The 144,179-nt window shown below is 42.0% G+C and overlaps 6 protein-coding genes across 13 annotated transcripts in view; all 6 read right to left on the reverse strand.

The window, feature by feature from the left end:
* Nucleotides 1–8,566: 8,566 nt before the first annotated feature.
* On the reverse strand, nucleotides 8,567–29,801 carry arhgap25 (Rho GTPase activating protein 25). 3 transcript variants are annotated; one of them, XM_061817830.1, is made up of 11 exons: nucleotides 29,188–29,371; nucleotides 27,153–27,361; nucleotides 25,380–25,467; nucleotides 25,074–25,184; nucleotides 22,033–22,237; nucleotides 19,942–20,074; nucleotides 19,750–19,823; nucleotides 19,490–19,611; nucleotides 12,965–13,119; nucleotides 11,747–12,264; nucleotides 8,567–9,291 (listed from the first exon to the last, which is right to left on the reverse strand). In XM_061817830.1, exons 1-11 carry the CDS (start codon nucleotides 29,204–29,206, stop codon nucleotides 9,090–9,092), a joined length of 1,836 nt encoding a protein of 611 aa, XP_061673814.1. In that variant the 5' UTR covers nucleotides 29,207–29,371; the 3' UTR covers nucleotides 8,567–9,089. The 3 variants fall into 3 exon arrangements, with proteins under 3 accessions (XP_061673814.1, XP_061673813.1, XP_061673815.1); XM_061817829.1 differs by lacking the exon at nucleotides 29,188–29,371 and adding an exon at nucleotides 29,616–29,801 and having other exon boundaries at nucleotides 8,580–9,291; XM_061817831.1 differs by lacking the exon at nucleotides 29,188–29,371 and adding an exon at nucleotides 29,462–29,609 and having other exon boundaries at nucleotides 8,581–9,291.
* A 322-nt stretch (nucleotides 29,802–30,123) lies between these two features.
* On the reverse strand, nucleotides 30,124–52,986 carry cds2 (CDP-diacylglycerol synthase (phosphatidate cytidylyltransferase) 2). Of its 2 annotated transcripts, XM_061817428.1 has the most exons (14): nucleotides 52,791–52,920; nucleotides 46,509–46,589; nucleotides 43,757–43,899; nucleotides 43,269–43,365; nucleotides 41,084–41,181; nucleotides 37,931–38,070; nucleotides 37,234–37,292; nucleotides 35,881–35,963; nucleotides 35,593–35,680; nucleotides 35,406–35,474; nucleotides 34,844–34,996; nucleotides 33,650–33,769; nucleotides 33,413–33,516; nucleotides 30,124–33,032 (listed from the first exon to the last, which is right to left on the reverse strand). In XM_061817428.1, exons 2-14 carry the CDS (start codon nucleotides 46,584–46,586, stop codon nucleotides 32,897–32,899), a joined length of 1,368 nt encoding a protein of 455 aa, XP_061673412.1. In that variant the 5' UTR covers nucleotides 46,587–46,589; nucleotides 52,791–52,920; the 3' UTR covers nucleotides 30,124–32,896. The 2 variants fall into 2 exon arrangements, with proteins under 2 accessions (XP_061673412.1, XP_061673413.1); XM_061817429.1 differs by lacking the exon at nucleotides 46,509–46,589 and having other exon boundaries at nucleotides 52,791–52,986.
* A 4,406-nt stretch (nucleotides 52,987–57,392) lies between these two features.
* neff1 (neuronal intermediate filament family member 1) lies at nucleotides 57,393–62,585 on the reverse strand. Its single transcript, XM_061817427.1, has 4 exons — nucleotides 61,690–62,585; nucleotides 60,258–60,575; nucleotides 59,967–60,091; nucleotides 57,393–59,145 (listed from the first exon to the last, which is right to left on the reverse strand). The coding sequence occupies exons 1-4, from the start codon at nucleotides 62,563–62,565 to the stop codon at nucleotides 58,818–58,820; spliced, it is 1,647 nt and encodes a 548-aa protein (XP_061673411.1). The 5' UTR covers nucleotides 62,566–62,585; the 3' UTR covers nucleotides 57,393–58,817.
* Nucleotides 62,586–72,980: 10,395 nt separating this feature from the next.
* Nucleotides 72,981–97,987, reverse strand: mxd1 (MAX dimerization protein 1). 2 transcript variants are annotated; one of them, XR_009794713.1, is made up of 7 exons: nucleotides 97,060–97,987; nucleotides 96,171–96,270; nucleotides 85,721–85,750; nucleotides 80,725–80,839; nucleotides 80,313–80,472; nucleotides 76,688–77,139; nucleotides 72,981–76,558 (listed from the first exon to the last, which is right to left on the reverse strand). XR_009794713.1 is itself a non-coding variant. In XM_061817934.1 (6 exons), the coding sequence occupies exons 1-6, from the start codon at nucleotides 97,124–97,126 to the stop codon at nucleotides 76,943–76,945; spliced, it is 669 nt and encodes a 222-aa protein (XP_061673918.1). In that variant the 5' UTR covers nucleotides 97,127–97,987; the 3' UTR covers nucleotides 72,981–76,942. The 2 variants fall into 2 exon arrangements, 1 of the variants encoding a protein (XP_061673918.1); XM_061817934.1 differs by having other exon boundaries at nucleotides 72,981–77,139.
* A 557-nt stretch (nucleotides 97,988–98,544) lies between these two features.
* On the reverse strand, nucleotides 98,545–116,260 carry snrnp27 (small nuclear ribonucleoprotein 27 (U4/U6.U5)). Its single transcript, XM_061817025.1, has 6 exons — nucleotides 116,072–116,260; nucleotides 107,652–107,778; nucleotides 105,264–105,367; nucleotides 100,889–100,968; nucleotides 99,173–99,237; nucleotides 98,545–98,856 (listed from the first exon to the last, which is right to left on the reverse strand). Exons 1-6 carry the CDS (start codon nucleotides 116,106–116,108, stop codon nucleotides 98,802–98,804), a joined length of 468 nt encoding a protein of 155 aa, XP_061673009.1. The 5' UTR covers nucleotides 116,109–116,260; the 3' UTR covers nucleotides 98,545–98,801.
* A 129-nt stretch (nucleotides 116,261–116,389) lies between these two features.
* Nucleotides 116,390–144,179, reverse strand: part of add2 (adducin 2 (beta)) — a 33,722-nt gene continuing 5,932 nt past the window's right edge. Inside the window, exons 1-15 of one of the 4 annotated variants that reach the window (XM_061817867.1) lie at nucleotides 141,083–141,162; nucleotides 140,185–140,378; nucleotides 137,881–138,022; nucleotides 136,936–137,087; nucleotides 136,743–136,823; nucleotides 130,822–130,971; nucleotides 130,469–130,612; nucleotides 130,174–130,272; nucleotides 129,858–130,034; nucleotides 128,185–128,439; nucleotides 126,125–126,241; nucleotides 125,964–126,050; nucleotides 122,162–122,288; nucleotides 120,137–120,214; nucleotides 116,390–117,522 (exon numbers count right to left, since the gene is read on the reverse strand). In XM_061817867.1, coding sequence (XP_061673851.1) covers nucleotides 117,272–117,522; nucleotides 120,137–120,214; nucleotides 122,162–122,288; nucleotides 125,964–126,050; nucleotides 126,125–126,241; nucleotides 128,185–128,439; nucleotides 129,858–130,034; nucleotides 130,174–130,272; nucleotides 130,469–130,612; nucleotides 130,822–130,971; nucleotides 136,743–136,823; nucleotides 136,936–137,087; nucleotides 137,881–138,022; nucleotides 140,185–140,331 — 2,007 coding nt within the window. In that variant the 5' untranslated portion in view covers nucleotides 140,332–140,378; nucleotides 141,083–141,162 and the 3' untranslated portion in view covers nucleotides 116,390–117,271. Of the gene's footprint in view, nucleotides 117,523–120,136; nucleotides 120,215–122,161; nucleotides 122,289–125,963; nucleotides 126,051–126,124; nucleotides 126,242–128,184; nucleotides 128,440–129,857; nucleotides 130,035–130,173; nucleotides 130,273–130,468; nucleotides 130,613–130,821; nucleotides 130,972–136,742; nucleotides 136,824–136,935; nucleotides 137,088–137,880; nucleotides 138,023–140,184; nucleotides 140,379–141,077; nucleotides 141,163–144,179 lie in introns of those variants that run through there. The other 3 variants (XM_061817868.1, XM_061817866.1, XM_061817869.1) reach the window with 3 other exon arrangements.

The raw sequence follows: 144,179 nt of genomic DNA on the forward strand, positions 1-144,179 counted from the left end.
TTTCTTTGCTAAATGGGCAGTTACTGACAGTAAAAAGCTAAAATAATAGCTGATACAACACACACAAATTTCAATTAAGTTGGGATGTTCAATTGAAGACACATTATTTGTTATTATTTTGGGGTTTTTTTTGCAAATATGTTCTCATTTTGATTTTGATGGGAATACCACACTCATTCTCCAAAAAGCAAGGGCAAGGGCAACAAAAGAAAGGAAAGTTGCGGAATCCTCAAAAACTGTACTTGCCAATAAAACTAACCAGCTCACGCAATTGCTGTGCTCTAAAGGTTTGCCTCCTTGAGAGTCAACATTTGACGTCCTGTAAATTTTTGCTGCTTAACACTGAGTAAAAAAGATTACGGCATTTGGCCCGCTTGCCACAACCACTCATTTGAGGACAGTAACTACTCCGAGTTTTGATGAAAGTGCCATTACTCAAGGTGACTCAGCAAAACCCCTTTCAAAAGCACATTATGAAAATGACCAAAACTGTGTTTTTATCTCTATATTATTGCTAAGATAAAAACACATCCTGTCTGCCAGTGGCACATAGCTCATAGTCCACACATTTTTTAGTTACATCTAGGGTCTATTTTTTAACAGGCTGCTTTCATACAAAATGCTGCAACATGACGTTTGACGAGAACCAGAACATTCGATCATATAACTGCAATCTTGGTCCACTTGAGATGCTGTTTTCAGGTTTTGACACTCATAAAACATTACACATCTTAGCATCTCACTTAGTGGTATGACATGCTGTCTTGAAACCTAAGTTCGCAAGATGCTGGGCTTTTGGTGATTCCGAGACTCAAGATGATGTCTGGCGGGCTCAAGAGCATTTCTATTCATGCTAGTTCTTTGATCTCCTCCACATATAAAGTGGCCTGAAACAACTCCTGATGTAATTTGGTGGTATATAAAAGAAATTGAATTGAAGTGAAATGAAATGAAATGAATTGAGGCGGCACAGTGGTCCAGCTGTAGCACATTGGCCTCACAGTTCTGAGGGCCGGAGTTCAAAACCCGGCCCCACCTGTGTGGAGATTGCATTTTCTCCCCGTGCCTGCGTGGGTTTTCTCCGGGCACTCCGGTTTCCTCCCAGATCCCCAAAACATGCAATATTAATTGGAGACTCTAAATTGCCCCAAGGTGTGATTGTGAGTGCGACTGCTGTCTGTCTCTGTGTGCCATGTGATTAATTGGCAACCAGTTCAAAGTGTAAAGCAAATAAAATGTATTTGTATTGCGCATTTCATACACGAGGTAGCCCAATGTGCTTTACATCATTAAAAGCATTTCAAAACAGAGAGATAAAACATTTAGAATGGGAGAAAAACAAAAGAAATGACAATAAGATACTCATATGTAAAAAGACAATTAAAACCGCGTGCAGTGCAAGTAATGTGAATAAAAAAAAAAGTAGAAATACTATGAAAAGCATGAGGAAAAAAGTTTTCAACCTGGATTTAAAAAGATTCACACTTGGGGCTGACCTCAAATCTGTTGGCAATTTATTCCATTTGTGTACAGCATAATAGCTAAATGGGCGGCACGGTGGATCAGATGTTAAAGCGTTGGCCTCACAGTTCTGAGGTCCTGGGTTCAATCCCAGACCCACCTGTGTGGAGTTTGCATGTTCTCCCCGTGCCTGCACGGGTTTCCTCCCACATTCCAAAAACATGCAACATTAATTGGACACTCTAAATTGCCCATAGGTGTGATTGTGAGTGCGTCTGTTTGTCTCGATGTGCCGTGCGATTGGCTGGCAACCAGTTCAGGGTGTACCCCGCCTCCTGCCCGTTGAAAGCTGGGATAGGCTCCAGCACTCCCCGTGACCCTTGTGAGGATAAGTGGCAAAGAATATGGACGGATGGATGGATAATAGCGAAATGCTGCTTCACCATGTTTGCTTTGGACTATGCGCTCCACTGTTTGACTTGAGTCAGTCAATCTCAGAGCTCAGAGTTCTGGCTCCCTGTAACTTTTTCAAAAATGTTTGAAAATGGAAAAAGATGGGGGAGAGAAACATTTTTTTTTTCATGGTTTCTGTATGAGGACAAACATGACACAAACGTTGTTAATGTTTTCCAATGCTCCATATCTATGTAAGAATGTTTAGAATAATTGTTAAATGTCAACATTTCTGTCAAGGAAGATTTGCATCACCGCCTGCGACACACGTTTCTATCAATAGAAACAAACCGGCAGCTGCGTGATGGACCATGGATCCCAAGGGGAAAAAGAAAATAATAACTGAGGAGAACAGAAGATTCAACATTTCTTGGACCAAATCATTTGCATTGATTGCCAATGCGTAAGGATTGCCTGAATATTTGCTTTGTAGGGAAAAGTTGACAAATAACAAAAAGAGTCATGTGGAAAGACATTTCCAGGGAAGGCCTCCTACATTTGCAACCGAGTACCCAGTTGCGAAAGAGAGAAAAATTGCTGTTGCATTACTTCCCGAGAAATTAGAGGAGCGCAAAAATAAATGTAAGAAGTAGATTGTATCTTCAAACTCCACTACTGCTGCAAGTTTTGTTGCAACCAGGGAGATAATAAAGCGTGGAAAACCGTTCACAGATGGAAGGAGCTGACCAGCGATGTCCAAAAACACAAGTCGCATTAAACGTGTAAGAACACAATCCTGTCGTAGGCATATATTCAGTAACAAAGTAGCTGTTTTCAAACGGGTGCTGTTTTATTGTTAAAAACGCAAGCTGCGTTTTATTGCACTTTGTTTAGTGCCCAGGTAAGGGGCACGTTATGCACGTTGCATTTTATTGTTGTTTTTTCGAATCCTCAAATTAAAAATGGCATCAAAAATGGGATTTCTTTAATTTCATCAAAGCAATGAAACGTAATTCATTAATATCGAAATGAAGTTAAAACTGAGGCGGCATCGTACAACAGAGCAGTCACGTGGTACGTCGTTCTCTACAGAATGCACTGCAGGGAAAATAAACATTTAATCATGAATGCTCATTATGTATTTCTAGCAAACTTAGTCATTGTGAAAGTAGGCTAATATAGTAATAGAGATACATACAGCATGTGTTGGCCTCACTATAAGGCTTGCATAAGGCTTTTAATTTTTTGCGGCTGTTCAAAGAAAACGGTTTACTTGAACGCGAGCAAAAATAAAGTAAATAAAATTGTTTCCGCATCGAATGGGCACAGCATATCTACATCATTGAACACAAATACAAAGAAAATGATGCGGATGATGATGGACGTTAATGATGCTAATAATGGTGATGATGGTCAAAAAACTATTTCGCCCCACTGTCCATATTTCCACTGTCACTCTTTTTTTGTCGAACCTTTGTTCTTCTTCCGGTTCATTACATCATCACAAGTTATGGGAAAGAGTATTTGGGGCTAGACTCAGGACAGAAGTAAGTATCTGCAAGCGACAGTATGTTTTCATGCCTAGAAAGAGTACCACAGATGCATTATTTGCATTATTATTATTGTGTCTTCGTAGACCTAGAGAAAGCCTATGACGGAGTACCAAGAGACGAACTGTGGTACTGTATGCGCAAGTCTGGTGTGGCGGAGAAATATGTTAGAAAAGTACAGGACATGTAAGAGGGCATCAGAACGGCGGTGAGGTGAGCTGTTGGTGTGTCAGAATAATTTAAGGTGGAGGTCGGACTGCACCGGGGATCCGCTCTGAGCCCCTTCCTGTTTGCAGTGGTAATGGATAGACTGACAGATGAGGTTAGACTGGAATCCCCTTGGACTATGATGTTCGCAGATGACATTGTGATCTGCAGTGAAAGCAGGGAGCAGGTAGAGTAACAATTCGAAATGTGGAGACATGCATTGGAAAGGAGAGGAATTAATATTATCTGAAGTAAAACAGAATATATGTGCGTGAATGAGAGGGGCGAAGGAGGAAGAGTGAAGCTCCTGGGAGAAGAGATAGCGAGGATGGATGACTTCAAATACTTGGGGTCAACAACCCAGAGCAATGGAGAGTGTGGTAAAGAAGTGAAGAAATGGGTCCAAGCGGGGTGAACAGTTGGCGGAAGGTGTCTGGTGTGCTATGCGACAAAAGAGTATCCGCTAGGATTAAGGGCAAAGTTTATAAAACAGTGGTGAGGCCGGCCATGATGTACGGATTAGAGACGGTGGCACTGAAGAAACAACAGGAAGCAGAACCAAAAAAGGGGGAAACAAAAGCAATCCATGAACAACGAGCTACCTTCCCGGAGGTAAAACTAATGGAAACAAACAAGTTCACTAGGGGGCGCCGCTGTCCATACGTCACTTCCTGGTTCTCTCAAAAACAAATCCCTGAGAGGATTTTCATGGCAGGAGTTACAAAAAGCTGTATACGTCAAAATCACGTTTTGTGGTGAAAAAACACATGGGACCATATTGGCTGTGGGTTTTTCATTTATAATATACCAAAAATCATCCATTTAATGACAAGCCCACTTTAATGATGCTAATGATGGTCAAAAAACTATTTCGCCCCACTGTCCATATTTCCACTGTCACTCTTTTTTCATCTAACCTTTGTTCTTCCGGTTCATTACATCATCACAACATATCAACTATGTAGCAAAACGCAAATCCTAATTTTAAATATCAGAGAATGCATTCTACTCATCATCCACAGCATACGTCAATCCATCCATTTTCTTCACCGCTTATCCTCACGAGGGTCGCGGGGAGTGCTGGAGCCTATTCCAGCTGTCAACAGGCAGGAGACGGGGTACACACTGAACTGGTTGCCAGCCAATCGCAGGGCATATTGAGACAAACAGACGCACTCACAATCACATCTAGGGGCAATTTAGAGTGTCCAATTAATGTTGCATGTTTTTGGAATGTGGGAAATGCAGCCCTATGGGGGCACAAACCAGTGCAATCTGTAGGCCGGTCCCAAGCCCGGATAAATGCAGAGGGTTGCGTCAGGAAGGGCATCCGGCGTAAAAACTGTGCCAAACAAATATGAGCGTTCATCTAAAGAATCCCATACCGGATCGGTCGTGGCCCGGGTTAACAACGCCCGCCCCCGGCACTGCTAACCTGCAGGGCGTCGGTGGAAATTCAGCTACTGTGGGTCGATGACAAAGAAGAGGAGGAAACCGGATCCAGCGTCAGAAGAAAAAGAGGAATGCACAGAGCCTACAACTGAGTGTAGGGACTTTGAATGTTGGGACTATGACAGGAAAAGCACAGGGGTTGGTTGACATGATGATTAGGAGAAAGGTTGATATTCTGTGCATCCAAGAGAGCAGGTGGAAAGGTAGTAAGGCTAGAAGTTTGGGAGCAGGGTTTAAATTATTCTACCACGGAGTAGATGGGAAGAGAAATGGAGTAGGGGTTATTTTAAAGGAAGAGCTGGCTAAGAATGTCTTGGAGGTGAAAAGAGTATCAGATCGAGTGATGAGACTAAAATTTGAAATTGAGGGTGTTATGTATAATGTGGTTAGCGGCTATGCACCACAGGTAGAATGTGACCTAGAGTTGAAAGAGAAATTCTGGAAGGAACTAGATGAAGTAGTTCTGAGCATCCCAGACAGCGAGAGAGTTGTGATTGGTGCAGATTGTAATGGACATATTGGTAAAGGAAACAGGGGCGATGAAGAAGTGATGGGTAAGTACGGCATCCATGAAAGGAACTTTGAAGGGCAGATGGTGGTGGACTTTGCAAAAAGGATGGAGATGGCTGTAGTGAACACTTATTTCCAGAAGAGGGAGGAACATATAGTGACCTACAAGAGCGGAGCTAGAAGCACGCAGGTGGATTATATTTTGTCCAGACGATGTAATCTGATGGAGGTTACTGACTGTAAAGTAGTGGTAGGGGAGAGTGTAGCTCGACAGCATAGGATGGTAGTATGTAGGATGATTCTGGTGGTGGGTAGGAAGATTAAGAAGACAAAGGTAGAGCAGAGAACCATGTGGTGGAAGCTGAGAAAGGAAGAATGTTGTGCGGCCTTCCGGAAGGAGGTAAGACAGGCTCTCGATGGAAAGCAGAAGCTCCCGGAAGACTGGACAACGACAGCCAAGGTAATCAGAGAGACAGGCAGGAGAGTACTTGGTGTGTGTCTTTCGGTAGGAAAGGGGAGAAGGAGACTTGGTGGTGGAACCCCAAAATACAAGGAGTCATACAAGGAAAGAGATTAGCGAAGAGGAAGTGGGATGCTGAGGGGATTGAGGAGAGACGAAAGGAGTACATCGAGATGCGACGTAGGGCAAAGGTAGAGGTGGCAAAGGCTAAACAAGAGGCATATGAAGACATGTACACCAGGTTGGACACGAAAGAAGGAGAAAAGGATCTCTACAGGCTGGCCAGACAGAGGGATAGAGATGGGAAGGATATGCAACAGGTAAGGGTGATTAAGGATAGAGATGGAAATGTGTTGACTGGTGCCAGTAGTGTGTTAAATAGATGGAAAGAATACTTTGAGAAGTTGATGAATGAAGAAAATGAGAGGGAAGGAAGAGTTGAAGAGGCAAGTGAGAAGGACCCGGAAGTGGCAATGATTAGTAAAGGTGAAGTTAGAAAGGCACTACAAAAGATGAAAAATGGAAAGGCAGTTGGTCCTGATGACATCCCAGTGGAGGTATGGAAGCAATTTGGAGAGATGGCTGTGGAGTTTTTGACCAACTTATTCAACAGAATACTAGCGGGCGAAAAGATGCCTGAAGAATGGAGGAAAAGTGTTCTAGTTCCCATTTTTAAGAACAAAGGGGATGTTCAGAGCTGTGGGAACTATAGAGGAATAAAGTTGATGAGCCACACAATGAAGTTATGGGAAAGAGTAGTGGAGGCTAGACTCAGGACAGAAGTAAGTATCTGCGAGCAACAGTATGGTTTCATGCCTAGAAAGAGTACCACAGATGCATTATTTGCCTTGAGGATGCCCGTGGAAAAGTACAGAGAAAGTCAGAAGGAGCTACATTGTGTCTTTGTGGATCTAGAGAAAGCCCATGACAGAGTACCAAGAGAGGAACTGTGGTACTGCATGCGTAAGTCTGGTGTGGCAGAGAAGTATGTTAAAATAGTACAGGACATGTATGATGCCAGCAGAACAATGGTGAGGTGTGCCTTAGGTGTGACAGAGGAATTTAAGGTGGAGGTGGGACTGCATCAGGGATCAGCTCTGAGCCCCTTCCTGTTTGCAGTGGTAATGGATAGGCTGACAGATGAGGTTAGACTGGAATCCCCTTGGACCATGATGTTCGCAGATGATATTGCGATATGCAGTGAAAGCAGGGAGCATGCAGAGGAACAATTGGAAAGATGGAGTCATGCACTGGAAAGGAGAGGAATGAAGATTAGCCGAAGTAAAACAGAATATATGTGCGTGAATGAGAAAAGTAGAGGGGGAAGAGTGAGGCTACAGGGAGAAGAGATAGCGAGGGTGGACGACTTCAAATACTTGGGGTCAACAATACAGAGCAATGGAGAGTGTGGTCAGGAAGTGAAGAAACGGGTCCAAGCAGGTTGGAACAGCTGGCGAAAGGTGTCTGGTGTGTTATGTGACAGAAGAGTGTCTGCTAGGATGAAGGGCAAAGTTTACAAAACAGTGGTGAGGCCGGCCATGATGTACGGATTAGAGACGGTGGCACTGAAGAAACAACAGGAAGCTGAACTGGAGGTGGCAGAAATGAAGATGTTGAGGTTCTCGCTCGGAGTGAGCAGGTTGGATAGGATTAGAAATGAGCTCATTCGAGGGACGGCCAAAGCTGGATGTTTTGGAGACAAGATTCGAGAGAGCAGACTTCGGTGGTTTGGACATGTTCAGAGGCGAGAGAGTGAGTATATTGGTAGAAGGATGCTGAGGATGGAGCTCCCAGGGAAAAGAGCGAGAGGAAGACCAAAGAGAAGGTTTATGGATGTGGTGAGGGAAGACATGAGGGCAGTTGGGGTTAGAGAGGAAGATGTAGGAGATAGGCTAAGATGGCAAAAGATGACACGCTGTGGCGACCCCTAACGGGACAAGCCGAAAGGAAAAGAAGAAGAAGAAGAAGTTTTTGGAATGTGGGAGAAAACCGGAGTGAGTAAAATTCCACCTTGGCATAGCGTGATCCAGGATGAAAGCACAGACAATACAGCGCACAAAAAGCTAATTCTGTATTTTAAATATAGACAGCAACATAACATTAACTTTAAAACGGTTTGGGAGCATCGTCGGTAGCTCGCAAGATGCTAGCTGCTTGAAAAGTAGGGTAAAAAAGTCTTGGCACCCCTGGTCTACACTTTGATTCCAATGTTACACACCTAACCCTAACACTCAAAACCGATTTTTTACATTTTCAACAATCCCCGATAATCCTGAACCTCATCCCTAAATCGAGATGTCTGTTGTTGTGTAGTCGGTATTTGTGTACCCCACCTAAGACCAAAACCTACCTTAAATCCCGGTGGGAATTCTGAATGTGCTTTTTTTAAGATATCAAGCTACAGTCATTTGTCATTTACTGTGTGATTGTATTGCCCTGTCATCAATTTACACCTGATGATTTCATTTGTGACAGTTTACAGAGCTACAGTAATACACTATTTCACGGGCCAAGGCCTTTATTTACCCAACTGCAGAGTACAAAAATAATGTATAAAATATTTGGAACGACATTATAGCATATAGTTTCCCATGAATAAATATTGATCCTCGGTTGAAATAATATATTATATTATATGCCATGTTATATCCGCAATTGGCCAGTGATCAGTTGAGGATTTGTGGTGTAAGGTCAGGTCTTTCTTCCTTTCTTTAGTTTTCTTTTCTACAATGATTTCCTCTTGAAATGTTAAACACACTTCAATCCACATAATGGGACACAGCAAGCTGTCAATTTCAGCTTTACAAATGCCGCATCTGCTCTTCATGTAATGGTTAAGATGCATATAGCGACATCGTGCAATCAGTCATCGTAAAGGCACCAATCTATTTGATATGATAGTTCTCTTGTAGGATGAAAAAATATATCACAATTTATCATTTGAAAATAACTATTTATTTAACAGCCAGCTCACTAAGGAGCCAAGAAAAACTTCTCATCTGGGCTCAGTAGCTAAGAAGAAACATCAATTCTAAAACAATAGCATTTCCTAAACGTTAAGTGGGACTTTGGGTCTTTCGACTGATGAAGCGTTGAATGTCCCGTTGCAGTTCTTCATTTTGTCTCAGAGCTTCATCCCGGCTCCGCTCTGCATTTTTTAGACATGTTTCCAAGGCTGCCCCCCGGCAACGCTCTTCCTCCAGAGTAGACTGAAGCTCAACTACAGTGGCCCTCAGCTCCTTTATCTCCTGCTGAAGACTGCAAGACAGTGAAAATCAGTGGGTGAGATATGGCGTGTCCTCCCCAAAAAAAAAAACAATTTTAATGTATTTTTAGGGCCTAATGCCTCTAGAACTTTGGCATGCAATCACCTTTGAAGGTTGTCGGTTCATAAATACGTCCACCCATTCATCCATCCATACATCCATCCATTTTCTGAGCCGGTTATCCTCACAAGGGTCCCTGGAGTGCTGGAGCCAATCCCAGCCACCATTGGCCAGGAGCCAGGGTACATTTTGAACTGGTTGCCAGCCAATAGCAGGGTACATGGAGACAGACAACAGCCGCATTCACAATCACACCTAGGGGCAATTTAGAGTGTCCAATTGATGTTGCATGTTTTTGGGATGTGGGAGGAAACCCACGATTGGAGAAAACCCGTGCAGGCATGGGGTGAACATGTAAACTCCACACAGGGAAGGCTGGGATTGAACCCGGGTCCTCAGACCAGTGAGGTTGACGCTTTCCAGCTGCACCGCCGTGCTGCCATAGATACATTTCTATCAGATAAACTAGCTATAGATTCATCTTTTTACTAGAGGATTTATCTTCAACTGGATCACAGGTGAGGCGGTCCGAGGTGACTTTTGACAAGTGGCAGGGAACAGCCTGTATTACTCAGCAGCCAATAACAGGGCACAAACACTATTATTCACAAAGGTTAGAGATATTCGGTTTGCAGGTAAAATTTTGGGATGGACCTAATATGAACTGTAAGCTCTAGAGCAGGGATGATCAAGACCAGCCGCCAACATCTATCGGCAACGCTCGTTGGGAAATTAGTCACAGCTGAGATAGCTGAAAACGGCAATGCTATCTGTTTACGGCATTGCTATCTGTTTGCATTAAACTTGGTGTTTATAATAACGACAACATTCCGATTTCCGGCAGCATTTTGGTGGTATTTCGTCGGTATTTTCACTCTGATGTTAACATTTCATAGAGAAGCATTCTGTTTACTACGGCATAGTTATAACTCATAGACATAGGTACGCATATGTTATCGAGCAGTCTGCACCTTTGCCAGTATGGCGAAAGTCTTGGAGCAAAAAGATGAAGATCGTCCCAGGGAAATTGATAAAAACCACGGGGTAAAAAAACTGTTTCAGATGGGCATGGCTTCAAAAAAGCATAACCGTGCAGATAGGAACAAAAACGGTATCAATACGTCTAACCAAACACATCCAAAAAGTAGACGTTCCCAGCAAAGTGCTGTGCACTCTGTTCCGATAGGAGCAAAAAATATCCAGGACCATATCCAAACTAGGAAACGTAAATTTCTCAAATATTATCTAATTGACAACTGTTCATACGATTAGGCCTATCTGTAGCACTGCTCCTGTAGATCACACAATTTATCGCTCAGTTTTATATTTCATGATATCTCTCTCTCTCTCTCATATATAAACAATTACTCGTGTAATTATTTCTGAAGTATAACTTATAAGTGGAATAGCCTATTTGATATAAATTTCACTCAGTCTACATTTTTATGTCTGAAGTTTGGCAAAATTATTTTGGTTGTTTGGACTCATATTTTAAGTTTTCAAAATATTATGATTGCCCTGTATTTACACTGCTAGAGGTAACCAGAGGTCACCATTTCACATTGTGTTTTATTTAAAAAAAAAAAAAAAAAAAATTGTGCCCAAAGAAGGCCACACGCCCTTTTGAAAACCCCCATGAAAAGAGACATTTTCTGTGTTTTTCCAAATTGGTCATTCTCATCCCTATGTAAAGGAATACAGGTACACGACGCTGTGTGGAAGGACATCTCAGATTGTGAATGTTTCTCACTGCAGTTGGACGAATCCACTGATGTAAGTGACACAGCCCAGTTGTGCATTTTCATTCGTATGGGGTTTAGTGATCAACGTGAACTCTGACAGTTACAAAAAATGTTCACAGTTATGTTGTGCTGTGCAATATTGGCTCATGCGGTGATGCAAGGCACACAAACATTCCTCAATATGTTTTGCATTTTTATAGTAGGTAGATCTTTGTGACTTGTCATTGTATTTCATTATTATAATAATATATAATTATAATTATTATCTCAATCTCGAGAGGCTGGCTGCTTGAAAAGTTGATCTTGAGGTAAAAAAAAGTCTGGGCACCCCTGGTCTAGAGGGTAATGTTCTATATACAGTAAACTGTAGGAAGATAAAACAGAACCTTCACACACACACGCACACACACACACACACACACACACACACACACACACACTAATACCTCCATACAAATTTAAAGTGTGTTTTTGGAATGAGGGTAAGGCAAGAGTACCTCATCGGAGAACACGCCAAGCAGGATGGCCTGAGCTGAGATTTGAACCCAGAACCTCTACACTGAGGTAGACTGACCACTAGCACACTGTGCTTCCCTTTGTTAAATAGCAATGTTGATTAGAATAAAATGCAACGTCAGTCCTCACCTGTCAAGAAACTGCTTGCAGTCTTTCTTCTGTTCAGTCCTGCTTTTGACCTCCTGACCTAAATCACTCCCAATGAAGGGATCAGCATCCTTTTGGTTCTGAGCAGACTGGGAGTAACTGTCAGTTTTTTGGGAGCTGGAAGCAGTGGAAGCCTTGTTAGGCGCTCCTTCTTGCACTCTGAACGTGACCCCTCCCTCCTTGATGTGTTTTGAAAAAGATCCTGAACGGCTGAGATCCAGGATCTTGAAGATGTCCTCTGACAAGGTCCCACTCTTGTCTTCCACTAGCTCCTGGTTGCGACTCCAGCGGTTGATGGCGCCGGCCTTTGCCGCCATCCCTGTGAGTGGGCAACTAAAGGTGGGCAGAGTTTGGGTGCGTTTGCGAGGGCTCCCATACCCGTTGTCAGAAGATGAAACAGAATCTTGCAGAACATCCGGAGCTGCGCCGTGTACTCTCAGGGGACCTGGACTGTCAATTTTATCCATCTTGCTTGACTCGGAAAAAGAAGTATCACCAATCTGCAACGGAGATATGAATCATGCAATGTTTCGAACGTGTGCTTTTAACATGAAAAGGTCCAGAAATACGAGTTTCCCAATGCACCGAGTCAAGTATAGCGATATGCGGCTGAACTTTTTAACCTGTGTGTGTGTGTGGGGAGGGGGGGGGGTGTCCCTTTGCTGGGCCACAACACCTTTTTCCAAGACTGGAAAATTTGAAGGAGAAAGTTTAAATTACATCAGCCAGGATGAGTGATTCCACAGGTTCTGACCGGATCAGATGACATGGCAGCATGAAAGAGGCTGAAATCTGACAGGACAAAATAACTTACACGTACTGTCCAGCCAAGAGAAACTATTTGAAGTAACATTTTTGATGTGTTTTGTAGAAGGTGGCACATCTACTGTACCTTTTATAGTTAGTTCTAAGCACTCAGGTTCAAAATAAGTTGGCATGCTCTCCCTGTACCTGTGTGGGTTTTTGCTGGGTACTCCAATTTAATGGAACAAATTTTAGTGTATAGGTTGTAAATGTTTGTGTTTTTAATTTGATTTGTCACCAGTGAAGGCCTTGCCTGGCCCTTACTTGCCACGGTATAATTAACATCACATAACATAACAAAATTGTAAAAAAAAAAAAAAGTTTGTGACGCAACCTGCACTAACCGGAGCCTGTGTTGAAAAAAAAAAGGGGTTTTACGGTATTACTGTACAGTACCTCAGTAGACCCCCAGCCCACTAGGTTGCGAGGAGAGTTCTTCTGGTTCTCGGTCTTGCTGGAGGGCGAGGAGGGAGGAACGTCGTTGCAAATAGGAAATAAATCTTCGTGTTGTCGGATCATCTCAGTCATCAACTTCTGGATGGAAGGAGTTGCTATCAAGAAAAGTCAATGCAATCATGAATGTTGCCTTTTTCTGATTCATTAAAATCGATTTTATTACACGTTGTCATATTTCTTTGTTCATTTTAAGGTTTGTATTGTCATCGTGTTTGCATAATTCAACTTCTTCAAAGTACCAACAGGAATGAAAAGACTGCAGGTGTTATTGTTTTCCCTAAAAGTTTTATGAGGGCCCTAAACATACAACAGATTAGAAACAGAGCGAGCTTAGCACGTCACGATGCAGTTATATGTTATAACTAGGCGCATTAGGAACTGAAAAGGAGTCTGGTTTCAAGCGGCTTTCCTCATTTTGAGTGACCTGGCTTGAAAGGCCCAGGACTTCAGCATTTTTTCAACATAACATTCTGGGAAACAACAGAATGCAAGAACAGTGAGATCCAAATCAAAGATGAGGAAGCATTCTGCTTTTGCTTCGATGACCATGCTTAATTTTCATTGTCTCTGCGATGTATTAATTTAAAATTACAGAATATTTATTTTCATGGTTTGAAGCGTCCCCTCCTCGAGCCGTCACCTTATCGTGGTGGAGGGGTTTTATGTCCCGATGATCCTAGGAGCTAAGTTGTTTGGGGCTTCACACCCCTGGTAGGGTCACCCATGGCAAAAAGGTCCTCGGTGAGTGGTCAGACAAAATACGACTCTAAAACCCCTATGACGAGTGCAAATGTTGGATCTTGGTTTCCCTTGCCCGGACACTTCAATGCTCACGTGGACAATGACAATGAGACCTGGAAGGGTGTGATTGGGAAGACGGCCTCTCCGATCAGAACCCGAGTGGTGTTCTATTACTGGACTTCTACGTTCAACACGGATTGTCCATAACGAACACCATATTCAGGCATAAGGGTGTCCACATGTGCACCTGGCACCAGAACACCCGAGGCCGCAGTTCGATGATCAACATTGTAGTCGTGTCATCAGACTTGTGACTGCATGTCTTGGACACTGGGGTGAAGAGAGGGGCGGAACTGTCAATTGATCGCCACCTGGGGGTGAGTTGGCTCTGATGGTGGGGGAAGATGCCGGTCCAAGATGGCAGGCCCAAGCATACTGTGAGGGTCTGGTGGGAACGGCTGGCAGATTCCCATCAGAAGGAATTTCAACTCCCACTTCCGAAAGAAATCTGCCCACATTCTGGGGGAGGCGGGGGACATTGAGTCCAAGTGGACGATGTTCCGCGCCTCCATTGCTGAGGCAGTAAAGTGGTCAGCTGATAGGTACCAGCTGGCCAAGCAGAATGCAGCTACAGTGGCAAAAACTCGGGCTTAGGAAGAGTTCGGTGAGGCCATGGAGAACAACTTCAAGACGGTTTAGAGGAAATTCTAGTCTACCGTCCGGCGTCTCATGAGGGGGGAAGCAGGGCACTGTCAACACTGTGTATATTAGGGATAAGGCACTGCTGAACTCAACTCAGGATGTTGTGAGTCGGTGGGGAGAATACATAGAAGACGTCCTCAATTCCACCAACACACCTTCTCAAGAGGAAGCTGAGTCTGGGTGCTCTGAGGCGGGCTCTTCTATCTCTGGGGTTGAGGTCACCGAGGTGGTTGAAAAATTCCTTGGCGGCAGGGCCCCGGGGGTGGATGACATTCGCCCGTGATTGACCCCTCCATACAGGGCACTTAACCACGCCTCCTGAAGTGATGTCACGTCACGCCACGTGCGCTAACGTCAGACAAACAATTAGCAAAAATGGCGGCGCAGCAAGAAAAGAATAGAGCGAAACTGTCCGATTTACCGGCTGATTTCTCACTCGCATTCTTAGCCAACAGTGAAATATCGTTGAAGAGCAGACAGCAGGGCTTCAAGTATTTCAGCGAGGGGTATTTCAATGGTATTTACATGCATATCGACGGAGAAACCATTGATATTAGCGCGAGATCTTTCCAGAGTCAGAGGAAGACTGAGAAGCCACATAATATAATAACCCAAAGACGAATTCGTCATTGACAGTTTCCTATTTTCGTGTTACATATCACACTTGTGTGCAGAATCTGTATGTGTATCTGTATAGCCGTTTGTGAACCACCGTATGAATGAAAAGAAGGCGAGGCTTGATTTACGAATTGTTTCTCTCGTTTTCTTTGTGTAACGTCACGCGCTCCCCTCAATAATTATTCTTGAATTAGTGCCGAACCTACGTAAGTCCCGACCGAGTACGACAATCACTACTTTAGTGTCCTCAAACATCCTTCTTTCAGTCTTGGTGTCTCGGTGCACGTCGAAGGCTTTTAGGACTCGCTAGTCCGGTTTATCTTAGCTCACTAGCCGCGAACAAAGAGACACGTTTGTGCAGTCAGGTCCTCGCAAAATATCGCTCAACACAGATCAAGTGTGTCAATCATTCACACGTAGCTATGTTATGCAAGCGAAGAACTGCTAATTCATTTATATGAGACATGTATTGAATATCAAATATAGGGCATACCTTCGTGCAAACAAACAAAGTCCGGTTTAGCTTCGCTCGGGAGCGTCGAACAGAGACACGTTTGTGCAGTCAGATCATTGCAAAATATCGCTCAACACAGATCAAGTGTGTCAATCATTCACACTTAGCTATGTTATGCAAGAGAAGAACTGCTAATTCATTTATATGAGACATGTATTGAAAATCAAATATAGGGCTTACCTTCGTGCAAACATATCTGTTCCGGTTGAAGGATTCAGTTGATCATGCGGTCTTCCACAAAGTTTTATCCATCGAAGACATTTTTCGTACTCGGTCTTCTGTTCCAGTTGATTATAGATGGATTCAGTTGATGATGCGGTCTTACACAAAGTTTGATCCATCAAAGACATTTTTCTTACTGGGTCTTCGGTTTTGGAAAGGATACAAATTGAACTCCACTAACTAGCCTTTCAGGATACCTGTCGTCACTATTATAAAATCCGTGACTACACCTCTTAACCATATCTATTGTTAATGAACCCAAATACGCGATAAAACGCTAACAAAAGCTATACTGGACCATGCAACGTTGTCTGAGGGAAGGGGCATGGTTTATGCAGATCTCTGGCCTCTGATTGGTCAGTGACACGGATGACGCAATTTCTACGGAAGGGTCAATTCCTCAAGGCTCTGCATGTTGTGGGGCTGTCCCGGTTGACACGCCTCTGCAACCTCGTGTGGATATCGGGGACAATGCCTCTGGATTGGCAGACTGGGGTCCCACTTTTCAAGAAGGGTGACCGGAGGGTGTGTTCCAACTATAGGGGATCACACTCCTCAGCCTCCCTGGTAAGGCCTATTCAGGGGTACTGGAGAGGAGGGTCCGTCGGGAAGTCGGATCTTGGATTCAGGAGGAGCAATAAGGATTTTGTCCCGGCTGTGGAACAGTGTACCAACTCTACACCCTCAGCAGGATCCTATTGGTTGCATGGGAGTTCGCCCAACCAGTCAACATTTTGTGGACTTGGAGAAGGCATTCGACCGTGTCCCTCGGGGAGTCCTGTGGAGGGTTCTTCGGGAGTATAGGGTACCGAACCCCCTGATACGAGCTGTTCAGTCCCTGTATGACTACTCTCAGAGTTCGGTCTGCATTGCCGCCAATAAGTCGGACTTGTTTCAAGTGAGAGTTGGACTCCGCCAAGGCTGCCCTTTGTCACCGATTTTGTTCATAACTTTTATGGACAGAATCTCTAGGTGCAGCCGAGGCGTAGAGGGAGTCCAGTTTGGTGGCCTCAGAATCGCATCTCTGCTCTTTGCAGATGATGTGGTTCTGTTGGCTTCATCAAGCCATGATCCCAAGCTCACTCTGAAGCGATTTGCAGCCGAATGTGAAGCGACTGGGATGAAAATCGGCACCTCCAAATCTGAGACCATGGTCCTCAGTCAGAAAAGGGTGACATGCCCTCTCCGGGTGGGGGATGAGATCCTGCCCCAAGTGGAGGAGTTCAAGTATCTTGGGGTCTTGTTCATGAGTGAGGATAGAATGGAGATTGACAGACAGATCAGTGCAGAGTCAACAGTGATGCAGACTTTATCGGTCCATTGTGGTGAAGAGGGAGCCAAGACGAAAGGCGAAGCTCTCAATTTACCAGTCTATCTAAGTTCCTACCCTCACCTATGGTCACGAGCTCTGGGTCGTGACCAAAAGAACAAGATCCCGGATACAAGCGGCCGAAATGAGTTTCCTCCGCAGGGTGTCCGGGCTGTAGCTTAGCGATATTATAGCAGGGTTCATACTCAGTCGGACCCAAAAAATTTAAGGGCTTTTTAGGGCCATTCTTAGGGGCTGACACGAAAACTTTAGGGCTGACACGGAAAAAATTTAGGGCCGACACGAAAAATTTAGGGCCATCATGGGAAATCAAGAGTAAGGAAAAATGACTCACTCAATGGTGCCATCGGCTGTTCTTGGTTCATCAAATGTTCCAGTACCTCAGTACCTGTGACAGTGATCACCTGTCGCCCCTTGTGGTAGTTCGCATTGATATGACCATTGTCAACGTCTTCACATAACAGTATACAGAAAAACTGATTCTAACTACAATTGCAACTATATACAGAAATGTCTTCAACTGATGTCTGTCTTAGCACCCCTACTCTAGGTCCTTGAGCCTACCCAGTGCCTCCTCTATTTGTTGCTGCAGAGGTGCCAAAGTGGCTCTCTTGTCCTTTGCTCTGCCTCTGAGTGCATTGGCCTCTGTGATAAACCTCAGCTTCCTCTTTTCTTCTGCCTGCTCACACAGCCTGTCAGCCTTCTCAATAAGCGTAGATATGTCAGTCTCCATTCTGGCTTTTTTGACTTTGAGGCAGTAGAGATGAAAAGTGGGCAGCGATGCCAAATGTAGCCAGGTACGAAGTCTTCCTTTCCCCACAGTGGTACTTTTTAGCAATGTCACTGTCTGGGAACATGACTGCAAACACTTTCGAATTATTTTCACAAGATTTGTAACTGTAATGGCTGCAGATCACTTTTTAAGTCCACACGATCTCTGCCTTTAACGAGTCCGCCTTCGTGTATTGAACTACGTACATAGAGCCTGACTTCTGGCTGGTTGAAGTCGATGGCTGGACAACTGTAGGTGCGCATGCACTGCTAGTACCACTGCCTGAAGTTGATGCTTCACTATCTTTATATTTTAGAAACAGATTCATACCAACGGAAGATGAGAGAGTCTTCGTCAAATCAGCGTGTCTCCTTTTTTTCCCGGTGCGACTCCAGCGCTTTGACGCCCATCTTTCCTAGCTGGTAGCTCTGCTTGCACAGATGGCAGTAAAACATGTGCCGATCTTTTGCATCTCAACGAACCCAGCTTCCAAACTCCTTACTTTCAACCCAAGCATCTTGAAAAATGCACTTCCCCATGATACAAGTTGGATCGATGAAAAACGTAACGAAGATGAAGTGAAATGCCGACTCACGGAAACAAACAACAGAATATCGACGACAAGATGGCGACTCATTGTCAACACGGTGACTTCCATTGACAATTTCCGGCTGTTTTAGACGACAGACGGATCGGTATTTTTTTTTAAATAAAAGAATTTTTTTCGGGAGAATTTTGGCGGTAGAGGTCCTCCCTTTGATTTTTTTATAATTTAAGGCCTTTTTAGGGGCTTGACCGGTTTTCGCGGATTTTAAGGACTTTTAGGAGCCCCTAAATGCACCTTTGAAAATTTCGGGGTTTTTAGGGACTTTTAGGGACGCGTGCGAACCCTGTATAGGGTGAGAAGCTCGGTCATCCGAGAGGGGCTCAGTGTTGAGCCGCTGCTCCTCCGCATTCAGAGGAGCCAGATGAGGTGGCTGGGGCATCTGATCCGGATGCCTCCCGGACACCTCCCTGGGTACGTGTTCCGAGCATGTCCCACCGGAAAGAGACCCCAGGGACGACCCAGGACACGTTGGAAAGACTATGGAAAAGCTGGAAGAAGTGACTAGGGAAAGGGAAGTCTGTGTATCTCTGCTAAAGCTACTTTCTCCGCAAACCGACCCAGAGAAGTGGCAGAAAATGAATGGATGGGCGGTTTGAAGCATTTTAGAACTGTACTGCATTGTGTTGCTGCACTCATGCAGCCAGCCAATGTAAATCCAATTGATGGAAACAGTTGTTTTCCTCTCAGTTTGTAGTCGGAATCTCTGTTTTGGCCTTTCACTTTGGAGTTTGCATGCGATCCCCGTCCTGCTTATTTATATATTTATTTATTTTTACAGGTCCTTCAGCCTCTTCCCATGTTCTTAAAACATGCATGTGAAATGCGTGTCTGTAATTGCCTGTAGGGGATAATCTGTCTCTGTGTGTCAGTCCTGTGATTCGATGGCAATCAGTCCAGTTTACCCAGTACCTTGGACAAGGTAAGTTGTACAGAAAGAGGATGAAAGGAAATTTTGGTACCCTTCATCACGGAGATGGGGTCTTCTAACTGGGGTTTGAGCAGGTTGATTCCCATCACGGTGGCAAGGTTCTCTACGTTCATTTTGTTGGTTTTGGAGTTCAGCTGAACCTCAAACAAGAACCTGGTGGAGCAAACGGGTACACAGTCCCAGTTGTTGTTTTCAATAATTTAATTGTGGTTGCTGTTTAAAGTATTGATACAGTGTTTGGGCCGATGTGTGCACAGTTTTTATGTCACATCCTGCAATGGTTCAACTCACCGGCAGACATAACTTAGGAGATTGTAGTTGATTCTAGGGAGGAGGGCGATCTGCTTCTCTAAATTTTCTTTACCCTGAAAGGACAAGTTTTGTCACAGGACACACATGCTTGTCATTTCACACAAAAGTGTACACAGTGTAAGAACATACAGTTTACTGTAGATGCGCAGACATATCAAAACTCAAACATACTGTTTTATGATGAGTGTCCAACATGTTGGTGCAGTCCAAAAAGTCTTGGTACTGAGCCCATGGCACCACAGGCTCCGGCAGCTCCCGCAAGTACAGCTTGAGCAGGGACGCCACTGTGTGGACGTCTGTGTCGCTGTGGAAAATCAACACCCAGAACAACTCCATACCAACAACAATACGTGCGCTTGCACAATCTACTACTTTTTCCACTCTAATAAGATGCAGAGCTGTATGAACTAAAATAATAATGCTTGGCTTGATTTATTCGGTCAAATAAGTATTTATTCAATGATTTCTATTACTGTACAACTGTACTGCACATTATCTAATATTTTGGTTACGTTTCTTCAGAGGACACATATGGAAAATGTACTTTTTCAAGATGAACATTAAAGTGGTAGGTGGCACGGTGGCGCAGCTGTAAAGCGTCTGCCTCCCAGTTATTAGGTCCAGGGTTCAATCCCGGCCCCGCCTGTGTGGAGTTTGCATGTTCTCCCTGTACCTGCGTGGTTTTTTCCGGGCACTCCGGTTTCCTCGCACATCCCAAAAACAAGCATTAATTGTAGACTCTAAAATGCCCATAGGTGTGAGTGCGACTGTTGTCCGTCTCTATGTGCCTGCCATTAGCTGGCAACCTGTCTGTTGATAGCTGGGATAGGCTCCAGCACTCCCGCGACCCTTGTGAGGATAAGCAGCTAAGAAAATGGATGGATGGAACATTAAAATGCCTTGAATCTTCATTCATGGGGTATTTTGATGAAAGCATGTGGCAAACATTGTCATTGAAGTCTGCTTTTGTTCTGGACCAAACGAGCACACAATTCTTGGTGTGAATACACTCAAAACACCTGCGACTGCTTTAAAATGGTGCAGGTGGGGGGGGAAATGCCTCCCATATCTCCATCCATCCATCCATCCATCCATTTTCTTTTACCGCTTATCCTAACGAGGGTCACGGGGAGTGCTGGAGACGATCCCAGCTGTCAATGGGCAGGTTGCCAGCTAATGGCAGGGCTCATGGAGACAGACAACAGTCGAACTCACAATCACACCTATGGGCAATTTAGAGTCTCCAATTAATGGCTGTTTTTGGGATGTGGGAGGAAACCGGAGTGCCCGGAAAAAAGCCACGCAGGCACAGTGAGAACATGCAAACTCCACACAGGCAGGGCCGGGATTGAACTCTGGACCTCAGAACTGTGAGGCCAACGCTTTACCAGCTGAGCCACTGTGGTGCCGGGGTGGGGGGGCATCATGTCTCCTTCAAGTTTTAGCCCATGTGATTTTGTAGAAATGCCTAATGCAGATCAATGACTACTTTTAACAATTCCAGTTGTTAACTGTACGGAAAATTAAAGCTGATCAAATTGTGTAACGGATGCTTGCATCCTCTTGCGTACCCAGCCGGAACAGGATGTGGTATCATATGCCCTCCAAGTTTCTGCAAAGGTCTTCCATGTTACCCCACTCGCTCAAACAACAAAATATGTTTGCTTTTGTCTTGAACTTCATTGTTTCCAAAATAAATGGGAAGAATGACGAGGAAATGAGCTCCCTCTTTAAAATGTGTTTAAGGAGTCCTTTGTGTGATTAACAAATCGCTGTAGAACCAGCTTTATTCTCAAAGCTCAACAAGTAAAAATAATGAATGCTGTACACAACTCATAAAATGTTCAGATCTCATTAATTCTGTGAGTAATTCCAAGGAAGTTTCCTATTCCTGCCACCATCCTCAGCAGTGTAACTTTTTTTTTAATGCATCCATCCATTTTCTGAGCCACTTATCCTCACGAGGGTGGCGGGAGTGCTGGAGCCAAGCCCAGTGGTCATCGGGCAGGAGGAAGGGTGCACCCTGAACTGGTTGCCAGCCAAAGGTATGCCAATGGTACATTCTTTACTGTGAGGATAATACACTTAAACATTGGTTTGGCAAGCAAAATTTTACAGCGTCATCCAGGATGTGACCTACTTTTGAAACAAAGCTAAATTGGCTCCGTCCGGCACAACCCTGACTCGAATGAGGACTACTGTTATTGAAACCCAACGACTGTTTGGAGATATTGTCATGAAACAGAGGAAGTGTGTGTAGACCTGGGGAAAGATGGCCTCTCTCCTGCGTCGAAGGCATCTCTGAACTGTTTGACAGTGTTGTCCTGTCCAGGGAGACGGAATATCCCCTCCTCCTTGAGACCATGTTCCCTGATATATTCCACACATGTTTGGACCAGGATGGGCACCATCTGGGGCCCAAAACGTTGCTCGTACATCACGGTGTCCCTGAGACTTTTTCCAAACACTACAGGGACACGGAAGACATTTCACATCTGAGGCTAATAATCTCTCTCTCTGAAGAAGTATTTCATCATTGATATTTTTAAACTAAAAAAGTATAACATGAACATAATATAATTTATGGCAATATAAAAATATCGTTGACAGCTTTACTTTGTGAAGCTGGGAAAAAAAAATTCTATGAACTACAGATATTAAAAAATGAAGTGAAGTAACTGTCACTTGCTTGATTTATTGCTGAAGCAAAGGGTTATCGTTAGCGCCAACTGTCATTTGGATTTATTTACAGGACTGTTGAAGTAATTTTGAAAAAGAAATTCTGGAAGGAACTAGATGAAGTAGTTCTGAGCATCCCAGACAGCGAGAGAGTTGTGATTGGTGCAGATTGTAATGGACATATTGGTAAAGGAAACAGGGGCGATAAAGAAGTGATGGGTAAGTACGGCATCCAAGAAAGGAACTTTGAGGGACAGATGGTGGGGGACTTTTCAAAAAGGATGGAGATGGCTGTAGTGAACACTTATTTCCAGAAGAGGGAGGAACATATAGTGACCTACAAGAGCGGAGGTAGAAGCACGCAGGTCGATTATATTTTGTGCAGACGATGTAATCTGAAGGAGGTTATTGACTGTAAAGTAGTGGTAGGGGAGAGTGTAACTCGACAGCATAGGATGGTGGTGTGTAGGATGACTGTGGTGGTGGGTAGGAAGATTAAGAAGACAAAGGTAGAGCAGAGAACCATGTGGTGGAAGCTGAGAAAGGAAGAATGTTATGCGGCCTTTCGGAAAGAGGTGAGACAGGCTCTCGATGGACAGCAGAAGCTCCCGGAAGAATGGACAACGACAGCTAAGGTAATCAGAGAGACAGGCAGGAGAGTACTTGGTGTGTCTTTTGGTAGGAAAGGGGAGAAGGAGACTTGGTGGTGGAACCCCAAAATACAGGGAGTCATACAAGGAAAGAGATTAGCGAAGAAGAAGTGGGATGCTGAGAGGACTGAGGAGAGACGAAAGGAGTACATCGAGATGCGACGTAGGGCAAAGGTAGAGGTGGCAAAGGCTAAACAAGAGGCATATGAAGACATGTACACCAGGTTGGACACGAAAGAAGGAGAAAAGGATCTCTACAGGTTGGCCAGACAGAGGGATAGAGATGGGTAGGATGTGCAGCAGGTAAGGGTGATTAAGGATAGAGATGGAAATGTGTTGACTGGTGCCAGTAGTGTGCTAAATAGATGGAAAGAATACTTTGAGAAGTTGATGAATGAAGAAAATGAGAAGGAAGAGTTGAAGAGGCGAGTGTGAAGGACCAGGAAGTGGCAATGATTAGTAAGGGGGACGTCAGAAAGGCACTACAAAGAATGAAAAATGGAAAGGCGGTTGGTCCTGATGACATACCGGTAGAGGTATGGAAGCAATTTGGAGAGATGGCTGTGGAGTTTTTGACCAACTTATTCAACAGAATACTAGCGCGCGAAAAGATGCCTGAAGAAAGGAGGAAAAGTGTTCCAGTTCCCATTTTTAAGAACAAAGGGGATGTTCAGAGCTGTGGAAACTATAGAGGAATAAAGTTGATGAGCCACACAATGACGTTATGGGAAAGAGTAGTGGAGGCTAGACAAAGGACCGAAGTAAGTATCTGCGAGCAACAGTATGGTTTCATGCCTAGAAAGAGTACCACAGATGTATTATTTGCCTTGAGGATGCTAGTGGAAAAGTACAGAGAAGATCAGAAGGAGCTACATTGTGTCTTTGTGGATCTAGAGAAAGCCCATGACATAGTACCAAGAGAGGAACTGTGGCACTGCATGCGTAAGTCTGGTGTGGCAGAGAAGTATGTTAAAATAGTACAGGACATGTATGATGGCAGCAGAACAATGGTGAGGCGTGCCTTAGGTGTGACAGAGGAAATTAAGGTGGAGGTGGGACTGCATCAGGTATCAGCTCTGAGCCCCTTCCTGTTTGCAGTGGTAATGGATAGGCTGACAGATGAGGTTAGACTGGAATCCCCTTGGACCATGATGTTCGCAGATGATATTGTGATATGCAGTGAAAGCAGGGAGCATGCAGAGGAACAATTAGAAAGATGGAGACATGCATTGCAAAGGAGAGGAATGAAGATTAGCCGAAGTAAAACAGAATATATGTGCGTGAATGAGAAAAGTGGAGGGGGAAGAGTGAGGCTACAGGGAGAAGAGATAGCAAGGGTGGAGGACTTCAAATATTTAGGGTCAACAATCCAGAGCAATGGTGAGTGTGGTAAGGAAGTGAAGAAATGGGTCCAAGCAGGTTGGAACAGCTGGCGAAAGGTGTCTGGTGTGTTATGTGACAGAAGAGTGTCTGCTAGGATGAAGGGCAAAGTTTACAAAACAGTGGTGAGGCCGGCCATGATGTACGGATTAGAGACGGTGGCACTGAAGAAACAACAGGAAGCAGAACTGGAGGTAGCAGAAATGAAGATGTTTAGGTTCTCGCTCAGAGTGACCAGTTTGGATAGGATTACAAATGAGCTCATGAGAGGGACAGCCACAGTTGGGTGTTTTGGAGACAACGTTTGAGAGAGCAGACTAAGATGGTTTGGACATGTTCAGAGGCAAGAGAGTGAGTATATTGGTAGAAGGATCCTGAGGATGGAGCTCCCAGGCAAAAGAGCAAGAGGAAGACCAAAGAGAAGGTTTATGGATGTGGTGAGGGAAGACATGAGGGCAGTTGGGGTTAGAGAGGAAGATGCAGGAGATAGGCTAAGATGGCAAAAGATGACACGCTGTGGCGACCCCTAACGGGACAAGCCGAAAGGAAAAGAAGAAAGAAAGAGACTGTTGAAGTAATTTCATGTGACTGAACCTCCACTGGGAACACCGATGACTCTGCGCAGAGTGCGGACCCACTCATTCAAATCAGCTTGGGAGTTGGCCATGAACACATGAGGGCATCGCTCCTTGTCCCCACTGGTACCTGTTAAAAATAAAAGCTCAATGCTCAGACAAGGCCCAGGAAAAATAATACATACCAGTATATCTGTCCATCGCTATGCTTCACCCTCCTTTTCCGCATAGTGTGGATTACATCATATTTAGGAGCAAATTGTATGTCTATTCAATTTGAAGTGAAAGTACTTGTAATTGCCAAGTATTTCTTCAATCTTCTTACCTGGTATGATTTCAAATATGTACTTCCCAGGCTCATCTGAGTTTAAGGGGAGTTCATTGACCTTACTGAACTGAAGCTGGATAAGTCCCTGTTGGGAAAAAAAAAAATTCAAGAAATGAAAATACAGTGAAAACAGGCGCATGGACAAGCACATATTGAATGCACTGAAAGGGTGATGAGGCAGACGACAGGAGGGTCCGAATAAAGAAGACTATTTTAGAAAGGTCAATAACAACAAAGCGTGGTTTATAGCCAGACTCAGACTACTCTGCCAGGCTAACTAACAGGTCTGCGGATGATCCCGTTAATATGGGTCAGCACTTAATCCTTAAACATCTCGACAGTGAGGGAACCTATGCGAGGATCCCGTTTGTGAACTTCAGTTCTGCATTTATCACCATCATCCAGCTATAATCATCAAAATGACCCAAAAAGTGTTGAAATACTGACAGTGCCTAGTGAAAGTATTCGGCCCCCTTGAACTTTTCAACTTTTGCCACATTTCAGGCTTCACACATGAAGATATATATATATATATATATATATATATATATATATATATATATATATATATATGCTTTTTTTTTTTTAAATCAACAACAAGTGGGACACAATCGTGAAGTGGAATGAAATTTATTGGATATTTTAAACTTTTTTAAGAAATAAAAACCTCAAAATTGGGCATGCAATATTATTCGTCCCCCTTGCATTAATACTTCGTAGCGCCACCTTTTGCTGCAATTACAGCTGCAAGTCGCTTGGGGTATGTGTCTATCAGTTTTGCATGTCGAGAGACTGAAATTCTTGCCCATTCTTCCTTGCTAAACAGCTCGAGCTCAGTGATGTAAGATGGAGAGCGTTTGTGAACAGCAGTCTTCAGCTCTTCCCACAGATTCTCGATTGGATTTAGGTCTGGACTTTGACTTGGCCATTCTCACACCTAGATACGTTTATTTGTGAACCATTCTATTGTAGATTTGGCCTTGTATTTTGGATCATTGTCCTGTTGGAAGATAAGGTCAGGTCTTTTGCAGACTCCGACAGGTTTTCTTCCAGAATGGTCCTGTTTTTGGCTCCATTCATCTTCCCATCAATTTTAACCTCTCCACAACATTATCTCGGACGTGCCTGGTGTGTTCCTTGGTTTTCATGATGCTCGGAAACACTCATTTTACTACATATGCACATTAAACAGAACCCTGAGACTATCACAGAGCAGGTGCATTTATACGGAGACTTGATTACACACCGGCGGATTCTATTTATCATCATCATCAGTAAACATCGGATTGTTCAGAGATCCTTATTGAACTACTGGAGTGAGTTCGTAGCTGCACTGAAAGTAAAGGGGCCAAATAATATTGCACGCCCCACTTTTCAGGTTTTTATATGTTAAAAATGTATAAAACATCCAATAAATTTTGTTCCACTTCACGATTGTGTCCCACTTGTTGATTCTTGACAAAAAATATATATATTTATATCTTTATATTTGAAGTCTGAAATGTGGCAAAAGGATTAAAAGTTCAAGGAGGCCGAATACTTTCACAAGAAACTAAATGTGTGGAGCGAATGTAATATGGTGTATGAGTTTCACTTTCCAAATTGAACTGACTGAACAAACTAGAACTAAGTTTTTCTCTGGTGTACTAATTTTATTTTTGGAGACGCTTTCAAAAAGAAATGTAAATTTCTCCTGGTCTAGATACAGAACCGTGAAGCTACAGCGAACGGTAGCTCTAACTTGAGTCAAAATCAAGCATCATTTCTTACCAAGATGGCCGTTTCACGGTCATCTTTGTGGTAGGTTAGAGTGCTTCCCCTCAGAACAAAGTAACGCTGGTGCCAGTTCTTCACGAAAGACCTTTGTTGTTTCTTGAGCCAGCCTGTCTTCAAAGGCCTCTCCATCGACCTGGAGGAGCGTTGTGAGCCCCGAAGCGAACCTGGGCTTCTGTCACCGGATAGTAGGGTCTTTGTGCGCGCTAAAACACAGGAAAAAACAATTGCCAAAAAGAACAATTCCCAGAAGACAGAAAAGTAACAGAAACATCTGCAGTACTTGACTGCTGCAGGACTCTTCCTCTTTTTGCTATGAATATTCATCAGCCGTAAAAGGTGGAGAGACTTATTGCTGCTCTATGTTTCAACTTTTCCTGCTATGTTCCTCTTGGGCCTGCCTACACAAGGCTGTTGTCATTTTCTAGCAATACTATAATGTTGTACTCTTTTATAATATTATATTGCGTGCGGGCAATACACAAGAAGCCTCTGCAATTAAGTGTTGTGTAGCAGCAAAAAGTAAAACCCGCATCGATTGTGATGGTTCCGTCACAGTTCCAAAAATTGTTGCTGTGAAGAAAGAAAAAAATGAGGTTGTGGTGTACGTGTTGCGGTGCAGACACAGACAGGAGGACCATACATGGTGGGATCACATGCAGCCCAATTTACTCAGTTCTTCAATTCACCGTGTGTTGTGACGCAAAGATAGAAAAGAAGAGAAGAAATCGGGCCTCGCTGGGGTAAACAGGAAGTTGCTGTTTCGTCGCCGGAGGACTCCACCTGCAAGCTTCAATATGTTTTCTCGTTTGCAACAGCCTCTGATTAGAGCGCACACGCACAGTCGCACCACAAACTGAGATCCGTGCTTCAAACAACTGCCACAGCCCGTCAAATATGCATTTTAAAATTTGTATTTCATTTTTAATTACAGTGCAGCCTCTGTGGGGCACCGGCCAGTGCAAACTGTAGGCTGGTCCCCAGCCCGGATAAATGCTGAGATTTGCATCAGGAAGGCCATCCAGATGAAAACTTTGGAATCAGCATTCAGCAAAGAATTCCATGTGCTTGTTAAAATAACCATCAAAATAATACTTGCACCATTAATGGCATGTCCGTACGTCCCGTTAAATCATAAGATTATGATTAAGATTATTACTCGCAGATGGAGAGAGGCAACCCACTCGTCCACCGGGTTGAAGCCCAATGTACAGTTGCCGAGGCGGGGGGTACTAAGTTTACCCACACCTGCTACAAAAACAGGAGTTTGGAAACAAAAACGTGGCGTAAACAACACAGTATGGCAGGAACAATGGTGAGAGGACATTCCTTGCAGCTCTGGCTGACCATCCCTCCATCCAGCAATTTACTGATCTGCTTATCCTCACAAGGGTCACGGGAGTGCTGGAACGGATCCCAGCTGTTATCGGGCTGGAGGCAGGGTACACCCTGAACTGGTTGCCAGCCAATCGCAGGCCACACGGAGACAGAGAACAGTCGTACACACAATCACACCAAGAGGCAATTTAGAGTGTCCAATTAATGTTGCATGGAAACCGGAGAGCCCCGAAAAACCCCATGCAGGCACAGGGAGAACATGCAAACTCCACACAGGCTCGGCCGGGATTTGAATCCCAGTCCTCCGAACAGTGAGGCCGATGCTCTAGAGATGGGCCACTGTACTAACCCTAGCTCACTATATTTACATAATACCCGGTCTATTCTTAAATTACAAAATTAATTCCGTAGCATCACAGTGGCATCACACAATTTTGCCTGAGGTATTCAAATAATAATTTTCCCACAGCTGTCTGCAGAATTGAAAGAGTGTGAGTGAAATAGAAAATGCCGCAGGTATTCATTATTTCCCATGCTGTATCTACCATACAAGGAGAGGAGTATAAAACACGTTGTCCTGTTCCGTGAATTGTTTGAAGCATTCCAATTTACCTTAACATAGAGGGGGGGGGGGTGTTTGCATCTTAAAGATTCCCGTATTGAATTATCGAAGAAGCAAAACGCTGACATTTACCACGAGGAACGACAAACATTTGAACAGAATCCCAGCTTGGCGTGATTGTGGCGAATTCGCTATTCCCCTTCGGTCCAAGTGAGCACTGAATTGACCCAGCATGTGTGCAGGCTGCAAACACGCCTGCGGGAACATTGCAGTGATCCCACTGATGCACACACTACTCAGCCCGCTATTAGTACTGCTATACACAAACGAAGGTTATCATTAATACAGTATACACAACATCGTACTTCAACGTGTGAAAAATAAATAACACAGTAAAGGTCATTACCTGCACAATCCAATATTTAGAGTTATGACTACTATTGTACTGCATTTGACCCAAGATCCCAATGAGCAATCGTACACTTTTTACACATGATGTTGGCGAGTAGCTCGAGTTTGAGTTTTTCTGTCCTGCTGTCCGTGAAGGCCGCACGGCTTACCAACGCGAGCTGTCTCAAGTTTGAAAGTGCTGAAATCCCAGTTGCGAGGTGCTTTCAAAGACATACTGGACTGTCGTAGCACCGCTCAGTGTTTTAACTTTAACACACAACACACGCAGAGACACGGGCATGACAGATATCTCCAACCACACTTCCTGCTTCCTGTGTGTTCATCTTTTCTTTTCTCTTTTTTTCACATTACAAATGCATGTTTCCTCATAACCCTTTACTTCCATGTTCAGACTTGTTTTGTAGAACTTTCGAGATGATTCACCAAAATTGCTCAGGATTTTTTTTTTTTTTAATGACAAATGCCCCTTTAACAATATGCAATCTTCAATTCAATTAATGCTGCATAATGAAGTATATGCTTATCTTCTGCTTTTTACTCCATCAGTGATGTTGATGTCAAGCAACATTATGGCACTGATTCTTTAAGCACAAAATAAATGCCACATCACCAAATATTCTGGAAATACGTACACAAGAGAATAAAACACATGGGCAACAACTTTGATCTTTTTATTTTCAGACAAAGGCAAAGTACACTTTAGCATCAAGAGTAAATCTCTTTCTATTGACAAATATACAACACAAAGTACACCACTGCCTAAGTATAGTAGCACATATGCAAGTTTATAGGGGAACCACAAAATGAAATTTCCTTGAAAGCGAGTGACCAATGTGAGCTTAAGAAATGTTGCGCCACTGCAATACATTCTATTAAAAGGCCCTGTTTGGCAGAATTGTCATCATGGGTCACAATGGCTTCCTGGGTCTCGCAAAAAAATTACCTTCTTATTTAATCCAGTTTAACTAGCATTTGTCTTTAGTCACCCTCTATCTGCAATAAACTGTCACTAGTGAAATGTTTCGTCTAACGTCTGTAGTGCTTCCCTCTAGTGGCCTCTACGAAAAAGACGGCATGAGACAAACTACTTGAAGACAAAAGCTGTAAACCATCCATCCACCCATTTTCTTAGCCGCTTATCCTCACAAGGGTCGCCGGAGTGCTGGAGCCTATCCCAGCTGTCAACGGGCAGGAGGCGGGAAACACCCTGAAATATTCCTGATGAAAGGGCACAAGAGCATTCAGTCTACGTGTAGCTTCCATTGGCACTGCGACAAAAAAGAGCACAGAAGAGCCACTAAAAGAGACAACAGCTCATTGCAAGAACGTAAGCACGCTTCTGCTATTGTAATAGCCTTTTCTAAATGACACAATAGTCTGAAATATCCCACAAAAAAGCTCTAAAATATGAAATGTATAATTTTGAAGGGATTTGATTTGCTTCAATAAATACTTTACAAATAAAGTTACACTTATGGCCATGTGGTTGTCAAATGGCAAGTAGGAATGACATTTTGAGTACACGCAATGCTGCCTAGTTTCAGTTTCATTACAGGAAGGAAAAAAAATACTTGTGCACGAAGATTTCAAATGACAATTTGAAATACAGCTTTAAAAAAAGATGTCTAGAGGCGATCAGTCAGAATGGGACTCATTCCCTGTCTGGATCATGTCTGACTGCACATTTATCAGTTGTTCATTGACTGGCATTGAAGAACAAAGCAACCCAAATGTGACCTGCGTGTCTCTGCAACATTTCTAACTAGTTTCTAACTAGCATGAATGAATGTGAAAAAACATAACACAGAGATCGTGACGTCAATGCGAGTTACAGCTTAGGCTCCGTTCACTGTTGTAATGGCCACAGCAACCATTGGATGTGGACCACTGCACCGCCACTGACCCATCACTTTGACTCGGGATGATGACATTGAATCCAACGCACCTCAGCACCAAACCAGTGTACAAATGTCAACTCTAATTGCAGACCTTAAGCCAGACCAAAATACTACAATTTCCAAAATCTCAGCATCATAAACTGGTAAAGACAACCATCTGGAATTTTTTGCCTGACTTCATTTGATAACACAGAGTCCAGCCAAGTTTTGCAACTCTGAAAGATCATTTTAAATGCATGGCTAATAACAGCAATCTTATTTTTGAGTTATTTGCCACAACGCTTTATTACTGGTCAAATCTCAGGAAAAAAGCAGATAAAGTAATCGTGAATGTATAATTAAGTTATAATAAACTACATTCCTGTTGCAGTTTCTCCAATTACAAAATACAAAGAATTGAAGTGGCAGTAGGCGACCCCAACATCTAAAACTGTGGAAGAATACTTAAAAATACAAACTAAAAGTCAAGTTAACTATTCAACAAAACACCTTCATTTCAGCCATCGGTTGTTTAGAAAAACCTTCACCTAACTCAGTGCCACGCACTCAGTACCTGCTCTGGAGTTCTGATCTTAGCACAGGTTCAAGCAGACTATGGCAGTGATGAAAGGATCCAAATGTTCCCTTTAAGCATTGGCAGGAGAATCACAATGGCCACTGGCGGCCAAAATAACAACGTAAAAAGACTTTGACACCTCCTGATAAAAATATCAGCACAACAAAAGTTAAATGTCCAACAAAATCAAAGCCGCTTGCGTTCTTGTGATTAAAGAACGTGTCAGTAACGACATGTGTGGTTCTTGGGCCCTCGGCACTGATTTTGAGAGGTTCTCCTCACACTAAAGATGGGATTCAAATAGCAGCATTTGGTCTTGCCAATTCATTCAGACTTTCGTTTTACATATTTTAAACAGCACATAACGCATGATGTGGTTAAGGTCGTGAAATGATGAATGGCATTGAAAAGACCATTAAATATACTTACAGTGGATGTAACAGTTATGAGCAGGTATTGACTAAATGAAAGAAACTCCCCATATAGGTGAACGTAGCTCATGAAAAAAACTGTATAAATATAAAGAATCATAACCCCAAAAAAATCTCTAAAGACAAGAAGTAAAAATACAGTGAGTGACGCAATTGATAACAGTGCATTACAAAAAAAGATGCACAATAAAATAGCAAACAAACAACTAAGGTACAAAGATAATATTGTAAATATGTAGATAGACACACAAATACTGTTTAAAAAAGTGGGAATAGATTGAAAGGTTTGGCTGGAAAGGTGTACAGTACTTGAACCGAAAACAAACGTTTGGGTAACGTGATTCATAGTATGGATGAATACAACTCATACCCACATTAAAAAAAAAATGATCCAAGGGTGCCTTTTTCTTGAGTTGATCTTCCTTTTTTTTTTTTTTTTTTTTTTTTGGCTCACTGAAAAGCATTGGGAGTCTCCCACAGCAGGAAAGCAGCGAGCCTCCATGTGCCTCCGTCCGCCGCAAAGCCCACCCCGGCCGTGGACAACTCTAGGCTGCTGCCTGGTCCAGCGCGGGCAACAAGCCCTTCTCTGTGAGGTGAGCCTTCAGAGAATTGAAGATGAACAGCTGCTGGTCTGCACGGAGGGCCAGGAGCTGCTGGACAACCTTGCTGGGGTTGGGGCCTCTGAGGGGGAAGAAAAATCATGCACAAAAGGCCGTGCCAAACTCAGCCCAAAGCAATAAAAGTATCACTTTTACGACACATCTTGGTGCTGAGGAACTATGTTTAAGTGCGTGGAGGAGTTTCATTTAGACCACCAGGGGTCTCAAACGAAACCTTGTTCGTGCGGCTCTCAAGCTTTACATGAATGGCACTTTTATAGTGTCACCATCTTGTGGTATTGATAGTCAAATAAAAAGCATTGTTATGGGAAGGGGCGGGGTGAATCAATTACTCACAAACTTCACTATTTGCAGCAGTGCTCAGTCCTGATTCCCTGTAGTTTAGCCTTTGTCAAGGCTTCTCATGATCATACTTTGAAACAAATATTTCATAGTGTTTACCTGATGAAACTTGCAATGTAGACATTTACAAATGTGGCCATGAGGTACTGGCAGTCAAATCGGTCCATTATGCCACCATGGCCAGGAATAGTGTTGGCAAAATCCTGAAAAATAGGACATTTATTGCACCTTACCTTACAATGGCCCTTCACAGAATTTGAATGCTCACTTTCCAGTAAACGCCATGTTGCGAGCCAAGCCCAATCAATCCAAAGCCGTGCTAACATGCTAGGGTACCTTTATCTTAAAGGCCCTCTTGAAGCCACTGGCAAAGAAACCACCAAAGGGTCCAACGATTGAGGCAAATGTGGACAGAGCAATGCTGTGGATCTGGAATGGATAGAGACGAACTGTGGTCTGCAGACACAAAGTGGTACAAGATTAGTCAACAATGCTACGCCTTCAGAGAGTCTCCGGTAAGAAGCGCCATCATTGAATTTGTTTCGTCATTCTGATTTATTAGAACAACAGCCGGAGGACAATCTGCCCAAGACCCTAAAAACGCACCAACAGTTTTCACGTTTTTCGTAAATGAAAATTAGCAATGTACTGTATAGAAGACTCATTTAACCAGCATCATGGCCGTGTTCTGTTTTTCTCTCATCTTGATGCAGTAAAATCAATAAATACTGTACAGGCCGGCTGGCTGGGAACATCTGCTTCTATAGGCTGCTAGTTAGCAGTAGCTGTCTAGCCCAATCATCTGCCACGATGTGTTGAATAAATGTTGGATATCTTTATCCAATCTATCTGCCGGGGTCAAAGGCTCCTACAAACATCCTCAGCCACAGCCAGCGGATGCCTCGTCCCGCAGAAAGAACGGCTCAGTGATCCATGAAATCAGCTACAGTAATGAACTCGATGTGAATGTGTAGTAAGTCAAAATGGTGGTGGACAACAAAAAAAGAAAGTTTCACCCCATTGCAGTTCTTATCAGAATAAAATGTGTACTTTGTAAATATTTAATTGAATAATTAATTAACTAATAAAACATAAGACAATGTAAAAAAACATACCTGTATTTATCAAGTTTCATTACTGTAGGCTTTGTAGTTTTTGTGTGTTGGATGTACTTTCAAGGCTCTTGTTTTATATTTGTGTGCTTCAGTGTCTACCCTGTTCGGTTACCAGCTGAAAGTGACATGCCATCATGACTGGGGCCCTCCTGGCCTGAAGGCATTACAGCACCTTTTAATTGTATCTGTGTACTGTGTATCTCAAGATTGTTCAGAAGTCTAATTTTGGCTCACAACACAAAACAATAAAATTCAAGACCTGTAACTTGAAAAAATAAATACTTATAAGTCTGAACACAATTAAGATTAGGATTGTGGCAAAACGTGCTCCTTAAAGTCTGAGGGTTTGGTGTTTGAGACTTCTTTTTCTTTTTCAGCCGTCTTTATTTTGGTAGTACAAATGTTGTGGACTTACCCATCCAGTGAAAGTCTCCAGGATGCTGGGAAGCGTGTAGTCCTGAAGCTGGAACAGTTCAGGCGGCTCGCAGTCCACCTGGAAACTGTTGGAATCGTTGTTGAACTCTACCGGACACACGAAGTAGCGGTAACCTGCCATCACGTAGGAAAGCTGCGAGGAATATCAAAGGCTTCAAATTACTTCCCAATCGATCAACTGATCTTCTAGCCATTTACAATTATTTTTAATTCAATTACACAAATACGAGTTTTCTGAAAAATTGTCTCTCAACTGATAAACAAGCTGCAGTGTCTTTAAACTCCACCTAAGTTACATTTCCACTCCTGCTGGTGTCACAAATCAAAAATGCCCAAAAATGTATGAAATGCAACAGATATTTTGGTAACTTGAAGCAAAGTAGTCTGATTTCTAAGAAAAACTGTGCTTTCTCAATAGGAATTACTGATGATAATGGATGCTCCATGTCAGGTTTCAAACAGAGATACATTGGGCAATTATTTCCAGTTGTCTACAAAGGCTAAAATGAATAAATAAATAAAATTAAAAAAATATACATCACCATGATGCCAAACAAAATGGTAGCAAAGAATCCACCGATGAATCCCTCCCATGTCTTCTTTGGCGACAGCTGGAGGGGATGTAGTGAAAGTGTGTAGAATAGCTTATGAGTACATTGGTAACACTACTTGTTTAGCATAAAACAAACAAACAAACAAAACTCTGCAAAGTGTGTTCAGTTGACCAACCTTAATGAGAGGGGTGCGCCCGAAGAAGAAACCAAACATGTAGGCCATAATATCATTGCAGATCACACAGGAAATTGGCACAATAAACCTATGGACAAAAGAATGATGAGAATAAAACGTCTGTTGAAATTCAATACAAATCCTGCAATGGTTCCACGTCCACCTTTTCTCTAATACTAGATGTCGGACTGATTCTAAAGCGACAAATCAAAACATCTTCAAGGCGTCCCTTTTTCTGTTCATTCAACTCAACTAGTACAGGGCAGTAGAGGAGGACTGCATACGTACCAAATCATTCCTTCAAACAGGTTGTGAATGATGAGATGAGACTGAGTCACCACAATCAGCAAAGTCACATGAGTCCACCCAAACTGGAGGAAGAAAAACAAAGAGGTTTGCGACATACTCTTTACTTTGCATGAACCCACTCCAACCGGGTCCAAATACTGATACAGACAGAATGTGCACACCGACGTTAGATTTCATATTGTAATTCGATAAGCCCACAATAATCTTGGCCTTTTTTTTTTTTTTTTTTTTTTTTTTTTTTTTTTTTTTTTTTTTTTAGGTACAATTATATTTGAAACAGGACTTTAAAACACCGTACAGTGCAACCTCAATAAAATGGTCCCCGACACAATAGATATCGGCTAAAATTGACCCTCACAGTTTCCATTTGTCACTTAACCTGTCGTGAATATTGTGTGTTAGTTCCATAACTGGCCGCTATTCTTCACTTGCAGGCAAAGAATGGAACCGATGCATTTCTGGGACACAGATACTGTCCAATATGACTGCATCCAATTCCAAAAGTGGTGTATTCCTTGCCTACGTGGCGGCCATGTTGAATGGGGGGCACTGACGTGGCGGCCATGTTGAATGGGGGGCACTGACGTGGCGGCCATGTCATAATGGTTATAGTACATTGTCAATTGAGTGCAGTACAGAAAGAGCGCAGCATTTCTCCAATGTTATCTCAGAGTAATACAAAACACAAATCTCTGGATTTCGCTACATTTTTTGTCAAGCCATTTGTCAATGGCAACGGATCTGGAACTCTGAACCATACTAACATCTGTGATGATGTATGTGTGGCATGGTTCGAGCTGCCAGCATTCAAGGACTACAAAAGAGTTTATAAAGTCAGCGACAGCGACCCCCCCAAACCAAGGACAGACGAGCAACAAATTATCATTCTGAACCCAAAGCAAATTTAAAAAAAAAACCAAAAAACAAAAACTAATAAATTCAAATTCTCTCACACACACACACGCACACCCACTCGCACAATCACACACACACGCACGCACACACACACGCACGCACACACACACACACACACACACACACACACACACACACACACACACCGGAGGAGAACACTTAAATTATATTACCATAGAGGAGAAGCTCAAAGCTCCACATTAAAAAAAACTAAAGAAATGCTGGAAATGACTGAATGGCTGTTGATGAGGACAGGCATGGTGTTCGGTTTGGTTTCAGTGACATGACAGCTTGTCAGTGATTTCTGGGACAGCCACTTCCCCATGCCTCCAAGAACCCATCCCCCCTCTTGCAGGCCTCATTAATAACCCAGCGTGCCTAAAGCCAAAAAGCTAAGAAGAACCGAATGCTACTTACCATGTAGAACTGAAGGCGGTAGTGCTTCTTCACCAAACTCAGCACAAACATGCAGAAACCTAAAGTGTGAACACGGTCATTAATGCAATGCCCATGAGAGGCAGATTAAATGGATCAGAATTCAGGGCATCTTCAAAGAAACTGACCAATTTGAGTTTCACCTGAGCTACTGTAAAACCCAATGGTGATATGCAGCAGTGTGTCTCAAGGTCACTCAATTCTATTAATAGTTCAAGGGCTAAAGAGAAGGTGTCCTTGTAGATTATATTGGAAATACAATTGTCTCTTATCATTTATATTAAAATTGGCCAGCTTCTAAGGGTCCTCACCCCCCTCCCCTCCCTTAGCCTCAAAGCCTCAATGGAAGAAGAGAAAAGAAAGCAAGACTTCCAGTTGATCTAATACAAGGGTGTATTTTGGAACTTCTTTAAAATGGGAATCCATGTGTGTCACCTTCAGAGTACACTCATAACAACTAAAAGACACTTTCTCATATGAGTACAGTATTTTATGAACAAAATTATAATATGGTAAATGTCAGTCCAAAAAAAAGCTATACAAGTGATTGCTAACCTATTCAAAACTGGGCAGCCCCCACAAAATTTCTATATCCTGTCTGTATGCTTCAGAAATGTTGGTGGTTGCACTCCATTAACATGACATTGAAATGAATTTGATGGATTGTCAAGTTTTGTACCTGTGAGGTAGAGGGCAAAGGAGATAAAACGATGGTATTTGCTGAGGATGCGAAGAGGTTCTTCCCTTTGGACCAGGGTGAAGAAGTAATCTGTGACAGTCTCACCATAGAAGAAGTAATTGACGCAGAGCAGGAAGTACCTGTCAGGTAGAGCAGCGATACACCAATCTCAAGATCTTATGAAGGCAGCATGCTTTCAAGTATGGCTAGAGAAAGAAAATGCAAAGCATTGTGCTTAAAGGGAAGATATTGGATTCTGATCTTGGATTCAGGAGAGAAAGTTTTTGTCATTGGAAATACTTCACCAGAAGACTAAGAATTAATTTTGCAAGTAAGGAGTTTCCATTTTTCATGGTACGACAAGCCATGATGGTGTTATATCTACGAGTAGACTATGAACTAACATCACAAGGAGGACAGATCTCAACCTTTCTAGACTGTAGTACATACAGTATGTCACTGCAGCATTTCCCACATTTGCCCTTATTTGTGGTGGGCCACCCCAAATAGATTTAGCCTTTTGCTGTGTGGAATTTGTGCTGAAATGTGCTCCTTTTGTTCGTCTTTCTGATACAACACTGAAAATACAGTCCCTCAAATTACTGAAGTATCAAAGGGCTCAATATTTCATTTTGGGAATTGATTTTCTGGTATCAGTCCCATTGACATTTCAGACAATAGCGATCCTTCATTGTGGCAGTGAAGCTGTTCCAGCCGGCGTAATACTGTCCTGTCACAGCACTCCGTAATGGTTTTGTTTGTATTTGTGTGTATTTGTGTGGGGAAAAGCCACTGCATGTTGGGCAAAGTACACGTAGTCTTCAGAACCTTTTCGGTTTAGATGAAACAGCGAAGATTATAACAAGTAGCAAACCAGAGCAACAGGACACAGCACTGCAAATCCCCATGTACTTCAATTTTGTTTATGCCTTTGTCCACAATTATACTGTTAAAAGTTATGGAAATAACTGTTGTGAAACATACAGTAAGCGTATATTATGTAACTATGAGGGACTATGCTAACCCACTTTATACTGCCATGGGACTCAAACTCTAAACCCACAAGTTCATTTGAAAAAGTTCCAAAAGTAATATTTATAGTGCCTTGTGAAAGTATTCGGCCCCCTTGAACTTTTCAACATTTCGCCACATTTCAGGCTTCAAACATAAAGATATATATATATTTTTTGTCAAGAATCAACAAGTGGGACACAATCATGAAGTGAAACGAAATTTATTGGATATTTTATACTTTTTTAACAAATAAAAAACTGAAAAGTGGGGTGTGCTATATTATTCGGCATCTTTACTTTCAGTGCAGCAAACTCACTCCAGAAGTTCAGTGAGGATCTCTGAATGATTCATTGTTGACTGATGATAATAAATAGAATTCACCTGTGTGTAATCAAGTCTCTGTATAAATGAACCTGCTCTGTGATAGTCTCAGGGTTCCGTTTAATGTGCATATGTAGTCAAATGAGTGTTTCCGAGCATCACGAAAACCAAGGAACACACTAGGCAGGTCCGAGATACTGTTGTGTTGAGTTTTAAGCAGGATTTGGATACAAAAAGATTTCCCCAGCTTTAAACATCTCAAGGAGCACTGTACATGCAATCATATTGAAATGGAAGGAGTATGAGACCACTGAAAATCTACCAAGACCCGGTCGTCCCTCTAAACTTTCATCCCGAAAAAGGAGAAGACTGATCAGAGATGCACACAAGAGGCTCACGATCACACTGGGTGAACTGAAGAGATCTACAGCTGAGGTGGGAGAGTCTGTTATTTGTTTTGAATCTACAATGATTCAAAACATAAAGCCAAACCTACAACGGAATGGTTCACAAATAAACGTATCCAGGTGTTAGAATGGCCAAGTCAAAGTCCAGTCCTAAATCCAATCGAGAATCTGTGGGCAGAGCTTAAGACTGCTGTTCACAAACGCTCTCCATCTTACATCAAAGAGCTCGAGCTGTTTTGCAAGGAAGAATGGGCAAGAATTTCAGTCTCTCGACGAGCAAATCTGATAGAGACATACCCCAAGCGACTTCCAGCTGTAATTGCAGCAAAAGGTGGCGGTACAAAGTATTAATGCAAGGGGGCCAAATAATATTGCACACCCCACTTTTCAGTCTATTTGTTAAAAAGGCTTAAAATATACACCAAATTTTATTCCACTTAACAATTGTGTCCCACTTGTTGTTGATTCTTGACAAAAAAATTTCATTTTATATGTTTATGATTGAAGCCTGAGGACATGAGGACAGTGGGCGTTAGAGAGGAAGATGCATGAGATAGGCTTAGATGAAAAAAAATGACACGCTGTGGCGACCCCGAACGGGACAAGCCTAAAGGAAAAGAAGAAGAAGATCTTTATGTTTGAAGTCTGAAATGTGGCAAAAGGTTGAAAGGTTCAAGGGGGCCGAATACTTTAACAAGGCACTGTACTTGTAATTGTTTTCACGGTACTGCATGTTTTGAAAACAACTAGTGTATACTGTAACCTAAAATCAAGCTCTGCTCGTTTGTTAACACAAGGATGCCATTTGTTATGCTTTATCTGAACATATTTCCATTATTTCTCTTGAAATTAAATAAAAGAAATGACCTGTTTAGTCAGCCACTGTTTGTATCGGACTAGCTTCATAGTCACACTAAAATATTTTGCGGGCATGACTCAAGTTGCTGTCAATCTCAAAGCGACGCTATACCAATTACAGACTACTACGCACACCATGCATGGGTTGATGCTACAAATGGAAAGGCTACAGTTCTGTAGGTGTTTGATTTGAAACTATTAATTTCTTTTCATTTATTCATTTAGCCATTTTTTGCTTTCAATTAAATATTAACAATTATGATAAGATCATCGGTAAGTGTTGGTTTAACTTCAACAGCACAACCCCCCGAATACCCACCATTACAAACAAATTTAAGTTTGGGTAACACTGCCACTGCATCTGTCCTTTACTTGTTAATTAATTTAAAAACTACAACTACTCTTAATATTTAAACAAGTTCAGACAACAAACGTCAGCAAAGCTGTGAAAAAATGGACAAAATATAAAACTATGATAAGATTAAAAAAAAACCTATTTGTATACTGTACATGATACAAAATGTGATTTTGTTCTGTATGTGTAGGTCCTCACCAACTCAATGTCCTGAACCACGGCAGATGATACGAGTGGTAAACGCTGTAACCAATGGTGATGATTTCTTGGAAGCATTTGATCTGAACACACAGGACCTATACAAGGAACCAGCCAAGTACAACGGAGGGACATGGTGACCCATATTAATAGAGCATTATGAATTATTTGATCTGAAAAAGAAGAAAATCATATAAGCATTCAAATGGAATTGGGCAATGAACCCACAGTGCACTGTAAATCTAGCCATAGTCATTCGTATATCAACACCCCGATGCAAGTTAAGTAAATTGCATAAAACACAAATAAAAACAGAATACGATTATTTTTTTTAATCATTTTCAACCTCTACATTCAGTTGACTACACACAAAAGACATTAATTGTTCAGACTGAAACTTTTTTGAAAATAGTCACTCAGTTTGAATTAATATTGGTTGAAAAGGAATACCAAAGTTTATTCTTTTATTATTTACATTTTACACAATGTCAACTGGATTTGGGGTTTGCATGTTAAATCATATGCATGTCAATGGTTTATGTACAGTATCATGCAAAAAAGTATTTGAATGCAGACCTACACCAAGCCTAAACTCCAAAGTTGTAAACCTAATCACAGAGCGAATGATTATTATAGTGGGTCAATTTGTTAGCAGGATACTTTATAGATGTTATAAAGCAGTGCTTCCCAAAAATTTTGAGATGAAATTATTTTCAGTCCCCCGCCCCTCCACTCACACTTTTTCCTATGAATATGCATGTGGTTATTTTGCAATCATCAAAAATCAATCATTTAAACAACATTTCAGTGGGTGGGTGTGGGCTTGTGTGCTCAGTAGTAATATTAGCTTCATCTGCTGAGAGTAATATAATGAAAAGCATTCATGGTAGCCCGCTCAGCCCCACCCCCGGTTTGAAAACCACAACAATAAAGTCATCTGCTAACTCAAAGCAGAGACAGTACCAGATGAAAACGTCTACCTACACTTTTATCCAAATCCTAACCAAAATTGTAAATTTTAAAATGTCTCGTTTTTGTGTAATACTGTTAATTGCCTCTGTGTACCCGTCCATATGTGATGCACAAGAGCTTATTAAAACAACAGAGACAATGATGGCCAGAGACACCATATGGAGGTTTTTGCAGCTACATCGCTAAACCATGTGACTTTTTGTTTACGACGCCATATTGGTCGGCAAGCTTGGGAAGGAGACCCTTGTCTTATCACAGTGAAGAAGTTTTTAAAACCATCTGTTTTCTCCGTGTAATACAGAGTGTAATGTAATAATGGTTACCACTTGCGTGGCAGTGGCCTGTCATAATAGCCAGGATAAAACAACAAAAATGTATTTTCATCGATTTCCTGTGGAACCACAAAGAAAACAGATGTTGATTGCCGCCATAAGACGAGAGGGTTGGCAGCCTTCCAGTACCAACTGTGTTTGCAGTGATCACTTTATAGAAAGTAAGTACATCTCAGCAAGAGCTAGTAGAGTTTGTTCACATTTTATGATGTGATATTTTATAATATTACAGTACATGCTTGCAGCTTTTGAAAATGAAAATTGTAACTATTACATCTGTATCCATCTTCAATCTGGAATCAAGACAGTGTATACATAAGTGTGTAAAAAAATTACAGTATCAGTGTGAACAAAGGATCCAGCTTCTTATATAAAGATGACCATGAAGTTGTTTACAAAACCCGCAGTGAAGTATTTGTATGCATCTAAACTTTTGTAGCCTTTTAATTCCACACCGCTGTATGGGGAAGGATTATCTGTTTTATAGTTGTATATGTCTGGGTAACAGAAGTTTGGATAATTGGCAGCACTCACAACAGGAGAAAACTTCTCTATCGGAAGTCTGTATGGATTGATCACTATTGACTTGATTTTGTCCACATAACAGGTCTTTGACTGCTAATCCAGATGTTTGGGGTTGTCAGACAAAGAAAATTAATCACGGCGTTCACTTGTGCCCCCCACTATGTAGAAAAAAAAAAAAAGAAAAGAAAGCATACTAAAACAAGAAAAACCTACGCTAGCGCATCTGGATTCTTCTGCAGCTTGCCTACCAATATGGCTGCATAAACAAAGTTGCGGGGTCTCGTGACGTCACATGCAAATCCTCCATTGCTTCTATGATGTTGTTACCACAACTACTTGGTGCCGGCCGTACTTACAATCATCATAAGCACCATAGGGCCAAGGTAGATGATGAGGAAGAAGAAGGAAATCATAGCAAGTGTAAGGATCCCTCGAACCCACCAGTTCTTCCACCTGAAAGAAATGGAAACATTTTGCTTCTTGAAATAAGGACAGAAAGGACAAAAAACTTCCCAATGTAGTCAGCTTGCAGCAGAGTTTCAATCAACAAAGGTGCAGGGAAACTGAAGTTGTGTTTTTCTCTAAGAATATCCAGAAGAGCCACAAATCTCTTTATTGCAATGACTAGTCAGTCATTCAACGATGCCAACAGACGGCAGAAAGCAAGTGTCATTTTAGTTTTCTGAAGGATTCCATTTCAAAATAAAATGAGACTTTAAATAATTTATAATTGACCACCTAGGTTACCAGATTAGAGCTACATCAGTGGAAAGAATGGTACTGTTGAAGCAACAGGCACGTATTTATGTCTTCATGGCCAGTTTTGAACACAAAGTACATGCACCTTGATGAGAGTCCAGACAGGGCTTTATTTAACACCTCTGGCGTGTCATCAGGTGGCAGTGGCACGTCAGGAACCCCTGAGTCCATTTTGGGAGTGCTGTCTGACCCGCCATCTTTTTCCGACCTCGGCTCACTATCTGAACCCTAAAATGAAAACACAAAAAGAAGCAATTAAACGGTGACATACATGCTGCTCGACCTCCAAGTTCATGTAACATTTTTACAAAGTTGTGAGTTGAATGGCAAATGAGAGCTAGCTAGCTTGTCATAATACAACTGTCATGTAGGAGAAAAATTACCATTAGATGTAAATGTGAGTGCAAAGAGTTTTGTTTATACTATTGGCAGACGACCGGTTCACAGTTCACCTCACCTCCTCTCGCCCAGACAAATCGAAATTATTGTTACCCTTAGAAGGCTGAGATGACTGTGAAAATCATATGAATGTAAAGTATAATCAACTCATTTGATTACAAATCAGATTGCCATTGTATTGCCCGTTATTCTAAAACAGTGAATTTGAAATCATTCACCTCAATATTTAAATAGAGCATAAAACGTTTTGTTTTTGTTCGAAAGGGATGTGGTGGAAAAAAAATCCATTCATCTATTTTATGAAGTGCTTATCCTCACTGGAGACACAAAAGTTAATATTTGGGGATTTTGTTTTTAAATTCCAAAATGAAAAGAACGAAGTCATTTAACATGAAGCACGAAGTAAATGGATTGCATTTACTTTAGAATAGAATTTTATTGTCCCAGTCGCAGGAACACATACATTTACTTTTAATAGGAACAGTGTTGTAGATCACTTTTTTTCTTGTTGTTAGCCGGTGCATCAAAGTCTGGTGTTATATGGTCTTAGCAATTCTCTGAACAGATCAGAGGCATTCATCACTCAGCTGGGATCTTTGGATGCTTTAATGGTGTTCAACACATTAAATGTCTCTTCACACACATACAGTATGTAGAGCCAAACAAGACCAGCATCCTCTAATCCATCTACTGGACTTTTGGAAATTTGTCAGTGCTTAATGAACCATAAAACTCATCCAGTTTAAGAGCGTTTGGGAGTTAGGGGGAGTTGAACTTATATTATAAGGACAGTGTCAATCAATTCGAACAGCACTTCAGAGAACTGATGGCAGAATTCTCCTTGCAGGTTGTCCAGTGATTTCCTGCATTTTTTCATGTCTTGGGCCTCTTTCAGCGTAGTGTAGGGAAAATAAATGACTGAATATGCCAATGTTTGCCATTTGCTTTGAGAATAATAATTGGTTTAAAAGGCTCTGTTGTTTATATACATTTCAATGCACAAATTGATCTTCTTGTAGCTTCATGTTCAGCTCATTCATGTGCGTCACTATGTCCATAGCAAAAGTGAACTCACATAGCCAATTGAGGAGTCACTTACATCAGAAAAACCCTCAGCTTTCTCAAGTAGTGTCAAAAATGAGATAATCTCCTATTTGATCTCCGACACACTTTCCCCAAATTTAACAAGCGGACATTTGAGCGGTAAAGAAATCCCTGGTGATCAGCATCAGTTTCTTCAAGAAATTTAATGAACTGACAATGCCGAAGTCCTCTCACACAAATAAAGTTAAGTTATACAACTGCCTTTACTACATGGTGATGGTCCAGTACAAATTTACATAGCGCTTCCTAGTGCATGATGCAGAGTAGAAAAATTACTTCCTGCTCAGAGCTGTCCTCTTTCACCCTTGGATTTTTTATTTAGCAGCCAGATATTTTTTCCAGTCAGATTTGGCAATCTATCTGTGGTAATATTGGCGATAGTGCTACAATAATTACAATGTAAATGATTGAAACGCATGAATTTTACAACAATTATTAACGTCATGTTTCGTTATCAGTAAATAATTTTTACAAGTAATTTCCTCTGAACTCTCACCTTGTGTCTGAGCAAACACGCTAAGCCCATGAGCACCCCCTTTGACCACTGCGAGCAACATCAGACGTATGCACTGTGGTCAGATCAGTGTCATCCATTAAAGTAACATGGCTCATTCAAATATTCAGATTACAGATTTTACATTCCCATCAGAACATTTTTAAGAAAAATTTCGTGTTTTTGCAAACCTACATTGAAAATGCCAAACAAAAAAATACATTGCTAAACAAACCAAGCCAACTATGAACTATAAATTTGAAAGGTCGCTTCCAACTTTGTTTGTTTTTTTTTTTTTTTTTACCCACAATGATATCCCCGTCTGTTTGTCTAGGTGTAAAACTGAATTATTGCTTGCAGAATATCTTCAGCAATGCATGGTGAAAGCTGAATGATGCTCCCAAACAGTTAATGTTAAGGTGCCTCCTATACTTAAAATATAGAATTAGCTTTTTGTGCACTGTATTGTCTGTGCTTTTATCCTCAATCAGGCTGTACCAAGGTGGAATTTTAACTTTATACACTATCTCATCCTGTACTTTCTACTTTAGCTTCAGACCAGACTAGGCATCGTAAAAAAACGCTTACTTTCATAATCAGTTTTAACCGAATACCTGTAGCAAAAAAACGATTAACCGGTTTTAAAATTGGTACCATCGATAGTTAATTTTCTCCGCGGTAATGGGGTAGTTTGTATACAATATTGACAAACAAGCTTGTTGAATGTGGCTTTCAACAACGCACTCGTGTAAGTTAAATTTTTGTTCTTTTTTTTGTAAAAATGTTTTAATGTTAACATTCTTCTTTGGGACTTTCAGAAAGGCCATGAGAGTATACCAACAGGGAACAGCTTGCCAGGGTTGGCGGTCATCCGAGGGTGTCCAATTCTTGAGGGGTATTTCCAGCCCACGTCCAACATTCACTGTTTAAAATTTGAAAGTTGTTACAGATAATAAATTGATCTCTCATGTTCTTTATTTCTTACAATACAAGTATGTCTAGTACCTGAATACCAGCAGTATATAATCGTAAATTCGTAATAGCACACATACTATTATAAATGATTGAAGTTTTGTGTTTTGTTATTGAAATATTTCGTGAGTTCATTTTTTTTGGTTTGAAAGAATGAAGACAGCATCGCCTTAACAGTGTTTCGACATGAGAGGGGAGGTTTGTCGTAATGATCTTTTTGAGCCCGAAGATTTCTCTGAATAAATTCAGAATTAGCGATTGCATTCAGGGTGAAGCCGTTCACAGCTGCTAACATTGAGACTTCTTCGGTCATTGATTTTTTTCAGTAGATATTTTTCAATACTACACGCACCCTCAACTCTTGCATCTTTTGAGTCTTTATCATCACACAACTTAAAGCCGTGTACCTTCTCGATATGAGCAGCCATGGAGGACGTCGATCCCCCTGCACATTTGATAAGCTTTTTACATAAATTGCACTCACTTTCATCTTTCGATTCTTTACTTCTTGTAAAGTACTCACATACTTTGGAGCGTTTCCTCGATGCCATGTTTGATGTTCCTTTGATTTAACTGAATGTTAAAGTGGAAATGATATTGAAAATATAGCGCAATGTGGAATACCGGAACCGGAAGAAATTATTGGAAATTTTAACCGATTTCAAAAGTCCGATTACGGTTTTGGTTTTAAAAAAAACAAAAACCGGTTATAACCGATTAATTGTAACCGTTTGTGATCCCTAGACCAGACCTTTTATTACTTAGAGACGAAAGTGGACTTTCATGAAAATCCCTGAAAATACAAATGCGAGCACTTCGGGACTCCGGGGGCATGCCCCCCCCCCCCGGAAATTTAAAAAAAAAAAATGGATGGCTGTGGTGCATTCAAGCGAAATTTCTAAATCCTGACCCAAAAAAAAAAATTGGGCAGAAGTTCCCCAAGAGCCAAGTCCAGATTTTTTTGCCCCGTATCCCCCTATCCCTGGATAGCACAAAATCACATTTGATCAACAAGAAGTTGATCTGTAGTAATTACTGTTAACGTTTAAGTCTCAAACGTGTTACGTCACGTTGTACTGATACACTCGACCACATTGCTCACTATCTTAGATATAGATCTAATAATACTAATAGCATAATGAGTTTCCTTTAACATATATATACACACACACACACACACACACAGTCACTCACATTTGAAAAACGTACGGGTGTGGTCAGTCATCTTCGCAGATAAAGTTGCGGGTGTGATTAGGGATGGGTCTTAAAATAACTTGCTGGATTGATATTACATAACTGTAAATTAAAAATAAAATAAAGAAATACATATCTAAAATAGAAAACTAACATTTAAAACTCAGAAATGATCATTTCCAATTTCAACTGATATTAGTACAACATGATATAAAACGGTATTTAAAATTTTTCATCAATAAAAATTCTTGATCTGACGAACTTTATCTGAGGAAAAGTTAAATGCACTGGCCTGTCAAGGAATAAACAAGAACGGTCTATACTCGCAATGTTTTGAAAATGCCGAAAATTTAGTTCAACATAATCAGCGTTCGTGGCAACAAGCTAGCGATACGTTGGAACAAACATTCCTGTCAGCAATCGTGACGTATTGTTGGGGGGGGCACGCACCACGTGACTGCTGTAAATAGGAGGCCGACTTGCTAGAACACGCCTTTATGTACCCTAACCCTACCCTGCGCTCGACGTATTGGCCACACCTGAATCAAGCGACGAGGTGGATGATAGTCTGTTTTTTTTTCGTGTGTTTGTTTTTTTTTTACGCCGTCACACTGCCTCGCAATCGACGCAATGAGCATCCCTGGTGTAACAGAATTTCCATTGACATGGCTCATGATGTTGATGACTTTCGACGTAAAAGTGCTCGCATTACGTGAAGCAGTTCTGAACATGCGCTTTCGTACATGCTCCGTACATGCTTAGTACGGTTAACTTGTATTTCCTGTTTCCGGGTAAACACCGGTTGTTTTGGCTTGTTTAGTTAACAACGTTTATGAAAGAAACACGTAAATTAATGTCAAGACCACACAAAATAAGCAACGTCTTGAGAGAATGCGAGGGCAGGGGCGTTACTGTTACTAGTGTTAGTGCCTCAACTTGGCTACGCTCGTGAAAGCAAAAGAACGAACTCAAACGCATGTTCGTTCAATGTTGACAACTAATATCCGGAGTAATTTTAGGCAATTTTCCGGAACAATTCTCGTGAAAATTTAAAAATCTGGAATTCTGGGAAAATCCAGAGGACTTTAATCACTGATTACGCAAAAAAGAGAAAATCTCATCCAGTTTCACCGCTTTTTCTTCTATTATTCACATACCCTGACAATCATTAAAGCAACAGCACTGCTTTTTTTTCACTTTTACCATTATTATCAACAGTAAACACAAGCAGCATGTCTAACTCTCTTTGCTCCACGTTGCCCAGATTGTGTGCCTAACGAAAGCACTGGTGGGGTTTGTAATTATGAGCCTTTAAGAGCCTGAGGCGGGCAGAGTCAGGTAAACTAGCAGGAGACATGTGCTTCTGTGTTTAAAAAAAAAAAAAAAAAAAAAGTCAGGCTGTGGTTCACTGCTGGATCGGTTTTCATGTGCGCTGAGAAGGTGCGACAAGTGTGCAGTAGCATTGGTCTGGAATTGTTTTTTTTTTATCCATTTAAAAAGACAGAATTCCACCTATAAACGGAAAAATCACGTCTGCACCATTTTAATGGTAGAATAGTTTTATTCAATTATTAAAAACGTACTAAAAATCATGCTTTTTCTGTCAGTGGCCCTTCAAGTGAAAAAGTATTTTGAAGACCATTCTCTATTAAACACTCTGCACTTACTGTCGACTTTTCTATTACTTGACCCAATCATAGTTAAAGATGGTTTCAGAGCAGTAGGAGAGTAAAAACAGAATAGCCAAAGTCATCTTAATGTACCACGCCAACTGCACCACCTGGTGAAACCACTGTCCATTACAGGACAAGGTTAAATAACTGCAGTCATGATTTTGATGTGATTTTGGTGGTTCGGTTTAAATCTTTGAAGTGCCGAATGGAAATGAAAAAATTAGGTGGATGTGGCTCGCAGGCTGTAGTTTGCACACCCATGCTCTTCAGTCGTGAAGTCTCACAAATGATTAATGTTGTGTGTCCCAGATATTTTCCTTTTCCTTTAGAAAAGAACATGGAACTAATATTTCTTGGAATTGTATTAATGATCATTAGAAAGATGCTTAATATAGGAATGCCTTCTCAACTCACTGATAATTGCGCTTCAGCTGAACAACCATGTGTGAAAAAGTAACAGAAAAAAGAAAACTGTTCATACTGCGACTGACCCCTCGACTGCGAGTGACCAAATTAGGACTGGAATCATCAACACAGAGCAGATGGTCCACTGAAAATATGCTGTGCAACTAGCAACAAAAACGGCAGGACTCAAATAGCTAATGTCCCGATCCTAAGAACACTTATTTAAAATTGATTTTTTTTTTCTTTTTTTACAAGAAATCCTGCGAGAATTGTAAATTCTCAATTTGAAAATTCATTGCATTTCCTGTACACCATAATATTACATGCTCTTAATATGGAGAAAGACACACACAAGCAATCATTCTGTGTCTTGTGGTTCCCATGGACACAATATCCTTCTTTCAGGATCCTTGAGTTAAAAATAGCACACTGTGTCACATAAACACACCTCCATACTTCCAATTCATTATTCCTGTTAGGCTATAGTGAACTTGGCACTCCTCTGTTTTTAGGATGTCAAATGTATTTCCAAACATTAAAAAAAGAGCACCTTCTTCTAAATGATGCCACCTCTTAGATGATATATCAACACACTGTAGGCCCTTCACAAATAAAACAAATGGGGAATGAGGCTTGTGATTCAGTTTTCAAATGAGAGTTCATAAGCCAAAAATATGTCAACTGTTCTGAAATGGAAATACCTATATGTCATATAATTATTACTTAAATAAATTACAAAGATTAGTTTACATCAGTTAGATAATTTGTTGAAACTCAAATTAATTCTCGGGAATAGTTACCCTAGCTGCAAATTAGCAATGCGATTTATTTTACAACTGTGAGCAACGATTCAGATAGAGACAGTGACCAAAACAGCTTTCATATGGGTGAGAATAAGATAATTTTTTTTTTTTAATACTTAACAGGACACTGTCATAGTACTCATATTTTCGAAATTTCTTTAAAAATGTATCAACATGGTTTCAACATTAGCAATGGCATCTGTATGTCACACTAAATATTTCTGAGAAACGTGGATTAATGTCACAGTAACGTTCATTTGAATATCAACGGCTCGGATAGTTGAAATTGTGAGGAGTTAGTCTGTAAAAGCAAGAGTCATAGATTTTGGGTGGACAGATGGACATTAGCACAAATACTGGAAAATGTCCATAACACACAATGTCACAAAGGTGAAGTGTCAAAGTAAGAAATGAGTGGAATCACAGCATATGTCAATCTGTAAACACTGCATGCCCCCATGGGATGTGAGTACCATCACTAATGATGTCAACACAATCCTCAGAGTTAAATGTCCAAAAGTCGTATATTTCAGAATGTCACCGAAATACCAAGGAAATTTTGATTTGCACAAAAATCTACCAATATTACCACCATTACTGTAGATCTGTATTAATGGGAAAATGTTCATATACCCCAAAGCCAATACTACTTTACCATCATATTAATTTACTTTGGAATTTTACCCTTACATTTTTTCAAGTGACATAGCAGCTGTGCTGTTTTAATTCACGTCTGGTTTACAGTCCCTGTCTTTATTTACCTCTCGATTGTTACATATTTTACATGATGCATTTTCCTCTTCAAATACGTACTAATTTGTCACCTATTATGCGCTTTAAATTTGGCTAATTTCCGCTATAACGTAGCTCAAGCCAGGCCAATGTGACAAGTGTGCTGCTCCACACAAGCACTTATTTTGGTGTTTTGCAAAGTCATAAGTTAACAATTAGCAAGCTCTCTGTCTCGTCTTCTGTTTCATTATTAAGTAACCGTATTTGTAGACAAGACATTAAAAACTCAACTTACCCAATGTCCCCAAGAATGTTAAAATATTGCTGAAAACATTGTTTATTAAATTAGATTTTATGATGTCGAGAGTCTGTCTCTGTAACAATTTTTTTCTACTTCCACTATTTCTGATGTGGAAAAACATCACGTAGTTCTCCACAATGAACTATGTTTGACGTCAGAAATTCAAATGTATTTTTAAAAATTTTGATTTTTTTTTTTTTTTTTAAGAAAGACCAATATTTCAGAACGAGGAAGAGTTTGTCTCATGGGGGAAAAAACAGCAATACAAATATTTGACAATCTAGTGTAAGTAAAGAAGCATGAACAAATGGTACTTTGTTTTTGGTCAGGTTTACAACTCACCATGACTTCCTGATGCATTTGAAGCTTTTGCAAAGGCCTTTATCTTAGTCACAGTAGCCACATCCATCACTGCACCACGCCCCCTCCATCACCTAACCCCAAATTGACAACAAAACACATTCCCTTCCTGTGTACATGAACACTAGCTGAATTATGACGTCGTGCGTCGCAGCTACCAAACTGATGTTGCCGGGTAAACCTTGTCAGGCCCTCTTCAAGAGGCCCACGGTGGACGTCAATTTAAAAACGCCATCAAGAAATTATAATTTCTTCCTTAATAAATAGGCATGTGCTCAGCTGGCGAACAGTGAGTGACACATGTAGAACAGACCGTGCGCTCCATCTCGGACATGAAGTCATACATGGTCCCGTGTATTTCAGACGTGCAGATATATCGTGAGCTGCCTGTTGTGTGATGACGAGAGCGGTGTCAACATTCAATCGAACAGTGACGTTTGGCGGATGCGCACTACACTCGCGTGAACAGTCGGTAGGGAACAATTTGTTTTTTCGGAAAAAGAAAGCTATGCCTTTAATACAGCGGCGCTTTACATTTAGTGGGTTTCTTCAATTTTTGTATGACTTTTTCTACTAACGCGAGCCCAGTGCAAAATGAATTAGGACGATGCGAAAACTAGGTGGCTAACGAGGGTTAGCATCACAATATTGAAATGGTTGGAGCGGGTCCGAGCTAACGTTACCTTGTCTTCGGACGGCTGATGCTGTAACGTCCCCTCGGCCTCAGCGGCTCCACGGTGCCTTAGCTCTGTCATCTTCGCAAACCACGGCCGAAAGACAACAGCGATGGTCCAGTAGCTCCGTGACTCTAGGATATCCTCTGCCTGAAATTCGACACGCTTTTAGTTTACATTCAAACCCCGCCGAGTTCAGGGGAAGTGAAATTGGAACATAACTTCCGCTTTTCAAAATAAATGTTTTTTTTCAGGTACATTATATCAGCTAACTGCAAGCTCCTTAAAATGTATTCCGATACAGTTACTAGTTACCAGTTTGAATAAATGTACACAGTAACGTCATCTAAGTTTTGCCAATAGCAAATACGACAAAAGACATTCAATAAGTTACCATAGATATGGGGTTTCTTTATTATTATTATTATTATTATTATTATTGTTTTAAATAGTGGTCCAATGTAATTTTCCTTTTTAACCACCGAGTGGCAGCAAGAGTTCTTTGTAAACTTGAGCTTTTTGTGATAGCATGTCTGCAGGCGTGTGTCAGTACTTAGTAGAGCAAATATTGTACCTGTACGTAATTGCTTGTTTAAAAAAAAAGAAATAAGGAGCAGCAAGTAGGAAACTGGACATTCAACGGTTTGATATAATTTGGCATCCCGCAGCATTGTGTTAACGCATTGTTGTTGAGAGCTTGCATGGGGCTGGGTAAATTCATTCATCCATCCATCCATCCATCCATCCATCCATCCATTTTCTTTGCCGCTTATCCTCACGAGGATCACAGGAGTGCTGGAGCCTATCCCAGCTGTCAACGGGCAGGAGGCGGGGTACACCCTGAACTGGTTGCCAGCCAATCGCAGGGCACATAGAGACAAACAGTCGCACTCACAATTACACCTAGGGACAATTTAGAGTCTCCAATTAATTTGCTTGAATAGATTGCACAGAAAGTGAAGTTGCAAATTCTCTTTTCAACCCCCACCCCAAAAGAAAATGACCGAGTTATTTACTAAATTATACACAATATTCCCCCAAACTGATGGCACGATGGGGTAACTGATTAGAGAGTTGGCCTCACAGTTCTGAGGACTGGGGTTCAAATCCTGGCCCCGCCTGTGCGGAGTTTGCATGTTCTCCCCGTGCCTGTGTGGGTTTTCGGCGGGCACTCTGGTTTCCTCCCACATCCCAAAAACATGCAGCATTAATTCGGCACTCTAAATTGCCCCTAGGTGCGATTGTGAGTGTGACTGTTGGTATGATTTCTTTTATTGCTGTTTCTTGTAACTGTGGGAACATTTGTTTCATCCATCCATTATCCTCACAAGGATCAGGGAAGTGATTGAGCCTGGGCACTCTGGTTTCCTCCCATATCCCAAAAACATGCAATATTAATTGGACATTCTAAATTGCCCCCAGGTGTGATTGTCAGTACGACTGTTTGTTTTGATGTTCCCTGTGATTGGCTAGCAACCAGTTCAGGGTGTACCCCGCCTCCTGCCCGTTGATAGCTGCGATAGGCTCCGGCATTCCTGCAACCCTTGTGGGGATAAGCGGCTCTGAAAGTGGATGGATGGATTCCCCCAGACTACCACCTGTTTATTTACCATGTAATAGAAATGTTTTGAAAGTTTTATTAGTATAACACGCACACACTCCCATTCACTCAATCTTTTCAATACCTTTGATTTTGACTGCAGTGGCTATAACTGTGGTACCTCACCCCAGTGAGATGCGTCGGACATTGAGCAATGTACAGAATGCATACGCATACAGTACTGTAGTGTTCTGTGTGCCCCAGTCTAGTGATATCTTGCTTCGGACAGAGGATCACAAAAGCAGTGCATTTTTGGCATAGGCTCTTTAGTAACTCTTCCAGTTCTGCAGGGCTGTGGGACATCTGCAATGCAGAAGTCTATATATAGCAACGGAGGTAGAGGGCGAGAGCTTGGGAGACAGACAGACAGAAGGATGGAGGATGTTGGGGCAGAGATGAGAGATGACACCTACATACAAGGAATTAGCCCTGGATTTAAAAACTAACAATTTGCATTTTTAAGTAAAATAGTAATGCTCTGAAATGTTATTGGAGAGCGTTGAACACACAGGCGCCCCATATGTCGTCTTTGTACTATACACCACAAGGTCACTTGTGACACTGGTCAGTCAGAAGTGAACTAAAACAATAACATGTAATCATTCAATCAATGTGAATGGATGCTTATTATTAAATGGTCGTGTCTGGCATGTGCAGTATTGTTTATCCCAAAGAGTCTCAAGAGAGCAGTGGAGGAGAAGAGTGATTCCATTACATATGCATCCCCACAGCAACAAATCTGCTGAGTGCAGCACACAAACCGCACCGCCACATCAAGGGCGATGCTTCAGGAAGCGGCGCACAATTCGCCCACGCCATGGCATTGATCGGACCACTGAATTTGCAATAAATCTGCTTCCTGGCGCTGCCGTGTCAGGAGCTAACCCTAACCTCACTTCACAGGACCCTTACTGAGTCATTACTCTTCTGTGGATCACGCAGGAATGATGGAGCGTTCATCCTAGTGACGTAGGAAGACTGAAATACCGAAATCGAAACAGATGAAACTCCGTTCCTCACCGATTCTAAAATTAACAAATGACATGATTCATTTAATGTGTGAATTATTATCATGAAATGTCATTCAAACAAAAAGTGGATGCCGGTACTAACTTGGGTCTCATTTACACGTATTCTCCCTTCCAGGATTCTGACACACCCACTGCGTATAAGCTGTGAATGAATTTTGATACGCCAAAGAAGATTCATTGAGGGCGGCGGCTGTGAAATTAAATATTCACGATTGAAAGTGTTTCTTACCACAGGAACAAGAGGGAATGTTTCCCGTTCAATAACATTTTTATTTTGCAATCCACATGGCAGGTAACATTTTGTAAGATATAATGCTGAGAAAACCAATGGAAAAAAGAGATAAAAAAGATAAATCATATAAGGAACCAAAAAATAAGATAAAATAAAAAGCAAAATGAAAGACTACAATAAAGTTGTAAAGTGATAAGGCAACAGATTGTGCCAACATAATGGGGAGGACCACAAGTCTGGTGCTTAAATTCGGTCTAACTTAATTAAAAATATTTTAAAATATATTCTCCGGGGAAAAATATTGTAATGCGGTCATTTCTAATCTCTATATATTCTAGAATACATGATCGACTGTAGCAATAATTGTTGCACCTAAAGTGTTTCCTTTTGACACCCGGTGGTCATACTGCACCTAGGGTGTCGCTTCTGAGTATGCGGCCTCCTCCCTCTGTAACCCTGAGATAGCAATCGATGCATCTTTGTTGATGTACTGAGCAGCGGGATGTCTACTGGGTGTGTGCATCACCTCATCTTAGCGCCTCCCTGAGCTGAGAAATGAGATGCAATGCAGCTGATGCCGCTACTGTCGCCAGTGAGAACTTAATCACAGCCATCGTCTTTGTGCATGTGTGTGTGTTTGACATTCGCCTTAATTACACTTAATTAAGCTATTTTATTTCTTTACATTGACTTTTACTGTATTGTATTTTAGTCATCTGGAGATACTGCTAGAGATACAGTAGTTAGTATAGTTAGTGATCCCTGGTTTCCATTCTTCCTCACTCTTTACCACTTACAAATTATTAAGATCTGAATCCATCATAACCTCAACTGTGGTTGACTTTATATGGTTTTCATTTACTGACCAATTTTGAGAAAGTTAAGAAGGATTTGAAAGCTCGGGTATCTGTTTTAAAATGAACAGGCAGAAAAAGCGCTATCCAATAATTTTTATGCTGCTAATCTTAACGAATATCCTTGGGCATACCTAAAAACTTAAAACGACTCCCAATGATTACAAATACAAAGAGTCCTCGGGTTCGAACAAAACCCGTTCCTATGCTGGTAATGTAACTCGTATTTCATTGTAAGTCAGATTCCACCATTAAAGTCAGAATTTATGTCAAAATACTTTGTAGAGAAAAACATACATTGAAATAAACAAGATGATGTACTTAGCATTACTGCTGAAAAGATAGATGGAGAAGAAGAAGGAGAGGCTGTGCTGAGCTATTGCGAAGGAATCTGGTCCTCAAGTCATAACCTAAGTAGCCTCTTTATTTCAACCAGTATCAAAGAATGTCTTTTTGTAATCACTGTATCCAACAAAGGAACGGAACCCTTCACATGCGCTCAAATATGGGTTTGTCACCACGGTAGACTGACTGAAGCCTAGCTTTTTACCAATGTTCATCTGCCTCTCACCTTTCTTTGATCTTCTTATGATCTTGAGCTTCATTTTCATAGTAATGGATTTCCTTTTGGCTGCAGAAGCACTGCTAAAAGAAAGCTTAATTCTTTGGGGCCATAATGTTTGAAAAGGAGGGCGAAAAATGCGAAGATACTCCCGGCGCACATTAGCTAGACAAAATGGCGGACGGGGGACGGCCGTTGTGAAGACAAAACGTCTTGTGTCAAAACCGTTTTAACCCGAGGACTCCCTGTATTGCAAAGATGTACATCTTTTTATGTTTAACTCAGTTCACCAGATGCTCATAGCAGAAGAGAAAGTCATAGTAAATGTTTGGATAAAATTGTTTTATTTGGCTTTGAGAGAATTATTATCGCATCAGCTAGCAGCGTGTACAATCACAGTTATGTATTATGCAGATCAACTGGGAAAGATTCCATACTCCTCTGATACCCAGAATTTTGCTATGACGCGGGTGAGTATGTGTTGTACTTTATAGTTGCAGTTATGGTTAAGGCAAGTTTAAATGGAACACACAGCAAGCAAACAAAGATTTGCGATCACCGGTACGGTAGTCAAGCTCTGAGAGTCTGGCCATGCATTTGTGCCTATTGTTTCATTCATTTGTCAAAGGGGAGAAAGGGCACAGGTGTGGGACACCATGAATGGTGGCGTGACGAACACTTCAGGGAAAAGTAACCCACCCTCCAAAAAATGTATAACAACAAGGGGTTGGGGTGAAGGGAGCCCTTGTACGGACCAAAGAACCGTAAGCAACCTGCCATTTGCAGTCCGAGAAGAGGGCTGTCAGTGTCACTGTCAGCTGGCTGCCACTCAGCCCCGCTCACAATGCTACAGTCAACAAAAAAATACAGCCATGTTTGTTTGACAAAGATGCAATAACACGGTAGGTTCTCACAAAAAAAGGGGGGAGGGGGGGACAAAGAAGGCAGATAAATGAAACAAAAAGAGGACTTGACAGGTAATGACAAATTATATGCGGTTGCAGTCGATTTCACTTTGGAATATGAAGTGAGATAGTTCAGTACTACTGTACTGCAGATTTACCAATTTCTTCATTCAATCAAATAAAAACTGTCCAAACGCTCTCGTATGTACATATACTGAACGAGGTGCAATTATTGCTGCGTTTTGAAATTACAAAGCAAAAACGGAAAGGCGAAGAAGGGATACGGATGCTTGATGGTGTTTTTTTTTTCCTGGTAGAATGAGAAGAGGACAGGGACAGGACGCTGATAACAGGGATAAAGACCGTTCCGCCACTGTGGGACGCACAAGATTGCACTGAAACGGATGCCATTCGTTCTGCTTTACAGCCCAGTATGACAAGCTGATACTAAGCATTGAGCTGGTAGTGCGATGGAAGGAGAAAAAAAATACACTGCCAACTTTTACCTGTAAAAATCAAATAGCACCGTAAAAGTTGGCCTGGCTTTTTGTCGCATGCTCTGTGCATTTGTTGTCAAATCTATGTGCAGTTGTTACTTCCAGGCTTTGATTGCTCTCATCGGTCGTGGTTGGCACATCTGTTTGCTTTTATCGAGAAATGTATCAAACTTCTTCACACCATCATGAAATCAATACACATTTGAGTTCTACCATCTAAACTTTTTTTTTTTTTACCAGGAAAAGAGAACCATATGTGTGTGTGTGTGTGTGTGTGTGTGTGTGTGTGTCGCTCTATCACAGAAGCCTGAACAATGAAAGATGATGATGATGATGATGAAGCTACACAAGCAGTTTAGTTCTTGCTGGTCTTCTCAGTGGGGGTCTCCTTCTTCTTCTCATCCTTGCCTTTTGGCTTCTCCTCTTCTTCCTCTTCCTCCTCCTCACCTTCACCTCCCTCCTGGTCATCTCCCTCATCTTCATCCTCTCCTTCCTCTTCCTCCTCCTCCTCCTCCTCCTCCTCCTTGTCCTCTTCTCCTCCTTCCTCTTCCTCTGGCTTGGACTTCCTGTAGGCTCCCAGGGAGTACGTGCGGGATGACATATAGGAGAAGCCGGGGTAACCGGACTGCACCACAGCCCCACCCACGGAGCTGAGGCGGCACTCCTCGCCTTCCAGCAGTTTCCTGCACACGCAAGGACCAGTGGCACAGATTACATCACCACTTCTTTTACTAACAGGGAGACAAAAACATGTTGGGCAACAACATAGTGGATGCTATGAAATTCTAATATTGCAATTTTAAGAGGGGCAGTGAAAAGGTAATAAGGCACATTTATTGCTTATATTTGAAGGGCAATGTACACATGAGAAGGAAGTCCCCAAAAGTGATCGTAGTTTTCAAAAAGTCTATCCATCGATGAACAAAAGCATGCATACAATTTTGTAGATTGTGCTTTAACCATTTTTTCACTGCTTGCTTCACTTGTTCATCATCAAATAAGTGCTCATACCTAAGTTCTTCTTTTGAAGGTGAAAAGGTGACAACCTGATATTTCCAGATGAGTGTGAGGGATAAGTTTTGCTAGTCCAGCCAAAGGAAGTGAAAATTTCACAAGCTCTTATTCTCTTCATGGATGTAACTCAAAGCAGGCTTTTATTCTTTTTGCCTTTAATCCTGGACACCCACTTTTTTCCAGGCTGTGCTGTCGCCTATTGCAGCTTCCCCATACACATTTTGGAACCTTTCGAAAATTTTTGGTGGTGGTTCCTGTTCCGAAAAAAGAAATTCAATCCTAGCGTTCTGCTTCTGCAAATGACATCATTTTCAAAGTGACTCACAGGAAGAGGACAGGTTTAACACAAACTACAAACTGTTAATATTAGCAGGTTAAATTAAATTGTGCTCATTACCTTTTGACTGCCCCTCATACTTCCCTCCTTGCCGTTATCATAGGAATTTCACTGCACTGGGCTACTGACTGCATTGTGTGGAATGTCGCAAACCTGTAAGCGGCTATTTCAATGTCAAGCGCCATTTTGACGTTGAGCAGGTCCTGGTATTCCCGCAGGTGACGGGACATTTCACCTTTGGTGCTACGCAGGGCAGCCTCCAGCTGCTGAATGGTATCCTATGAACGCATGCATCACATATGTGAATCATCCGAGGATGGCGCTCATCCAGATACAGCCGATACTTGCATTCAGAGGGGTTGTACATTGTGAGTATTTTGGTAGACTTGAATTGCTATTGAACAAAAACAAGCAAAAAAAAAAAAAAAACATCCTCCCTCTTACCTGCATGTCTCCAATTTCATGGTTATGGCGATCCTCCATCTCAGCAATCTGACGCTCCAGGGCCTCGTTGTGACCCCTGAGGGCCTCAATCTCCAGGGTGCGGGCTTGCACCTGCCTGCGGTACTCGGTCAGCTCCTCCTTTGAGTGCTTGATGGCATCCTGGTTGCGAGCGGCGGCCTCGGTCACCGTCGCGAACTTGGAACGGTACCATTCCTCTGCCTGGGCCTGGTTCCTGCATGACAGGTTCTCATACTGGGCCCTGATGTCCTTCAGGGCTGCAGCCAGGTCTGGTTTGCTCATGTCCATCTCCACTGACACCTGGACATCAGAAGGTTTAAGGATTTCACTGGTGAGAGAGCTTTACAAGTGCAATTTGGGAGGGTGGAGGTTGAGTCATTGTACTTTTGTTGCGTTGACCCATCAAGATGGGCTTAAGTGGCGATTGAGTGTACATTTCATCGCTCTGCTAATGAGCTGGGGTGCAGGTGGACTGTTGCGGGACTGAACTGAACTATTGACTGCTGACTGCAGCTTCTGCTGTGCCGTCAATAGCTTACATGGCAGGAAAATTGCCTGCAGGGAAGCAGAATTCCCCTGGAGAAATCTAACAGCCAAAAATCTTTCATTGCATTGATTCCACCATATTTACTCAGCAAAGTCTGTAATTTTCCTTCTTTTATATTTGGTTATTTCATGCAGGAGTGGGGGGAGGGGCGGGGATTACTTAGAGGTTAGACGCTTTAATTGTTTTTATATTTTATTTTTCTCTTTTTATTATTGTGGTGCTGTTAAAATCGCTTTGATTCAAAAAGGGTTAATTACAAGTCAGGGGTCTGTTCAGACTCCTGCCCCAAGGGGAGACCACACCCTTTGATTATGCGCTATTTCTGCGCATTTTCAACCTTTCAACCTGACTCTCCTCCTCACCTCACCAATTGTTCCGCTACAAATTTAAACGCAGTCATGAGTTCAAATGTTTTTCGGTGATGCTCAATGATCACGCGTAATGCATTACAGTGCAATCTTCAACCACAATAATAAACATTTTTATATTTAGATCTCTCTGACAATGTTGGTCGAGTTCTTGTATTGGAAACCATTTGGATATTTTAGATACTCAAAGCTCGATATTTGAAAGTTGCATGGCAGTCGTGACAGCTTGCTGCAAGAGGTGAGCTGCAGTGCCATAAATTGGCCTGGGTGAGCGTGAGCTTCAACTATAAGACCGAACGCAGTGAAATTGCGCAAAACCAATGCGAAAGAGGTGGATGATTCAACTGCGTTAACATTCCTGGTGCAATATTGCGAAAGATGTAGCAAGGATCGGCGCAATGTCGGAATGCGATGCGTGCCACGGTGCCATAACACAGCACAGTACTTCACAATAAAGCTCATAAAGTTTGCACAGTGGAAAGAGTCTCAAGAGAAGTACCTGCGTGGCCTGCAAGGACGACTGCATCTCCTGCAGCTCCTCCTCGTGAATCTTCCTGAGGAAGGCGATCTCATCCAGCAGCGACTCTACTTTCTTCTCGAGCTCCAGGCGCGCCAGGGTGGCGTCGTCCACGTCCTTGCGGTAGCCCTTCAGGGTGTTCTCGGCCTCTTCTCGCAGCCTGGTCTCCTCGTCGAGCTTCTCCCGCAGGCGTTCCACAGCCTCGTTCATCTGCACGCAGTCCAGTTGCATCTGGTTCTTCTCGTGGGTCAGCTCCTCGACGCGCGCGCGGAGCTCCCGAATCTCCTGCTCGTAGAGCTCGTGGAGGCGCGACGGCTCGCTGTTGCGCTGCCGCAGCAAAGTCACTTCCGCCTCAAGAACTTTGTTCTGCTGCTCCAAGTTGTGCACTTTCTCGATGAAGGACACGAAGCGGTCGTTGAGCCCCTGCAGCTGTTCCTTCTCGTTGGTTCGGATGATCTTCAGCTCGTTGGTGACCGCCGTCGACTGGCTCAGGTCCATCAGGGAATCCTGCATGGAGGAGAAGACGCGCCCGGGTGCGGCGCTCCTGCGGTAGGTGGTAGAGGAGATGACCGAGGGGGATCCGTAGACGCGGCTGCGGTACCCCGAAGAGTGCACGCGGGACGGGCTACTGCTGCCCGCGACCGCGCGGCCGGCCCGCGGGGCATCGCCGAAAATCTTCCGGTAGGAGCTGCTGCTGTACATCTCACTGGAGTAACTCATGTCTGCTGCAACACTGTCTGCTGAGCCCTGAAAGTGGCGTCCGGGAGAGCGTGAGACACCGCGTGAGATCGAGCGAGGTGTGCGCGCACCGATGAGCTCCAAGCAGGTGCTTTTATAGGGAGGGCGCATGCGCAGCATCTGACGCAGGGACAGCGCGAGGTGGGATGGATGGATGGATGCGGGGGGACACGGGGTGGGTCGGGACCTGCTACCCCTTGCACAATATCTGCACCCTCTTGGGAGAGCAAAATTCATACATTCTGTGCTTCTCTACTATCGTGAAACCCAAGCATCGACGTGCAACTCGACAAAAGAAAAACGCCTAGGACACGTGTATAAACTTGAAATTAACTTCCAACCTTATAAAACCACATGATAAGCAAGTGATGAACTAAAAACAAAGAAAAAGACAGACACCCTTTTTTCCCTATGCCACTGCTGTTTAACAGGGTGTGTTTTTTGGGACTGCAGTCTCCCCCGCCCCTCCGATCCCCACCTCTACAGAGAGACGATCACTTTTGTGATATGCTCTCAAACACCCCTTGACGTGCATAAAATTTCCGTTACAGATACCCTTTACTGGTGATAATTAGAATAATTAGTCATTATGTGACAATTAAGTCATACCTCTGGTCTTGGTCCTGATTCAAGATGGTCTGGAGAGACCACACCCCTACACACACACACACACACACACACACACACACACTGCGGCTTTCCACCTCAATACAATAAAGATGAACAAAAGCAAAGTCATTGTAACTAACTTCAGTTATTCATTTTTTTCAATAATGCTGTTTCCAATCTTCATTGGTCAATTGTCTGCGTTCATATTATGAATGATCCTATACATCCTGCATGAGGGGTCAAAGTCTTATTGGGCTATCATTGTTGCCCGATTCTTCTTAAAAGAAATCCTCACAGCTACGCACAATTCATATACTGTCGTCATTAATGGGACTGCTATTATGATGTGTTCACAATATGCAAATATGCAAAGTTACTTCTCTCGCTGCAACAGTCAGAGACAGTACAGTATGCAGTGCTGCACCCCAGCTTTGCAGTGAAGTGACACAAGCGCCGGCAGTAGAGGTGGGTGGGGCGGAGCGTGGGAGGTGGGGGCAGTGACTCAGCACGGTGGGGGAAAGGAGCTGTTGTCATCATCCTCGCACATGCCTGCACATCCTCTATCCTCTGTCGACATTTTCTGATGGACGTGGTCAGGAGACACGTTTATTGAATTCATTCCGTTAATGCTAAACCCAGAAAATAAAAAGCAAACACACCAGAAGTCAAGTCAAACCAAGATAATTAAATACACATAACATAAAAATGCATGAATAAAAGGTAACAAACCACAAGTGATAAAACACCAGTTTATACAAATGCCCCCATGCATATAAAAATTATTCAGTGAAAAACGACACAAAGGTGCCCGAATCTGTTTAAAGGTTCCATTATCTCCTCAATATCCTCATGTATCTCTTTCCACGCAGACTCAGGTGTTTGAGATGCTACACAGACACAAACCAGAAGATGGCCCTGTCTTCCCAGCAAAGAAACTCAATGGGATTGTCATGGCTTCCGAAAAATGGTGGATAGCAGGCAACGACTACACCTCTGGTGCCTGGAAATAATGAAAATAAAACACAGACAAATACGTGCAATTGCAAGTGAAGCTCAGCAGAATAAAAGATGGATTGTTGCTGTAATAGTTTCAAGTGATCATTGTTTATAAAACGGGATTGCCAGTTTATTTCGTTTTCATGCAAATCAAGATTTTTCTTTTTTTCAGGACCTGTTTTGATTGACATTTAACAATATTCTTCATGTATCTATTCAACCTTCCATTGTCGGAGCCGCTTATGCTCACAAGGGTCACGGGAGTGATGGAGCCTATCCCAGCTGTCTTCATGGGAAAGGCGGGGTACAGCCTGACTGGTTGCCAGCCAATCGCAGGGCAAACAGAAACAAAGAACCATTCATATCATATTAGAATAATTCATTGTTAGGCACACGCACAGACATTTTAGGTGGGCAGGTGCTTAAGCCAAAAAAGGCCACTCATTGCTCATCTCAGGTAATGTAAATTGTTGAAGTAAATTCCAAATAACACTTTTGAAAGTCTGGAGGAGGTGCAACCCACGTAATGTGGTACAACCTTGTTACTCTAATCACAGTAACAGGGTTGCAAATCTGTACTAATATTTGCTTTTTCTAAGAAATACACATGGGCTGTTTAGCAACCTGTTACTGCTGACCGAGAGGACAAACTTATTTATTTAAAAAAGACAAGTTAAACAACAAAAATAATTGTCCTACAATGATTATGTCATGACCCATCGGTACGGAGGGAGGACCCAAATGCAGGACTCTGGAGACGCAAAGGTAGTTCGGGAAAAGTGTTTATTTGGTCCAAAGTCGGGGATCAGCAGACAGTCAAGTGGAGCAGCGGTAGTCAGGACGTCGGGCGCAGAGAGCAGGTCCGCGGGCAGGCAGGGGTCGGTACACGGGAGATCGATCAGAGAAGGCAGGAGTATTAAAGACATCAAGCTTGCGGGGTTGGTCGGAGGACAGGCGGAGGTCGGTACAGCAGGGGTGACGATCAAGAATACAGGAGTGCAGGAACGGGGCATGAGTTGCGACAATCTGGCAAAGAAAAGTCGTCCCTGGGTCCTACAAATACCGGGGTTAATCAGCCAGGATGAGGCACAGGTGTGCGCCTCCTAATCAGCAGTGATGTGCTGGGACCCGCCCAACAAGGGCTGGACCGGCAGGAACATGACAGTTCCCCCCCTCTAAGGCACGGCTCCCAGACGTGCCTAAACAAAACACACACACAAAAATTAATATGTCCAGGGGCGGGTGGAAGGGGGTCCAGGGGAGGGCAACCCCCCAACCCTAGTTTGTCTGGTGGCTGTCCAGGTCACCAACGAGGCTCAGTTACGAGGCGACCAGGGAGCAGTCGCCGCTGAGGCTTCATCGTGAGGCGACCGGGGGTCAAGTCACTAGGTCATGAAGCGGTTTGGAATCATCAGGAGTGAGGAGGATGACGGTGAGAAGGACCAAAGCCATGACCGCCACGATCATCATCAAAGCCACCCCGATGCCCTTCCAGTTCCGGGTTGGCCCATCTGAACTCCCCAGCTCCTGTCGCCGTCAAGACAGGGGCGTGGGAGGGTCGCGGACCGGTCGCCGCCAGGACTGGAACGAAGAGAACTGTAGTACAGTCACCATCTACTGGACAGGAACATGAGGATGCCAATGAGCCGTCGCCATCCTCTGTTGCCGTTGAGACAGGGGTGTGGAACGACCGCGTGCCAGTCGCTGTCGAAGCAGAAGCGTAGGACGGCCGCGGATTGGTCGCCGTCGGAGCAGAAGCGTGGGGCGGCCGCGGGCCTGTCGCCACTGAGACAGGGTCAAGGGGCAGCCGCGGGCCGGTCGCCGACGAAGCAGGAGCTTGGGGCGACCGGTCTGCGGTCGCCGACAAAGCAGGAGCGTGGGGTGGCCGCGGACCGGTCACCACGATACTCCTGGACACGGACGAAACTTGTCTGCGGAGCCGTCGCCACCTCCTGGACAGCAACGTGAGGCGGTGGCGGTGCCATCGCCACCTCCTGGACAGGAACATGGGGATTGGAGAGTGGCTCCTGAAACCCCACAGGCGGCACAGCTGTTGCTCCTTCAGTGTACGCCCAGGCACTACTGAACTAGGCGCTTGTTCGGGAATGAGCCCGAACAGATCATCATTGGGTACAGCCTGGGGCAATGGGCATGATAAGATCCTCCCTCTCTTAACTGGAGGAAAATAGCTTGCCTCATCTTGATCTGAATTCCCTCCATCCTCGGAACTTAAGCCCTCTCCAATACGTTTGAGTCCTGTTCTTTGGGAAGACACACGTTGAAGGCGCTCTGGCAGGCCTATCTTCGATCGCCAGTTCCATCCTTCTCCTTCGACGGTCGCCCGGAAGCCTGTTGCCACCGCGACGTAGGTGTGATGCGGCAGTGAATCTGTTGCCAGCTGCGGCTTGGCCTCGGTTCGGGAAGGAGTCGATGGATGCGGTGACGTGAGAATCGGTCAGCAGCGTATCTGTCGAAACCGCGACGTCAGCATGGCGCGAAGGCGGGTCTGTCTCCACTGCCACATAAGCTCGGCTCGGTAGCAGATCAGTGGCTACCGCAGCGTGAGCTTGCAGTGAAACAGTTAAAACCGCGACGTGGGCGTGGCGAGGTGGCGGATCTGTTCCCACTGGAACGTGCGCTTGGTTCGGTAGCAGATCAGTTGCGTGAGCTTGCAGTGAATCCTTAGCAACCACGATGTGGGAATAATGCAGCGGTGGATCCTTAGCCACAGTGACATGAGCTTTGCTCGGTAGCGGGTCCGTTGCTACTGCAACGTGGGCGTACCTCGGCTGATTCTCTAATCCCCGCTGAACTTGGGCCGTGAGGACCGACAGTTCGGCACTCTGCCGCTCTATCTCCACCTGCATTTTGTGATAGCACACCTTGTGATTTGGCGACCCCTCCTCCCTCTGGGCTGGAAGCTTCACCACCAGCTGCGGTTCTGCTGGTTTGACTATTGCCGGTGAGGAGTGGGTGGAGAAGGACGGTGTCTTTGTTGCCACGCAGCGGGAGGCACAAGGGAGCGCCCAGCCTGGACCTCTCCTCTGGCCGCCATGCGGAGGACCCGGGTAGATGGCCAATCGGGTTCCCACAAACGGATTGGAGGACTTGGACCTACCGGGCGAAGACACTCGGGAGCTGGAAACATGGGGAGGTGAAACTAACTGACTGGGCTTAAAGATAGGGAGAGGAAATTCATTCAAAATCTGAGTCGTCGTCAGGCAGTCAGTCATATAAATCAAGGTCTTCCTCATAGTACGAAAAAGTCGGGGATCGAACAGACAATGAAGTGGCACAGCAGTAGTCAGGACATCGGGCGTAGAGAGCAGGTCCGCGGGCAGGCAGGGGTCGGTACACGGCAGATCGATCAGAGAAGGCAGGAGTATCAAAGACGTCAAGCTTGCGGGGTCGGTTGGAGGACAGGCGGAGGTCGGTACACAAGGGTTGACGATCAAGAATATGGGAGTGCAGCAACGGGGCATGAGTTGTGATGATCTGGCGAAGGCCAGTCGTCTCCTGGGTCCTACAAATACCAGGGTTAATCAGCCAGGATGAGGCACAGGTGTGCGCCTCCTAATCAGCCCTGGTATACTGGGACACCCCCCCCCCAGCCAAAGATGGACTGGCAGGAACATGACAGATTATATACTCTGGATTCCTTCCATATCCCAAAAATATGCATTAATTGAATTATCTAAATTGCCCCTCGGTGTGATTGTTAATTTTCACTGTTTCTGTCTCCATGTGCCCTGCGATTGGCTAGCAACCAGTTCAGGGTGTACCCTGCCTCCTGCCCCTTGACAGTTGGGACAGGCTCAATCACTTCCCTGATCCTTGTGAGGATAATGGATGGATGAAACAAATGTTCCCACAGTTACAAGAAACAGCAATAAAAGAAATCATACCAACAGTCACACTCACAATCGCACCTAGGGGCAATTTAGAGTGCCGAATTAATGTTGCATGTTTTTGGGATGTGGGTGGAAACCGGAGTCCCTGGAGAAAACCCACACAGGCACGGGGAGAACATGCAAACTCCACACAGGCGGAGACGGGCTCGAACCGTTGACATCAGAACTGTTAGGCCAACACTTTCCAGCTATTTCACTCTGCTGAACCATAGCAAAACCATTCAATTTAAGTTTTGTTTTAACTGTTTTGATATTCAATTTGGACATCAGGGGTGGGACAGGAGAAAAATGCCAATTTAGGGGGTACTCCAGACTTATTTGGTACAGTATTTTAAAAACTATTTGCAAACATTCTATTCTCTTCAGTTTTTCTTTTTTTTAAGAATTGTCTCGGGACAAGTAAATTTAGTCAGATACTGCATGTTTTAGCATTTCATATGTGGAGTATTGAAAATTTGATGGATGGAATGTAAAATGTCCTCCAATTGACCCCTCCGTACAGGGCACTTAACCACGCCTCCTGAAGTGACGTCACGTCACGTGCGCTGACGTCAGACAAACAAGGAGCAAAAATATCGGCGCAGCAAGAAAGGAATAGAGCGAAACTGTCCGATTTACCGGCTGATTTCTCACTCGCATTCTTAGCTAACAGTGAAATACCGTTGAAAAGCAGACAGCAGGGCTTCAAGTATTTCAGCGAGGGGTATTTACATGCATATCGACAGAGAAACCATTGATATTAGCGCGAGATCTTTCCAGAGTCAGAGGAAGACTGAGAAGCCACATAATATAATAACCCAAAGACGAATTCGTCATTGACAGTTTCCTATTTTCGTGTTACATATCACACTTGTGTGCAGAATCTGTATGTGTATCTGTATAGCCGTTTGTGAACCACGGTATGAAGGAAAAGAAGGCGAGGCTTGATTTACGAGTTGTTTCTCTCGTTTTCTTTGTTTAAGGTCACGCGCTCCCTTCAATAATTATTCTTGAATTAGTGCTGAACCTACGCAAGTCCCGACCGAGTACGACAATCACTACTTTAGTGTCCTCAAACATCCTTCCTTCAGTCTTGGTGTCTCGGTGCACATCGAAGGCTTTTAGGACTGCTCGTCCGGTTTAGCTTAGCTAATTAGTCGCGAACAATGGGACATGTTTGTGCAGTCAGATCATCGCAAAATATCGCTCAACACAGATCAAGTGTGTCAATCATTCACACTTAGTTATGTTATGCAAGCTAAGAACTGCTAATTCATTTATACGAGACATGTATTGAAAATCAAATTTAGGGTTTACCTTCGTGCAAACATATCTGTTCCGGTTGATGGATTCAGTTGATCATGCGGTCTTCCTCAAAGTTTGATCCATCAAAGACATTTTTCGTACTCGGTCTTCTGTTCCGGTTGATTTTAGATGGATTCAGTTGATGATGCGGTCTTACACAAAGTTTGATCCATCAAAGACATTTTTCGTACTGGGTCTTCAGTTTTGGAAAGGGTACGAATTGAACTCCACCAACTCGCCTTTCAGGATACCAGTCGTCACTATTATAAAGTTTGTGACTACACCTGGTAACCATATCTTTTGTTAAAGAACCCAAATACGCGAAAAAAAACGCTAACAAAAGCTATACTGGACCATCCAGCGTTGTCTGAGATTTGAGTCTGAGATTATGCAGATCTCTGGCCTCTGATTGGTCAGTGACGCGGATTGCGCAATATCCACAGAGGGGTCAATTCTGCAGTGACCCACAAACAACCTTTTCACCTGAACCTTTAGCATAGTTAACCTAGTTTTGGAACGTACGAGGAAGCCCAAGTGCTCAAAGACACAACAGAGATATGAACCTTCAACCTCAGAACTATCCTAGCGGATGTGCTAGCCACTGGTGTGGTGGAATGTCTTTGTTCAATACCCTAATTGATGAAGGGTTAGGGTTAGGGTTTCTCGACTCTCAACACTATTTGTCAAACCAGTGTAGTTTTCTCAAAATAATTGTACAATTCAAGGTTGAAATATTTTTTCCAGGCATGCTATGCAGAACCTGGGACAGTACAAGAATTGCATCCAAGCAATGAGATCAATTTTGTCATGCTTCTGAGGAGAGTAAGCAGGTAGAAAACTCCTTACGTGGGCTCCACTGATGATTGACTGATAGTGGACTCTCTCAATCAATCCCAGGGGTTGAACATTGTTTACTTGTTGTTGGAGTGTCAAACTTGGACACAAAAGTCAAGCCGGGTCACTTGGACTGGCTGCGTACGGGCCCGAATGCATCATGCGTGTCTGCAGGTCTGTATGCGGGTGGAGATGTTATTGGTGGGCCAAGTGAAGGATTCAAAGGTCACAGTAAGACTTAGCCGGTACAATGTGCTAATATGGCAACCAAAGACACTCAGAGGTGAGTCAGTAGGCCTGCGACTCCCTCTCATACACACAAAACTGTAAATGAACAAACAAAACACACCACACAATGATGGATACTTTACATAAACCAGCAGGCGGGTCGTGTCAGCGCACGGACGTACAAACCCAAATTTGCATGAAGCTGTTGTGCGAAATGTAAATAAAATCAGGGAGGGTTCTGCTATGTGTTTAAATTCACAGATGGGGAGTATGCCAAAGCATTCGTAGTCGACGTTGCCAATAAACATTTTGCCAATTTCGCATAAAGAGAAGATAATCAAACGAATTAAAGACATGCCTTTGTCGGCAAGAACCGTTCAGCATCATACCATTAAATTGAATTACGTTCACGATTAATGGATGGAAGTCTCAACACCTGCATGACGTATGAAGCACAAGAAATCGCATTAATGGTAAGAATTAGGCTTGCCATCATTGGTTAGCAACATCAGAATGCTGTTGAAAAGATTTCAGACTTATTGTACGCTAAAAGAGTTGGTCTTAAATTCTTCTTTACCTTTCGGCTTGTCCCGTTAGGGGTCGCCACAGCGTGTCATCTTTTTCCATCTAAGCCTATCTCGTGCATGTTCCACACTAACAACCAGTCTTCATGTCCTCCCTCACCACATCCGTCAACCTTTTCTTTGGTCTTCCACACGCTCTTTTATCTGACAGCTCCATCTTCAGCATCCTTCTACCAATATACTCACTCTCTTGCCTCTGAACATGTCCAAACCATCTTAGTCTGCTCTCTCAAACGTCTCCAAAACACCCAACTGTGGCTGTCCCTCTAATGAGCTCATTTCTAATCCTATCCAACCTGTTCACACCGAGCGAGAACCTCAGCATCTTCATTTCTGCTACCTCAAGTTCTGCTTCCTGTTGTTTCTTCAGAGCCACCGTCTCTAATCCGTCCATCATGGCCGGCCTCACCACTGTTTTATAAACTTTGCCCTTCATCGTGGCGGATACTCTTCTGTCACATAGAACACCTGACACCTTCCGCCAACTGTTCCACCCCGCTTGGACCCGTTTCTTCACTTCTTTACCTCACTCTCCATTGCTCTGTATTGTTGACCCTAAGTATTTGAAGTCATCTACCCTCACTATCCTCGCCAATTAAATCAGAGCTTCACTCTTCCTCCTTCGCCCCTCACATTCATGCACATCTATTCTGTTTTAGTTGGGCTAATCTTCATTCCTCTCCTTTCCAGTGCGTGCCTCCATCTTTCTAACTGTTCCTCCGCCTGTTCCCTGCTTTCACTTCAGATCACAATATCATCTGCAAACATCATGGTCCAAGGAGAATCCTGTCTAACCTTGTCTGTCAGCCTATCCATTACTACCGCAAACAACAAGGGACTCAGCACGGAACCCTGATGCAGTCCCACCTCCACCTTAAATTCTTGTGACACACCAACGACACATCTCATTGCGGTTCTGCTGCCCTCAAACATGTCCTGTACTATTCTAACATATTTCTCCGCCACACCAAACTTGCGCATGCAGTACCATAGTTCCTCTCTTGGTACTGTGTCATAGGCTTTCTCTAGGTCTCCAAAGACACAATGTAGATCCTTCTGACCTTCTCTGTACTTTTCCACGAGCATCTTCAAGGCAAATAGTGCATCTGTGGTACTCTTTCTAGGCATGAAACCATACTGTTGCTTGCAGATACTTACTTCTGTCCTGAGTCTAGCCTCCACTACTTTTTCCCTTAACTTCATTGTGTGGATCATCTTTTTTCCTCTATAGTTCCCACAGCTCTGAACATCCCCTTTGTTCCTAAAAATGGGGACTAGCACACTTTTCCTCCATTCTTCTGGCATCTTCTCTCCCGCTAGTATTCTATTGAATAAGTTAGTCAAAAATTCCACAGGCACCTCGCCAAATTGCTTCCATACCTCCACTGCTATGTCATCGGTACTCACTGTCTTTCCATTTTTCATTCTGTTCAGTGCCTTTTTAACTCCTCCCTTTACTAATCAAAGCCAATTCGCGGTCATTCATGCTTGCCTCTTCTACTCTTCCTTCTCTCTCATTTTCTTCATTCCTTAACTTCTCAAAGTACTCTTACCATCTACTTGTGTGGGTTGTTGTGATGGTCTTCAATAAATGTGCAAATACACTTGTACTTATGTCGTGCGGCTCAGGGTGACCACACTTTGCTAGCCACTGGGTGCTTAAATGTTTCTTTTTCTTACTTGGCAGAATATGCCACCGAGCCTTCCTTGGATTATTTCTATCCGAATTATGGCAAAATTTCACAATACATAAGGGCATTTTCGTGTGTCTGATGGTGGTGGTATTGTATGTGATAACACTACAAATTCGCCATGATTTCTTTGCTTACGCACAGATAACGTCACATCCACGCAAGTAGGTCATGTGGCTCGCCAAAATGGTGGCTTCCATGAAAATTCGTAATTGCCGATAAAAACACCATGAAATGATATTGGATTAACCTCAAATTTTCAAGGTACAGTACATATGACATGACCTATTGGATGAAGGCTTTTCATCGTTCAGCGGACTATTGCTTTAAGAATTTTTGAAATGTTTTCCTGTTATCATGGAACAATAAAGTCTCAAGGGTTTAAACCAAGGGTTTCAAAGTTATTTATTACTTTCACGGGCAAATATAAATTGCTGCTGCACATTTTAAATTGCTTCAGTTTGTCCAATTCTTGAAAATTAAGTGCACAAAATGTCCACCTTCAGGTTGATTTTGAACATAGAGAAGAAATGAGCTGCCTCAGAAGAAAGGCAGCATCGGGTGATGATGATTGTGTCAGTGTTGTGTTAATGCATGACAGCATGCCTCAAAACAATTATTAGCCGTACATTTCAACATATTCAAACATGTAGTACATTTTTGTTGGGTTTTACATTTTAGGTCAGTTTAAGGCAATATGAGCCACAATGTACTGTATGCACAAATCAAGTAACTTATAAACATACATGAACACAAGATCCATCAGTGCTGAAATTCTGTAGCTTAAACAACTGGTTGTTCTTTAGATTGAACCCCTGCCTCTTACGGCAGACGTTGAAAGCACCAGGGTCTTAAACACTACATCCGCCATCGACCTTTCTGGCCTTAACCACAAATGCCAGTGGAGTGGGGTGGGGACAGGGGTGGAGTTGCAGGGGGCTCAGGCTCCTAAATGCAGATTGGCAGAAGACAAGACCATGAATTGGGAATGGGGTAAAAGAAACTAGGTTAATGCCTAGATCAGACTATAGAATTTTAGCTGATATCGGCCCGATTAGCTATTGCAGCCCATTTCCCCAGACCGTGCCCGACATATTTTGTGGAGAGCGACAAAAATTATTGTAGTGTGACATAATCCATGAGCAACCATTTTGGCCCTGAGATAGACCGATGACACCAAAATGAAAACTTTAGCAAGTTAGATTTTTTTTTGATAGCTTGATAGCGCACCTTGATGTCGACCAATAGGACTGCGTTTTGTGACCGTCGCATTGCCACCTGTGCTTGTCATTGTCAACATTCATTCACGTGCACAAACAAATGCTTCCAGAAGCTTCAGAGTACACCGGATTTATGGAAGGATCTGAATTAAAAATGGCATTAAAAATGTTATGTTGTAAAATTCAGTTATTTCAAAGTGATCACATTTCCAATAGTTGTATTTCAGTTTAACTTTTTGTTAACAAATTCACCATATTAAAAAAATTCAACCTTTAAAATTCAAACGCAATATTTTCAGTCTCCTGAGATTCGACAAAACAAAAAAAAAAAATATTTGATCAGACTAGTCTTAAAATAAGGTGTCAAGTCAGCCAGATTAAATCAATGCTTTTTCAGAATAACAAATGTGGACCAAAATTCAGAACCTATAATTAAGTTTGATTAAGATTAAGTTTGGCTTTATAGTCCCGACCTTGAAGTTACATTAAACTTAATGGGCTCAGAGATCTGTCTGTGTTCTTGTTTTATCTGATGAGATAAAGCTCAGTGATGGTAAAAAAAAAAAAAAAAAAACAGGACATGGTGGTATCAAAATAAATGTGTAGTGTTGCCGCTGTCTCCCCGAGAAACAGCAAGTTTTGATGCCAGTATATTCTGACATAGTACAACCGGGAAAGACCAAATTTGTCTTGTAGTCTGATCCAGGCATAACGCGAGAAATTTTCTTCAAGCAGACAATTTCTCCTTTTTGCATTATACGACCAAAAACAATGTTTTACTGGGGTTTAAAACTGCCATTCCTCTGTCCCCCTAAATAATTCTCTCTGAAGACAGTGATGAAATAACACTTGGCCAATTGATTTCCTTTCATCCCAACAATGCATATGTAGTTCTATGACAGTCCTGTAATAAATATTAAACCAGTCATTTGTAGAAAGATAGACCAAATATTGGAACTACACCACAGTACAAAGCCTTCATGATGACCTTTCCAAAACCAGATTTTGAGGGCTTTTATGTTATACTGCCTAAAATATATCGAGATGCACACAATCAATTGTCCAAGGTTGATACGCACACACTCCATGCATGCATCGGTGAATACACACTTTTCAGTACATTTCCATTCACATCCTAACATTGGAACACAGTTCTTCTCTGGTTCAAGAGGTTTGAGTTCACAAAAAAAGCTGCATTTCACACTCAGGAAAAAAAAAAATCACATCTAATTTTGTGATCTTCTTCTCCCCCTGTTGATTCATTTTAGTGTACCATCTTCATCCATGAACTAAGAACCATAAGTGGTAGCTATCGTGGGGTGGGGGGATGCTGCTTGTTTGGCCCCAAGCGGAGATGCTGGCTGCAGGATGGAGGATATCTACATTCAAAATAAATGGCAATCCTCATCAGGCATGGCTTCCTGACCATACAAGGAGATGAAATATGAGGATTTATAAAAAACAACCTTTTGGTTTTTTTTTTAGGTGGGGGCAAGCCTCCACTCCCTCTACTGCCACCAAAAACTAAGTTATGATTTTTATTCAGATTTTTTAATTCTTATTTTTTTTTTGTCTTATTAGGAGCCTGGTGGCAATGAAGAAACAGTTAAGGACCATCAACCACAGAGTAACATATCTTCTAAGAGATCTGTGCCAAACTTCCCAAAGGACACAAAGCCTTGAGGCACGAGAGACATTTCTAAATATTCTATGGATTGACTAGGCTGTGCAAACAAACTTCACGTGAAACTCTCAAGAAAACGTCACAAAGAGAACAAAGGCTAAGTAGAACTAATTAAATATATTTATATTCATCTCTAGCTTTAGCAGATCTAATAAATACATCTGATAGACAGGTTTCTTTCTGTAAACTATTTACATTGGATGTACATTTCTTCAAAAACAATTAATAGCTATCAAGGCAAGACCAAAGAGAGGGTCTTTTTCGGTATTAACGTAAAACTGAGTCCTCTAGTGGTTGGTGCTCACAGTAAAACGTAAAGCAGACATTCGGTTTTAGGGTGGCTTTCCTTTTGTTAGTTGCTGGCAAGATCATCTACTAACAAAAGAAAAATAACGCTCTCAGCCTTAAGTGGAATGTTCTGCAGCCTCTCGACTGCTCTCAATAGGTAGATGTTTCTATCCCACATAACACATGGGCAAGAAATGGTGGGTAATGGTGCGTTTGCACCAACTGCCAAAACATTCCACAAATTGGCAAAGTGCCTGGGGAAAGAAACTGACGTGACTTCTGTCATTGCCAGATTCCGACACACACACACACACACACACACACACACACACACACACACACACACACACACACACACACACACACACACACACACCACACACACACACACACACACACACAGGTACATACATATGAAAAACACCACAGTCGTCAGAGAGTGGCAGAAAGCATCGACCCAAACCATCCAGTAACTGGAAGTGGAGCAAAAATGATGGGTGAAGATGGCTTGTTAGCGATGCTCATATTGCTGCTCCATGCTGTGCGCTTCAAAATATTTGTAACACCTTCTAGATTACTTCTGAGGGCCGTGTGTGTCATATATTTTCTTTATGAGATGTATGGAAAAGGTTTACATGTTTATGCTTACAAAAACACATGACTGACTGATGAGCTGGGCAGAAACAAAAGCCTGCTTGCTGGAGCACCATCTTACTGGACAGCGAGGAGCAATGATGGAGTGGGCGTGACTTTGGGTGAAATCTCATAAGTGCTTCTCATTCCTCTGAAGACATAAAAAGAGGAAGGGACTATTGTAAAGTAACATTCTCTGGCTGAAAGTTGAATTTGAGACGGACGGAGGGACAAGTAGGGGAGGACCCAACTTGTTTGATTGGTGCACGGTGTGTAATACCTAATGACCTGCAAATAATCACGCGGGCTGGCTGTGGGCGGGTTCCTCACAGTTGCTCACTCAGAATGGAAAGTTAATATGGGTGGGCACGATATCTGCAGCAGCCTGGCTGGATGAAAAGCCCCACAATTGGTTTCATCCTGTAGGGAAAGGTGGAGGGTGGGTGGGGTGATGGCAGGAGTGGGGTATTGAAGTGGCTATGTGACCAGGGTGTGGCGCCATTCCTGGAACGGGACAAGAGGACGAAGGAGATGTTTATAGTGTGCGGGCCAGCTGCTTGGCCCTCTCCTGAGTGTCTTGCAGGCGCCGCAGGCTGGCGCTGGCGTAGCCTTCATCACTACAGCTGCTGCGGAGGCTGCCCCGCTCATCTCCCGAGTCGCTAACGCTGCTGGTGCTCCACTCCAGATCACCCAGAAGGTAGTCTGTTCCCTCCACATCCACATCCAGGTCCTCTGTGGGCAACAGGGGTAACATGAGTCCAATTCAGTATTTATTAGCGAACCTCGGTCATTTTGATGGACTAATCGTGGGGAGGAGTTGCCAATTAAATCAGACATTAAATCGAGTCCATAAAACACCAGAGCAGTACTAAATTATTGTTTGTAGTTTTACTCATGAATACAAGTATTCTTGGGCTAAAAACACCCGGTTCAGCACAAAATCATTCTGAATAATTTTTAAAAAAGTTTTTTTCATTTTTTGAGAAGTTCTAAAGTTTATCCAAACTTTGCTCACTGGTGCACGAAAGGGGAGATTTTAAGTTCTAACTGGTCACTGTTAAAGCATTGCACCATTAAATCCCATCTCCAATAAATCTGCATCCATGAAATTGAGGTTCCAATTTTTATTTTAGTTCAATCCCCCAAAATTCTTGAATTGTATAAATTGGCAAATAAGTGTTTTCAGAGTTGTTTTTGTAATTAACAAGAATTTGTGGGAAAAGTGAAGTTAGACAATTTCTCACTGAAACCTTGATGATCTTTCACGGCACACAAATGTCCCAGTGTGATCTGGTTGTGAAACCCTCATCTATACTAAAGGGAAACCATATGCATCCGCCATTAAATACAGTATGATATAAACGCTGTATGGCTCATCAGAAATGTGCCGATCATTAAATAAGGAAAATAATTGCAGAAGGCATCTCGTGGGTTTATTTGTACCCTAATTTAAATCAATCCGGGAGGAGATTCATCCACCTTCTACTACATCTCTGAGGTCGGGTCATGGGGGCAGTAGCTTTAGCAGGGAAGCCCAGATTTCCCTTTCTCTAGTCACTTGATCCAGCTCTTCCGGGGGATCCCAAGGTGTTCCCAGGGAGGTGTCCGGGTGGCATCCAAATCAGATGCCCCAGCGACCTCATCTGGCTCCTCTCACTGCAGAAGAGCAGTGGTGCTACACTGAGCCCCTCCCAGATGACTCACCTTCTCACCCTATCTCTAAGGAAGAGCCCCGACACCCTGCTGATAAAACTAATTTCGGCCGCTTGTATCCGGGATCTTGTTCTTTTGGTCACGACCCACATCTCGTGACCATAGGTGAGGGTAGGAACGTAGATCACTTGGTAAATTGAGAGCTTTGCCTTTCGACTTAGCTCCCTCTTTACCACAACGGACCGATGCAATGTCCGCATCACTGCAGATGTTGCACCGATCCACCTGGCGATTTCATTTTTCCCTCACTCATGAACAAGACCCCAAGATACTTGAACTCCTCCACTTGGGGCAGGATCTCAACCCTGACCTAGAGAGAGCACACCGCCTTTCACTGACTGAGGACCATAATCTCAGATTTGGAGGTGCCGAATCTCATCCCAGCTGCTTCACACACTGTTGGGAACCGCTCTCGTGGGCGTTGGGGGTCACGGCTTGATGAAGCCAATAGAACCACATCATCTATAAAGACCAGAGATGCAATACTGAGGCCACCAAACAGGACCCCCTTTATGCCTCGGCTGCGCCTACAGATTCTATGCATAAAAGTTGTGAAAAAAAAAAATCAGTGACAAAGGGCAGCCTTGGCGGAGTTGAACTCTCACTGGAAACTGGAGTCCGTCTTCGTGTATTGAACTACGTTCATAAAGCCTGACTTCTGGCTGGACAACTGTAGGTGCGCATTAGGGATCGCAACTGGTCACAAATAGCTGGTTATAACCGGTTTTCGGTTTTTAAAATCCGAAACCGTAATCGGACTTTCGAAATCGGTTAAAATTTCCAATCATTTTTTTCTGGTTCCGGTACTCCACATTGCGCTATTTTTTCAACATCATTTCCACTTTTTTCAAGTTTCGCTGTTAGAGTAAAGTTGGACACAAAAGAACATTCAGTTATATCAAAGAAACATCAAACATGGCATCGAGGAAACGCTCGGTATACTTTCATGCCCTTTCTGAAAGTCCGAAAGAAGAATGTTAACATTAAAACATTTTTACAAAAAAAATAACGAAAATTTAACTTACACGAGGGCGTTGTTGAAAGCCACATTCAACAAGCTTGTTTGTCAATATTGTATTCAAACTACCCCATTACCGCGGAGCAAATTAACGATCGATGGTGTAGTGCCGGAGAAAAGGAGTCGGAGGCGGAGTGTCGGACACAGGAACAAAACTTGTTTTATTGGCAGACATCAAAACACTACTCGCATAACGGGGGGAACTCTGTGAACAACAAAAACAGTCCGTGCGGAACCCCGCACCCCAACTCGAGGTCCCGCGGGTGAATTATGTAAATGGTACCGGTTTTAAAATCGGTTAATCGTTTTTTTTTGCTACAGCTGTTCAGTTAAAACCGGTTATGAACGTAAGCGTTTTATTGCGTTCCCAAGTGTGCATGCACTGCGAGTACCACTGCCTGAAGTTGATGCTTCACTATCTTGATATTTTAGAAACAGATTCATACCAACGGAAGATGAGAAGAGTCTTCGCCAAATCAGCGTGTCTCCTGTTTTTCCGGTGCGACTCCAGCGCTTTGACGCCCATCTTTTCAAGCTGGTGACTCTGCTTGTACAGATGGCAGTAAAACATGTGCCGATCTTTTGGATCACGACGAACACAGCTCCCAAACTCCATACTTTCAACCCAAGCTTCTTAAAAATGCACTTCCCCGTGATACAAGTTGGATCGATGAAAGAACTACGCTACGTCGTAACGAAGACAAAGTGAAATGCCTACTCACGGAAACAAACAATGGAATATTGACAAGATGGCGACTAGTTCTCAACACAGTGACTTCCGTTGACAATTTCCGGCTGTTTTGGACGCCAGACGAATCGCTATTTTTTTTTTTAAATAAAAGATTAATTTATTTTTTAGGGAGCATTTCGGCGGTAGAGGTCCTCCCTTTGATTTTTTTTTTATTTAAGGCCTTTTTAGGGGCTTGACCGGTTTTTGCATATTTTAAGGACTTTTAGGAGCCCCTAAATGCACCTTCGAAAATTTAGGGATTTTTAGGGACTTTTAGGGCCGCGTGCGAACCCTGACTGGGCAATTGGATGAACAGATGCAAGGCCAAAACATGGCGCAGCAATCCCACAATCAACGAGATTCCTTGCAATTTCTTAATGATAAATTAAGACATTTTACAGCCTTTCCATTAAATAGTTAAATACGATTCCATGCAAGACTGACCTTGATCAGAGTCTGATTTGTCAGAGGACACGATCGAGCCAGTGCTGTCCATGCGGATTCTCTCCACACCGAGCTGCTCCAGACGCCTTCTCAGATGTCTCTGCTCTCTCTGTAACTGTTCTAAGGTGTGCTGGGCTCTTCGGTCACTCTCCTCCAACTTCTGCATCGTGAACAAGAGTAAAGAAGAAAATATCAATGTGCAGAGCAATACTGCATGATTCAGCGTGGTATAGTGCACTTCAGGGTTTATTAATCACAACGGTACTATGCCAATCTGGACTTGGTGCAAATGTGAGTATAGTCCTTATTTAGACACAATCATTGATATACATTAATGATGCACCTTTCTAATCTAAAACATTCAAAGAGGAGAAAAGCAGTGTGTACATTAGTGGAATTTGACAGCACACACCTTGATGTGCTCTTTGGCCTTCATGAGCAGGCTCAGAGTTGTGTGCCTGTTGGCATCTGGACCTAAAGGAACCAAGGATTTCAGTCGCTCTAAACACAGTCGTAGATGTGCCCGTCTAAAGGTAGATGAGGAAAACAGAAATTAGGGCAGCGTTACACATGATCTGATTTTTGTCAAGTGGATTAACTGTACACACCAAACCTTTGGTCAAGTGCCATAATTTTTTCTTACATTTATTTATTATATAATCATGACATACACCAAAACAAGGCAGCCAGCCCTCATAGGCTTACAAGACACTGAAATACAAAATGTAAGCAATTAAGCAGTAAAGTAAATGACTCATCACAGTAACTATTGAACATAAACCAAATCAAATTTTAACAAAATGTTGTTTACTTGCCAATCAACCTTAGAATGCTTCTGCACTAAACTTGGACTCTACAGTCTGATATAAAGTGTCCTCTTGTGCTGTTGAAAGGCTTTCAGCACAATTTGTGGATGTTGAAACTCTGTGTGAAAAAACGTGGACTCTTAAATCAGGACTGTCTGCAGGCAATTTACAATCAATATGAAATCTTAAATTGTGATACTCGACAATAGAATGAAACGGTATTTGATTTCCCAGTTCACAAATTTTGCTTAAAACACATGTGGTCCAGTTTCAAGACAAAGCAGAAGCAACCCGTTTCAAAACCAAGAGGAAAGATACCACACAGAAGTAGAACACAGACAGATCTCTGAGCTCATTAAGTTTAACGTAACTTCAAGGTCGGGACTATAAAGCCAAACTTATTAATGAAACTTAATTATAGGTTCTGAATTTTGGTTTGAACAAAACTTTATCAGTCCACATTTGTTTATTATTCTCAAAAAGCATTGGTTTAATCTGGCTGACTTGAGACCTTATTTTAAGACTAGTCTGATCAAATATTTTTTCTTTTGCCCAGGTATAATTGTTTAGAAAAAAAAAAAAAAAGCTTGTGGTTCGACTGACCCTAAAAATTCCTGCCGACGTAATAAATGTGTCAGGCACGTGATACTATGGAAGCATAGAGTTAAGTCGGGTGTTTGACAGCAGCCGCGACGGGTGGTGGTGTGGCCGTGTGCCACTTCCTCACTGCGCCCTGATTACGTTGGGTATTTAAGCCTTGTTTTTCTTGCCACTTGTTGCCAGATCGTTGTCTGTATATGCATGTGTGTTCACAAGCGTAACTGGCTCGTTCCGTGTCGTAGCGTGACTGAGCCATATCAAGTCAAGTTATGTTTTCATGTTTTGCCATGTCCAATTTTTGACATTGTTTTATTTTTTGGACCAAGTCTTTTGCTTTGTGATTTTGTACAGTTACCCTGTTGGACTACCTCCCCCGTGTATGACCTCTGCCTGCCAATAATACTTCCTAAAATCCACGCTTACGTCTTTGCTTCCTGCATCTGGCTCCTGCCCTGCACCTCGTTCATGACAAAATCAAGTTTTGAAATGACAATTTAATTTATTAAGTCGAGAACGAATCCAAACCTTTCTGACCCTCTGTGAAAAAGTAATTGCGCGCTGAACCTACACTTGGCAACAGTAACCGAAATCAAGCGTTTGCAAAAATTTATGGTGGGTTATTCATATCTCTGTGGGGGATTTTTGTCCCACTCTTCTTTGCAGAAGTGTTTCAACTCCACCATAATGGAGGGGTTTCGAGCATGAACTGCTCATTTAAGGTCACACCAGAATCTCAATTGGATTTAAATCCGGACTTTGACTCGGCCACTCCAAAACCTTCCTTTTTTTTTTTTTTTTTTTTTTAAAAGTCATTCAGAGGTGGACTTGCTGGTGTGTTCCAGATCGGTGTCCACCTGCATGATCCAAGAGTACTTGAGTTTGAGGGCATGAACTGATGGCCAGATGTTCTTCAAGATTTTTTGGTACACAGCAGAATTCATTGTACAGCAGGTTTTCCTGGTACTGAGGGAGCAGAGTTGCCCCAGACCATCACACAGCCACCACCATGTTCGACCGTTGGCATAATATTCTTTTTTATCAAATGCTGCGCCATTTTTAAGCCAGATGTGATGGGCCGTGAAATTTTTGACTTATCAGTCCACAGAATGTTTCTCCCATAGTCTTGAGGATCATCACGATGGTTTTTGACAAATGTGAGACAAGCCTTTGTAGTTTTCTGCTGACAGAAGGGGTTTTCGCCTGGAAAATCTCCCATGGATGCCATTTTTGGCCTGTGTCTTTGTTATTTGAGGTTTTTTTGTGAGCTCCTGGATTTGTAGTCGTCGCACTCTTGGAGTAATTTTAGTTGGTCGACCACTACTAGGATGGTTGCCACTGTTCTCAGTTTTCTCCATTTGTGGATAATGGCTCTGACAGTGGTTCGCTGGAGCCCAGAAGCCATGGAATATGGAATGCCTTATTAAATTGAACATTTGAAAACTGCATTTTGTATTTCCTTGGGTTGTATCTGAGAAAAATTAAAATAGGTTTGATGGTTTGAAACATTTGTCCATCCAGACATTCTTTGAGCTGCTTATCCTCACAAGGGTAGCTGGGTGCTGTGCCTATTCCATCTATCTTCGGTGTGATAAATATGGGACAAAATAGAAAGGGACACATATTTTTTCACGGCGCTGTCAGTCCACTACCCATCTCATTTAGAGGGTGGCAACACTACACGCATATTCAGATATCACTGCATCCAGTCTTTGATGCTCACTGGGCTTGCTTGACAAGTCAAACACGGTCAGAGGGCAAATGCCCCCCTTACGAGCTCTTACTTTGTTATAAAAAAAAAAGTGTTATTCACCAACTCGCTTTCTTAAATCCTAACCATCACATAAGAAATTAGATGTGAAGCAGCAAAAAATGTTTGCTATTTTTATGGAATTCAAAGGATTAATTTTTCTATATCTGGAAAAAAAAATAGCAGATGAATAATCCTGATTGAAATCCCAACAAAAAGGAAGATGAATAAAAAATGGGTGAAAAGATCTGAAGTTTACTTATTTATACAAAAATATGCTCCAGATAAACTGAAAATTTATGCCGACTGTGTCTTTTTAAAGCTGGTAAATGACTTAACATTTCTAATATTCCTAACCCAACAACAGTAATCTATCATCTGTCAATTGAATAATCTACACAGATGTCCCATGACATCCCCCCCAAAGGTTTTTAAATCTCTCCCATGTCTTTTTAAATCATAGCTGCAAACAGACAGTTCTGTTAGTTACTAAGGTCTGGTGGGTGTTTGAGACCAACTGACCTCGCCATTATGCAACACACTTCTGCAACCTCAGAAAACATGTGTGCGCCAGTGTGCATGTGTGAGCCTCAGAGTGACTGTGAGTACTGTATGTCAGACTCTTTCATAGACTTGACAGTGGAAATGTTTTTTTTTCTGCATCTTAAGACTGGAGCTACTAGTTGAATATTTGTTGCAGGTGAGCTTGACTTCCAGAATGTAGTGCCAAAGTATACTATCACTGAACGCAACATGGGCAGTGTGAAACTGGTTCAAATCAAATATACACGGGCCATATTAGCACACTCCGAGTATAGTCCGATCACAGCTGGAGTGGTTAGACACAAACTAAGACAAAGCAAGCATGTATAAAGTAGTTAAGTATTCTCTGAATGAAAATAACACAAATGTCTGTTTTGCGTCAGACTTCCAAAGTCCAAAAGTCGTTACAAAATGCAAATGCTCTAGTCTGCCTAGTGATATAACATGGTGTGGCGAATGTTTGTTGTAGGTTTGCATCCATGTTACTCTGGGGGGATGGGGGGGACTGGTTGTTTCAGTAGGAGATTATTATGGTTAAAGTGCCATGAGGGAACTGTGTCAAAAGGTGACTACAGTGTTCCCTTGTGATTTGCAAGGGTTACGAATCTGTGTATAATGGATGCAGTGTTTAAATACCTATGTATGATATATTTTTGCAACCATAAGGCGCCCTTAGAAGTCTATTTTTTTTTTTCAAACATGGAGAGCATACTTTATGTGGACATTTTCCATAATCTGTAAATGTTGTGTGACTAGTCCAATGAAGAACATCTGAGCATGTTGGTTACATTGTTAGCATGCGTGCTAACGTGTGTTTTAGCGTGTATGTACGAGATACGATGTGGTGGCGCTCACAAGGCAGAGAGGGACAATTTTAATTTTACATTTGTAAGCAGAAAAAGATTAAATTGCCCCACACAATGACTGTGGAGGCAAGTCAGTATTCAAGATATTGTTCACACTCGCGGTGTCACATCGAAACTAAAATTATCACGCCACAGCAAACAGAATAGCACAACTTGCAAATAACAAAACAAATGACCAATGAGTAAAGTAATAATTGAAAAAACATGCACGTAATGCTATTTACAGGCTCCCGGCATGCTATGCAGCACGAAGGACCTTCCTAATGCTGCAACGCATGCTGGGAGGATGTAAATAGAGTTTAATATGCATGTTTTGTGTCAATTATTTGTTCAGTTGTTTATTTGTTTTATTGTTTGCTAGTTATGCTAGTCTATTTGCTGTGGCATGATAATTTTAGTTTCGATGTGACATCGTGAGTGTGAACATCTTGAGTAATCACTAGCAAGGTTCTTCTGCTTACAAATGTAAAATTGCAATTGTTCCTCACTGTCTCATGAGCACAACCACACAGTAGCTTACAAAGACCTGACATCGCATGTTAGCACACATGAGAAATTGCAACTCTGCTGTAACGACCACTGGTAATGTTAGTCTAAATTAGGACTAGGGAACAAGAACTTGATTTCAGCTAACGCTACTATAAAGGTCAATGTGCATGCAGATAACACAAAATATGAACTTTCATTACTGCTAACACTGACGCTCCATGGTTTCTGCATATATTTTTTGGTAGATCACGTGGGATGGATATGGAAGATGAAAATTGGATGTTCATGTGGATTCACGTGCTTTATGTGCACTACTGGAGTACATGAGGCAATTAAACAAGAGTGATGTTTACATACCTGTTCTTCTCCATTTCATTGTGCGTAGACCTGTGAAAATAAAGGACAACATGAGCAACCAAACAGGGTAACCCTCTTCGTGCCTAATTAGTGTAGACTAACTCCACACCGTGGGAGTGTAAGAAAGAAAGTGAGAGAAAAAGTCCGTGTAGGAGGTTATGGCAGTCAGAGTGGGCGGATATGAATTTCAAGGAAAATGAACAGGAGGAGGATTGGGTTTTATAATTCCTACAGGGGACTTTGCGGAGAAAACCATACTTGAACACATCAGGAGGTGAACAAAAGATAAACATAGTAACAGTAACCAGAAACATCAGGCAGGACTATGCCCCTTTATATTGCTTGATTAGCCACGCTACGTGCAACACAGAGCGGGGTGCTACAAGAAAGAAACTGCTGAAGATGAACAGAGTAATGAGATGAAATTCTGCCATTTCAGGGTTACAAAAGTGGAGCATATTCAAACCCATGGAAATGGGAAGCAGGTCGGTAAATGTTATTGGTGACCATTTTCTTGACCTATGCAAAAGCTGGTGGTGGTGTCGCAGTGAAGAAGATATCCCTACTACCTCAAGCAGAACCCCTGATCCCTTGACCCCATGTCCTAAAATAGCCACTGCTCACTCATCTCAGAGGACTAAATTGCACTAGCGCATGAAAACACGCCATGTTTTTGTCACCTTAAATATCGACACTCACCTCAAGTCTGAGGGAGGTCTTTACTCCTGTGACTTGATTTCAAGTGAAGGACCTTTGAAGTGGAACTTATTGTTTATTGCATGCATGCACACGGAAGTAGGGGTATCATTTTTTAGAGGAGCGTTCAATTGCACTATCCCCCTCCAATGGAATATGAATTCCTCCAGAGTGCAGACAGCCGCCTGTGACATAACAGTGCTGGCAGAAAAAACACACCACTCATTCAGACTTTGTATAAGTCTCTGGCCCATCCACCTGGTCCACAAACTCAGGATGTCTTTCAGGTCCTGAAGCTGCAAAACAGGCCCAAGACCATCACACTACCACCACCACCATAATTTATTGTTGGTATGATGTTCTTTTTCTGAAATGCAATGTTACTCTTACCCAAGATGGAATGAGACACAGACCTTCCAAAGATTTCTGGAACCCAGGAGACTTGCCGTTAAAAAAAAAAAAAAAAAAAAAAAAAAAAATGGAACCATGAAGTCTGCTGTTTTCAAAAACCTGGATGAGAATGTCCGTCTATTTGTTTGTAACCTCCATCTGAAATGAACGTCGGTCAGCAGCAGGACAATGATCATAAATGCACCAGCAAGTCTACCTCAGAATGGTTGAGGAAAAAGAAAATGAAGACTTTGGAGTGGCCTAGTCTTAGCCCTGACCTGTATCTTTTTGTTACTGGTTGAAAACCCTCCAATGCGGCTGAATTACAACAATTCTGCAAAGATGAGTTGTCCAAAACTCCTCCACAGCACTGTTAGAGACTCACTGCAAGTTATGGCAAATGCAAGATTGCAGTTGGTGCTGCTACATGTGGCCTAACCTGTTATTCCGTTTAGAGGCCAATCACTTTTTCCAAACAAGGCCATGTTGGTTTGGATTTTTTATTAATCTCCCTTAACAATAACAATCTAAAAACTACATTTTGTATTCACTTATGTTGTCTTAGATTAATACAGTATTTTAATTTGTTTGATGATAGGAAAGATTTAAGTGACAAACATGCATAAGACATCAGGAAGTGGGCAAACAGAACAGTATGAAGACTACTTGTAAAATTAGTTTAACAAAAATGAATGAAAATACACACTGTAGACTTTTTATAGTGTCCAGACATGTTTAGCCTTGTAAAATCAAAATATATGATTGAGAGTCCTCTTTTCCATGGAATTGTGTACTTAAAGGGAAATTCTGGTGGTTTGGATTAACAATGTATCCAATAGGTTATGTCATATGTACTGTACCTTGACAATGTCATGTTAATCCTCTCTCATTTAATGTTTTTTTTGAGAAGATTTTTTAAATCGACAACAACAAATTTTCATGGGCGCCACCATTTTGGCGAGTCACATGACCTACGTGCACGGCTGTGACAAAGAAATCCTCAGCGGTTTTTAGAGTCTTCACATGCGTTATCACCACGATCGCAAATGGTGAAATGCCTTACTGTATCGCGAAATTCTGAGAGAAATAATCCGCGAAATATTCGGTGGCATGTTCTACTCAGTAAGAAAAAGCATAATTTAAGGACTGAAAACCGGAGTGCCCACAGAAAACCTACGCAGGCATAGGGAGAACATGCAAACTACACACACACACACACACAGACACACACACACACAGACACACACACACACACACACACACACAAAACTCCAGAAAAATCAAACCCGGGTCTTCAGAACTAAGGCCAAAGCTTTACCAGCTGAGTTCCCGTGCCGCTGTTGTGGAGGCAGTATTAACTTCCACCAAGCCAAAGATCATTTCATTCTCACTTGGACCCCGGCCAACCTGTTGGCTAAAAGAACCTTTCCCACAATGTTAGACCTACCTTACACTGATGGGTTCTACCATCCTACATGGCCACGAGTTCTGTCCTCAGTGCAGTCCTCTGCTGGCTCCTCAGTCTTCCCGATGCTATTTCTTTATCATCCAGTATATCATGCATTATTATTATTACTATCATCATCATAATGCAAGATGTATTCTACCAACAATTAAAGGAGTTTAAGCATACCATACCAAAATTGCGGGGTAAGCCTGTGACAGTGCTACTTATTTTACATGAACTTGACAGTCTGAGTGCAATTTCAAATTGACTGTACTATTTTTATTCTGTTTGTGTCTTTGTAAGAAAATATACAGTGAAGAAATTAAGTATTTCAACACATATTGCAATTTCTCCCACTTAGAAATCATGGAGGGGTCAGAAGTTTTCATCGTCGGTACATGTCCACTGTGAGAGAGATAATCTAAAAAGAAAAATACAGAAAAGACAATGTATGATTTTTTTAACAATTTATTTGTGGAATACAGCTGCAAATATGTATTTGAACACCTGTCTATCAGCTAGAATTCTGACCCTCAAAGACCTGTTAATCTGCCTTTAGAAGTCCACCTCCACGCCGTGTATTATCTTGAATCAGATGCACCTGTGTGGGGTCGTTAGCTGCATAAAGACACCTGTCCACCCCATACAATCACCAAGACTCAAACTTGTAACGTGCCCAAGACCAAAGAGGTGTGCAAAGACACCAGAGACAAAATTCATTCATGGGACAGGCACTGCACTGTATTAAGGAGAGGATGACTGTGGCCATGTATTGTGAGATTTTGGGGAACAACCTCTTTCCCTCATTCAGAGCATTGAAGATGGGTCATGGGTGGGTCTTTCAACATGACAATGACCCGAAGCACTCAGCCAGGAAAACCAAGGAGTGGCTCCGTAAGAAGCATATCAAGGTTCTGACGTGGCCTAGCCAGTCTCCAGACCTAAACCCAATAGAAAATCTTTGGGGGGAGCTGAAACTCCGTGTTTCTCAGCGACAGCCCAGAAACCTGTCTGATCTAGAGGAGATCTGTGTGGAGCAGTGGGCCAAAATCCCTCCTGCAGTGTGTGCAAACCTGGTGAACAACTACAGGAAACGTTTGTCCTCTGTCATTGCAAACAAAGGCTACTGTACCAAATATTAACATAGGTTTTCTCGGGTGTTCAAATACTTATTTGCAGCTGTATCACAGAAATAAATTGTTAAAAAAAATAAATCACACATTGTGATTTCTGGATTTTTCTTTTGAGATTATATCTCTATCAGTGGACATACACCTCCAATGCAAATTTCAGACCCCTCTATGATTTTGAACTGGGACAACTTGCAATATAGCAGCGTGTTCAAATACTTATTTTCTTCACTGTTTAATTTAGTATTAGAACGCAATCGCCAAAATGATGAGATGGAAAACTGCTCAGGGTGGATAGCATGCAAGGACTTTGTTTACCTATTCAACAAAGATGCACAATTTGCATAGTGCAATAAATGCAGTTACATAGAGAGTGTACAATTATGTGGGTGATAGGGGGAGGAATCTCACCATCTTTGTAATAAAGGAGCTGATGCTCTCCATGCCAAGACTGGGAACGTAGCAGGGAGGACATAAGAGAGATGGGGGATGTGATGAGGTTACACATTTAAGAGAGTGAGCAGAGAAAAAATAGGTGCGATATCACAGGTGGGTCACTACAACTGACATGCATGTACACACTCCCATCCCCCACCACTCGCACATCTACTCCATGGAGAAAAAACGGGCAATGGAGGAGCTTCTACTGACAAGGAGAAATTCTTGATTTTATTTCCATGTCCTCTTCTACATATTTCATGAAATTAGATGCAGTAAGGAAAATGGGCTTTCCCTTCAAGAAATACAAATGCCAAGTCGAGGTTTCAAGAATTATACTGTCCAAGTGCAACTCAAACAGTCAGCGTTGACAGAAGCTTTGATGATCATGAATGGAAAGCAGTACAAAACCTACATCCTCTAATCCAAAGCTATTCTACATCTTTGGCATGATGACATGCACAAAGACATTACGACCATGTGCCGTTATCGTCACGTTGGGGTCTTTGGAATGGAATGTCTTTCTCATCAGAACCCAGCAATTTCCTCAAACAAAGGGAGAATACCAAACTGAATGAAAGTAGGCCACGTGGCGTTTCTGTCATCAAATTCTGATCCTCCTTGTCAATAAGTGAATTCACTGACTGTGCACATTCATATAATACATGATATATTGCATCAGTGAGTGAGTGAGTGAGTGAGTCATAGCTTTGTTTGGGTTGGCAACTTGTTACAAGAAAAGATGAGCCTATCTTACTATTCGTGGGATACTCACCAATGGACAAATTGACAATTAGAAAACACACACTTGCTTGTGACTTACAAAAATACAGTTTACAGCAGACGTGAGTGATGTCATGCACACTGGAATTATCTCCTAAAATCTAAGCTTCAAACAACATGTGACACAAGGAGAACGAAACTCTCCCCTCCACAATGGATCTGGACTTTATTGGGAGAAGATTTTGTCTGTCCCAAATGTTCCAATTTCTAGTAAGCCTATATCAAATCAAAATGACTAATTTCTCATAAGGTAGAAAACAGCAGTATCTGGTTTTACAATGGCTGTCCTTCTGACGCCAGTCTGAAACATTTTCAGTCCCCTTTCATCAGTCACCGTGCTTAAAATAAAGCTATTGGGCTTGTTCTTCAGTGCTTATCCTATACTAGTGCCAAATCACATTACCTACTACCTACTAAAAAGCACAAGTGCCCTAATTACAATGTGATATTTAAAACATATTTAAAAAAGAAAAAAGTATGCTGCCAAATCTATAAGCCTTTACCTTGCTGAATACTAAACCAAGAGGAGGGCAACATTTCATTCAAAAATACTACTCCATCGTCCATTTTAGAGCTTGGAAAATTATGTAGGCTCAAAATACCACCAATAGTTATAAAAACATAAACAGCATCTATAACTCGCCCCACCATGTCTCATTTAAAAGAGTTCTATGGAATGCTTGGATGGTCACCCCCCAAGTCTAAATAAGTAAAATACAGACGCCCGTTTTCTTTATTTAATTTTGCAAGCTGCAAAACTTCACTACCCCTTCTCTGATTTATAATCGAAAGAAAATGAATGGTATATTCACAATGCAATTTTAATTCAACTCAAATTCAAGTTTTGCCTGTACTTTAGCAGTGACACACAAAATACAAATACCTGAAACTAAAAAAGTTTAACAGTTCAAGTTCGATCATTGTGAGTTACAGTCAAAAAAAATAAATATATATTTTTATTATGCAACATACAGTTGAGGGCAGAAGTTTACATACACTGTGGTGGAAGTAATTTCATTTTTTTGTCCATCAAATCAGATAAGACCTCTCCTGTTCCAGGTCGGACAGGATCAATTTTGTTAAATGCCCAATAAAGAAAAATGAAGATGTTCAGAGAGATTTGTCTCACTGTCTGAAGTCAAATCAGACTCACACTCTCCTGTTTCAGGTCAGTCAGTTTGTTAATTTTGTTAAATGCCACAATAATGAAAGAATTTCTCAAGAGAATTCTATCTTATTTTCTTCGAGGTCAGATATTTACACAGATTTCCTATCGAGTCCCATTTCCTTTGAACTGCATGACTTGGGTTCAAATGTAGAGAGTAACCTTCCACAGGCCCATTCCTCCTGACAGCACTGGTCAAACTGAGTTACGGTTGTCGGTTGCCTTGCTTGCACGTCTCTTTTCAGATTTGCCCTCAAAATTTTGGATGGAATTCAGATCAGGGCTTTGTGATGGCAATTCCAAGACATAGACTATCTTATCCTCAAGCCACATTTGAACCATTTTGGCAGTATGCTTAGGGTCATTGTCCATTTGCGCGCAGGTTTCAGCTTGCTTCTGATGTCTTGGGATGTTGCCTTAATGTCTCCGTGTAATGTTCTTTCTTCATGATGCCATCTATTTAATGAAGAGCTCCAGTTCCTCCTGCAGCAAAACAGCCCCACAACATGATGCTGCCACCTCCATGCTCCACATTTGGGATGGTGTTCTCAAGTCTTCAAGTGCTTCATTTTCCTTCAGATGTAATGCTCGTCATTAAGGCCAAACAGCTCCACTTTAGTTTCATCAGACAGCAGGACATGTCTCCAGATTTTAAGATCTTTGTCTTGCTGTTTTTTTGCAAACTAATCTGTCTTTTTTTCTTTCTTTTGGAGTAATGGCTTCATTCTTGGTGAACGGCGTTTCAGCTCATGTCAGTGCAGGACTCGTTCCACTGTTTATAATGACACTTTCTTACCAGCTTCATCCAGCAACTTCACAAGGTCTTTAGCTTTGTTCTGGGGTTGATTTGTACATTTCTGACCAAAATATGATCATCCCCGGGACACAGAACAAGTCTCCTTCCTGAGCAGTGTGTTGGCTAGACATTCTCATGATTAGACTTGCATATAATTGTTTGAACAGAGTAACGCACCACCCTCAAGCATCTGGAAATTGTACCCAAGGATGAGTCAGACTATGGAGCTTCACAATTGTCTCTCTGATTTCTTGTCTGATTTCTTTTGATTTTCCCAGGATTTCAAACAAGGAAGCAATGTTTGAAGTGTTGTCTTGAATAATACATCCCCAGGTGTGCCATTAATTAACTCAGGTCAGTTAGCCTATCAGGAGATTCTAAAACCATGGCATCATCATCTGGCCTTCCCTATGTTCTTTAAAGACATAGTACTTTTTGTGTGTATAAACCTTTGACCTCAAATATCAAATTTTCCAATAAATTTCTCTCTCTCTCTCTCTCATTATTGTGGCATTTAAAGAATTTTTGGTGATCCTGTCAGACCTGGAACAGGGGAGGTTTTATCTGATTTGACTTAAGATAGTCTGACAAAATGCAAAGTGTTTTTGCGCAGTGTACATAAACGTATGGCTTCAACTTCATGTAATTATTTAATATACTAACCATTTACTCTACATTAACAGTATTACATAACACACTGCATGTGCAGTTAATAAAGGTTTATTGATGGTGGCAACTTAAAGGAGACCGAAAAGGTACAGAACAAAAACGCAATAAATGATAACGCAATGAGTGGTGAATAAGAAAACTAAACAGTGATCTAATCATAGAGCACACATTTAGCTGCGAGGGGTCATTGTTACACAAATGTGTCCTGAATGTATTGATTTATAGAATGACTCCACTGTACACTATGTCCTAGCAGTCATGTTGAGGGGACGGACTTGTCAAGACCGCCCGTCACTGAAATGTCTCCCGCAGTCACCTTGACTGACCCACTTTGCCTTAACAAGTGGTCAGTGGCAATCTGCCAGCCCGTTGTTTGCTGCTGTCACAGCGCGATTCCATCAACCACAACAAAGAGTCAAACATGGTTCTTTATCAACAAAGCAGACACATACAGTGGATGTAAAAAGTCAACACACCCCTGTTTAAATGTTAGGTTTTTGTGATATAGAAAAATGAAACTAAGATAAGTCATTTAAAACATGTTTTCCACCATTAATATGAGCTATAATCTGTACATCTTTTAAGAGGGGGCGTAAAAATAAACAAGGTAGTTGCACATTATGTGAACATCCTCTTATAACTGGAGATGCAGCTTTGTTTAGAATTTACCAATCATATTCAAATTGTTTCATGGGAGTCAAAACACACCTGACAGTACTTAAAATGCCTCTGAACAACCCCAAATAAAGCTCATCAGTTCAAGTAGACCTTACCTTTTCTTTTTTTGTTCTTTCTAGCAGAAAGAAACCTGACAGGTTTGGGCTAACCCGAGCTGCTGTATCAAACTTTATAATTCCCTTCACCTTTGCTAAGACCCCAGTTCCAGCTCAAGAAAAATGGCCCTAAAGCGAGCCTCTGCCACCACCATGCTTCACTATAGCTATGCTGTTTTTGCGTGATGAGCAAGCAGTGAGCCAAACATAACTTTCGGATTCATGGCCAAAGATGTTCAATCTTGTTTTCATCGGATCAAAACAGATTTTTCCATTTGAATTTGAGAAATTTTACGGTGGTGCAAAGAAACCGGGATAGAACTCACCACCAAAAGAAGCCCATACCTACTGTGAAGCATGGTGGTGGGAGGATCATCCATTGGGGCTGCATCCTAAAGGGGGCTTTGTCAAAGTTGAGACTGGAACGAATAATTAGCAGCTTTTAATTGAAGACAAAAAGTCAGAAAACCCCACTACAACAATTGAACTTTATCTGGGGGTAAATCCAGGGTAATTTATATGGTGGCAGAGGTACATTGTTTCTCATTTAACATAAATTTGAATGCAATTAGATAGTTATGACCACAGCTGTTGAGTTATAAAAGGGTGCAAATCGGTTACCTAGCCTTCACTCAACTCGCAAAGATTTGAAATAGACAAAACAGAAACAAAAAAAGTTGTCAAAAAGCACAGGGTGTACCCCGCCTCCTGGCCAAAGTTAGCCAGGGTAGGCTCTTCTTTAAAAAAGGGGAAGACCACTCATTGAAAATAACAATTTATCAGATAGGTCATGTCATTGGTACTGTAACTTTGAAATAAAGATTTTCATCAGATATCATTGAAGGTTGTTTATATCGGCAATTTTGAATCTTCCTGGTCGCTGACATTTTGCCAAGTTCACATGACATACGTGCACGGATGTGACGTGTCATGTGCTCAACCTGAGGCTCGGTTACGTTCCTACACAGTTATTGTCAGCGCTGATTTCTCGGCTTTATCCTCATCTGATGAAGAAATAGAAGTATCGGCTGATTGGGAAGACGGAGGAATACGTCCATACATATTTGAACCTGTGGCTGTAAATAATGTTGAATATTCGGATGGTTCTCCGGATGGGAATGACGTGGAGTCTGACTATTCAACAGCCTACGCACGGGACATAAGTGCGTAAACATAGGCCCGCGGAACTCGCTCGCTTGCGGCCGGCTAGTTTGGGACGCCTTGGCCACTTGGCAATCATGTAGGACAGACATACAGAAATACTGAAGTGGAAGTGGAAAGTCAGCTCATCTCTCGAAATTCTCAGCATGGCAGTAATACTAGCCATTCATTGCAGAGAAGAAAAAAATATATAGTCAACTATAAAAGAGGCTTTTTTTCTTGATTGCCTGACATAAAATCAGACTGAACATTTCCTGTTCTAGGTCAATTATAAGGACCAAAATTATTTAGATTTCCTGAATGGCAGAATAGAATAGTGACACTGACGCTTACAACCCAAGGAACAACAACAAGGAAAATGGATGGATGTTATGTTATGATTCTACATGCATTGCTCCAATGTTTTTGTTCAGAGAGTTGTTGCTTGAAAGATAGCAGCGCAACCAAATAGTTAGCCAATATGCCTGTTCCGTTTCCCATTCTACGCTAGTGGAGGCTATGTGGCAGCAATAAAAACACAACTTGCAATTCTGTTTGTTTTATGTTTAGTTTTGACAGTAACCCTCACCTGTGAGTGGTAATAAATACCGTAGGTTGAAGCCTGGTTAAGATTATTTACCAATTCTATATGTTATTTAGATATATTTACCAATTTTACCTGTCTACGTGGGACTTGTTGTGAGGCGAGTTGAGTCACACGCCACAATACGGTACTCATTTCTCAAGTTTGCGCTATTAGTCAATGCAAAAGTCAAATCAACAGATCATATCTTTAAAAAAAAAACCCTCATAATTCAGGTCGCAGATATCTCAACCACAGGTATCACAAATATCTCAAGGATGGTGTTAGGATATAACTGCAGTAAAATGGCAGAGGAGTTGTCAAAATATAACCACAGATAGATCATTATAAATGCTAATGTATTTATGATTTTGTGTGTTGTTGAACTTAAAAAAATAGATAAAATAAAAAAATGAAAAATCTGTTGTTGTTTTTTTTACCTGCTACTTATGTTTTTCTTGCTTTTGCTCTTCCTTTTCAAACTTTCCCTCTCTCGACTGCTGATGAAGGGGGGCATGGAGGCATAGCCATGCTCAGCTTCTGTAGTCACATAAAAACGGTGTAGTTATTGGGTCGAACAATGTCCAAAAGTCAAATTTTAAAAGATAGGAAGCCCACAATATGCTTTCTATCTCTTTACCATACAGTTGACATATTTGAAGTTGAGAAGCAAGAATAACTAAAGCAAAGCAAATGTATTTATATAACGCATTTGATGATTAAAAGCGTTTAAAAACAAATAAAACTGCTCAGAAACATTTCAACCAAAAGGGGGAAAGCAAAAGTACAATTAAAAGGCGTACAGTACAAGAATTTAAAAAGAAAGCGTTTCAAGCCATATCTGTGTACAGGATTTTCTCCCCTTTGCCTGGACAATGATGTCATCTTGAACTGGAATAAACCCCACTAGCAAACCACAACAGCAGGAAAGGAGGGGCTACCATTACAAAAAAGAAAAAAAAAAATCTCTTTGGCCACATCATATCGAATTTTTCGAAAATCTCAATCAAAATGACAAATGCGTACAATGCAATGAAAAAGTGACCTTTCCCATTGGCCTTAAAAAAAAAAAAAGCTTACAAGAACGCCACATTGGTGAAATTGATAGGATAATATTTGTGGGGGGGATTGGGATGTATTCTACCGCAATACTTTGCAAAATACGGAAAGCGAAATGCATGGGCTTTTTAATGTAAAATTCAATAAAAGGAAGATGTATGAATCGTTATTTTAACACAAGGTGCACAAAAAACACATAAGGGGGAGGGGTGTCGCTGCATCTTAACAGGGCATTAAATCCATACAAAAGAAAAGAAAATGATACCTTACCTCGTTCCCTGCGATCAAGATACTCGGCTGCTTCGATCAGCATCTGCACCATTCCAATAGAAGCCATGTTTGCTAATATTACTGATATTAAAACAATCCGATGGGGGATCCCGTGGCTGTCCACAAGCTGCTCTTCGTCCACACACAGCAGCTTTCTCAAAACTGCCCTGACAGTGGTCTCTGATTCTCCGAGGAAGTATAAAACGTTGCAGAAAACTTGAAATCCCCTCCAAGAAAATTTTGTTTTCCACCGATGCTGTTGTAAAATGTCAGCTGTGGTTCGTGTAGCTTTGAGCTGCTCTGGCTAACAGTCCTGCAGTCGCCAATGGATGTTTCACTCTTACAACTGTCAACCAAATGTAAACCAGGTCGCTCGCTTCCCAGGGAGACTACACCGTTACCTGGCTGCTTCAAAAAAATTTTCGAGCAATGTTCTGTCAGTAAAAGAAGACCGGCAAAGGTAGAATCTTGGCCAATTTTGCTAAATTCACCATTTAACTTTGTCACGAGTGTCGCGACATAAACTAATCCGTCCGTGGTCTAAAAACATGGATATTGGCTCGGTAAAGTGAGTTGCAGAGAATAAAAACAAACTGTCTTATGAAAAGTATACCCGCCGATGTCATGCAATCTTATCGGTTCGGGGATATGTTGATAGGTACGTGGTTGCTCAAAGGTATAAAGCAAAATATCACAGAACCTAAATCACGCTGCCTTTTGAACAGTTGCTTCGAGTAGCTCGTGGATACACTATGCTGATTATTGTATTCCGTGACAGTTTCCTTGCATATGCTGGGACGTGATTGGTTATTGGCAAAGGAAAATAAGACATTATTGGTCGTTGAATTTGTCAATCATTAGATTGACAATGACGCCCGTCGAAACTGGAATCGGCGATCAGCCATATTGGTTCAACATCCCTGCAACATTGTTCTGGCATGGAGCCACAATGGTGGTTGTCGTAGCTGCTACCCATTGGTTGATTTAGGATCAACTCACCAATCATTGGCCACGACCTGAAGTCCCACCGCCCCATTCTGCAAGTTAACACGCCTCCGTTGCGCGCTGTGTCCGGGTGTAGGATTATGATTGGTTTTTGCCTTGTTTTGTGCGGTTGGCCAGGGATTTGTTCAAATTACATTCGGCCTTTCAATTTGCCCCACCCATAATTTCATCCGCGCCTGCGCAATTCTTGGTTCTCGAGAATCACGTTGACCAAAACCCAGAGACGTCTTCCTACCCATCATTTCAACCGTAATGCCAAAAGTGCTCTCAAACTAGGTGATGACCGCAAACAAAATGATCTTAATTTAACGCGAACGTTCTGGTAACCTGTGACTAAACAAAATGGTAATTTTTGTACACATTTATCAAATCGTGATCATTTCTGACACTGATCTGCCAATGCATTTATTTGTAGTGTCATTAATATAGTCACCATAAAATGTTTCAAAAGGCAAGTAACAACAAATTAAGACAATGCACTGACTTGAAAAGATCTTTTATTTCAGTACAATTACACAGCATCAGGTTTCATTGACCTCATGTTTGCAATGGACCATGCTTCAAAACTAAAATGTGGTAGAAACGAAACAGAGACAAATGATACTGTCTACCAATAATCGAAAATATGTATGGAAAAGTCCAACAACCTACAAGACCAAAGATCACAAAATAAAACGAGATAGCCCTAAAACAATTACAACAAATGTATGTTTTGGGAGTGTAGCAGCAATAGCGTTTCACGCGATGAAGTCCAATGGTCTGTTGAATCCACCCTTTCTGTTCATGTATTGCCTGGAAAATAAATATAAAAAGGAAAAACCATTACATCACCGTTACCCTCGCAACACTTGCAGATGACATCATCAGGTACCAATAGGGAAGCCAGATTCTCTGCATAGAAACACCTGCAGAGGTGATTGGCTATATTGGCAATTGCAGTAATAGCGCTTGCTGTGATGGGACTTAAAACTTGACATTTTGAACTAGAAATCTGACCGACAACAGATAACTAACATTACAGCCACGTGACAGCATGGCACAATGAAACAGTAAGATTTGTTTCCCATTTAATTTCTCCTCTCGAGGATAGCTTATACACTTGCCATACCTGTATTTTCTCTTCATGGTGGTATTGACAGCATACGCATTGGTAGCTCCTTCACTCTTCTTACCCTGTTTGAGAACAGAACATCTCTTTCAAATAGTCCCTAAAGTAATACTGAGGAAAAGTGTGTTAGAGCCAGAACAAAACAGTATTGAAATTGGAAATATTGCCAAATTCAAATGGCTCAACCAAAACACGCAGCTTTTATCTCAGTCTTTGCATGGCTAACACTGCATACTGCAATTGTGGACCCTCTAAAATCAATTAGGTCAGTAGTATGGGAACATTTTGGCGACCTGGTTGAGAACACAGATGGAAATAAAAAAAAAAAAACAAGTGACAAGACCCAGATCACTTGCCGCAAGTGTAAAAAAAAAAAAAAATAATAAAAATAATAACTTCACAAAGTCATGTCAAACGTGTTAATGCACCTTCATAGACTATCCTGAAATTAATTCAAGTGGGCCACAAATGAAAACACATCAGATTAGTTTACTCTAACAAATGTATCAATTGACCTTGCCATTCCAATACTTTTTGAGAGGACTCTGTGAGTATTGGTATATTATCAGTCTACATGTTTTGTTGCAGGGCGGCACAGTGGCACAGCTATGGAGCAGTGGCCTAACCATTCTGAGGACTGGGGTTCAAATCCTGGCCCTACCTGTGCGGGGTTTGCATGTTCTCCCTGTGGCTGCATGGGTTTCCTGTGGGCACTCCAGTTTCCTCCCACATCCCAAAAATACACAACATTAATTGAAGACTCTAAATTATCCCGAGGTGACATTGACTGTGAGTGCGACGTTTGTCTGTCTCTATGTGCCCTGCGATTGGCTGGAAAACAGTTGAGGGTGTAACCAGCCTCCTGCCTGATGACAGGTCTGATAGGCTTTAAGCACTCCTGCAAACCTTGTGAGGATAAGCAGCTCAGAAAATGGATGGATGGTTTTATCATCTGCATTCAAATATCTGAAGGGTTACAACATCATGACTATGCTAATGTTAGCATGTCAATGGGATTTTTCATTCAGATTAGCATGAATCTAGTAAAAAAAAAAAAAAAAAGCAAGCTACATAGCCTTTGCTTGTTTTAAATATACTATGTAATGCACTTTGTACGTACTCCATTTAACTAAACTTCAGGTGGGAGTGGCAATAAACAGCTTGAAGGCTCTTGAAAGATGAAATATTCACTCGTTGCCAAACTGCTTATTATACTGTTAATTGAAACATGAAGAGCTCCTATCTCAAGTATGCACTTGCAAGTCAAAGCAAAAATGTGTCCAAATGGCAGCTCCTACCTCAAAAAAGTCCCAAGATTGCTCAATTGTATCACAATGCCCCACAAGAACAAGTTTCTTTCAGCTTGTCCCATTTTGGGTCGCCAAACGTGACACCTCAGATGAGTGCTCATATTTGTTTGGTACAGTTTTTACGCCGGATGCCCTTCCTGACGCAACCCCTCTTGAGGAGCAGAAGCCCCAGTGAGATACAAACTCACGACCCCTGGTTTACCAAACCAATGCTCTAACCACTGAGCTAGGGGGCCCTCTCGCAATGCAGCATATTATAAATATCCTTGCTACACATCTGTTGATGAAAAAAAAAAAAAAAAAACAGTGGTAACAAAAATAACAAATATGACAAAAGTAAAAATAAATTCAAATTTCATGAAAATTACCCTGCGCATGCTGGTATTTGCACATCATACAGACTCACCTTAGTTGAGTCAAATGTTGAAAAGCCCATTAGTTTCATCATCTCAATTTCTTCTTCAGTTTTGCCTTGCATGTCCTCAGCTTTATAAAAAAAAAAAAAAAAAAAAGAAATGGTGCTCAAGTGTGTGGAATTTCAAAGGTGCAGATAAGTTGAGACCACGGACAGTCAATGCAGTGGAACCTCCAAAGCAGAGAACACAGAAAAACTGTACAATGTGGAGTGTACCAATTAACTCAAAAAGTTAAAAAAAATAAAAAAAATTAATAATAATAATAAATAAATAAATACTCCACAAGTGTGCTTGATTTTATTTGATTTTTATTTTTTGTGCCACTACAAAATCACCTGAACGAAGGCACAGATGTAAAGTAAACCAACATAATACAACATAGGAAAATGTCTGTAATCTTCCTGTATATCAAAGAACTTCATCTTCTTCTTTCCTTTTCGGCTTGTCCTGTGAGAGGTCACCACAGCGTGTCATCTTTTTCCGTCTACAGTGCCCTCCATAATTATTGGCACCCCTGGTTACGAGGTTTTTTAATTTCTATTTTTTTCCTAAATAATATGAGACCTTAATGGAAAAAAAGAAAGAAATCCAACCTTCAATACAAGTGCATTTATTCAGTGGGGGAAAAAAATCCCACATAAGGAAATAATTATTTGACATCAAATAATGTGTCACAATTATTAGGACCCCTGCTGTTAATACTTTGTACAACCCCTCTTTGCCAACAAAACAGCACCTAATCTTCTCCTATAATGTTTCACAAGATGGGAAAAGACAGAAAATGGGCTCTTCAGCCATTCCTCTTTGTAGAATCTCTAAATCATCCAGAGGCCTGGGTCCTCTCCTCTGTACTCTCCTCTTCAGCTCACCCCACAGGTTTTCAATGGGGTTGAGGTCTGGGGAATGAGCTGGTCATGGGAGGAGCTTGATTTTGTGTCTGGTGAAGCATTTCTGTGTAGATTTGGCCATATGTTTAGGGTCATTGTCACCCATCTTCAGCTTTCGAGCAGAGGGCAACAGATTTTGATTTAAAATGTCCTGGTATTTCAAAGCATTCGTGATGCCATGCACCCTAACAAGGTTCCTAGGCCCTTTGGAAGCGAAACAGCCCCACAGCATCACTGACCCACCCCCATACGTCACAGTGGGTATGAGGTGCTTTTCAGCATACCCATCTTTTGTGGCACGCCAGACCCACTTACAGTGTTTGTTGCCAAAAAGCTCAATCTTGGTCTCATCTGACCAAAGCACACGGTCCCAGTTGAAGCCCAAATTCCGCTTGGCGAACTCCAGACGTTTGAGTTTATGATTGTGAGTGAGGAAAGGTTTCTTCCGTGCATGCCTCCCAAACAGCTTGTTGGCGTGTAGACAGCGCCTGATGGTTGATTTGGAGACTTTGTGACCCCAAGATGCTACCATGTGTTGTAATTCTGTAACAGTGAGCTTTGGAGATCTTTTGATTTCTCTTATCATCCTCCTCACTGTGCATGGTAGCAAAATAAACTTGGGTCCTCGTCCTGGTTTTACCAGTTGTTTTGAACTTCTTAATTATTCCTCTCACAGTGGATATGGGCAGCTGCAGTTGAGTGGCAATCTTCTTGTAGCCTCTGCCTGACCTGTGAAGGTCGACGCACATCTGCCTCACTTGTATGCTATGTTCCTTTATCTTTACCATGTTTAAGAGTGGATAAGAGAAATGGCCTCTGTGTCACGTCATATTTATACCCTAGGGAAACAGGAAGTGGTGAATTACTAATTAAATGTTCCCAACATACTTTGGTAAACGTTGTAAACTACTGTAGGAATGACAGAAATGCTTCAATTATATTTATTTCCTGGGAATTGCTAAGGCTGCCAATAATTGTGGAACAGGTGATTTAATAAAAATAATTATTTTTTAGCCAGGGATTTTTTTAAATTTTCTTACAATTCATTTGAGTTGGTTACATTTTCCTAAAATTTTCAGTGTGACAGTATTCTTCTGCAATAAACACTGAATTTATTTTAAGGGTTTTAAAACATCTTAACCAGGGGTGCCAATAATTGACCCCTCCGTACAGGGCACTTAACCACGGCTCCTGAAGTGACGCCACGCCACGTGCGCTTCGTCAGACAAACAATTAGCAAAAAGGGCGGCGCAGCAAAAAAAAGAATAGAGCGAAACTGTCCGTTTTACCGGCTGATTTCTCACTCGCATTCTTAGCTAACAGTGAAATATCGTTGAAAAGCAGACAGCAGGGCTTCAAGTATTTCAGCGAGGGGTATTTACATGCATATCGACGGAGAAACCATTGATATTAGCGCGAGATCTTTCCAGAGTCAGAGGAAGACCGAGAAGCCACATAATATAATATATTATAACCCAAAGACGAATTCGTCATTGACAGTTTCCTATTTTCGTGTTACATATCACACTTGTGTGCAGAATCTGTACATGTATCTGTATAGCCGTTTGTGAACCGCCGTATGAAGGAAAAGAAGGCGAGGCTTGATTTACGAGTTGTTTCTCTCGTTTTCTTTGTGTAACGTCACGCGCACCCCTCAATAATTATTCTTGAATTTGTGCCGAACCTACGTAAGTCCCGACCGAGTACGACAATCACTACTTTAGTGTCCTCAAACATCCTTCCTTCATTCTTAGTTTCTCGGTGCACGTCGAAGGCTTTTAGGACTGCTAGTCCAGTTTAGCTTAGCTCATTAGCCGCGAACAAAGGGACACGTTTGTGCAGTCAGATCATCGCAAAATATCGCTCAACACAGATCAAGTGTGTCAATCATTCACACTTAGCTATGTTATGCAAGCGAAGAACTGCTACTTCATTTATATGAAACATGTATTGAAAATCAAATATAGGGCTTACCTTCGTGCAAACATATCTGTTCCGGTTGAAGGATTCAGTTGATCATGTGGTCTTCCACAAAGTTTGATCCATCGAAGACATTTTTCGTACTGGGTCTTCGGTTTTGGAAAGGGTACGAATTGAACTCCACCAACTAGCCTTTCAGGATACCTGTCGTCACTATTATAAAGTCCGTGACTATACCTCTTAACCATATCTATTGTTAAAGAACCCAAATACGCGATAAAACACTAACAGAAGCTATACTGGACCATACAACATTGTCTGAGGAAACTGCGGGTCCAAAAAAGGGGCGTGGTTTATGCAGGTTTCTGGCCTCTGATCGGTCAGCGACGCGGATGACGCAATTTCTACGGAGGGGTCAATTATGGAGGGCACTTTAAGCCTATCTCGTGCATCTTCTTCTTTAACACCCACTGTCCTCATGTCCTCCCTCACAACATCCATCAACCTTTTCTTTGGTCTTCCTCTCGCTCTTTTGCCTGGCAGCTCCATCCTCAGCACTCTTCTACCAATATACTCTCGCCTCTGAACATGTCCAAACCAGCTACGTCTGCTCTCTGTAACCTTGTCTCCAAAACATCCAACCTTGGCTGTCCCTCTTATGAGCTCGTTTCTAATCGTATCCAACCTGTTCACTCCAAGCAAGAACCTCAACATCTTCATTTCTGTCACCTCCAGTTCTGCTTCCTGTCGTTTCTTCAGTACCACCACCTCTAATCTGTACATCATGGCCGGCCTCACCACTGTTTTATAAACTTTGCCCTTCATCCTAGCGGAGACCCTTCTGTCCCATAGAACACCAGACACCTTCAGCCAACTGTTCCACCCTCCTTGGACCCATTTGTATAATCAAAGAAAATTTTTCATGAGCTGGACTCCAAGAACTAAAACGTTTTACATAAACAAAAGGCCATTTCCCTCAAATATTGCTGACAAATCTGTCTAAATCTGAGTTAGTGAGGAGTTCTCCTTTGTCAAGATAATCAATCCCACCTCACAGGTGTGGCATATCAAGATGCTGATAAGAAAGCATGATTAAAGCAAAGGTATGCCTTGGGCTGGCAACAACAAAAGGCTATCTCTGAATTTTGCACATTTACTTAATTGTAGGGGCAACATGGGGTGTGGGGGTGCACAACACTCTCAAAAAAAGGGGAGCAAAAACAAAAGTGTTGTTTATGATTTTGTCTGGTGTACAAATTCATGCAACCAGTCAGATGCTAACATAAATAGCATGAAACTAAAATCATAATGCCTCAACTTGCAACACATTTTCTATTGGTCTGCTTTGTGTTAAAAATGGGTGGTACTTTGACTTTTTTGTTTTATTAGGTTGCGATTGGCTTCTTAAAATGTTACTCAAAACATTCTATAGATAATGAAGGTTTTATGACATTTTAAGTTTGGAAAAAAATTAACTGACTTCATGTTATTTCCTCTGGGAAAATTCCTTGTGGAAGTCAAACTCAACTTTGGAGGTTGTGCAGTATATCTTTTCTACCTGATATTTGAATAGGTTTCGATGACTTCTCTTTACGTTCATCTTCACGTCTGTCTTTTTGCCTCACAGGAGAGAGAGATGAGGAGCGATGGCGCCGAGGAGACCTGCAGAGGGAAACATGGACAGCTGGAAGACGAGTTATCACAACTATTTAGTGTAAGGATCGCTGCAAATGAATGAATGAAAATTTTGTACGCTGGACCCCCATTTGAAAGAAGGATATGTTCCATACCCACCGATTGGTGATAATACAGAGGGACCATATAAAATAACTGAATTAAACTTATATTAACACACACAAAAAAAAATAATAAAATCACAATTTCATCTAATAAGTGAGCTATTCTAAAGGTGAAATGTGTAATTAAATAAAAACTGGCTGTCTGTTTGCACATTAATGCTCACCATTTTGAGACATCGGTGGTTTCATTCCCCTGCTGCCCATTTGCAACCACATACACTTCAAGACAATGTATTTTCATTTCCAGGATTGACCTCTGCACCAGTCAGTGATAGTCCTCAGTCGAAAAGGGAGCCAATGTTTGGATGCTGACGTTTTAATAAGGGAACCTCTCCCATTTGTAGGATTTGGAGATTAATCTTTCTCTTGGCTCAGTCAATGAAATAAGTGTCTGAGAGAAGTGTGTACTCCACTATCCATGAGTTTCATTGACAATTTCTACATTTATTGGGAGTACAGACATCAATACAAGCCAGACTTTTAAGAGACAAGGGGTTAAGTTATTAACTGCAAACATTTACTGTGAACGTTAATCACCCCCCCCCCAAAAAAAGATAGTGGACTTGTTGACACAGCTCAAGGTCAAAAGGATGGAGGATACAAGGCGCAGACGGATTCATGAGTGTCATCCAAACAATTGGATGAGTGAATGCAAAACGCAAAACACACTCTCGAACTAGCCTAAATACCATGTTAGGTCTGACGGATAGGATCGGCTTTTATCAATACTGAAGTCCAGCCCACAACACGCCAAGATCTTCCTCCCACCTCGCTTGAAACCACCATCCACTACGATGCAAAAGGCCCTTCCTCCACCCAGGAAGAATCTTATCTGCGAATCTGACTGATATCTGCAGATCTTTTACAGAGTAAGTCAGAACTCTAAGGAGATCAAGCATTTTTCATGCTTTGTAATTATAAGGGCGGCCTAGAGGTACATCTGGTTAGATCATTGGCCTCATAGTTCTGAGGACCAGTATTCAAATCCTCGCCCCGCCTGTGTGGAGTTTGCGTGTTCTTTCTTTGCCTGCGTGGGGCTTCTCCGAGAACTCTGATTTCCTTTCACATCCCAAAAACATGCATTATTTGGAGACTCTAGATTCCTTCTAGGTTTGATTGTGAGTGTGCCTGTTGTTCATTTCTATGTGCCCTGCAATTGGCTGGCAACTAATTGAGGGTGTTGCTGGCCTTCTGCCCAAAGATTTCTGAGATAGGCTCCAGCACTCCCGCGACCCTTGTGAGGAAAAGCAGCTCAGAAAATGGATGGAAGGACATTTTATTTGTTTTTTTTAAATTGATGTTTAGCAGTAGTTAAAAAAATTGAAGTTACTATTCAGTATATTTAGTCACTAACTCCCCACAGGTGGGGTAGGATTCTAAAACTGGTCCTCAGAACTGTGAGGCCAACGCTCTATAGCTGCTTCACTGTGTTGCCCGTTTGGCCAGAAAAATACTACACTAGATAAGATGTTGTTTGTGTCTAAATGTAAAGAAGAGTGGCGCGCCATTGAGTTCATGGTAATGATGACTTTCCCAACATGGCCACCAAGTAGGTACCACAAAAAGGCTGGCTGGCTTATCTAGTGTTAACCCCTATGCCCGGGAATCATAATAAAAGATGTGAGGTTATATGACTTTGTGTCATTTGACTGGTGAACTAGATTTAAACATCACTAGCGCTTAAATTGGATTGGTGCAAATAGCATTCAAGAAGGAAGTCACAGTCTCTGACACAAACAGTTACAATATTTTATATATAGAAGAAGCAAGTGACTAATCATTGTAAATGTATGGTTACTTTACAGCAGAAGTACTAGAAATGTTTTTCTGGTCTTGTTCACTCCTTTGACTTATCCAAGGAGGTCCCGAGAGCATAAATGGAACTTCAGGCCAATGCACATGCATATTATATTAATTAGTCTGCCAAAGTAATATTTAGAAATTTTACATTTGTGTGTGGATGGTGGATTTGTGGAATGGATCCAGGTGGCAGTGGAAAAACTCAACTGATCCATACGACTCACGTTAATCGCCTATTTTGAGTTCAAAATGGAAAATTTCAACAAAATGTGATTGATTTGATTGTACCGGTATGTCTATTATACACAAAATGCATTACAAATCACATGAAAACAAGAGTCCCTTACCTTGAACGTCTCCTGTGTGGAGATCGGGAACGACTTCTTCTCCTTTCTCTGTCCCGATCTCGTGAACGATCCCTCTCCCTTCTCCTTCTGTCACGTTCTCTTGAAGTTGACCGGGAACGCCTCCTCTCTACACATAATAATGCAAGAGTGGAACCCAAAGTAAGTATGTGCGAGATAGTATTTCAACAACATACTGTTACTTTCATGTATAATCCCCTTTTATCCCCCAAAATTGTAAAACGTCAATAGTGTGCATTATACATGGGTATAGGGAAAAATGGGGGGTGGGTGGGCATTCGCATAACATCAACGTAAGCTGCCATCTAGAGGTTTTGAAAAAGCTGTACACTTTCATTCCAATATGCCACCGCCACCTAGAGGTTATGAAAAAAAGGTGAAGCCTCCACATCCACTCTATTATGAGAAGCGTATGTATAACTGCATGTATGTACATTGTGCTTACCCTGAAAAAATTGGTGATTTTTTTTTTTTTTTTTTTTAATGACTCAACGGGTCCCAGGTTCAATCCCGGACCCGCCTGTGTGGCGTCCGCATGTTCTCCCCGTGTCTGCACGGGTTTTCTGACTTCATGGTTTCCTCTTACATCCCAAAAACATGCAACATTAATTGGACACTCTAAATTGCCCCGAGGTGTGATTGTGAGTGGGGCTGTTTGCCTCGATGTGCCCTGTGATTGGCTGGCAACCAATTCAGGGTGTACCCTGCCTCCTGCCCTTTGACTCCGAGGATAGACTCCAGCACGTCCCACAACCCTTGTGAGGATTAGCGGTTAAGAAAATGGATGGATGGATGACCGAACAGCAGCCAATTTCTTTACAGGAATGTTTTGTTTAAATATAATCAATCCAACAGGCAGGAGGCCAATTGCAGGGCAGATTGAGACAAACAAACATGTTTATTTATTTATTGTTTTTGAAGTACGCGTTGGACTTATTTGAAAACAATGCATATTAGAAAAAAGGAAAGGTGTACCAAAGATTAAAATGTGCCTGCCACACGCTTTGTGTACGTTGGAGACGACTCCGTCGTTTTTTTTTTTTTTTTTTAAATACGCATTGTTCTCAAATGACCCAACATGGCATTATAAATACATCTTGGGAATTTGAGATTGAGAATAATAATTCCTACCTGAAGTCAAGTGATCGCTACAGTCTCGTGTGTATTTGGTTGGGCACCATCCATCACGTTTGATTGCCGAAATCCATCATCTTTTCTCATCTTTTCAGCTGGTATTCCGTAGAATGATCTCTTTGAAAATCTGCCTCGTCTGTTGTAATAACCAACAGCACAACCAGTCTCGGGCATTGTGAATACTCTGCTCCGGTTCAATGTCCCCCACACTGTCAAGCAGCTTTTTGACCGGCAATATGGCGCCGTGAAAATGGTGACGTCACGTGCACGAGCTCTATCGTCAGTGCAATCCACTTGTCGTCGTCGTCACAGTAACGAGTGTATCCAGTCGCATTTGCCTTGACAAGATTAAGCCCAATGATCGTAAAAAAAAAAAAAAAAAAAGGGATGCAGTGGTATCGTAGTACATGACTTAATTGCAGTAGTCTGACAGTGCAATTATGAAAGCAAATTTGTCTTGTAGTCTGATTGGGGCATTATGTGTTGACTGTCTTATACTATGTACCCACCGGATGCGAAAGACTACTTTGGATGCGAAAGACTATTTTGGCTAACTTCCCTCGCTTGAGTTGAAAACCAAACAAATGATCCACACATACAAAGAAAGTAGAACAAATGAGCGCAGAGATTGTGTAATAATGTGAAATGACAAGAGGAAAAAGTATTGAAACATGCCAACTGGTAATCATTAAATACTTTGTAAAATAGATCTTTATTTAATATTTTGTACAAAAGCCTTTGCTTGTAATGATGCCACTGTATGGAGAAACAAGTTGCATGCACTGGTCTGAAGTAATTTGGCCCATTCTTCCACACAGGCAGTCTTCACATCTTGAAAGTTCTGTGGGCTTTTTTTTTTTTTTTTTTAATGAACCTTGAGTTTCAGTTTCAATATATTTTCAACTGGATTAAACTCAGACGATTACTTGGGCCATTCCAGCAGCTTCATTTTGTTTCTTTGACACCAATTGAGAGTTTTCTTGGAAGTATGTTTTAGATCATTATCCTAATGAAATGTCACCGTCCTTTCATTTTCATCATCCTCAAAGATGGCTGCAGATATTTGTCAAGAATCGGTACATTTGCCCATTCATTCTTCCTTTAATAATGTAAAGTTTACCAATACCATTTGATGGAAAGCAGCCTCATACGACCATGTTTCAACCTTTGATCTTCACTGTAGGTATGGTGTTTTCAGGATGTGCAGTGCGATTTCTCCTCCAAATGTTGTGTGCATTATATGGCCTTCTGGAGTTAAATCTTTGCTCTCGTCAAACCACAACCACAACCACACACAACCACACACACACGCACACAACCACACACACACACACACACACACACACCACACACACACACCTCACTGTTTTCCATGTGACAACACTACCTGCTAATTTCAGGTCTCTTTGAAGTTCTTCACTGCCTGCCTCACATTCCATGTCGCTTATCTCTTTTTTTTACATCTTATAATAGTAGACTTTACACTGATTTGATCAGTTTGATCAGTATTGGGCAGTAATTAGCATTTTATGATAAGTGGCTAATTGGCTTTAATCTAATATTTGGCTGATCTGATCAATGACACTCCTTAAAAGATTTAGATTTACTTGGTGTCGCTAATGTGTACAACATATTTGAATGCAAAAGTTTTTTTGTTTTTTTTTTTTTAGCCTTGACACTTGTCTTTTGATGTAATACCATTAATATGTCCATTATACTGGATCAGACAACAACTCAAATTTGGTCTTTCACAAGTGCTCTATATGAAACTACTGCAATAAAATATTGTATTCTGATACCACTATGTTTGTGCCATCTTTTACGATCACTGGGCTTTATCTTGTCTACTTAACTGAATATACACATTACCATGACGACAACATCACAACATGGATTATAAGAACAAAATTGGGAAATACGCTTGGTAGTGATCACCATTGCTTGGGAGATTTTGTTCCTTTAAAGACTGCTTGGGGTACACGTACTTTTAATACGATACGCCTCGCAAGCAGCCAACAAAGCGTTATGTATACTGGCAACTAGTCCTAGTAAACATGGTTGCAGTAAACACGGCAGCGTTACGTCGACTCATGATCTAAACATTGTATCTGTGAAATAAATTAATTACAATTAGCAACCATTAATGTTGGTTTGACCTGAATGATTTGAATACATGGTCCGACCAGACCGGAAAGGTCCAAAGGCACATATCTTAACTGGAAAATCTGACAGGCCACCAACAAACAAAAATGTCACAAAAAGTAGATCCACAGTACTTAGTGATTGTACTTCCTACAATCTAAGAGAGGAGCAGATATTTGTTCTCTGTCACTATGCCTCACTGTCATACACAGAGGAACACTAAATGAACACTTTTTTTTAGCAGTTACACTTGAAGCCAGAAGTTTAAATACACTGTGCAAAAACATTTAAATTTTTTGTCTCAGTCTGAAGTCAAATCAGACTAAACAAAATTATTTATTTTTGTTTAATGCCACAATAATGAGTGAGAGAATTTCTTCGGGAATTTTATATTATTTTAAACGAGGTCAAAAATTGACATACATTTCCTTAGTAACATTTTCTTTGAACTGCACGACTTGAGTCAAGCAATTTTGGTAACCTACCGCTAGCCTCTGACAGTACTCTGCTGGAATCCTGGCCCATTCCTCCTGATAGAACTGGTGTAACTAAGTCAGGTTTGTCAATTGCCTTGCTCGGAGACGCCTTTTCAGATCTACCCATAACTCTTAGATGGGATTCAGATCAGGGCTTTGTGATGGCCACTCCAAGACAATATCTTTGTCATCATTGAGCCACTATTTAACCAATTTGGTATTTTCCTGAGGGTCATTGTCCATTTGGAAGAAACATTTGCACCTAAGTTGTAGCTCTCTTGCTGATGTTTTGAGATGTTGCCTTAATATCACCATATAATATTCTTTCTTCATAATGTCATCTATTTTATGCAGAACTCCAGTTCCTACTGCAGTTAAAGAACCCCACTACATGAAGCTACCACCTCCATACTCCACACTTGGGATGGTGTTCTCAAGTCTACAAGCTTCCCCCTTTTTCCTCCAGATGTAACATTGGTCATTTTGGCTTGCTCCACTTTAGTCACCATCATCTTTGGCTTATCGTCTTGGCTTTTCTTTAAACAGAGTAGTTTTTGTGTATGTAAACCTATGACCTTGAAGAAAATAATGTAAAATTTTCCAAGAAATTCTCTCCCCAGTTATTGTGGCATTTAAAGGAGAAACTCAGTGGTTTGAATTAACAATGTATCCAATAGGTCATGTAATATGTACTTTATCTTGACAATGTGATGTTAAATCCACTCTCATTTAACAGGGTTCATACTGAGTCGGACCCAAAAAATTTAAGGGCTTTTTAGGGCATTCTTAGGGGCTGACACGGAAAAAATTTAGGGCCAACACGAAAAATTTAGGGCCATCGTGGGAAATCAAGAGTAAGGAAAAAAGACTCACCCAATGATGCCATCGGCTGTTCTTGGTTCATCAAAGGTTCCAGTACCTCAGTACCTGTGACAGTGATCACCTGTCGCCCCTTGTGGTAGTTCGCATTGATATGACCATTGTCAACGTCTTCACATAACAGTATACAGAAAAACTGATTCTAACTACAATTGCAACTATATACAGAAATGTCTTCAACTGATGTCTGTCTCAGCACCCCTACTCTAGCTCCTTGAGCCTACCCAGTGCCTCCTCTATTTGTTGCTGCAGAGGTGCCAAAGTGGCTCTCTTGTCCTTTGCTCTGCCTCTGAGTGCATTGGCCTCGGTGATAAACCTCAGATTCCTCTTTTCTTCTGCCTGCTCACACACCCTATCAGCCTTCTCAATAAGCGTAGATATGTCAGTCTCCATTCTGGCTTTTTTGACTTTGAGGCAGTAGAGATGAAAAGTGGGCAGCGATGCCAAATGTAGCCAGGTACGAAGTCTTCCTTTCCCCACAGTGGTAGTTTTTAGCAATGTCACTGTCTGGGAACATGACTGCAAACACTTTCGAATTATTTTCACAAGATTTGTAACTGTAATGGCTGCAGATCACTTTTTAAGTCCACACGATCTCTGCCTTTAACGAGTCCGCCTTCGTGTATTGAACTACGTTCATAGAGCCTGACTTCTGGCTGGTTGAAGTCGATGGCTGGACAACTGTAGGTGCGCATGCACTGCTAGTACCACTGCCTGAAGTTGATGCTTCACTATCTTTATATTTTAGAAAAAGATTCATACCAACGGAAGATGAGAGAGTCTTCGTCAAATCAGCGTGTCTCCTTTTTTTCCCGGTGCGACTCCAGCGCTTTGACGCCCATCTTTCCTAGCTGGTAGCTCTGCTTGCACAGATTGCAGTAAAACATGTGCCGATCTTTTGCATCTCAACGAACCCAGCTTCCAAACTCCTTACTTTCAACCCAAGCATCTTGAAAAATGCACTTCCCCATGATACAAGTTGGATCGATGAAAGACGTAACGAAGACGAAGTGAAATGCCGACTCGCGGAAACAAACAATGGAATATCGACAAGATGGCGACTCGTTGTCAACACGGTGACTTCCGTTGACAATGTCCGGCTGTTTTAGACGCCAGACAGATCGCTATTTTTTTTTTAAATAAAAGAATTTTTTTTTTTTTTCGGGAGAATTTTGGCGGTAGAGGTCCTCCCTTTGATTTTTTATAATTTAAGGCCTTTTTAGGGGCTTGACCGGTTTTCGCGGATTTTAAGGACTTTTAGGAGCCCCTAAATGCACCTTCGAAAATTTAGGGGTTTTTAGGGACTTTTAGGGACGAGTGCGAACCCTGTTTAATAGTGTTTTGAGAAGATTTTTATCGACAATTACGAATTTTCAGGAGTGCTGCCATTTTTGCGACTCACATGACCTACGTGGGCGTATGGAACGCGTTATGGCCCGTTCCAAACGCTTGATTACATGGGACACCATTATGCCCAGCGTTGATTTCTCAGATTTGTCCTCATTTGATGAAGAAATAGAAGTATTGGTTGATATGTCCGCGGCATTGTTCTTGGCCACCGTCCGCGATGAACAACACTGCCGATGGCGGCGGCGATAAACAATGCCATTGACAATGACGCACTCAGCCATGAGCGACGACAACGGCGGCTTGCCGCCGTAATGAGCCACCTCGGTGCCACCCCGACCAAAGCCGTGATCAGCTCGTCATACCCGGGCCGCGGCGTTGTGATCGATCGCGGCTGAGTATGCTACATACTGTCAGGCCGTCTATTGTTAGTTAGAACTGATCCGCACGTAGTGTAAATATGGCTCGAAACAATCAGGTAATATTCCCCCGAGAGACTTCACTCGATTGTGAGATGTTCTCTTCTTCGAAAAGAGCTTTTGTGTCTGAAGAGGCGTGTCCCACAGTAGGGGCCACAGCGTGTTTTCAATGGCGAATGCCCGGAGTGACGTCACAGACAGTAAATGCAACCAATATGGCGACCACTTGGATGTCGAATGAGACTTCCGCAACTTTGTGCATGGAAGACGCGCTCTCCTCTCATATTTATTTTTTTTAGTAGACATTGAAGTGAATAATGTTACATGTATTTTTCATTTCAATATCTATTTTAGAATGTTTATAGGGATGACACTTGACCTTTAAGTGTACTTTATTGGAGAAGTCACAATAATATTTGCAAATCTTGGAACTAACTGTGCACATAAGGTGCAGCACGTTGTAAGGCATCATGTCTATTGTGGCACCTTGTCTATTTAGAAGAGGGTTCAAGACCTTTACGATCGTGAAAATATGGGAAATAAAAAAAAAAAATGGAAACCAAAATCTGCGAATAGGCGGGCCTGCGAACGATGAACCGCGAATGGGCAAGGGGACACTGTATGTTACCTTACGTACTAAAGTACTTGTATGAAAGAGTTCTCGTTATATGATGCATACTCAAGTATTTTTTTTTTACATTCCTCCAAATTGTCAACTTGTGAATGGCAGCCATGTTGCATTTATAAATACCAGCATGATCATTTAATAAGAAACATTCAACCATCCATTTTCTGAGCCGCTAATCCTCACAAGGGTCGTGGGAGTGCTGGAGCCTATGCCAGCTATCATCGGACAGGAGGCAGAGTACACCCTGAATGTTGATTGTTTCTATGTGCCAGTCAATCCCAGGGCACATAGAAACAAACAACCATACTGACTCACAATCACACTTAGGGCAATTTAGACCAGGCGTCCCCAACACATGCATGCTTACCCGCAAACACCACTTAAGGCGGCTCCGAGAAATGTTCTAAAAATAGCACAGGTTACAAATTATTAAAATTATTACTTGTTTTATATTTAGAATCTGACTTGCTTCCATGAATGAAAATTTTGAAATAATGCCATATAATATTAAGTATATATTTGTAATGTATATGGAGTTTCATTATTTTGGAAGTTTGCCGCAAACATCTCATGTAGGCCTTCATACGATTGGTGCTCACGAAGTAGCCTTTAGCATCAGAAAGGTTGGTGACCTCTGATTTAGACTCTCTAATGTTGCATGTTTTTGGGATGTGGGACGAAACCAGAGTGCCCAGAGAAAACCCACACAGGCACGGGAAGAACATGCAAACTCTACGCAGGCAGGGCTGGGATTTGAACCCCGGTCCTCGGGACTTTGAGGCCAACACTCCAAACAGTTGCACTACCATACCATATAATAATTAACGATTTGGGCTTTTTTATACTTAGAACTCAAGGTTTCAGTCATACATTTCTAATGATTGATATACATTCTGGAGATGTCAATTTGAGCGGATTTGCAACATAAATGGTGGCATATTACCTTTATCCCGAGTTGATTCTCACAAACAAGAGCTGGTTTTATCCTGATCCAATATCAACTACCAATATATAGGCAGGTATTTTGAACACGTTATAGTACCTATTTATGGGAACTGAAGTTCTTTACCAAGCAACATCGGTATCAAGGTAGACTTCACTTTTCTCTATTTACATTTTTTGTCGTCATAGATTGCGGAGGTTGTAAAACGTGAGAGCATTTTGACAAACTGTAGAAGGTCGTCAGGAAAGATACCTGAAAAGTCGACAAAGCGTGTTCGTGGTAGACAAAAATACAATAAATTCGAGGACGGAATTAATTAAACAGATAATGTAGAAAAGTAGACAGTAAACATGGTGTTACATTCGGAGGTTTTCTAAAACTGTTTTTAATCGACCAATACAAACAAACAAATATCATGTAGTGTACTTGCTTACCACGCCTTGGAGGAGATCGACTCCTGCTCCTTCCCATTTTAAGCAGTCAACTATTTGGTGAGAGTTGAAGAAAAACGCGTATAAAGTAAAGCAGGAAGGAGATTTACTTGAAATTTTCGACGAGTCTTTCAACCGATGACCACCATAACTGAGTGAGGTGGAGCTACAATTTCCGGTGCTATGACGACAATTCCGTTTCTGTCTTTTTTCTACAGCGCCCCCAATCGAGTCGGATGTGAAAGTACGAATCGTGCAGGTGCTCATAGCTGATTTATTATGAGGGTCAGTCATCCAGGAGAAACTGTTCACAACTTGTTTCAGTTGCTTTGAAATAAAACTTTAATGACAGTTATATGGGAAACTTGCAACATTCACGTATTCATTCTAAATATAAAACAAAATCATGGGCAAATATAGCATCAGCATTTCGTTTGCACCAGGTAACTTAAGCAAAGCATATTTGACAGTTTAGAGGTATTTTGCATAAACATACACAGACATACGAGGAAAGTGGAATGTTTTAGTGCCATCGGTCTATTCAGAGGATTCTGAGTCTTCAAGCTGCAATCACAAGCATATTTGAGAGCCAACTTTGTTTTTTGCAAGACAGAATCAGTCTTGCCAGGTTTTCAACGTCTTTGCTGTATTCCTGCTATAAGAACATCTATAGGAGATTAACAATAAACAGCTTTCAGAGCATAATCAGTAGCGATCAGTATACATTTGTACATGTAATGCACACATGCTCACATGTACATCTGCACTATTGATGTGATGTTTATAATTAAACCAGAAGATACTGTACTATGATCAACCAAGTGCTTTTCTAGTAATACCAAGGGACCGATTCTAAGTAGTGAATACACGTGATATATGCAGTATGGAAAACGAGAATCATAGTCTATGTTTCTTCTACAGTAAACTAGGTTTGAACAAATGTAGGTGACAAAAATACATGAGAAATACAAAGGTTTTGTGTGATGAGTCATAGTAGTAGGTTGGAGCTGACCCAGTGTTCTTTTTTTGAACCAAAAAGTAAACGTCTGACAAGTCAATAAAATCTGTCAATACAAAGTGTGTAAATGGCTTTTACTGACAGTGTTTGAATATACCTGCAGTGAACGCCACACATCTGTTACTGCATTGTACATTAAGAAACATTTCACAGCAATATTTCATCAAGGTTTTGCATTTATGAACTCAAGTTTCTGCTTTTTCCTTTTGCTTCTTGCTTTTTTTCAGAAACGATGGCGGCTTGAACTTCTTCTTCTTCCTGGACGGGGACTTGGATGGCGAAACCTCAGGCGTGCCGCCGTGCGGTTTGGCAGGCAAAGGATCTGGGGCCGAGGTGTCATTGGTTGAAAGAGCCTTCATCCCTTTCTCGAGTTCTTCAGCCTCCTTCTCCTCTTCGCCTCCATTCTGTATGACCGGGGAGTCCGTTTTTGTGTCTTCTGCTCCAAGGATTGCCATAAAATGAAAAAAAAAAAAAAAAGCCAACATTTTAACAGTCAGACACAACGTCTTGAGTGTTGTTGAGGGGTAGAGACAAATGCCATACAGTACATCTTATCAGTGCAGATGAGCATGCGCTCTATGTGAGATGTGTGCGGTTTCTGTACTTACTAGTGTGACAAGACCAAAGCACCAGAGGTGTGCCCTATGAATCATTTGTGGAGTAAGACAGAAAAGGACAGACAGACACAGAGGGGCACAGGTACAGGAGATACAGTGGGTACAGGGAGAGATGGATCTGTATCAACACTGATAACCTATAGGTAGCAAAATATTTTGACTCAAGATACAGGCCAACTGGTAAATCATTGTTTTGATGTTTATGGCTAGCCAAAATGTCCTCTGAGAGGAAAGGAGACGGCAGCTAAAACGTGACACCCAGTGTTACTCCCCTTGGACTGAAAAATAAGTGGATCAACTGTCACTGCGATCTCGGATGGAAAATACTTGCAATGAAAAACGTTCACAGGAAATACCTGTTGCAGGTATGGGGTCCAGGTAAAATTATAGTGGTGCCTTGAGATAAGAGCGACTCGACTTGGGAGTTTTGAGATGCTAGCTGTTGTTTGGTCGATATTTGTCTTTCAATCGGGAGCAAAAATTTGAGTGTTGTATGATGGCAGCGACCTGAACTCAACTCACATCCCAACAAGCACCAGTTTGACAGATAAAGTCTTCAAAAAGAGGTGCCCAGCTGTTTAATCCCACACCCAGATGAAGATTATTGTCAAACTAAATAAAACAAATAGAATTACATGTGTATTTAAAACAGTTTTGCCTTAATGAAGTCTGTTTAGGTTAAGGCTAACAAATGTTGCAAAACATCATCGACAGGTTAAAAATACCATCGGTGTCACACCGTTATGACTCTTTAAAACAGGGCTAGCAAACCTATGGCCTATGGGCCAGAACTGGCCTATCAGTGGGTCCAATATGACCTGTGGGCATTGTTCTCCTAAGCACAGAAGTTTGAATTCATTTGTACAAACAGACTTTTATATGTAAATGCATAATCTTATTTTGATACAAACACCGTAGAATCGGAAATGCTTTGAGTCACGTGTTTGGAGCTGAGTGAGAAAGAAAGAGATCAGCGCGGTGCAGCACCCTTCTAATCCAAATGCACTAAGAGAGTGAAACTAAGGAATGGTATCAATTGTATGAATCACATCATGTAACTGTTTTTTTATACCATCTCAGTTTTACAAATTTTTCTAAAAGGGAGCCCAGGTACACACTTGGGCTTCCAGAATGACTAGCGCTTCCCACACGATAGAACTTGATCCAACCACAGTCATGTAGTTGGGAGAGCGGCATGAGTCTGCCATCCGCCGCTACCGCACATAATTTCTACCGCTACAATGTGTAGTAAGCAAGCGAACTATGCCTACACTCTGAAAATGCATGTTCCCTCGAGCCCACAGTTTACAGAACAACTGAGTGGTTATTTAAATTGTGTTGTATATTTTGTTGCGCAACACATTATGCAAGATTATGCAAGATTATGCAAGATTGTGTGTGTGTGTGTGTGTGTGTGTAGTGTGTTGAATTTAGAAGACATTTATGGTTATGTTACAGGAACTTTAAGCTATGACTACTTGAACAAACGGTGGAGCAACACGTGCAAACAGACATTAAATACTCACAGGCATATATTCTTTATCCTTTGCAAAAAAAAAACTCAATAGTACTCTAGTTTACTGAGTCCATTGTCATCTTCTTTGTGAGCGTCTTTATGACTGTATTATGCTTCCTTCAGGTGGCCAAGGGGCATACACAAAAAGCAGCAGCACAATTTCCATTGAAATGAAGCAAAAACTGTTGCATCGCTTACATTCTATTAAATTAATCACTGACACTTTTCATAACACACATTATTATAGATAGCTTTTTTCTCCATTACAAATACAGTACTTTTGTTTGTGGGTAAAGATGATTTGAGACTGTGTTTTGAGTTACAAACGTGGTTGTAGAGCAAATTAAACTGTTACCTCAAGGAACCACTATATGGTATATTTTCATTGAAATGTGCTTAATTTGGATCTGGTCTGTATTGTATGGTTGTATCTATCTAGTCTGCACGGGAGTTGTCAACTTTTTGGGTCCAAGCTGTAGCTGCCCCCTTTATACAAGACCTTATTAGTATTACATATAATTGGGGAGTAATGTAGAAAATGTTATGCCTGTGGCCACTATCACTTCACAAGGTCACCAATATTTGAAAATCAATTATTCATTAATTTTACCACAACAGTGTATGGTGTTGAATTTAGAATCATGTGAATTGGCTTGTTTATTGCATGTATTAATCTTTAGTCAATTCAACGTGAACTTCACATGCTTATTTACATTTTTAGATAGCCTTGTACTATCCAGAGGTGGTTGGTGACTACTATGAGGAGTAACATGGCCATCAGTGACCATTTTAAGCATGAGAGGGTAAAAGCAGACTTGATCAGACTTGTTCATGAAAGATTGCAGCAGGAAGCCGGGTCATGGAGCCACTGTGCATGGCATGCAGGAAAAGCGGTGAGTGAACCTCCAAAGCCTCACCTGAGAGGGTGGGGTGGTTGGGTACAGGGCCCTTTGTGGGGGAGGTAGCAGGAGACGTGTCATTTGCCACCTCCTCCTCTACTTAGACAAAGCACAGAATTACACACTAACAGACTGAAATAATTGCACAGCTGCCCATAAACTTAAGCTGAAAAGGAAAATAAAGTAGGCAGTGGCGGATTTCCAAGATGGTTGTGTCAAGTAGAGATGAGGCTATAAATATTGTGGTATCGATACGGTAATATTTGCACATATTTAGAATAGATTTCCTGTAGCAAATATGAATCGGGGTGCACGGATCACTCTCAGGTTGAACAGTGTTCAACTGATTAGCACATCTGCCACACAGTTCTGAGGACTCGGGTTCAAATCCAGTCTAGCACGTGTGGCATTTGTATATTCTCTCTGTGCCTATGTAGATTTTCTCTGGGTGCTACGGTTTCCTCCCACATCCCCAAAACCTGCATGCTAGGTTAACTGAAAACAAAATTTCCCGAAGGTGAGAACGTGGGTGCAAATGTTTGTTTGTTCATGTGCCCTGCGATCAGCAGGTGACCAGTTCACGGTGTACCCTGCCTCTCGCCCAGTCTTCTTCTTCTTCCTCTTTTCCTTTCGGCTTGTCCTGTTAGGTGTCACCACAGCGTGTCATCTTTTTCCATCCAAGCCTATCTTGTGCAACTTCCTCTCAAACACCCACTGTCCTCATGTCCTCCCTCACAACATCCATCAACCTTTTCTTTGGTCTTCCTCTCGCTCTTTTGCCTGGAAGCTCCATCCTCAGCACCCTTCTACCAATATACTCACTCTCTCCCCTCTGGACATGTCCAAACCATCGAAGTCTGCTCTCTCGAACCTTCTCTCCAAAACATCCAACTTTGGCTGTCCCTCTAATGAGCTAATTTCTAATCCTATCCAACCTGTTCACACCAAACGAAAACCTCAACATCTTCATTTCTGCTACCTCAAGTTCTGCTTCCTGTTGTTTCTTCAGCGCCACCGTCTCTAATCCGTACATCATGGCCGGCCTCACCACTGTTTTATAAACTTTGCCTTTCATCCTAGCGGAGACCCTTCTGTCGCATAGAACACCAGACACCTTGTGCCAACTGTTCCACCCTCCTTGGACCCGCTTGTATATCAAAGAAAATAAGCAGTATAGAAAATGGATGGATAAATCATTTCCCCCACTTTTTCAATTACTATGTCTGAACGCTTGATTATAAAATCCTTATAATACTATCTCAATGTGGATAAGCAAAAGGTGGAACATTTCGAGAAAGCATTTAAGTCATCATGATTACCACCCAAAAAAAAAGATGAATTGAAGTTAAAAACATCTGGCTCGTAGTCGTAAAAGATGACAAAATAAGACAATATTTTCCATCTTTGACAACAATAAATGATAACTGAGGAAATAAAAAAAAAAGGTATCAGTGTTGTATTAAATCCAAAGATTGTGGTACTGTATTGCCCATCCCTAGCGTACAGACGAATATCTATTACTACGGTAAATACAAAGAACACGGTTGATGAATGGCATGCACCAAAGACACATAAACACAAAACATGGGTTTGATAAAAGACAATGCATTTCACAGTTCACAGCCACAGGAAGTTCAAAAGTACAGGACAGTGGATATTTTCACTCTGGTTTTGTCCAAAAGCATGCACAATATGTTTGGTTTGTGAGTGTAAATGGTTGTCCAGCTCAGTACTATGAGTCAGGCCTCTGACTAGATCAGTCTGGACAGGAACAAAAACAAACAAAGTTTAACCCCGCCACACACACACACACGAGTGTGCACGCGCAAACACACACACACACACACACACACACAAACACACAAACACACACATGCGCGCACAAATATTGCAATGTTTGCAAACATACTTTCTTAGTTATAAGCAGTATCATGAGGAAGTTCAACTCTAAATGACAGCTTTAGTATTAGCTTATCTGAGAACAAAGTTTGACATTAAAATTAAACAGCATATTTTGATCAAGACTGGCTGAATGAAACCTACCATTGGTTTTAGTGTCTTGTTTCTTCTGCACTTCCATGCGATAATTCTCTAGCTCCTGGTCTGTCAACTGATTGAAGGGGTTGGGAGTTTCCGGCTCTGGTGGGACTTGGGGTGCGATGACTGGTGACTAATGAACAGACGAGCCCAAAGAAAAGAAAAAATAAATCATAACTCTGAACTGTAGTATGGCGATACAGTACCGTTGTGTTCAAAATGTTACCAGTATGTATATGAGAGTCCGTGAGAACAAGAACAACAATAAAACTATGTACATGCTCCTGAGGCTGTGGAATTTAATAATTAATTGAAAGGATCATGTTCAAATAAAGGACATCATGGAGTACAAGTCGAGAGGTAATTCATTCTGTGGAAAAACAGATGTGAATTAAGTGAAGACAGCAAATGCTTTATATGAATTTCTCTCTGACAAACAGAAAGGGGATCATTCTAGAGTCTAGAATGAAGATATTGTTCAAAAGCAGGCATGTGCACACATCAAAGCTATCTTGAGCCCCTACACTGTTTCTTCCTGAAGCAAAAGCGCCTCTCTGAGGGATTCATTCATTCCAGGTGTGGTGGCGTATTAGTCTGACTTCGGTCCAGGCGGCATGGGTTTAGTTCCCGCTCAGTGACAGTGTGAATGTGAATGCAAGTGCTTGTCCTTGTCTTTGTATGTCTATGTGCCCTGCAACTGATTGGCGTCCAGTTCAGGGTGTAGTCCGCCTTTTTCCTCATGATTGTTCAAGTGCTGTTTATATATGTATTGCATTTATTTGTACATTGTTATTGTTTGGGGGTCTAATTTCCGCGATTTGTACATACAGTACTGTGCACACTTTTTTTTGTTCTCTCTAGAAAAACGACACAACAAAAGATATGTACAAAAAGACAGGAATTGTGTTCAAGGAAAAAAACACGTATAGGAGAAACGGATTTTCATGAATGACCTCTTATCGAATGACCGCTTATCTTCACTAAGGTCATGGGAGTGCTGGAGCCTATCCCAGCTATCAACAGGCAGGAGACACCCTGAACTGGATGCCAGTCAATCCCAGGGCACATGGAAACAAACAACCATTCTGACTTACAATCATACTTAGGGACAATTTAGACCAGGGGTCACCAACACATGCATGGTTGCCCACAAACACCACTTCAGACGCCTGTGAGGCATGTTCTAAAAATAGCACAGGTTACAAATTATTAAAATTATTAATTGTTTTAAATTTAGAATGACTTGCTTACATTAATGAAAATTTTGAAATAATGCCATATGATATTCAGTATTTATATATTTGCAAACTATATGGAGTTTTGTTATTTTGGAAGTTTGCCGCAAACAGGTCATGTAGGCCTTCATATGATTGGTGCTCACGAAGTAGCCTTTAGCATCAGAAAGGTTGGTGACCTCTGATTTAGACTCTCTAATTAATGCATGTTTTTGGGATGTGAGACGAAACCAGAGTGCCCAGAGAAAACCCACACAGGCACAGGTTGCCAGTCAATCGCACGGCATATGGAGACAGACAACAGTCGTACTCACAATCACACCTAAGAGCAAAGTAGAGTCTCCAATTAATGCGAGTTTTTAGTATGTTGGAAGAAACCGGGGTTTCTTTCTTTCGGCTTATCCGTTTCGGGGTCGCCACAGCGTGTCATCTCAGATGAACGCACATATTTGTTTGGCCCAATTTTTACACATAGACAGAAACAGCCGCACTCACAATCACACCTAGGGGCAATTTAGAGTGTCCAATTAATGTTGCATGTTTTTGGGATGTGGGAAGAAACCGGGGTACCCGGAGAAAACCTACGCAGGCACGGGGAGAACATGCAAATTCCACACTGGTGGGGCCGGGATTTCAGGTAGCCTGATTTCCTCCAACATGCTGACATGTGTGGTAGGTTAATTGAAGATTCTAATTTTCTCTTATGTGTTAATATTACTGTGGCTGACTTTTTATTTGTGACCTGTACTTGGCTGTGCCCCCTCAAGAATGTGTAACTTGAACTGGCATTGGCATGCAGACATGGAGACAGGCAAGAGCAGACTCCAACCCTTAGCGGTTCTTCTTTTGTTTCTGATGTTTTTACTCGACAAGCGAGTCGTGATGAAATTCTCAAGTCTACAAATGACAAGAGAAAAAGGCATACTGTGTACTAGTTACTTCTATCTAGCGTTGAAATAGTGGATTGCAGCCAAAAGAATACTGTAGTGCACTCTGGAAGTTCAGCTTTTCCAACACATATTGCAACAACGGTAGCCATCGTATATCAAAGAACAACACCGTTTCACAAAACCAAATGCAAAAAAACTTAGATTTAAGCTAATTTAGGCGGTGTTGATGTTTGTCAAGGAGAAAGCTGGCAACTTCAGCTTCAAGATGGATGACTGTCATGGCGTATGAATAAATCCGAAATTCTTTTCTTATGAGAATGTAAGGAATTAAACGCGGAGGCCATAATAAGTAAATGATTAACCAAATACAAACAATGATCTTGCCCAGTAAACAACTGAAAAAGTTAGACAGTGTCCCTTTAGTTTAACGGGTGTGTTGGTAATGTGCACATATGAGCTAATAGTTCATAAGAATGACAGAATAAAAACTGGACTGCGCACAGGCCCCTTTCACGTGGCCAACTCTTGGTCAGGGCAAAACATTGCTTTGGGTACTATTTCACGTGAAAGTTGACATCCTTTGACATCCTTACAATCGTACATTGTGAAATATAATAACATCGAATTTAATTGGAATATGTTAGGTTTAGCTTTTTTTTGTTGCGATGTTGGCTGTCAAAACCGTAAGTGTGTTTCAGCTTAACCTTCATAATTAATTATTATATATATTTATCGCATCATTTTCCATAACAATGTGTGTATGTTTACCATACTTTTTACCCTGACCAGACGTCAGAGCCTGTTAACCATGGCGGACCCAATGATGGATGCAGAGTGTGCAGTCCAGTTTTTATTCTCCGTCATAGGTTCATACGTTTGGTTTAGCTAAAGCTCTTCAACATACAGCTTTATGTGCAAGGTCATTATAGGTGAATCTCATTATGTCATATCTAAATAACGTCATTGAGACTGTATGTAAATTGTGCACTAATTAAAATAGCATATATTAGCAATTGCCACGACTTTACACGGATAAAGTATGAGAAAACCCCATTTCCACATAACTCAAGTTTTAAGAGAGAACTTCTTCCCCTAATATGTTTAAATGAGAACATGTTTTTGTTTAGTCAATTAGATCAAAGAGAAATCTACAGGGAACACAGAGGGCAGTTTAAAAAAGGCGATCTAAATATATGTATCTTTTCTTCTTCTATAGTGAAGGAGAGCATTGATCCATGTACTTTCATATCAAAATGAACAGAACACAATTTTTTTTTTACCAGAAGTTGTATGTTGAAAAGCTTTGGAATCATATTGATGGTAGGCTCCTCTTCTTAAAACTATTTATTGGACTAGCTTGTGGTTGAGATAAATTTATCAATATTGTACCTCATACAGACAGATTTCATCTTTTCATCTTTACATTAGAAAGGAATACAAAATTTACAAACACTACTCATGTTAAACAATGTGTTTTCCCATTTTCACAAAAGATTTTTTTTCCACATGCTTTGATTTTGAATGTTGTGTGCAGTGTTCCAAATGTCAGGAAATTATCGTAATTTTGAATTTTACCCTTGTTTAAATGCACTGCTTTTATTTATTTGTTTTTATTTACTATACACGATATTTACTTTTGTAATTACTTTACACTAATGTAGGTGTGTAGAAATTGCGTTTTACCGGAGGACTATCATCTGTTACCACACTGGCAAGGACTTGAGACTGGGGCCCTGCTGTCTTCATGTCTTGCTGATTCTGCTGTCTGATCTGAGGAGGAAGGATAGACCAAGACAAGTGTTTTGCACTTGAACACCAGTATGTTGTTCATAGTAATAAGGTACCTTGTTTCGTGTCTCGATCACTTCTCGAGGGTTGGTAAAAAGAGGTACAAACTGGTTTGGGTTTTCTATCTTGATTGATGTACTACCAGCTTGTGTCACTTCCTCCGTCTTCATCCACTGAGGAAGAGAGACAACAGTTAAACATTGTTAACAAAACCCTCAATAATGCTCTCTTTTCTCATTGCTATTTTATGATATAAAGGCTTCCAAACTGTACTCCAGCCTCCTCTTGAAGGTGCACATTTGTTTTGCCATTAGAGGGCAGACTCTGCACTGCAGCAAACCCAGTGGAGTCCAGTAGTCCTCTGCAATGCAGGGCTACAGTGAGGTGAGATGGAGGTGGTAAACAAAGGGAGAACCAGCTCCTCCCATTGTCATGGAACACATCCAATTTTCAATACATCCAACTCTGGCAGCACCCCCAACCCCAGCGCAACTTGACTTCTTTACAGTGCCAATTATTGCTTAGTATTGCTAGCGCCATTGTTCAGTTGAAGCTGTAAATGCTTTCTCTTTCACTATTCAACTATTCAATAGGCATGTTTGAAAATCGTGTTAGTCCATATTGGTGAGGGGCGACGCAGCTTTGGTCAGACACTCCCAATGTAGAGAGTTGGTGGGGTGGGAGAATGACTGGTGAAGTGAGACTACCTTCAAATCTTGGTAGCACTCCAAACTTCCAATCAATGCCTGGATCAGATTACAAGACAACTTTGGTCTTACAAGATTGCATGATAGACTATTGTCGTAAAATCCTGCGTAACTTGGGCAGACAGTGGCAACACTATATATACACGGTATCCCAAAAAATGTATACACACTTTAAATAATGATATTTGTAAATTCTTTAATGTTAAAAATTATTTGAGTTATAATAAACATCAAGTTTACAATTATTTAAAGTGTGTATACATTTTTTGGGACACTCTGTATGTATTGTCATAGTGGAGTTTCTTAGCATCGACTGTCGTTTCTTCTTATAATTGATGTTGATTGAGAAATAGAATTGATTAGTGACGACGTATACGACCGCATCCACTCTTTTACGATCACCGGGCTTTATTTTGTCAAATCAAACAATATTGAAGAACCAGAAAATGTCACCAGTCTACGTAACCGAATAGAATTATTACCTTGCCAATGATAACAACAATACGCTGCAGCAGTGTGTTGTTAGGGGGTTAAAAAAAAAAAGAAGAAAATGAGGAAAAACGTGGTAGCTGTCACCGTTGCTCGGGAGAGGACGTTCATTCAAGAATTCCTGGAGGTATGTTCAGACACTTTTAGTACAATACAGCCCGCAAGGCAGGCAACAAAGTATGTATCCTAACAAGCTGGTCCTTGCACTGGCAGTCTTATATAAACATGCCGGAATTCTGTCAAATCATGCTATAAATATTCAGTAAACATTTCTTTGTGCGCCTGAAAAAATGTTGACAATAGCTTGCAAGTATGCGACAACAGCAAATACAGGAGTCTCTCTTGACAATATGCAATCCTATTGGGCGACATCAAAGTGTGTGTGGGTAATGTCACACTACAAGAAGTTCAAGAATTTTTGTGGTTTCCGAGAAAATATGTTGGGCCTGATGTGTGAAATCATCTGTGATAGCTAATCAAGGCCAATATCTGCGCTAAAATCCTGTAGTCTGATCATCCCATCAGTGTTTCAACTTCACTGACTGACAGACTAACTAACTTCAGCATTACTGTTCCATTCAAGTCCATTAGGTCTCGGTGACCAATTCCAACTTATTTATTTGACATTGGACATGGAGTGAGCTAATGCTAAAAACAACATTCAGGGCAAAGTAAAAACCATATTTGTGCCGAAAATTTTGTCCAAGTGGAGTGAGGGGGAAGAGACAAAAAAATGGGAAACTCCTGTCGAAACCATGCTTCAAGTGAGCAAGATTGCCACAGATGTCCAACAACCTAACAAGCCATAAATTCCCCTAATTAAAGGCTTATTTGTATGTTTTGACGATTGGTCCAAGCACATAATCAGCCATTAGAGTGCATTCCCCAAACTAATCAGATTTCCAGCATGACAGACTTACAGTGGTACGCATGTGTCCAGGACTGGCTTGTTCCTGGCTGACTTTCTGGTAGGTATTGGGTGTGTTGAGCCATCGAGTTCTCTCCTGCTGCTGACGCTGGGTAAATGGGTGCTGCTTGAGACCCAGAGGAACACCGTCATCGTCGAACTGGTGAAAGGCTGTGGTGGTTGCAGGAACCTCTATATCCTTTCGTGTTTGTGACCGTGATCGTTCCAGCAGCAATGGAAAACGGTAGGCGTAGCCAGTACGGTAACCCTGGAATAGACGAAGAGGCAAGGGCTCACTGATAAATATAGACAATTTCTAACCGGTAGAAAAAAAATTTCTCTTCAACCAATATGATTCATCCATCCAGTTCTAGGGTCCCGGGTTTCCTGGAGCCAAACAACAGGCAGGAGGCAGGCGACGCACTAAACTAGTTACCAGTCAATGGCAGAGCACATAAAAACAAATATCCACTTGCACGCATGTTTATACCAATCGACTGTTTAGAGTCTTCATTTAATTTACTGTGCATGTTTTGGGGGCGATGGAGGAAATTGGAGTCAGCCACCACTGATACTTAAGCATTTATTTGTTTACCCACCTGCCCATGAGTTTGGTTCATGGAGAAACCCTCCATTAAGCGTCACCTTAATGTGGTTGAGGGGTTTATGTGCCAATGATCCTAGGAGCTGTTGTCACGCCCGATAGGGTCACCCACGAGAAAGAGGTCAAGGTGATCGACCAGATAAAGCACAGCTCAGACAACTCCCATTGTGAACAAAATAAATTGAGAGGTTTCCGTCGCCCCAATGCAGGTCACCGAGGCCCCCTTCTAGAGCAAGGCCTGGTAGTAGGGGTCAAAGGCAAGTGCCTGTTGGCAGAGCCCAAAAGCCCTTATATCGGTCTGTTGTGACGAAGAAGGAGCTAACACGAAAAGCTTTTTAATGGTCTACGTTCTTACCCTCACCTATGGCCACGAGTTGTGGGTCGTGACTGAAAGACCAGGATTCCGGATACAAGTGGCTCAAATGAATTTGCACTGCAGCATGTCTGGGCTCTCCCTTAGAGATAGGGTGACAAAAAATTGCATGTTTTCCTATTCCAATTTTTTCCACAACAGTAGAAGTGTACCATGTTACCACTCGAAACAGACTGGGAAAGCGATAAGAAGTGTTACTTCCTTGTTCTGTATCCACTAGTTTACGCTGTAAACAAATAAATTGCAGATCTGGATTTGCCTGGCAGAAGTCCTGTCAAGCAAAGTATCTGTGGTGGTACTGTGGTATTTTCATACCAAAGTTTTTTTATTGTTCTTAACCTCTTTGAAGATGGGCAACGACTTGGCAACAATAGGAAAATGCATGTCCCAGTGTCACAACAGTTGAAGACCACTGCTCTAAATTGTCCTTTGTTGCGAATTTGAGTGTGAATGATTGATTTTCTACACGTGACCTGCAACTGGCTGGCAGCCAGTTCAGTCCAGCGCACAAATGATACAAATGAGGAGAAGCTGTATAGAAACTGGCAAGTTAAATGGATGGAAGTTCTACCAGATAAAAGGTAGCTTTTTCATGATGCTGTTACTCCACATTGAATGTTTTTTTTTCCCCACTGCTATGTGTTCTTCCTGCAAAAATAATTACATTAAATGCAAATTAAAATATATAGATATATTTTTTTGAACTCACCAAATTATCTAAAGTTCTCATGAGGGCTTCAAACTCATGTTCTCCAATACGGCTCTTTTGCATTGGGCCAAAAGTAGAGCCAGCCCGGCCCACAGTGCCGGCATGACTGGGTTTATGGGTGGTCCGGTCAAGTAAAATCAGGTTTTGTTCACCACCAGCACTGCACAATGCTGATACCTGGGACAGACAGTAAATTGAATAATCAAATTAAATAATTTTAGAATTCTGCAATGGTTCGGATTCCACCAAACCTGAATTACATATGAATTACATATGAATTACATTTGAATTACATATAGAATTTGTATGCGTGTACCTGGATTTGAGAGGCAGCCTGAATGTGGTAGATTGCATAGAAGGCCTCTTCCACAGACTCCCCTAGGGCGACTATGCCGTGATTTCTAAGCACCAGTACCTTCACATAATTGAAATCGACAATAAGGTTGGATTAAAACAGTTGAAGAATTAGATGTCTATCCATGTGCAATCAGACGGCATTCTTAAAAGCTCTCATCTCAGAGAAGTACCACATTCACTAATGAGATATTCATTCTTTGGACCCTTGACGAAAGCACAAGATCACTGCTAAATAAAACACAGAAGGGGCTAACCTTACAAGTGGGCCCAAGGCTCTTCTGAACCTCCACACGGTCTTCCTCTGCCTCCATTACTCCGTTGTATTCATAATAGGCTACATCACCAACAAGTAGGGCTTCATGGGACAATGGCAGAAGACCACATTTCATAGCTGACACCTAAAGACAGAAATTGTTGGTGAACGATCACAAAGTTTGCTGTCAGACTAACATATAGTGTAGTATTTCACTATAGTGATTTGCTATATGCCTTTTCAATGTCATTAAACGTAATGGTGAACTAAAAGGTGGCAGGAGGGATGTCATATTTTATTTAAGACAAGTACAGGAAGTCAGCAATTCGCTCACGAGATCCCAGGATAACTTACAGCCGCTGTGGCTGGTGTGTGGAGGTGAAGTAGACAGCGAGCATCCGGTCGGGCTGAATAGATGGCTGAGTGCAGGCTAAACTTCTCTGTGTCCACACCAAGGTTAGTACTACCCTTCTCCACGATTTCACCCAAGATATTCACCTTCACCTGAAAATCACATCACCATTAGTATGACCTACAAATTACAACGTCCACGCTATGAAACAAACATATTTGCTATCTCAAAGGGGACATATGAAAAAATGGCTTTATTTCACTATCATGAGCCGTGTCCTTATCATGGTGGAGGGGTTTGTGTGTCTCAATGATCGTAGGAGCTAAGTTGTCTCGAGTTTCATGCCCCTGGTACAGTTACCCACAGTAAAAAAGTCAGAGGTGAGGGACGAGACAGGGCACGGCTCCATAAACCCTTATGATGAGTAGAACTCATAAAATGAGCCCGGGCACAGGTCATCATTGTCCCAGTCTGGAGCCATGCCTGGAGGTGGGGCTCAAAGGCGAGCGCCTGGTACCCGGGCCTGCACCCATGGGGGTCGGCTGGGCACAGACGGAAAGGTTAACGTGGGTCCACCTCCCCATTGGCTCACCTCCTGTGGGAGGGGCCATAAGGGTCACATGCAATGTGAGGTGGGCAGTTGTTGATGGCAGGGACCTTGGTGATCTGATCCTTGGCTACAGAAGCTCGCTCTAGCGTGGAATGTCCTAACCTTTACCCTCACCTCTCTGGTAGGCAAGGAGCACAAGCTGGTGTATGATGTTGAGAAGTTCTGACTTGGGCCCACACAGCTTGGGTTCTGGTAGGAGGCCTCTTTACAGGGGTTGGACTTTGTTCCACTTTGGAGTAACTAATGGTGAGAGGGGCTGAGCAGGTGTGGGTACACTTATTGCCCCGGGCTTGGCGGTCGCATGTTGGGGTTCACCCAGGTGGAAGAGAGGATAGCCTTCCTCTGCCTTTGGGGGACAGGTCCTGACTGATGTTTGTGCCTATGCACCAAACAACAATTCAGAGTAGTCACCCTTTTTGGCCACATATGGCCACCTGGCACCAGGACACCCTGGATCGCTGTCCGATGATCGACTTTGTGGTCATGTCGTCGGATTTACGACCGCATGTCTTGGACACTTTGGTGAAGAGAGGGTCAGAGCTGTCAACTGATCACCATCTCGTGGTGAGTTGGCTCCAATGGTGGGGGGAGATGGCGGTTCGACGTGCCAGTTCCCAAACGTAATGTGAGACTCTGCTGGGAATGTCTGGCAGAATCCCGTCAGAAGGAGTTGCAACTCCCATCTACAAAAGAACTTTACTCATGTTCAGGAGGAGGTGGGAAGTGGAATGTGTTTCGTGCCTCTATTGCCAAGGTGGCAGACTGGAGCTGTGGCCGTACGGTGGTCGGTGCCTGTCGTAGCGTAGTTGGTGGACACAAATAGTGAGGGATGCAGTCAAGCTGAGGGAGTTTTATCGGGCATTTCTGGCCCGTGGGACTCATGCAGCAGCTGATGGGTACATGATAGCTAAGCGGAATGCAGCTTTATTGGTCAGTGAAGCAAAAACCTGGGCATGGGTGTTTTTTGGTGAGGGCATAGAGAAAGACTTCCAGATGGCTTTGAAGAAATTCTGGTCCATCATCCAGCATCTCGGGAGGGGGAAGCAGTGCATTGTCAACACTGTGTATAGTGTGGGGTCTGCTGACCTCAACTCTGGACATTGGGAGTTGTGGGGAGAATTCTTTGAAAACATCCTACTCTATTCCACTGACACAATGAGGACGCAGAGTCCAGATTCTCTGAGACAGGCTATCCAATTTCTGGGGTTGAGGTCACCGAGATGGTTAAATAACTCCTTGACGTTAAGGCCCCAGGGGTAGATGAGATTCAACCAGTATTCCTAAAGACTCTGTATGTTATGGGGCTGTCCTGGTTGACACACTTTTGTAACATCACACAGACATTAAGGACAGTGCCTCTAATTTGGGACACTGAGGTGTTGGTCCCCCTTTTTAAGAAGGGGGACAAGAGGGTATGTTCCAAATACTCTCCTCAGTCTTCCTGGTAAGATCTGTTCAGGGGTGTTGGGGAGGAGGCTCCGTGTGGAAGTCGAATCTCAGATTCAGGAGGAGCAAAGTGGTTTTCATCCTGGCTTTGGAAAAGTGGACCAGCTCTACACCCTCGGCAGGATTCTCAAGGGTCCTTGGGAGTTCGCCCAACCAGTCTACATGTGTTTTGTGGACTTGGGGAAGTCGTTTGGCCATGTCCCTCAGGGAGTTCTGTTGGGGGTCCTTCGGGGTTATGGGGTATCGAACCCCCTGATACGGGCTGTTCAGTCCCTGTATGACCAGTGTCAGAGTTTGGTCCGCATTGCCGGCAGTAAGTCGGATTTGTTTCCGATGAGAGTTGGATTCTGTCAAGGCTGCCCTTTGTCACCTATTCTGTTCATAACTTTTATGGACAGAATCTCTAGGCACAGCCATAGTGTAGAGGGGGTGTGGTTTGGTGGCAGTCGAGTGTGAAGCGGCTGAAATGAGAATCACCACCTCCAAATCTGAGACCATGGTCTTCAGTCAGAAAAGGGTGACATGCCCTCACCAGTTGGGCATTAGATCCTGCTCCAAGTGGAGGAGGTCAAGTACCTTGGGGTCCTCCATAGGGTGTCTGGGCTCTCCTTTAGAGATTGGTGAGAAGCTCAGAGGATGATCCAGGACATGCTGGAGAGAGTACGTGTCTCAGCTGGCCTGGGAACGCCTCGGGATCACCCTTGAAAGAGCTTGATGCAGTGGGTGTGGTAAATTAAGTCTGGGATTCCCTGTTAAAGCTACTGCCCCCATGACCTGTCCTCGGATAAGTAGTAAAAGATGAATGAATGAATGACTCTTTATTTGAGTGACTGATGATGTAGTGGCATACGCCTGACTTTGGTGTGGACAGCGTGGGGTCTATTTCCGCTCAGTCATGGTGTCGATATGTGCCCTGCAACTGACTGGCGACCAGTTCAAGATGTAGTCCACCTTTTGCCCGAAGTTAGATGTTTTAGGCTCCGGCACTCCTGTGACCTTTGTGAGGATAACCGGCTTGGGAAATGGATGGAAGGACTTTTTATTTGCCTGTATACAAATTAGTACGTCTCTGGAGTCCCTGCCCAAGTGTGAAATTAAATTAGTTGTACAGTACAACGCAAACTTTTGTTAGCTGTCTACTTCTGAAAATCTAAGAGCACTACTATTAATTTTGCTAAATTCAACTCATGTACACAATATCACCGACCCCGCCCACACAAATATGCACCCACACACACATACACAAAGATAATCTGTCATAAAATTTGACAGCTTGGCTGAGCGAAGATCCAGCATTTTCAAGTAACACCAGTCTGGCTGTTGAACTACTCCATTGAAGCATAATCAGGTCAAACCCAAAAGGTGAGCAGAACTGGAGTGTTGGCTCAGATGAGCAGTGGCTACACATATTATCAGCATTAGTTTCTTATCATTACCTAATTTGATTTAATTTATTTTTTTTCATACAAGTTATTGACGTGGGGGTGGAAAGCATGTGGGTTTGGTGGTGTGTCTCGTTGGTGACATGGATACGCACACAAATACTCTGTTGTGGATGTTTGTTTGTTTTTTCATAAGATTGGCTATGGCATTCATTGAAGGGAAGTGTTGCCATCTGTTATTCTGCGCCTTCGCGCAGCAGTTGGTGTGAATGAGAGAGTAGAATTGTGTGACTGTCATTACTTGGATGTGATATTGTTGCCATGGGGAACTTGTTGTTTTATGGTTTAGGGGGCAGCATTTTAGTAATCAGGCCCCCTTTTTGTTTTTTTGCTAATTACTGTTTTGCATGCATCCCAGAGGAGATCTGGAAAGGAATAAGAGTTGGCACTTTTAAAGGTCAAGTGTCGTCAAACGGATGATTTTTGGTATATTATTAATGAAAACCCCACAGCCAATATGGTCCCATGTGTTTTTTCACCACAAAACGGGATTTACAGCTTTTTGTAACTCCTGCCATAAAAATCCTCTCAGGGATCTGTTTTCGAGAAGAAGCAGTAAATGACGTAAAGGACAGCGGCGCCCCCTCGTGGACTCGTTTGTTTCCATTAGTTTTACCTCCGGGAAGGTAGCTCGTTGTTCCTTCGTGTTCGCCAAAATGCTGGGTCATTGCATTGCTGGACTTTGCTTGAAAATTCCGGAGAATGGAATTACCCTTCATAAGTTTGAAAGAGACCACGGGTGCAGAGGAAGACCGCTTCGTGGGTTCCAAATAACAGGTAGCTGTGTAAATAATAATTTGGGGCGGACCACGTAATCGGTCACTCTCCTAACGTACCAAAAGATCCGCGTATGAAATGTGTTGATGTGCGCATACAGCTACTAAAAAAAAAATAATAGTTTGGGGCGGACCACGTAATCGGTCTCTCTCATAACCTAACAAAAGATCTGCGTATGAAAGGTGTCGATGTCCACTTCGCCCAGCCAACAGAGTCTCGATAGTGTTCATCGCCGACTGCGGCGACTTTGAACATGCCCCTAAAAGCAGCATAGCTCGGCTCCACCTCCTCCTTATATGCCACCATGCCGACCTAAACTCAGCCACACCAGCTGAGACGCTGCTTTAGGCGGTCACAGCTTCTGCGAAAGCTGCGCGTCGGGCTTTGCAACGGGGGCGGCTCTGAAGAACCCAGCCGAGAATGCGTTACTCAGTCGCCCTGGCTCGACTGTGACTAAAGCAGCACCGCTCAGCTCTGTCACAAGCCACACCGGCCAGCTGCGATGAGCCGCGATGGCTCATCTCCGCCGCGGGAGTGGATCGGACGGGATGCGGTTTGGCCGTGATCGGATATCATCTGAATATGGCTCGAAACAATAGTGTAATATTGCCCTGAGGGCTTGAAAAAATAGTCTAGTTATTGCCCCGGTAACTTCACTCGGTTGTGTGGTGTTGTCCTTTTCGAAAAGAGCTTCGGTGTCAAAAGGGGCGTCGGAAAAATGCGAATATCTCTGTTGTTCGGCTTCCATAGTAGCAGGCACTGCGCGTTTTCAACGGCTGAAGTGATGTCAAGGACAAAGGACGCAACTAATATGGCGACCACTTGGATGTCGAGGGACACTCAATTGCGTAACTTTGTGCATGGATGACGCACTCTCCGCTTACTTTTTTTTTTCGTATAGACATTGAAGTGAATACTGTTATATGTATTTTTCATTACAATATCTATTTTAGAATGTTTATAGGGATGTCAGTCCCACTTTAACTATTATCAAGCGAGAGATATGACAATTTGGGGCAATAAGATTTGAATTCATCTCTCTTCTTCTTGTGTCTTGCTTACCAGTTGACATGATATTGCATTACTATTTTCGTATTAGTGTATATGTTTTGTTTTGTCTACAGTTTTTGTACATAATACTACAGTGGCCTTGCCCATTCGCGGTCCCGCATTGGTCTTTGTGGATATTTTTAGGAACAAATGTTATTAAAACAGCTTGTAACTATTTTTAAATTGGCACGTCTTCTATACAACCAGTTCAGAGTATATCCTGCCTCCTGCCTGAATATGGGTGGGATCACCACTAGGACTCCCACGACCCTTGTGAAGATAAGCATCTTAGAAAAGGGAAGGATGGATGTCTCCTTTAAACTTCAACCATATGACTTTTTTTCCCTTGCTCATGCTTCAGCAAAGAAAGGATATAAAGCATTAATTGAAATTTAATTGCATGAAATGACGCTATATAAGTATCTATAATTAATCAGCTCAAATTTTCAAAAGAAATTGAAAATAAAAAGAATGAAGTCTCGTAGCATAATTTTTGAATTTCAAAGTATTTCAATGAGTTCTCTTTATAAGGTTGAACTACTAATATATTTTTAATGTATTCTATGAAATAATGCAGGGGTCTTGGAATACTACTTACCAGGCTTGATCCAGTAACCTCACTGTAGGCCAGTCCATCTGGTAGCACCAAGAAGTGTTCCTGTTCTTTATTAACTCGCAACTGTTATTTAAAAAAAAAAAAAAAAAAACACAATCACAAATGATATCACTAGAATTGGAGTCATAATAAACAACTGCAAATAGCAGTGTTTAAAACTAATCAAAAAACAAACAGTGAGACAGGTGTGACTGATCTGGGCCCAGCCATAGAGGTCAAAAAGACGATGGACACTGGCAATCTTGCAGCGCATCAGTCGTTCCCCTTTCACCATGCTGCCTGGATCACAGCCTTGAAGGTCATTAATGGGTGTTACCATCATCATGTCTGGAAGATTGACAAAGATAAAATTCCGACAATGATATATTGTTTGGACACAACGCTGCATTAGGAAATTGCCACTTTCGGCCTTGTTCTCAAAATCTATACCTCCCCCACTAAAAAAGCCCACTATAGAACACTTTTCTCAAAAAATTATGGATTGCATAAAGAATACAAACATGTAAGAATGGGACTGGTGCTAAAAAAACACTGGATGGTTATTACCTGAAGCTATTTGAGCACAATGTGCTTGCACCATGACAAGAACAAGGATTATTATTATATATATTTTTTTTTTATATTATAAAATTATTATACCAGAGCATCAATCTCAGAGCCCTCCAATTTGAAATTCTGGTAATAAGTTTTCACATAAGCCACAACCCGTTGCATATCAAGTTATTAGGTTTGGGGTGTAATTACTTTTTCACACATTGTCTGAAAGGTTTGATTTTTTATTTTTTTTTTTGCCTTAATAAATTTAATTATTTGAAAACTGCATTTTGTATTTGCCTGGGCTTCCTCTGAGTGATATTAAAATTGAAAAAAAAAGAACAACAGAAGCGGCAATATGATCTTTGACATTATTTACCTACATAATTCATTGAATCAAACAGATCACTTAGAGTGAGTAGTGTTGAGAAACTGCCATTAAATGGTTTAAAATTAATCCATCCCGATTGACTGGTTGTCTCTTTGGCTGTTGTTGGAAGGCAATAGGACAAACAAATCTATCCACGACATCAACAATTAGGACAATTTTACTGTCGGCACAATGCACTTCATAGTTTAAACATACTAGACGGGGAGACTGGTAGGGTTGCAGGTGAGCCATGCAAGGCCATGTAGTCAGCCAACTGTCTGAGTGCCCAGAGGTTTGATGAGCTGCCACCTTTCTTCATCTGTTCCTGGATTAGAGCATCCAATTCCTCCTTAAATGACTGCACACACACACACACACACACACAACACACACACACACACACACACACACACACACACACCACACACACACACACACACACACACGCACACACAAAAAACTTCATATAAAAACATGTTTTCTACTCAATTATATGTACAATTTCAAAAAGCCTTACAATTGCAAATAAAGCAACAGTTCAAAAACATTTTTGATCTGAAGTTGTACTTCATAAATTGTGTAGCATGTAGCCATTCTACAAGCATACTGTATACAGTGCTTACTGGTAATATAAGAGTGGAGCATCAGCAGAAAAAGTGATATTTGAGAACAAATATATTTTCTGACACAGTCATAACCTCATCATTTTATCCCTGTTGACAAGCCCAAATGGGTCAGGACTCTAGAGTGCTAGAGAGCTAGTGTTGTTGAAGCTAAGGTTTTTGGCAGCTTGCATTTAGCTGTACAATTACAGAAAGTTGAAGTGCTTAAATTGAATTATTTTCTGAAACCTAATGTCACAGTAACGATGTGGGAATATTTTATGTTGAAGCCAGATGAATACAGGGATCCTGCTAACACTAGCAGGCTTATATGTCAAATTTGCAAGAAGTTACAACAATAACTGACAACATAACATAAACCTCAAAGTGACAAAAAATCTATTAAAATCAACAATATCACCCAGTTTATTTCACCTGGTTAAAAAAAAAAAAAAAACCCAAAAAATCGGGACATTTCCCCTCAGCTTGCAATTAAGGAAGCCGTTGCCGAGTAAAGCAAATATAAATATTATACAGTACAGTAGACTGTATTGCGCATGCATTGATAGTGTTACTCGCTTTATAGTGAAAGATACAGCTATTAGACATGTTGATAAACCAACATTTAAAGAAATGCTAAAGACTTTTGATAACCAGTAGAAATCTATAGGGTGCTTAGATCTGCATGTGCTGTTATTAATTTTGTTACTTTACACTTTTTCTGGACAAATTGGAAACCTGTTTTGGTACTAATGACTCTGTGTTCCAAGTGTTTAATATCTATTTAAAAATATTTTTTGCGAACAGGGGCCGAGTCTTATTTTTTTAATTTATCTAAGTATCTAAGATATTTTATTGTTCTAGATTTCAGTCCCAATATGTATTATTCTTTGCTCTTCTACTTGAATTATTATGCTTTAATATAATTGTATCCGCTGCATAAAAAACACATCAAGGATACTATCATTTATTGTGATAGATTCATGGTGTCTGGGATTAATCTCCATCCATCCATTATCCGAGCCACTTATCCTCACAAAGGTCACGGGAGCGCTGTAGACTATCCCAACTACCGTCAGGCAGGAGGCAGGATACATCCTAAACTGGTTGCCATCCAATTGCAGGGCAAATCATGCTCACAATCACACCTAAGGTCAAGTTAGAGTCCCAAATTAATGAATATCCGTGTGATGTGGGAGGAAACCGGAGTGCCCAGAAAGAACTCACACCGGCAGGGCCGGGATTCAAACCCTAGTCCTCAGAACTGTTAGGCAGACACTCTAATCAGTCGTCCATTGTTCCACCTGGAGATAAATATAACCATTTAAAAAAAAAAAATGGCCTTGGTGAGTGGCCTAGGCTCGTCACAATTAAAATAGAAATGGCTATTGGCGATTGGATGAAAAAAAGAAAGAAGGTCATTATCAAGCTCTGACATGGAGTACTTCCATCCATCTGTTATCTGAGCCGCTTATCCTCACAAGGGTCACGGGAGTGCTGAACAATATCCCAGCCATCTACAAGGAGGCGGGGTACACCCTCGACTGGTTGCCAGCCAATCGCAGGGTACATAGAATCAAATAACCAATCACCCTCACAATCACACCCAGGGGCAATTTAGAGTCCCCACTTATTGCATGTTTTTCTGATGTTGAAGGAACCTAGCCACGAGGAGAACATGAAATCTCCACACAGGTTAAACCCCGGTCCACAGAACTGTGAGGCTGATGCTCTCACCAGTCGTACCACCCTGCTGCCACATGGAGTACTTATAGATCAAAAATTTGGGTGTGTCTAACTTAGATGGTGGTGTACCCAAGAAATGGGCGCAGCAGCGGAACCAAAGTACAAATTTATAGTCTGGTTCATGTTTACATTTTTTTTTATGCTGTATGTAAGTTGAGCGCACTGATCTCACCGGACTCTGAAGAAGGCTGGAGATGTGTTTCTTAAACTGTGGTCCTGAACCAGGTGTTGAATGCTGAGGAGACAGGAGGCCCTCAGGGACCCCATTACTCGGACTCCGCTGCACTGGGGTTTCCATTGGGGTCGGAGACTTGCTCATCTTCCACAGTTGGTGTCAAAACCACGGCACGGCTTGGTTGATGACAACTGTCGAACATACACAGTAATCAGAATTGACATTCATAAAGTACACAAGACATTAAAGTCGCTCAATACATCTGTCCATTTCCTGAGCTGCCGTCTGTCCCAGTTGACGAGGATGAGTGGTGTGGTACACCCTAGACTGATACCTGTCCACCGTACACACATGTAGGCAATTTACGGTGTTCGCTTGATCTATCATATTGTAAATGGTTTTGAAGTGTAGCAGGAAGCCAGAGTACACGGACAAAACCTGCACACAAATCTTTAAGAGTGACATAGGTTCGGAGTGAAGAAACGAGGAGCTTCAGTTTTGATCTGCGCATCTAGCTTTATTAAGGAAGGGACTGCTGAGGGCTGAAACTCTTGACAAAAAGAACACTGTGGGTTTTGGGTTTTGAGTTATGGTTAAGCACTAATCTGACACACAAAAAGTGTTGACATTTTAGACCATTTACATTTGAACTCACTTATGCCTTTTTGTTAGCTTTTTATTCAGTACATAAAGGTTAAATGAAATTCAGTTACATTATGTTACTTCTCAAAAGCTCTTTATCCAACCAAAAGGAGACCGTATAGCAGTGGCGCAAGGAAACATTCAGCGCAGGTGGCATTCGCTCATAGGCAAGATAGCGCCATGAGAAACATTAAATGCAAGTAAAACTGCAACTCAACTTGGCAATGGTAAAAAGAGACACTTGTTACCTTACCGATCTTTAGAAAAGAGCCAATGCCTCTTCCTGTTTACTTACACACGGAGACACACACAATGTTGGAGGCAGCAGATAAGGCCCCCAAACATCCCACACCCACCCACTCTGACTTTTTTTACGGTACTTGCGTCGCGTAGATACAATATTGGTCGCATTGCAGTAGTAACAGTCCAACGTGATAGGGTTAGGGTTAGTGTGATGAAGTGCATACTATTCTACCAAATTGTCATGAAATGTGAAATTGCAACTTGCACTTAATGGGTAAGGAGAGACTGAAATGGATCTTCTTATGACACGCAATTGTAGGTCAATTAGAGTTTCACAGAAATCCATTACAGTGCTTTGGTTCACATACACATACATGTTGTGTATTGGACTGTAATGTAAATGTGCCTATCTACTGTGGTTTTGGGAATACAAAGATCCATTGTAATAATTACTTTTATTGATTTGACTTGGCTCCACTTTCATTAGGCTCAAACCACAATGGACAGCTATCATTAACTGAATAGTGTGTCTCTCACATTGTAGGCTACTTAAAATAATAACTCGATCATCAAAGGCAGACGATATTTATTCATTCGTCCATTTGCCATGCCGCTTATACCCGCGAGGGTCGACGGCATTCTGGTGCCTACCCCTGCTATCATCGGGCAAGAAACGGGTTACACACTGAACTGGTCACCAGCAAATTAAAAGGCACATATAAACAATAATTCGCTCTCACATTTATACTGTACCTACAGGCAATTTAGTCCTCAGTTAAAGGAAGACTTTGTCGAAACTAATAGGAATGGGAGTACATGTTAAAAGTTAGTAGATGAGGGTTCAGTGTTTCTTTTAATGCCAGAGTTATCTACAGATTTCCCCAAGAAACATCTCTAAATTGGAAAAGTATTATCGAAATTCCTCTTTCGCTCAGACATTCCAATGAGCCGGGCTGGAAAAGTGACAGCCAATCAGCGTTTGCCACGCCTGCAGTGCTTCCTGTTCTGACCCCCCATTGCTCGTGGATACGTTTCACTGAACGGAGAACATCCACTATCTAGCATTTTGTGGACGATTTTTGTGGAAAAAATAATTACAAAGTAAAAAAAAAAAAGTAGCATGACGTACAATGTTGAAGCCTGGGCGCTTGAGCCAGATTACACATATCCAACACGTGATGTGTTATAGAGGGGGCGTGGCACCACTGAGGAACAATAACAGTCCTATTATATGGACCGCGGAGATTTGATGCTTTTCTGAGGAGAGTTGGTTTCGATATAAGGATTATACAGCAAGCGTGGCCATACTCCCCCCCCCCACCCCCAATTGCACTTTTCAAGCAGTCAGCCTCTCGTGAACTACCGGCAAGGGGGGGGGGGGTTGCGCATGCGCAGATTGCCGTGAATAGTAACCAGGAAGTGTTGTGCCAACAAAGCGAGAATAACAACGAGTCGATGCTTTGTGCTATTACTACTCACGGCATTGAGCAAACAAAACAAAAATAACAATGTTCAAGCGTTTGAGCCAGAACACACACACACACGGTAATCGACGTGTTGGGAGGAGCGTGGTGTTGACGACGAACAATAACAGTCCCATTATATGGATGGCAGAGGTTTGATGCTTTTCAGACGAGTTGGTTTAGATGCAGAGAATATATAGCAGGTGGCCAGACTTTTTTTTTTTTTTTTTAACACCATGTTGTACTTTTCAAGCAGTAAAGTTTCTCCCGATCCACCGGCGGCGGTAGTGGGGGTTGGGGGGAGGGGGTTTGCATACACGCATCGCCATAAATACTAACCGGGAAGTGTTGTGTGCTTACACGTATATATCCATCCATCCATTTTCTTAGCTGCACGATAGTCGCAGGAATGCTGGAGTCTATCCCAGCTGTCAACGGGTAGGAGGCACATTTACACACACGCAGACATGGGGAGAACATGCAAACTCCAGACACGGAAGTCTGGGATAGAACAGCTGCGTTACCGTGCCGCCTCATAAAATATGTTGTTGCTTATACAGTATTAGCACGAGAGGCTATAACTAAGCACTAATAACCAGTAATGATTAGATGTGTGCAAATTTCCCCTGCTGGTGAATGAGCCTCAACTGTGACAGCCACAACTTTATCCTGTGAGGTTAACTCCATGGGAGGTTAAAGAAGGAGAAATTTGGGTGCGCTTTCTCAGTTTTGTTGCAATGCACGTCGGCATCTTGGCTTAGCTAGAACGAATGGTCTGTAATGCTAAGCACCGGCGACGTCAGGGGCGGAGTCAAGGATGTTTCCTCCATGTTTGGCTGTGAAAGCTGACACACATACAGATTTTGCTTCAATTTCAAAAATATTCTTTATTTTAAATTAATGTCCAAAATATATGTAATAATAATATTACTTCACATTGGAGGATTTATTGTACATATGAATTTCGGGGAGAGTGTTCCTTTAACCTACTATACATGTTTTGAGGATGTAGGAGAAAAAGGATGTATCTAGAGAAAACTCACACAGGCAACAAGAAAACATGAAAACTCCACATAGACAAGTCTGGATTTGAACTTTGGCTCCTCAGAACTCCAACGCAGATGTGAAAACCAGTTGGCCACCATACCTCCAAGCAGGTGAAACTGAGCAAGAATATTTTAAATGTTTTATTACACTGTCTGGGAAAATAGACATTTAGATCTGGATTGAACTACTAACTCGAGCACACTGCCTCCACTAAAATTGTCCTAATTGTTGATATCGTGGATATATTGTTTTCTCCTATTACCTTCCAACAACAAAGATACAAATCTTCCTTGTTCTTACAGTGCAAATCTGACGGCCAAAACGGTTTTCGGCGTCAAAATCACATTTATAGGATTCAAACACAATAGCAAACTACACACGTGATTCACTATTTTTAGTCTTGTGTTCAGTGAAGTTTGAAATAAATATTAAATGCGCTTATGCTCAGTGTGACTTAGAAAATAATATCGCTTCAGCACACCGCACCATTTTTTTTTGCTTAAAGTTAGCAAGCTTAGTTAACTTGGTGGTAACAATTGTAGAAAAGAACTCAAAATCACTGGATAACTGCAATTTAACTATAAGTTGACGATAGTA

This window comes from Syngnathoides biaculeatus, chromosome 4 (genome assembly GCF_019802595.1).
Source record: "Syngnathoides biaculeatus isolate LvHL_M chromosome 4, ASM1980259v1, whole genome shotgun sequence".
NCBI classification, from domain to species: Eukaryota; Metazoa; Chordata; class Actinopteri; order Syngnathiformes; family Syngnathidae; genus Syngnathoides; species Syngnathoides biaculeatus.

Coding starts and splice junctions, on each gene's coding strand:
- arhgap25 (XM_061817829.1), bottom strand. CDS start 29,679: ATGTCTTTGAAAGCACCTCGCAACTGGGATTTCAGCACTTTCAAACTT. Junction 25,185..25,379: donor CATATTTGAAATCATACCAG/GTAAGAAGATTG, acceptor TATTTTTAACAG/GTACCAGTGGGGACAAGGAG. Junction 12,265..12,964: donor TGGGCTGGGGGTCTACTGAG/GTACTGTACAGT, acceptor TCTCCGTTGCAG/ATTGGTGATACTTCTTTTTC.
- cds2 (XM_061817428.1), bottom strand. CDS start 46,586: ATGTTGGACGTGGGCTGGAAATACCCCTCAAGAATTGGACACCCTCGG. Junction 35,681..35,880: donor CTGTTTGAAGGAATGATTTG/GTACGTATGCAG, acceptor TTTTGTCCATAG/GTTTATTGTGCCAATTTCCT. Junction 33,517..33,649: donor AGAGGGCCTTTAAGATAAAG/GTACCCTAGCAT, acceptor CCTATTTTTCAG/GATTTTGCCAACACTATTCC.
- neff1 (XM_061817427.1), bottom strand. CDS start 62,565: ATGCTGCGCATGCGCCCTCCCTATAAAAGCACCTGCTTGGAGCTCATC. Junction 60,092..60,257: donor ATGAAATTGGAGACATGCAG/GTAAGAGGGAGG, acceptor ATGCGTTCATAG/GATACCATTCAGCAGCTGGA. Junction 59,146..59,966: donor ATTGAAATAGCCGCTTACAG/GTTTGCGACATT, acceptor TTGCGTGTGCAG/GAAACTGCTGGAAGGCGAGG.
- mxd1 (XM_061817934.1), bottom strand. CDS start 97,126: ATGGCTTCTATTGGAATGGTGCAGATGCTGATCGAAGCAGCCGAGTAT. Junction 85,751..96,170: donor AAGAAAAACATAAGTAGCAG/GTAAAAAAAACA, acceptor TTATTTTCACAG/GTCTACGCACAATGAAATGG. Junction 80,840..85,720: donor AATGAAATGGAGAAGAACAG/GTATGTAAACAT, acceptor ATCTACCTTTAG/ACGGGCACATCTACGACTGT.
- snrnp27 (XM_061817025.1), bottom strand. CDS start 116,108: ATGGGAAGGAGCAGGAGTCGATCTCCTCCAAGGCGTG. Junction 105,368..107,651: donor CCACACAGGAGACGTTCAAG/GTAAGGGACTCT, acceptor TTCCCTCTGCAG/GTCTCCTCGGCGCCATCGCT. Junction 98,857..99,172: donor ACCATGAAGAGAAAATACAG/GTATGGCAAGTG, acceptor TTTATTTTCCAG/GCAATACATGAACAGAAAGG.